The sequence below is a fragment of the Cervus elaphus genome, chromosome 22, assembly GCF_910594005.1.
Source record: "Cervus elaphus chromosome 22, mCerEla1.1, whole genome shotgun sequence".
Taxonomy (NCBI): Eukaryota; Metazoa; Chordata; class Mammalia; order Artiodactyla; family Cervidae; genus Cervus; species Cervus elaphus.
In genome coordinates, this window is record NC_057836.1 from 14792800 (window position 1) to 14936978 (window position 144179).

At 46.9% G+C, this 144179-nt stretch overlaps 1 long non-coding RNA gene across 1 annotated transcript; it reads left to right on the forward strand.

Moving 5' to 3' along the window:
• The first annotated feature begins 24746 nt into the window (after positions 1 to 24746).
• Positions 24747 to 117135, forward strand: LOC122680397. Its single transcript, XR_006336693.1, has 3 exons — positions 24747 to 24817; positions 30098 to 30180; positions 116976 to 117135. It is a non-coding gene; the product is annotated as an uncharacterized LOC122680397 (long non-coding RNA).
• Positions 117136 to 144179: the final 27044 nt, after the last annotated feature.

Here is a 144179-nt window from a genome sequence, read left to right on the forward strand (position 1 = left end):
GGATCCGGCTTTCACATCCTCAGCCTCTTCAGCTCAGCGGCGGCAGCGGCTGCAGTCTGCCGGCTGTCGGATGGCAGGCACTCTTTGTTTCCTTCCTGGGTTCCCTCAGGCTTCGCCAGCTCACACTGGGGGGCTGCAATTGCTAATGACTGTGCCATCCTTTGTTTACTGGTATAGCAGAAAATACTTTCTCATTCCAGTCTCGTTTCCATCCATCACGAATGGATGCAATTTGGCCCCGGTCCCTAGTCCTATCTAGGGTGATGTCCCACTGCTCACCAAGCCTGCAGTGTCTTCTCTGGACAGAGCTCTGAGCGAGAACTTTCCAGCAAAGGCAGGAGTCTGGTGCAGTCTCAGACACGGGCTTTGGGTGCCACCTGGTGGTCATATGCTATATTGCATATATTCTCCCTTCTGTCTAACATTTATATTTAACATTTAAAGTCAGTCAGTCGTGTCCCACTCTTTGCGACCCCACGGACTATACACTCCATGGAATTCTTCCGGCCAAAATACTGGAGTGGATAGCCTTTCCTTCTCCAGGGGATCTTCCCAAACCAGGGATCGAACCCAGATCTCCTGCATTGGGGGCGGATTCTTTACAAGCTGAGCCACAAGGGAAGCCCAAGAAAACTCAAGTGGGCAGCCTATCCCTTCTCCAGGGAATCTTCTCCACCCAGGAATTGAACCGGGGTCTCCTGCATTGCAGGGGGATTCTTTGCCAACTGAGCTGTCAGGGAAACCCAAAACCTGACGCTTGTAGATTTTTTCCTCCTGTTGCTTAAGAGAGAGAGAAAAAATGTCTGATACTTGCAGCCTATTTCCTCCATTTGGAGACCCCTAGCCTTCCTACCTGTTACCCTCTCATTTGCCCTTTTCTTTTAGGAGAATTATGTTGCCTAGGGAAAGGGGCATCATCCCTAAATTGGTGAGGCAACATATTCTTCTAACCCTCATGTTGAGGGTCTCTGATCCAGGGGTCTCAAGTAGTAGTTTGAGGAAGCTGCCTCTGTGTCAGGAGTCTGAGCAATCATTTGTAACCTAAAAGCCTTCACGCAGCTAGAAACAAATCTAGTCACACAGTTACAGATGCAGGGAGAAAATAGCAAAAACAGAACAATCAGCAAAGCTAAAAGTCACATTATGTACACAGTTAGGGTACAAAGTATTGCACCAGTCCATTTTAGGATTGTTAGATGTCATCAGATTAAGAAGAGGCATCACATATGATTGTTGCTGTCAAAGGTATTCACAGGCTTGCAGAAAGTCCTTTTCCTGAAGTGGAGATGCCCACCATGGGAAGCTTAACAGTCCACTGTGAAGCAGAGAGTTACTCTGTGTGTGTGTGTGTGTGTGTGTGTGTGTGTGTGCGTGCGTGCACACACACACACGTGCGTGCTCAGAAGTGTCTGGCTCCTTGCGACCCCATGGAGCCCGCCAGTCTCCTCTGCCCATGGAATTTTCCAGGCAAGAGTACTGGAGTGGGTTGCCATTTCCTACCCCAGGGGATCTTCAAATCCAGGGATTGAGCCAGTGTTTCCTGCAAATCCCCTGCATTGCAGGTGGATTCTTTACCGTTTAGCCACTGGGGCACACACTTTAAAACTCCTTATTTTGAGCTAATCTGGATTTATAGAAGAGTTGCAGAGATAACAATGATTAATTCTCACATACCCTCTACCCAACTTTCCCTAATATTAGCATCTTATGGAATCATAGCACAGTGAACGAAATTAAGCAGTTAACATTGGTGCAATGCTGTTAACTGAACTGCAGATTTTATTCATATTTTACCATTTTTCCTAGTGATGTCTTCTTTCTGTTTTAAGATCCAATCTCAGATCTCACATTGCATTTCATTGCCATGTCTCCTCCAACCTGGGACAGAAAGTTTCAGACTTGTCTTCTGTATCTTGACATTCTAAAGAAGTGTCAGACATTCTGTAGAATGTCTGTCGATTTGGGTTTTTCTGATGTTTTCTCATGATAACCTTTTGAATTAAGGCTACAGCTGTTGAGCGAGGACCGTGGAAAGGCCTGTTGGAAAGACCCTCATGCTGGGAAAGACTGAAGGCCAAAGGAGAAGGGCAGGCAGAGGATGAGATGGTTTGACAGCATCCCCGACTCAGTGGACATGAACTCGAGCCAACTCCAGGAGATCGTGGAGGACAGAGGAGCCTGGCGTGCTGCAGTCCATGGGGTTGCAACGAGTCAGATGTGACTTAGAGACTGAACAACAACAACAGCAGATATTGTTGAGAAATGATGCTGTGTCTTTTCAGTGTATCCCAGTAGGGGATCCGTGATGTAACATCCTGTTACTGTTGATGTAATCTTGATCACTGCCTGAAAGTGATGTTTACAGGGTTTCTTCTCTCTAATGTGAATATTTTCCCTTTGTAATTGGTGATATTTACTTCGAGATCTTGCTATCATTTTTTCTACATTTATATTAGCATGCCTTATAAATCACCTTTTTAAAACAGAATTAAATGAACTCTTGAAGAAAACTGCACAAATGCAGAGGACTGACTTTTCTTTTTCTCTTTAGATCTACTTTATTCCTCTCTCTGGACAACTGACTCTGCTCTCCAGGTTTTGATGTGAAGAGTGTGGCTGCCATTGGTACCTCTCGTCAGTTTAAGAAGGCAGTCTAAGGGCGATGGACCTTCCAAATGCCTAGCTCAAGTTCCTGAGGAAAGAATTCTGACTGGTCCAGTCTTAGTCAGGCATCAAGCCCTGATCCCAGGGCTGATCTATCCCAAGCCCTGATCTATTTGAACCCAGGGATGCAAAGTCGAGTTCTAACATATGTCTGCACGGTGGTGGTGGTTTAGTCACTAAGTCCTGTCTTGTAACCCCATGGACTGTAGCCCCCCAGGCTCCTCTGTCCATGAGATTTCCCAAGCAAGGATACTGGAGTGGGTTGCCATTTCTTCCTCCAGGGGATCTTCCTGACACAGGAACTGAGCCCAGGTCTCCTGCATTGCAGGTGGATTATTTATTGACTGGGTCACCAGGGAAGCCCTTTGGAACCCACCTAGTATTGGCATGAGATGAAAAATCTCTGTGAGATGAGCAACCAGTGGTTCCCAACTCACTTAGCAAGTCTGGACACTGTCAGAACTAGAACACAGGACTCTGACTTCCCAAGCAGTGTGAATTGCCCTTCAACCCTCCACCCATGTTAATCTGAGACAAATTCATTTCCAGTCCTGATCAATCTCAAGCTGGAGTGGCATCTTATCCCAATACTTGGGGAAAAAAATATGAAATTACACTTGGGTGGGAGAGGAAGTGGGCTTTCCAGGTGGCACTAGAGGTAAAGAACCCATCTACCAATGCAGGAGACATAAAGAGACACAGATTCGATCCCTGGGTCTGGAGGATCCCCTGGAAGAGGGCATGGCAACCTACTCCAGTATTCTTGCCTGGAGAATCCCTTGGACAGAGGAGCCTGGTGGGCTACAGTCCATGGGCTCACAAAGAGTCAGACATGACTGAAGTGACTTAGCACATACACGAGCAGCACGGGAGAGGAACTGAGTGGTTGAAGGTCCCTCATAATTCCCAGGACCTAAGGTTCTCCTTGGTAGATCTGTGGAGTTAAGTTATCCATCCAGCTGTGTTACTCTAATTCTCTAGTGACATGGAACTTAAACCCCAAAAGCTGATCTCTTAATGGGATTGACCCCAAAATGCAGCAGATTTTCAGAAATGGTTGGAAAATCTTTTCTGAAAGGAGAGATGCCTGGATCACATTCTCCAGGGAAAGCAAACAAAGCCTGCCTCCCTGGTTCCGTGGGGAGGGGAAGGAGCGGGGTGTGGGTGGTGGTGGTGCACGTTGGGGAGAAAACACAACTGCTTCACAGCATTTCCTGGATTCCCGATTCATATTTTCCCCCTGATGTCAGGATTGGAGCATCCTTTTCTCCTCTGGCAGCTTGGATACAGCACTAAGAAATCCAAGATAAATGGGATGCTCTGTGAAGAGAGCCTGGAACAGCTGGACCTTGCTGGACACAACGGCAATGGCTGGTCCAATGGGGACATCTGGTTCCCTTCCCCAAAGGCTTAACAATGGCGGAGAGGCCAATAAAGATAATCCCATCGGCCACTGCCAGGCCGAGGCTCCCAGGACCCCAAACACTGGGCGGGGGAGATTGGATTTCTCTTCCTTGGGAGTGGAGGAGGGAGGGTGGCAGGAACACCAGCTGTGTGCCTGGGCTTTTCAGTCTTGAAATGTTGGGTCCTGGTGACCACGGGGGACAGATTCTCAGGAAAGTTGGGGGGGGGTTGCCTGGAAGAGTTTGGAAGACTTTGTAATTGGGGAGCACACCAATGGCTCCCTGAGAGAAACTCTAGCTACTCATCCTCCTGAGAATTTCCTCCCCCACAGGTGCCTGTTCCACGGTGACTGGGTGGAAAGACTTTCAGCCCGAGCTTAGCAGACCTGGGATTAAGGCTGCTCCATGTCATGTAAAAGCCCAGTGGAAAAAAGTTAGTCACTCAGTCGTGTCCGTCTCTTTGCGATCCCATGGACTGTGTAGCCTTCTAGGCTCCTCTGTCCAAGGGATACTCCAGGCAAGAATACTGGAGTGGATTGCCATTCATTTCTCTGAGCCTGGGTCTCCTGCATTGCAGGCAGAGTCCTCACACAATGAGCCACCAGAGAAGCCCAAGAGCCCAGTGGTCTTGGTCAAGATTCAGCCTCTTCTGAAACTCCATTTGCTCATCTGTAAAATGAGCACAGTAACACAGTAACACCTGCTCCCAGGATGGGTATGAACGTTATATGCACTCATTGACATGGAAGAGTTTGCTAGAAAAACAGGAGCCATTTTGGTGACAAATGCGATCATTTCAAATAGAGTTTGGGATGCTTACAACTAGGTATGTGTTCTGCACAGTGACAGAGGATGTGGAGAACAGAAACCCACAGAAGGTTCAGGTGTCTAGTATCAAACTTTAAAAAATCATTTAGTCCCTTTTCTAGAAAATGAGTAGTAGGCAACTGGACATGATGATGGGCTTCCCAGGTGGCGCTAGTGGTAAAGAACCTGCCTGCCAATGCCAGAGACATAAGAGATGTGAGTTTGATCCCTTTGTTGGGAAGATCCCCTGAAGGAAGGCATGGCAACCCACTCCAGTGTCCCATGGACAGAGGAGCCTGGTGGGCTACAGTTCATGGGGTCACAAAGAGTTGGACATGACTGAAACGACTTAGCACACACATACACAGACATGATAGCTCTCCATGCCTTCGCATCCACTCACTACAGAAGGACCAGTGAGTCACATACAAACAAGAAAACTCACAGAAGACAGGTGTGGGAATAGAGGATCTAAAGATTGGATTGGATCTAAGGATTGGATTTGGCCGAGGTCCAGGAGAAGGACCAGAGATAGCCAGAATCTTGGTTTAGAGCAGGACATGCCCTCTGGCTCTCATGAACAAGTGAGGTTTGGTTCCAGCACACTTTGTAAACTCCCTGGGCTATGACAATATTAAGAGACTAGTGATGAAATCAGTAATTTTCCAGCAACTTACCTTGGTTCCCTGTCCTCTTTATAGTCCTAATCTACATCCATGGGGCACTCTAAGTCAAAGGAGCAGAACACCCAGCCACACCATCTAAGAAATGAATGGATATGCTGAAGTGGCTGTCAAGGGTGAGAAGGGGGAGCCAGGGTGGGGTGCACTGGGAGGGTAACTCTTAACTCAAGCTCCTGCACCCGAAGCATAGTGAAGCCCAATAGACCGAAACGTGGAAATCTGGGGCTGAGACAGGCTTACTGCAGGGCCGTGCACGGAAACGGGTGGCTCTTGACCTGAAAATCTGCAAGCCGTCCAAAGGGTTTCAGGGAAGCCTTTATTACAGCCCGATGAGGGAGTGGGTGTCACAGGGTCTGGCATGAGCTTGTGTCCAACTCTCTGATGGGCCGATGGTGAGGCAGCAGGTGGTGTCCCAGGGGTGAACTTGACCAGTCCTTAGGCTCCAGGAGGCCTGGGGCTATGTGCTCATGACCATCAAGTAGTCAGCATCTTCCATTTGGTGGTGATTTTAGCATCTCTAAAATGATTCAGGAAATTTGCATCAAATACTGTCATCAACTGTTATCTGGGTATTTCAGAGAGTAGCTAAAGCGGAGGATTTGGGGGAAGGCTTGTCCCAGGAAGGTCCCATGGGGTCCTGCTTGGTCACATAAAGAGGATTATGTGGGCTTGCTGCCCTGGTCTGCAGAACTGCCTGTAGGGCAAAGGCAGGGCGGGGAAGGGTGCAGCCACAAGGGCCTCTTTGATAAGAGAAATGGCACGAGGAATGACTCTTGCATTTAGCTTCTCCATTCAGAGCATTTTTGTCAGCAGGACCGTGAGTCAGAAGGAAAAGGGTCTTTTCTTACCTAAAAATAACTCTGAGGCGACTGAGCGGTGGGTCAGGATTTGTGGCTTGACCTTTTCCATTTCTGAATGTGTGTGATGTGCCAGCGTGTCGTGGGGACAGGAAGCGGGGTGGATGTGAAGGAGGAGCTCTGAGTCTCTGGACTGGTTCTAAGAAGCTGCGCTGGTGACATGGACACTTGGCCACGTCGGCTAGTGGTGATGCTGCAGCTGAAAGCCAGAAGTCCAATCCTAGGCGGCGCTGGGTGGCTAAGGACTCAGCTTCCTTTAACCCAAACCAGTCAGTCCTAAAGGAAATCAGCCCTGAATACTCATCAAAAGGATTGATGCTGAAGCTGAAGCTCCAATACTTTGGCTACATGATGTGAAGAGCCGACTCATCAGAAAGGACCATGATGCTGGGAAAGGTTGAGGGCAGGAGAAGGGGATGACAGAGGATGAGATGGTTGGATGGCATCACTGACTTGATGGACATGGGTTTGAGCAAACTCTGGGAGATACTGAAGGTTAGAGGAGCCTGGTGTGCTACAGTGCTGGGGTTGCAAATGTTGGGGCCAGTGTGAGGAAGGCAGGAGAGACTCCATCTTGAAGCCTGTCATCCGTCTTAAAGACAGGATGTGAGCTGGGCCTGAACCCTGCCCAAGAGTGAGGAAGCTGTTGCTAGTGAAAACCAGGTCTCCTGGAGACTTCCCTCCCTACAGAGACAAACGGAGACTGTAGTTGAGGTCAGGCTGCCCGTGTGATGAGGTCAGGCTGCCCGTGTGAGATTAACCATGGAGACATCCCCCCATGATGTATCATTGTTGTTCCCCTCCTTTAACCTAAATTGTTTGTTCTCCTAGCACCTCCTTGTTGCAAAACTCAATCACATACAACAAAGAGGTTGCTAACATGTAACCAGTCACGTAGTGGGGGGGTATAAAACTGGGCCTCTCAGAAACATCAGGGTCCCTGTTGGGAAGTGATTCCCCTTGGACCCGCTGGTGTAATAAACTGTACTCCACTGTCTGGAGTGTCCTCTGAGGTGTGTTTTGCAACTCTGGATTCCACAACATTTCTGGTGCATTGGTCAGGAAGCCCTTGGAGAGACAGGCCCGTTGAGCCTCCGCCTGCGGCTAGGGCATCCCCTTCTGGATCAGCTGTTGTTTTAGCAACTTATCCTTCCAGGAGGACTTCACATGACTGTGGGCGACAGAAGAGAAGCTCGCAGGCAGGTCCCGCGGTAATAGTGGAAGAAGGGGCCTGAGCAACCCCTTGGGGCTGGATGAGTCTACAGCGGCTAAGTCCTCATAGGCTCGGTGGGGGATTGTTTACTGAAATAAGTGGTGCTCTGCTCACTAGGGCTGTACTGATTGTTCGCCAGCGTATCTTTTGGTTTCCAAGAGACTGTCCCCTTTGCCGCGACACCCTCCCGATCTCCTTAGGGACTCAGGGATCTCCTGAGCATTGCTTAGAGTCAGATTGGGAACTGTGGCTTTGGACAACATTTGCCTGCACCAACCAGTGATGAGATGGTCTTGGATTTTGCAAGGATCTGACATGTGCAGAGAAGAGTATGTGGAAGTCTTCCTCGATTGGATCTGGCAGGCTGCCGAGAGCAAGAGGAGCATGAGAGGTATAAAAGGAAAGTGAAAGCGGGATGGTTGCCGGAGAATCCAAGCCGGCCGTTCTTGGATGCATGATCTGATTCATGTCAATGTATGGCAAAAACCACTACAATATTGTAAAGTAATTAGCCTCCAACTAATAAAAAATAAATGGAAAAAAAAAAAAAACAACTTCAGGAAGGGCTTTGGAGGAGACTATGGCGTAAAGTTAACCCCAGACAAGCTGGAAAACCTTTTGTGAGATAGACTGGCCATCCTTTGGGGGTAGGATGGCCCTCAGAGGGAACCCTCAAACCGGCCCAAGTTTGGGCTGTGTAGTCTGTGAAACTAGGCAGCCAGGACACCCAGATCAGTTTCTGTACATTGACTCTGGGCTGCTAATTGCACAAAACCCACCCTCTTGGGCCTGGGTTTGTTACCTTAAAAAAGGAGAAAGCAAGATTTTGCTGGCTCAGGAAGAACCCAGGCAAGAAAAACTGAAAAAGAAAAAAATATATATACATATATATATCATGATCCAGAGGAAGAGGAGCTCCCATCTCCTCTCCTACACTGGGAAACACAACAGCAACTCCCAGAGCAGGAGGAGGAAGTAAGAAAAGAGGGGGATTTTCCTCCCCTACCTCCCCTGGTGGAGGAGGCTCCTTGAGTTGATGGGAGGGACTGTGCCAGCGTTATACCCGCCCCCCCCACCCCCAGTTTAGAGGAAGGGAAAAAGGGAGAGCCGAGTGTTCAGAGGCGGCTGAGGTCTACAAAAACATCTCCAGAGAGAGGTTTTGCAGATGCCTCTTAGGGAAGTCGAGGTGGCACCGCGGGTGGGGTTGGCCGGGCACATTCATCCTGGTTCCACTGCTCTTTACGGCCAGCCGTTCTCCATATGTAAGGAAAGGGGGCTATTAACTGCAACTGACAAGGAGATTAAAACAGAATAAAGAGAAAATTCTGCTGCTATTGGAAGCAGTGTGGGAACCCGCTGCAGTGGCCGGGATGCACTGTAGGGGCCACCAGTGGTCAGACACACCTCAGGTGAAAGGGAACTGTCTGGCCAACCCAGTGGCCAAAGCAAGCAGCTGCCCAGGATAATATAGCAACCAAACTTATGGTGACGCCCGTGGTGTCTAGCCTACTAACCGCCCAAGCGACCCCAGTCTGTGACAAGGAAAAAAAACAACAAACCACCACCTGGACACGAACTGAGCGAAGTTTTAGCTCACTATTTTGTCATACCATGTCTAATAGCCTTGTATGCAGATGCAACCCGCTGATGCGTAAACTGTGCCAAGAATAACCCATCTCCCAAGGAGACCATGCCTCCCGGAATACAATTAAAGGGGACAGCTCCTGTTAAACATCTAGATGTGGACTTCACTGAGGTAAACCCATGCCGAGAATACAAATATTTGCTGGTAATGGGAGGCACTTTTATGGGATGAGTAGAAGCTTACCCCGCCAGGACTGAAAAAGCGAAGGAACTGGCCCGATTCTTGCTGAGAGACATTATTCCTAGGTTTGGGCTCCCTCTGAATATCAAATCAGATAATGGGCCTGCATCTGTGGCTGAATTACTTCAACTGGTCTGCAAATCAGTAAATATTAAACGGAAACTACATACAGCGTATAGGCCACAAAGCTCAAGACTAGTTGAGAGAATGAACCAGACCATCAAGGTGACTTTGGCAAAATGGGTGCAAGAAACTGGTGACCCCCTGGATGGATGTGCTGCCATTAGTGTTCACGAGGATCAGAATGACCACCGCCCCGGTCGCAAAGTTATTCCCCCTATGAGATAATGTTCGGGAGGCCTCCCCCACCTATTCAGGAAGTAAAGGGAAATTTATTACAAACAGGAGGGATAGAGGTGTTGTGGCAACTGAAACGGTTGGAAAAGGTGATCCATGACATCACCCCTTATGTTAAAAAAAAAAAAATCCATTTTCTTTAGACACTGCTGTACACCCATACTCACCGGGAGATTTAGTATGGGTAAAGGATTGGAAGCAATAGATGCTGTCCACGCAGCCCCCCACCTCCCCGCCCTACCCCCTGAAAAGGGCCATATGCAATTGTACTAACCACTCCCCTTGCAGTTAAAGTTGCAAGTTGCAGGTATTACTGCCTAGATTCACCACATCCAGCTCAAGACAGCAGCAGAGGAAAAGAGACTTTAGACCACCCATCCTAACCCAGAGGAAACTTTGAAGACCTGACTCGTCTTCCATCAGTGACCACAGATTCAGGATGGAGCTACTGTGAATAATTCTGCTATTTCTGATTGGTATGATGACCCTACTGGGACTGCAAACTCAAGATAATGTGTTTCTGTCCTGGACCCACTCATATACAAACTTCCATAATACTTCTAACTGTTAGGTTTGTGGGGCCATGCCTTTGTCAGTGATGGATAGACTTCCTTGGTGGGTGTCTCTCCTATACAGAGGGGACTTCAGCTCCCTCTGCTCGTTTTTGAGACAGCAACGAGAGGTGGTTGCTTCCTTGGTAACTCACAACCTGTCACTTCTTACTTGGTATAGCCTGGACTTTAACCAAATTGATCAAGGCCATGGGGTAACATTTGAGGTAAATTCAAGCCTTACAACAGTGACCAAAGCCTATACCTTTTACTTAAAAAAATAAAAAGAATGAGAACTCAATGGCCAGTAGGAAGGGCCAATCCATCAGGTAATTTGAATTTTAGCAGATATGGGATGGATTTTTTTGGATGACCCCAGAAAAAGGCCAACCTATTTCCCTTGCCCCTATCTGTTGGGGAGTAAAGGGAACAAGAAGTTGGATTTGGTGACCATCCCATAGATCAAAAAGAATTAAAATATGTGAGATACTTGTCCTCTGAGCAGTGTGAACAAATATTAGAGGTCACTTATTGCCCAGATTTACCAGCTTGCTGTCCTGGCTCAGTCTGGAAATACAACCCTGGGATCCGATGTGTGGCCCCTAATGGCACCCAATGGCTATGTGGATCGCATTTAGGGCCTTGGCTTCCAGTCGGTTGGGCCAGCTACTGCACATTAGGATTTGCCTTTGCTCATGGAAATATTAAGCCATCCTTGCAACAAGCCCCAGTCAATTTGCCTTATTTACATGTGCAGTGGGCAAGGTCTGTGATGATTAAAATACAAGCTCTGAGTAACTTCATGAAACAGGCCCTCCTGGACAACACAAAGGCACCCCAAGCTTTGAATGAAGAACAAATACAAAGGAGAAAGGCAGTGATTCAAAATCGGATGGCTTTAGACATACTTACAGCCCCCCAAGGAGGGAGCTGTGCTATAATTAAAACTGAGTGTTGTGTTTATATCCCTGAGTTATCCGGCAATATACCAGCCACTCTAGACGACATGAAAAGCCAGGTAAAAGTTATGTCTAATGACAATCCTCCCTTTTAGATGTCAGTATTTTCCTGGACCAAAGGTGACTGGTGGAAAATCTTTTTGTAATTATTTTGTTAATCATTATATTATTCATTTAGGGGCTTTGTATTCTCCAGTGTATAACACAATGTGTAACCTCTAGACTGACAGCCCGGCTGCACTTACACTGTCCCTGTGTACAATACCTACCCATGACTGATGCCCATCGTTAAAGATAAGATGAGCGTCAAGAGGGGGCAATGTTGGGGCCAGTGTGGGGAAAGCAGGAGAGACTCCATCTTGAAGCCTGTTATCCGAATTAAAGACAGGATGTGAGCTGGGCCTGAGCCCTGCCCAAGAGAGAGGAAACTGTTGCTAGTGAAAACCAGGTCTCCTGGAGACTTCCCTCCCTACAGATGACAAACGGAGACTGTAGTTGAGGTCAGGCTGCCGCTGTGAGGTTAACCATGGAGACATCCCCTCTTGATGTATCATCATTGTTCCCCCGCTTTAACCTAAATTGCTTGTTCTCCTAGCACCTCCTTGTTGTAAAACTCAATCATATACAACAAAGAGGCTGCTAACATGTAACCAGTCACATAGTGGTGAGTAAAGTCACTCAGTCGTGTCTGACTCTTTGCGACCCCATGGACTGTAGCCTACCAGGCTCCTCCATCTGTGGGGTTCTCCAGGCAATAATACTGGAGTGGGTTGCCATTTCCTTCTCCACGGAATCTTCCTGACCCAGGGATCAAACCTGGGTCGCACGTATTGCAGGCAGACGCTTAACCCTCTGAGCCACCAGGGAAGCCTAGTTGGGGGGCGGGGGGCAAGTATAAAACTGGGGCTCTCAGAAACATCAGGATCCCTGTTTAGAATCCTTGGATTCTCAATCCTTGGTTGAGAAACCAGGATCCTTGGCTCCCCTTGTACCCGCTGGCATACTAAACTGTGCTCCACTGTCTTGAGTGTTCCCTGAGGTGTGTTTTGCAGATCCAGATCCCACAACACAAAGAGTCAAACACGACTGAGTGACTGAACAGCAGTCCAAATCTACTGTCCCGTTCACTCTGGTCCTCACCGGTGGGACTCAGGTTTCTCAGATGCACTGGAGGCGTGGCTCTCATCCTCATCCACAGTGCCCAGGGGCACCCAGCCTTGACCCAGGCGTGCTGCCCAAATCTTGGACAGCGTATGCAACTAGCATTGTGCTCCTTGAGGATGCATCCTGTCCTGGTAGTGCTCAGGTGAACTGAGACACAGCGTAGGTGGGAGGCACAGCAAGAGGACGAGCCCTCGTCAGAACACACGAGAACTCCGCTGCATGTGTCTGAGAGCAAACCAGGGCTGCAAAGTCCCCGGAGACAAGTGCAGCCTCTGGGGGTGCAGCTTAGTCCCTTCATATCTACAGCTCCCAAATCCAGCGTCTGCAAAGACGGTTGAAAACCACAGTAAAACGACCTGGTAGGGAAGTGCAGAGCATCCTTGGGTCCCATCGCCTTTACCTTCCTGTCTCTCACTGGGGTCAGGAAGCAGGCTTTTGCATGTGACCCCCTCAGAGGGTAGGATCTCCCAGGGACTCAGAAGCATCTGGAAGTCGAGCCATGTGGACACTGTGTAGAAGGAGTGAGAATGAAACGTCCCCAACCTTCTCTTCCGGTGCTCCTACGCCCCGCCCCCTCACACTCCTGCTCTTCCTGTTCATACCTGTCCCCCTGCTTCATCTGGATAAACCTCACCTGTCCTGGAGGCAAAGCCCGAACCCCAACCCTCCCCAGGGGACCTTCATGAAAGTTCCATCCTAAATTGCTCTCTCCTTCCTCCCAATCCCACACATGGGCTGTGCAGTTAATTCCAGCACTTACTGATAAGCCTTTCTGTGGTCTGCCCTGGTTTTGTGCCCCACAGGGTGACTTGCTACTCCAACAAAACTGGGGTTCAGTAGACCAGAGGGAGGCCCCAGACCCAGTCCAAATCCAGGCAAGCAGCTTGCTCGCTTTAAGGCACAGCTTTCTTGTCTGTGCGGCTTGCCTGGTGGCTCAGATGATAAAGAATCTGCCTGCTTCAAAAAAAAAAAAAAAAAAAAGAATCTGCCTGCAATGTGGGAGACCTAAGTTCGATCCCAGAGTATGGAGGTTCCTCTGGAGGAGGAAATGGCAACCCACTCCTGTAGTCTTTCCTGGAAAACCCCATGGACAGAGGAGCCTGGTGGGCTACAGTCCATGGGGTCGCAAAGAGCCAGACATGACTGATTGACTAATACTTTGTCTGTGAAACGGGGTCCATCCTACCCGCTTGGGGAATGACCGTAGGGAGCAAAGGGGTATATAAAGCACATAGATAAAAGCTGGTGTAGAATAACTGCTTAAACCAGTGTCTGTGGGTTATAAAGAGGATGTCATTTGTGTGAATTCAAGGCTCCCCTCCTCTCCACACTCAGAGTGGAACTGGTGGTCTCCCGATGGAGGTGACATACGAATATAACCTATGCGTCATACAGGGTTCGGTTCCACCAGCAATGCAAAGCTGCTGAGTGGCTGGTTAAACACCCTGCCCCTCGGCATTGATTGAGAGGTGAGAACTCAACACTGACCTGCTTGGCCAGTGTGTCTTGGGAAGCGGCAGCCCACGGTCAGAACAGAGCTCCCAGAGGCCAGGGGACTGTGTGTCCCACGACCTCCCAGGGGCCTGTTTCAGCCTCACACTTCATAAATCTGCATTTGATGAGGACAGGCAGTGACTTGGAGAAGCTCCCCGGTGGGGCAGTGCCAGGAGCCCTGCCCAGGAGGCTCTGTCAGCGCCTGTGATGAAATGAGTGGAAGGGGAACAGCTGCCTCTGTCTCTGACACGGATGCACTCGGTCCACACCCTCTGCCAGCGAGGGAGGGGAGCTGCCTGCGAGGCCACCTTGCTCTCGGGCCAGCACGTGATGCAGGAGAGAAACCAGCTCCTCACAGCCCAAGTGGGACCCGGTGCCTGAACCTCTGGTCTGCAGCGGGACTTAGACCTGGTTGGTTGTCTCTGGATCTCATTACACTGCTAGGGCAAGATCCCTCAGAATAGCAGAGGCCCTGGTTCTGGAGGAGCCTCAACCATCTTGGCAAAGTTCCTCAAAGTTCCCTGCTGCCCTGAAAAGGGGACTGGATGCAGGTGATGCAGTGGGTGCCATCTGCTCTTTGGACTGGTCCATTTGTGCCTTGCTTGAGGTTGCTGGCTCTTTCTGAGTCTTTCTTGCTCCTCTGATGAGTGCAGGGAATAATTTGGGCCCCGCTGGAGCTGAGAGCTTTTTTTGTTTGTTTGTTTTTTAAATCACTGAATTCCTTAGTTTCTATTAGGAATCCTTCCGTTTCTAATGAATGTATATGTTTGCTTGCATGCTCAGTCATGTCCGACTCTTTGCAATCCAATGGACTGCAGCCCACCAGGCTCCTCTGTCCATGAAATTCTCCAGGCAAGAATACTGGAGGGGGTTGCCATTCCCTTCTCCAGGGGATCTTTTTGACCCAGGGACTGAACCCACATCTCTTAAGTCTCCTGCACTGTCAGGTGGGTTCTTTACCACTAGCGCCACCTGGGAAACCCTGGTGGTTCATTCAGAGAGAACCATGTAAGCTGATCCTTGCGATGGACTGCCTTTTCCCAAGTCATTCAGAAGGATGCAGGCCTTCTGGGAGACACCCCCAGCCACCTGCCCCCTCCAACCACAGCGTTCAGGCAGTGCCCAGCTGTCTGATGTCTGCTCCACCCATAGGGTCTGCTCTGCAGAACTCCTGGCTTCATCTGCTGGGCCCCACCAGGGGGAAGTGCTGGAATGCTCCATCTGAGAGGAGCAGAAAGGAAGTGCCATGATGCCTGCCTGGCCCTCTCCGCTCGGACTGCGTTTTCTCCCGGAGGTCCCGCACATCAGTTTGGAAGACACCGGTGGGGACAGACTGCTGGGAGCTGGATGCTTCTTCCTCCAGCCCTTCCTCCCTCACCTCCTCCCGCTCTTTCTCCCCACCCCTTCTTCCCTTCCCCACTAACGTGAACATTTTAATCAATATGGTGCCTCTCCAGGGTCTCCACACTGTCACTGCAATTTGCCGTGGTTCTGCGGGTGAATTTTCTTTTCCCTTCTAATGGGAAACAGAATCGTTTCCGTGATAGGAGCCGACTGGTCCAGAGAGGCCTGCGCACAGAAAGCGCTCTGAAGAAAGGAGACAGCTGGCTGAAAAGAGAGAAGGGATTTGGGGAACTGAAATTCCTTCTGATATTGGACTTCGACGTGGAAAATTCACAACCCTGCATTGCTCAAATGCCTCTGAGTCAGAACAGAAGGGATATCAGTTCATTTGTTAGCTCTGGGTAGGGATTTGTGGCCCTGGGTATTACAGGATTTTCTTCTCTGGCTGGAGAGATGCCCGTTATGCTAGAGCTGGGTCTATAATCCTCTCTTACCTTGTAGTCTGGGCTGATCTCAGTGATTCCTCAGTGATTCGTCCCTCTGTCTTCTAGAAGGAAGGCATTCAAATTGTCCCAGAGAGAACGCTGCCTTTAGTCATGCTCACCCATCTCTTCAGATGTAAGAGCAGGGACGTCCTTGCGAGGTGTATTGGCAGGAGCGTAGGACCAAGGCTGGAAGACCCAGTTCTGGTCCCACCCTTCTCATTCACCTGCCATTGACCCAGGAGCAATCAGGCTTGTAAAAATCAATAAAGGAACCTCACTAAAGTGGAGTCAGTGTGGAGGCAGTCCACACGCAAGTTGGAAAAGAATTTCCAGACACAGAGTATTTTAGAAGCAAGAGAATTTATTGAGAACAAAAGGTGGAGGTAGTGAGGGGCGCCTCGAAGACAGAGGGCTGACTCCCTGACTTCCTGTACAGTCCACGGAATTCTCCAGGCCAGGATACTGGAGTGGGCAGCTGTTCCCTTCTCCAAGGGATCTTCCCAACCCAGGGATTGAACCCAGGTCTCCTGCATTGCAGATGGATTCTTTACCAGCTGAGCCACAAGGGAAGCCCAAGAATACTGGAGTGGGTAGCCTATCCCTTCTCCAACAGGTCTTCCCAAACCAGGAATCAGACTGCGGTCTCCTGCATTGTAGGCAGATTCTTTACCAACTGAGCTATCAGGGAAGACTGACAGACTGGGGAGATCCGACTCCTATAGTCAGATTGTGGCCAAATTTATAGTCTCAGGACAAAGAAATTTCCTATGGGAAGGGGTGGTGTTAAGTCATTGGTCTTTTGGTGCCCACCTTGCCCAATATGGAGATGGGAGCTGTCCGCCTAGGGACAGGATGGCTCATGCAATACTTGCCATGGAGCCTGGCTAATTCTGGAAATTTTGTCCTATAACCCCAGCATGGGGCTCCACAGTTGGGAGGCCAGGAGACTGGCCTCAACTACTGATGACAATTACAGAAGACCCCCTGACAGAAGAACCATCAATTGGAAAGAATAATCAATTACAGAAAAAGATGGTTGTTGTAGCTCCTGCAAGAAATCAACTTCCCGGCAACTCAGTGAAGGAGGAATCGCCACCACCCTGAACTGTGACTTTTCTCCAACAGACTTTCATTTCAGACAATACCTCATAATGTCTTCCTTTTCTCTATAAAATCATGTTCCTCTCCTTTGTTTGTTACACTTGCCTGTGGTTTTGGCCATTGCTTGCTGACCCTGTATTGCAATTCTCTGCTACTCTTGAATAAACCTATTTTTGCTGGTAAAATATTCAGCCTTAAAAAGGGAGGAAATTCTTACACAGGCTGCAACAAGGATAAACCCCGAGAACACTATGCTAAGTGAAATAAGCCAGTCTCAAAAAGAAAAATACTGCATGATGCCACTTATATGAGTCTCATAGAATATTCAAATTTACAGAGACAGAAAAAAGAACGGTGATTGCCAGGGACTGGGGACTGGGGGGAAAGAGCGTTGTTGTTTAATGGGTAGAGACTTTCATTTTGCAAGATGGAAAGAGTTCTGAAAACTGATTGCACAATATGGATTGAATGTATGTAACAGTACTGCCCAGCAAGGTGGTTAACAGGTTAAAAATAAAAACAGTGGTAGCTCTGATGGAGATAAGAACTATAGACTTACTCCGTAGGGGACATCAGTTTAGGATATGTTCCCGGGAGTAGAAGGTAGAAAAGACAGGAGGTTCCTAGGCTCTGAGGGCAGTCAGATGAGGCTCCATGGGATGGGAGAGCAGATACTCCTTGTCAGTCTCACTGGCTTCACTATCCAGCCTGCGGCATTCACATCCTTGGAGGGGGCTTAAGACGACTGGACTTCCACGTGAGTGGTAGAAGTGCGGTCCTGGAGACAAGGGTATGAGTGAGATGAAGCTTGGAGAGAATAGCCCTTAATCTCTCTTAACCTGACTTAGCATTTGAAGAGCATGGATCTTATTTTTCTAGCTTGAGCTAGTAGAGGACAGGCATTGAGCTTCATGTCTCCCTATACTTCTTTTAGCCCTTTTATTCTGACTAGGGCATTTTGATAGGCTGCCAACACTGAGTTCAAGCATACAGTGGGCTTTGGGCTTTACAGTCTAGAAGCTCTTGCATGTGTGTTAAGTCATAAGTTGTCTGACTCTTTTGCCACCCCATAGATTATAGCCTGACAGGTTCCTCTGTCCATGGGATTCTCCAGGCAATAATACCGGAGTGAGTTGCCATGTCCTCCTCCAGTGGATTTTCCAGACCCAGGGATTGAACCCACATCTCTCATGTCTCCTGCATTGGCAGGTGGGTTCTTTACCACTAGCACCACCTTCTAAGCCCAGAAGCCCCTTAGACAACATCTTAGCCCTGATTTCCTAGAGAGAAGAGCCTGAATCAAAAATAAATCAAGCTAATCTAATTGGGAGGCATGAATGACAGAAAGGGTTGTAAGACAGCGAGGGAAGTCAGAGAAAACGTGAGGGTGTGGTATCATGCTGGCTATGACCGGGTACCCAGAACAGTCCATCCAGAAGAAGGAAGGAGGGAAAGGCATTCACCAGCTCCTGGGTCCCATTGGTCAAAGGTTCACCCGATGTGCTTTAGCTCCCTTGAGCTTTCAGGTTGACTCTGGGTGGTTACCTGTCAGATTCTTCCTGTTTCAATGGGAAACCCTAAGGTGGGAGCAGAGAAGACAGAACAGGGGCGTGAGGTCAGGGCTCTTCCGTTGTGTTTGCAGGGAATCAGCTACATTTTCAGCAGAAGAGGCAGACAAGGGATAGGGACACAGGTGAGACTGGGAGGATCTGGGTGGCTCTACAAATAAAAGTGACTGATTCTATAGAGGAAAACTGAGACGTTCCACTGTGACATCTCTTTCTTGTTTTTTTTTTTTTTTTAATGTAACCCTATCGCCTTCCCTGATGGCTCAGCGGGTAAAGAATCTGCCTGCAATGCAGGAGACGTGGGTTTGATTCCTGGGTTGGGAAGATCTCCTGGAGGAAGGCACGGCAACTTACTCCAGTATACTTGCCTAGAGAATCCCATGGACTGAGGAGCCTGGCGGGCTATAGTCCATGGGGTCACAAAGAGTTGGACGTGACTGAGCACATGTGTAGGCAACACTACTATATCAGAATACATAAACTGTATTCTGCAACTCAGCTGCCCCTACTTTTTTAATAATTAAATTTTTTTCATTTATTTTATTTCTGGTTGTGTTGGGTCTTCATTGCTGCATGCAGGCTTTCTCTGGTTAATTGGGTAACTGGGGGCTACTCTCTAGTTGCGGTGCTCAGGCTTCTAATTGCAGTGACTTCTTTTGTTGCAGAGCATGGGTTCTAAATCACAGGCTTAGAACTTGTAGCACATGGGTTTAGTTCCTCTGCGGCATGTGGGATCTTCCTGGACTAGGGATCAAACCTGTGTCTTCTGCACTGGAAGGCAGATTCTTAACCACTGAGGCACCAGGGAAGCCCTGTCCCTACTTAAAAAAAAAAAAAAAAAAAAAAAAACTTCTTAATTATCTTTTGTTGTTGTTGAGTTGCCTAGTCGGTCCAACTCTTTGCGACCCCATGGACTGCAGCACGCCGGGCTTCCCTGTCCTTCACCATTTCCCAAGCTTTGCCCAAGTTCATGTTCATTGCATTGGTGATGCTATCCATCTATCTCATCCTCTGATGCCCTCTTCTCCTTCTGCCCTCGATCTTTCCCAGCATCAGAGATTTTCCCAATGAGTCACCTGTTTGCATCAAAGGACCAAAATACTGAAACTTCAGCTTCAGTATCAGTCGTTCCAGTGAATACTCAGGGTTGATCTCCCTTAAGAATGACTGGTTGGATCTCCTTGCTGTCCAAGGGACTTTCAGGAGTCTTCTCCAGCACCACAGTTCGAAGGCATCAATTCTTTGGCTTTCTGCCTTCTTTATGGTCCAACTCTCGCAACTGTGTGTGACCATTGGGAAGACTGTAGCCTTGACTATACAGACCTAATTATCTTTATTTAAGAGTTTTTCCTCTGTCTCCTAGAGCCGTCAAGTGTTTATGATATCCCTACATTACCTACCTTCTAACTCTAACTTTGTTGTGAATCCTCCATCCAGTTGAGTAGAGTCTGGATTGGAAATGCTCTGAATCTTTGTTTCTAAGGTAAACCTATGTTCTCACAACCTTTTCCTGATACTTGCTCCACTGTGAGCCTCCTGTCACTGGATTTGGGCTCCAGAATTCCCTGTGTCTGTTATGGGTGAACCCAATAAAAGACCACCTCTGCTATTGTTTATTCTCTGTTCTGCTTGAATTTGAGCTGTTTTCAGAGTTTCCACTCTCTAATAGATTGGTTTTAGGAAATTTTGTTTTCCAATTCTTAAGATGTTTGGAGAGTTTGCTCTTCAAACACCCCTGGCAACCTAGCTTTTCCCCTGATGGTTCAAGCATGTCAGTCCTACTTTCTTACACACTTAACCACCCTTCCAATGGTTGTCCTTGATAACTATTTCTCTTTTATCATGTTTCTTTCCTAGCACATGGGTGACCCCAAAGATGGTAGGAGCTGTTGGCATTGCTTAGTCACTATTTCTTATTTGCAGTATTCAGAGGACCTATACCCAGTTGCTCATGTGTTTTGAGCATTTTCCAGAGGACTGAACTGGGAATCATGCCTAGGTCAATCAAAAGTGTTCAAGAATGTATACATGTGTAAGTGGGTGGTGCATCTGTATATGTCTGAGTGTTGTAGTGCCTGCCTGGATGCCAAAACTATGTGCAAATGGTTCTGGGATTATCAATTTAGCCTGAAAATGAAGACTGTCTAACCCTGGGTTCCATTTATTTAGTACAGTCATCTCTCAGTACATTCAGGGGGCTAGTTGCAGGACCCCCACAGATCCCAAAGTCCATGGATGCTCAAGTCCGAGTGTAAAATGGCTTAGTATTTGTATATAACAGATGCACATCCTCCTGTGCACCTTAAATCATCTCTAGATTTCTTATAGTAACTAACACAATGCTAATACAGTGTAAATGTTATGTGAATAGTTGCCAGTGCATGACACAATCAAGTTTTGCTTTTTGGAACTTTCTGGAGTTTTTAAAAAATGTTTTTTTATCTGCGGTTGGCTGAATCCATGAATGTGGATTGGACATGGAAGCCTGACTATAATTGCGATACTGTTGTTTAGTCGCTCAGTCCTGTCTGACTCTTTGCAATCCCGTGGACTGTATCCTGCCAGGCTCCTCCGTCCATGGGGATTCTCCAGGCAAGAATACTGGAGTGAGTTTCCATGCCTTCCTCCAGGGGATCTTCCCGACCCAGGGATCAAACCTGCATCCATGTGGAAGCTGGAGCTGAAATACCAGTCCCACCCCCCAGCCAAAGTGAAATGAATTAAGCCACTTCTCTCTGCTGCTCTGTGCCCAGCACTGGCTCCACCTCCCATCTGGACAGTGTCCATCTCCCCGCTGGCCAGAGCAGGAGAGTTCTTCCAGCTTATAAGGATCAAGAGAGCCTAGGGTAGGACATTAAATTTCCAGACTGAGGCCTCTGGAATCTCCCCTGCAGCCCATTCTCTGAACAGAACCATTTCATTGGCAGGAGACAAGAGAGCAGCCAGGGGTTACTGGCTGGAAGCCTCTTGGTGATGCCAAAGGTCCCAAGCTTCAGAGGAGTTTCTGACAGTGTTCTAAGAGTCCACTCCTGCCATCTCTGAAATCTGGGACTCGGAAGGGGTCCCCAGGGTCATCTGCCCCCTCATTCCTCCTCCAACCTGCCTCAGAGGGACATTAGTTATTTAGTGTTAGATGCTCAGTAGTGTCCCACTCTTGGCGACCCCATGGACTGTAGCTGGCCAGGTTCCTTGTCCATGGAATTCTCCAGGCGAGAATACTGGAGTGGGTAGCCATTTCCTCCTCCAGGGGGTCTTCCTGACCCAGAACCTGGGTCTCCTGCATTCCAGGCAGATTCTTTACCATCTTAACCACCAGGGATGTCAGATGGCTGAGTGTCTCTTATTCCCCTTGATATTCTGAGAAGATATTCTAAACTTCTCCCCTAATCCATTTTTGGCCTTTTCCATTAGGCAATTCTTTTTCATGTCAAACTGGTTTTTAGCAGTCACATGATTTTAAAGCATGTGGTTGCATTCATGCAACCTATCAGAGACAAGATCAGGAAAGCTTCCAGGAAGATACATTTCCTCCTGCCCCATTTAGCAGGGCTATTCTGGTCTGGGAGTAGGGGGAGGCGAGGATTCTATCATTGAACCACCAATGTCTTGAAGGCTATTCTAGTCTGAGCTGGCAATTGCAAAGCAATGAACTCTGAAAGTAAATAGCCAGAGTCCTCATTCAATGGAAATGTTTTTCCTTTAAGTTTACTCCAAAAAACACTACAATACTGTAAAGTAATTATCCTCCGATTAAAATAAATAAATGGATTAAAAACAATTACTCCTCAAGGGCTTCCCTGGCAGCTCAGATGGTAAAGATGCAATGTAGGAAACCTGGGTTTGATCCCTGGATTAGGAAGATCCCTGGAGGAAGTCATGGTAACCCATTTCCGTATTCTTGCCTAGAGAATTCCATGGACAGAGGAGCCTGGTGGGCTCTAGTCCTTGGGGTCGCAAAGACTCAGACATGACTGAAGAGACTCAGCACACACATGCATGACCAAGTAGGTGCTTCCCCAATGGCTCATGGGGGAAAATCCACCTGCAATGCAGGAGACAGAGGAGACGTGTGTTCAATTCCTGGGTGGGGAAGATCCCCTGGAGAAGGAAATGACAACCCACCCCAGAGAATTCTTACCCAGAGAATCCTATTGACAGAGGAGCCTGGTGGGTCTCAAAGAATCAGACACGACTGAGCAACTGAGCACGCACATACATGACCCAGCTTGCCTCCCAAGCATAATGACCAGTCAAGTGAGACTTGGCTCCAAACCCCATGGGTCTGAGCCTTTTTCCCATCACAATAGGATTAGAATGTGCTTAGCTTCTGTTACCACTATTGGAACCAGATTTGCTTTCTCACCACTGAATCCCTTTTAAGAATGGCCAAGGGCCTGTGGGATTTATCATTTATCACTTCTTTCAAGGGTTTTGACTCTGATCTGGGGATAATTCGGTGTGTTTGAAAGAGGAATAAGCCTTTTGTCTAATCCAGGGAACAAAGTACGGAATCCAGCAGCCGGAAGTCCAGGGTTTATTTTTCTTAGGCAAACCCGTGAATTTATCATCACTTCAAGGGAGGAACAAAGACGGGGATTCAGGAAGCTGGTTCCAGCTGTCAGCCACTCATTTTTAAGAATTAAAAAAGAAGAACAAACGACCACCAGGCTGATGAAGTCCTGGTGAGCCAGATCCTGTCCCAGCAGACAAGAGGAGACAGGGGTCCCTCATCTTGGGCTGGTGTTGTGAGTTTCCTGCCCGGGTCCCAGCTCCCAGAACCATGGCCTGGACTGGACCTCCTACCTTAATGAGCTCTTGATGTTCTGCAAGGACTTAATATAGCACCAGAAAGGGAGGACAGGCTGTCAGACATCTGATTGCCCTTCTGAGGAGGTTTGAGGAGCTTAAGACGAATCAATGAAAAATATGTGCATTTCAGCTCCATTCAGAAGCCGTGTGGATTTACCCCCAGCCAAAAAAACTATGGGCTTTTCTTGAACTTTAATGGGTAGATGGCAGTATCTGAAGTTGAGCTCTAGCCAGGATGATGTTTTATCATTTCCATGATTACTGATTTTCATAAATGTAATGTCCCCTATGTGTTTCTGGCTTATGCTAATGACATAATGTGCCAAAGTGCTATGCATTTTAACCCATTGTTTCAAATGCTGCTGCTGCTGCTAAGTCGCTTCAGTCGTGTGCAACTCTGTGCGACCCCATAGACGGCAGCCCACCAGGCTCCTCCGTCCCTGGGATTCTCCAGGCAAGAACACTAGAGTGGGTTGCCATTGCCTTCTCCCATTGTTTCAAATATTATTGGTTTAAAATACCTATTCTAGGGCTCCCCAGGTGGCGAAATGTAAAAGAATTCACCTGTCAATGCAGGAGACACAAGAGACATGGGTTCAATCCCTGGGAAGATTCCTTGGAGGGAGGAAATGACAACCCACTCCAGTATTCTTGCCTACAGAATCCCATGGACAGAGGAGCCTGGCAGGCTACAGTTCATGGGGTCTCAAAAGAGTCTGATATGACTAAAGTGACTAAACACAGACACATATATAGAGCAACCCCTGAAGAAGTTATTAACTTGGCAGCTTCCAGGTTGGACAGGCAGGGGAAATCCTTAAGAATCTTTGAGTCTATCAAGAAAGCTTCTTGGAGTACCATTGCATTACACACCTCAGGGACATCATGCAGATAGAATGAAGTTGTGCAACATGGTGGCCTTGGCCTCCCAGTATGTGTGGGACTTCAAAAGCCACTTGAGCAATGGAAGAGAGAGAGGGAAAAAAAGATGGAAAGAAAGCGAGATCATCTGGGGTATGTATACTTGTGCAGGTAACTCACAAATGAATGAGGGAGGGTTGTCTATTGATAAAGGAAAAAGTACCTTGTCTCAACTCACTTTGGTCAGAACTTTTGCAGAGTTCCAGGACCAGATTTCTGTGAAACTGTTTCAGTCTGCAACTAGGACCAAAAAGGAGAAGGTAGAGAAACGGGAACTGCTTTCCTCGGAGTAACAGAGGCCAAAAGTATGACTCAACAACGTGATCAAACCCAGGAAAGGTCATTTTCCAGACTCTGGTGACCAGCTGTCCTTTAACTCCCATGACTGCAAAACAAGGTTTTAACTCATGGCAATTTGTGACTCATTTTAGAAAGCTGTTCTGCCTGGTTGACCCCATACCAGTGTATTTATACCCAAGTTAGCTCCTTAAAAGGATTGGAGGAGGCAGCATTTGAATTTTTTCAACAAGCATGCAGCTAAAGAACACTGAATCCAGACTACCAGATTGCTGACCATAGACTTGTTGAAGAGGAAGGAGCTTTGGGTAGCAGGTATGTCCTATCTATCCACTGTATAGATGCAAACTCAGAGCTTAAGAGGTAAAATAACCACACTGAAATCACGTAATGAATTGGCTTTACTTTATTTTCTTCCCAGATAGAAAGCCCAAATCATTCCAGGATTCTCTATTTGATATCCATGAACCCCTAAGAGGTCCCCAAATCCCCTTGAATGTGTGTATAAAATTTCATGTGTCTCTGCAAGTCTGCTACTAAGTGGTTTAGACCAGGGCATCTGTACTGGGTATTAACATATCCCAACGCCTCCATACTGGTTCCAAATCCTACTAATGCCCCACAATCCCAGCTGTTCTCTAGCTGGCCTCTCTCTAGGAACCCTCCAGATGTCCGCGTAATGTGGCAAAAAGCTAGTGTCTGGCTCCACTGGGGCCCTTTAGGACCCTTCCTTCTGCGAAGTGGGACCTTGCTCCATGTTTAGCATTTTAAAAAATGACCATGGTGTGTGCGCGCATGTGTGTGCTCCCATGTATATGCACTTTTCTGCAATGAGGCCATGTAGAAGCTTCAGTTAGTTTTCTCAAGAGGTCTTTGAACCCCCAAAGATGGGGACCCATGGTGCCAAGACTACAATTTCATTATGACTCTGGCTCTGTTCCCAGTGCCTCATAGCAGACTCAGGTCTTTGAATTCGCATGTAGCATGCCTTGCCAAAGTTTCCAAAAAGGGTCCGGCATGTCAAGAGTTCAAAAATAGTATGTACACAAGTCGCTATTCCTGTGGTCTTCTCCCGCTGGGACTGATGGGGAAGTGTAAGGAGTCCTGGGTTACCAGTGAAATGTATTTGATCATATTTTTCTCCAGTAAACATTTATTTGCAGCTGAGAGAAGCCCTTTTCGGCTATAGCAAGACCATGTGCCTGTCCGGGACATGGACATGGACAGGGTATCATAACAAATACCCTGCATCAGGCATCTGCATCAGATGCCTGTCTCCTATTTGGAGAAACATCAGTGCAATCAGGAGCCCAGTTGAACACAATTAAATATATATTTAGCACATTTGGGGGGTGTCAGAATGGAGAGGCTTGAAGAATCAATAGTCATAGATATGTTTTATTCTCCTGCTGTGTCAAGTCTTTGGTTAGACTCTAAGAATGAGCTCTGGAATCAGAACTGAACAGATTTAAAATGCATCTGGGCTGAATTCCTTATTTAAGAACAGGGAAACTGCATAGGTTTCCCTGGTGACTCAGACAGTAAAGAATCTGCCTGCGATGCAGGAGACACAGGTTCGATCCCTGGGTCAGGAAGATCCTCTAGAGAAGGAAATGGCAACCCACTCTAGTATTCTTGCCTGGAGAATTCCATGGACAGAGGAGACTGACGGACTTCAGTCCATGGGGTTGCAGAGTAGGACACGACTGAGCAATGAACACATGCAGACTGTCTAGTGTTCTTTGTCTGGAATTTTGGGACATTAAAGAGACTTAGAGGTGAGTTCCCTGGAGGTCCAGTGGTTAGGACTTGGTGCTTTTGCTTCCGAAGGCCCAGGGTTCAATCCCTGGTCAGGGAACTAAGATCCTGCAAGCTGAGTGGCATGGTCAAATAAAAAAGAGAGAGTGAGAGAGATTTAGAGGTTATCTGGTCCCAACTTCTCCTTACATAGATGAGAAAACATATTTGCCAAGGCAAGCATGGCATATCGGCTGAAAAATCAAAGAATTGAAGCTTAGTTCTTTAGATTCTCTGAGTAGTTCTCTTTGTCACACCCTAATGGGATCTTGTCCTGCTTGGGGGGTAATGGGGCCAGAAATTGGAGAGCCATGGACACCCAGAGATGAGGGCAGAGAAAGGACTGAAAACAGTACATTTCCTTGATCCGTCTCAAAGTTTTGCCCAAGACTGGTCCCATCTGAGTCCCAACCCAATGGATAACAGACTTGGGTAGACACCTGAGTTTCAGTGAATCCCAGTGCTAGTCTCAATCCTAAGCTAATACTTACTTACCTCTCAAGTTGTCATAATAGGGAATGGAATTCTTTGTAAAGCATCTCCCCTTATGCCTGGTATGGAGTATGGATGCAGCTAACCTCTGTCCCCATGATCTTGCATATTCCCTTTCCTCTTTTTTTTTTTTATTTTTTATTATTAGTTCCTTGACTGGGGATGGAACCCATGCCTCCTGCATTGGGAGTGCAGAGTCTTAACCACTGGGCCACCAGGGAAGCCCCTCCCTTCCCTCTTGATGTGTCAAAGTTAAGTCTATTTCTTCAACAAATAAAAGCAGAGGAGTACACTTTAGCAAGGACATCCCTAGAAAATTGGAATTGTTGGCTTTGAACTCAGTAAAGGTTTGCAAAAAATGTTGTCATCGTTAAACTTCCCAAAGTAAAATCCTAGGAAGAGAAGCTTTTTGAAGTCACTTTATCATCTCCCATCAAAACGTATTACCTTTTCATTTACAAACTTCATTTCTAGGAAAGTATCCTGAGGAAATAGGGCCTCCCCAGTGGCTCAGCAGGTAAAGAATCCGCCTGTAACGCAGGAGACCCAGGACGTACAAGTTCGATCCCTGGGTCAGGAAGATCCCCTGGAGGAGAAAATGGCAACCCCCTCCAGTATTCTAGTCTGGGAAATCCCATGGATAGAGAAGCCAGGCAGGCTAAACACAGCCCATGGGGTCACAAAGAGTCAGACATAGCTGAGCACAAGCCCGGATGGATCCTGAGGAGATAACCATTGTTGTTTATGAAAGAAAACCAAAACCATCCAGCAATTGGACAGGCACCAATTTCACAACAGATTGGTGACGTCAAATACGGTGACCCATATAGAACAATATTGCACAGCCTCTTCAAACTGGGTTATTGAGAAATGTTTATAGATAAGTTGCAATGATTAAAAGAATGGATGCTATAGAACAGTATATGTTGTATGATGCCAAAAAATATTTTATCTATACTTGCAAAATGACATCTATGCATAGATTGAAGTCACAAAGAAGACAAGCCATATCGTCAACAGCAAACTGTCTTGGGTTCTGTGGATTGTAGGTGATCAGCTGTCCCCCGTGTGCTGTTAGATGTGCGGCAGAGGCCAAGCTCTGGTTAGTCACACTATGTCATTTTATTCATAAGTATGTTAAAAAGCAGAGACATCACTTTGCCAACAAAAGTCCGTATAGTCAAAGTTATGATTTTTTTCCAGTAGTCACATACAGATGTGAGTGTTGGAGCATAAAGAAGGCTGAGTGCTAAAGAATTGCTGCTTTCAAAGTGTGGTGCTGGAGAAGACTCTTGAGAGTCCCTTGGACAGCAAGGAGATCAAACCAGTTAGTTCCAGAGGAAATCAACCCTGAATATTCATCAGAAGGACTGATGCTGAAGCTGAAGCTCCGATACTTTGGCCAGCTATGTGAAAAGCCAATTCATTGGAAAAGACACTGATGCTGGGAAAAATTGAGGGCAAGAGAAGGGTGACAGAGGATGAGGTGCTTAGATAGCATCACTGACTCAGTGGACATGAGCCTGAGCAAACTCTGGGAGATAGTGAAGGACAGGGAAGCCTGGCGTGCTGCAGTCCATGGGGTCACAAAGAGTTGGACATGACTTAGCGACTGAACAGCAACAGCATCACAGGAAAAGGACATTTCCCAGCCTCCTTGCTTATAGGTTAGCCATAAGAGTAACTCTGGACAATGGAATGTAGGAAAAATGATGTAGACCTGTCTTTAGAAAACCCCACCCCACCCAACCCAGTTCGTTGGCTGGTCAATGATGCAACAGGTCCAGCTAAACACTCAGGGGCCCTGGGGACAGCATTCCCTCAAGATGGAGCATCCTGGATCCCTGAATCACTGCCTGAAGGGGAGTCACCAAAGAAAGCCATCCACCAGGAACATCTTTGTTCAACTTGGTGTGAAGTTGAAAAAATGAGAAATACATTTTTTACTCTGTTAATCCACTGTGATTTTTGAGGTTGTTACAGGAGCTAATGACAATTACCCTGACTTAGCACATGTTTTTTCACTTTTCTACATTAAATATATGTCTTTTGAAATTAGCAAACAAGCTATTAAAAGAATGTAACTGCCCATCCCTCTCTTTGTGCATGATACCTGCTGCTTTAAAGCATTCAGGAAAATCTGCATTTTTTTGTTTTTTTTAAATATTGGTTGTGCTGGGTCTTCGTTGTGGCATGTAGGCTTTTCACTGTGGTGCGTGTGGGGGCTTCTTCTTTAGTTACAGTTCATGGGCTTCTCCAGTTGTGGAGCACAGGCTCCAGAGCATGCAAGCTCAGTAGTTGTGGTGCAATTGGGCTTAGTTGCCCTTCAACATGTGGAATCTTAGTTTCTTGACCAGGGGTCGAACCTGTGTCCCCTTCATTGGAAGGCCAATTCTTAACCACAGGATCACCAGGAAAGTCCCAAGATCTGCCTCTTTGGAAGGGATAAACAACTTCCCACCCTCTCATGCCCCACTCAAATACACTGCCCTGGAAATATTTTGGCAAATTGGTCATTCTTTTGCATTTTACAGTTATACCTTATTTGAAGACTTAAACTGTTTTTACCAGAAACTTGGGTGAAGGACAGGACTGCAAAGCCCCTGACAGCCTATTCAAGGAAATCAGACACTGGCTTGGGTCCTGTGTTTGGCCTGGGGCCCAGCATATGGTTTTGGAAAAGAGGTATTTGCTGTGGCTGGTTCTCAATCAGCAGTTCATTCAAGCTTTGTGAGTCACTCGATGTGAACATGAAAGTGGCCACTATGGAACAACTGGGCCAGTAAGAGGTGAGGCTGGGGTGGGAGGCAGGTGGCCCTCACCTGTGCTTGGCCTGCCTGTCCTCCGGGAAGAGTCACAGTCTCCAGGCTCTTCCTTTGCTATTTGCAATGCACACACCTGAGAACGGACTTGGGTTCATTGAGATCGAAGTCTTCTTTCAGAGTCAGGGCAGGATGCTGGCTGCTCCATTCATGCCCTGAAGTCAGTATAGGTCCCACCTCTCAGATGGACATTGTCACTTGAGGACCCCGGTCTCCTTGACTCCCCACCCCTTTGCTTCACCCTTCTGCCTTCAAGGGTCCCAGAGGCCATGCCAAATCTGGTTGATCCTGCCTTTCTCTCTCTCTCTCAACCTCTCTCTCTTCTTTCTATACGCACACATAGACACACACAGACACACAGACACACACACAGAGTTTAAGCCTCCACTTAAGATCACCAGTCCACCAGAACAAGTTCTTATTTTAAGTGTACACTTGCTACTCCCTCTGTTTCTTGTAACTGTACCTGTGGCTGCTTTTTCAGAAATTCTGCCTGTGTTCATGACCAAGTGACTTCAAAGATGCTGAGGAGTTTGGCGACAAGTCCTTTTGTGTGGCTTCCACTAGGTAAGATTTTATCTGAAGAGACTTTTCACCAAAGACTCCCATTCAAAGGGGCAGAAGAGAGCCTGTGTGGTGTAGAATCTGAGTTTGGATGGATGAGAGATGGAAAAGTGCTCGTGTGTCTGAGCAGTGAGTTCCTTGGTGAGCCATGTTGGCTACTAGGCTCTGCTCTTGGGAACAGGGAGATCCCTTCTCTTCCATGGACCCATCTTAGGAAGTTAATGGGAAAGGCATCCCTTTGGGGGGTCCACACCAGTTCAGCAGCCTCTTTCTAGGTGGTGCTAGTCACTCAAGGGTTTCCTTTTGGACTTAGAAAGCTCAGCTGTTTGTTGGTGGGCTGTCATCAGAGCTGAGTCTTTCCAGGTCTTGAATTGGCTTCCTTTCTTCTTCATCCTCTTCATTCTCAGCAGGTAGTCACCACCCAATGGCAAAGACAACTCCAAACCTCTCCAGGGACTCTGGTCCTCAGCTTTCATGACCCAAGGGAAGATTGTTCCCTGCTCTTTTTCCAAAGTCTACCCACCTGACCACAGAGAAGGTTCTGATTGTCCCTCTTTGGGTTACATGCCCATTTCTGGGAGTTCACTCTGGCCCACGAGCTGAAGTATTGCAACAGGCAGGTCTGGGTCACCACGCACCCCTTTGGCAGAGAGCAGGATGGGTTTCCCAGGTGGCTTAGTAGTAGTAAGTAAGGAACCCTCCTGCCAGTGTAGGAGACACAGGTTTGATCCCTGGATTGGGAAGATCCCCTGGAGAAGGGAATGGCTACCCGCTCCAGTATTCTTGCCCGGGAAATCCTAGGACAAAGCAGCCTGGTGGGCTTGTCCATGGGGTTGCAAAGAGTTGGACCCGTCTTAATGACTTAACAAAAACAACAACAAAGGATGGGTGGATGGGTGTTGGGCCACCCTGCCTGAACCACTTATAATAGATTCTCACAGAAAAGAAGGTTTCTGTCACAGGAGAGCAATGAAAGAGTTCTGGGAAGGCAACCACAATACTCACATTTTGTGTGTTAAACACAAGTAAACGTTGTGGACGTGGACGTTTCAGAAAATTCTGTGACATGTGGGATTGCCATTTGAGTTACAAATCTATGGAAAATACTTATTATTTTTATGAAACTTCTCTTTCAAATGCTGTAGGTCTTAATCTCACTTTCTTCTTTGTTCCTCCCCTTAGCAAAAATTCCACAGATGTTTGTATTCAGGCTTAAATTTCATTCATTCTGATGTGCTCCGTCATGCCGCCTGGGAATGAGACTCTCCTTCTTATGTGCTTTTCTGTGATTTGGCAAAATCTAGGAATAAGTGTCTTGCTTTTCTCTTTCTTGCTTTGGGAGAGTTGAAAGAAGTAGCCTTTGTCCAAAAAATTACTTTTTCTCTTTTATTTTTAAAAAGGACATAAAAGAACATCAACTTGGCCCAAGAATCCAGAGTCATCTCTATTCCCTTTTCTTATTGCTTTCTTTCTCTCCCTCATATTTCCAAATCTAATTGTTTTCTGGTGCCATTTTCAACTAATTCCTCCTGTTTTCTTCCTGGCTTCAGAGAAGACCAAAGCCTAGGTCAAGGGCAAGTAAAATCAGGGCTCTCCACTCACATCCTCATCCTCCCAACATCAAGACCCTCTTTATTCTCTGTACAGTTGACTCAGGGCCCCGGTAGGACTGTTCTCAGGTGGAACTGCCACCTACGGAATGCCCAACTTCATGGGCATCGTAAGAATGCATGTGTAAGCTAGAATATAGTGCATGTATGTGTGTGTGGTGTGGGGAATCAATTCTGTTGGGAAAAGAGAATGAAACTAGAAAACGCCAGGACACTCCATCTGTGCCTTGCACAGTGACCCCAAAGAAATGCCACAAACTACCAGCAAAGAGTTTATCCCCAAGGCTCCTGGTTTTCTGCTCCACTAGACCTTGAGAACACCTAATTTTGGCAAATTTTTCCCTTCTTTATGATCAGAGATTCTAGACCAATGCTTGCTTAATTACTATCCATTTAGAGTACTAAATATCCCACAAATGGCCTCACTGAAGCCTTTTAAGCATCTAATGGATTACATATTACCTTCATTTTATCAGAATGTAGAATAAGGCTTAAAAGAAGTTGTGTTACTTAAGCTCATACATCTAGTACATTGCGAAACTAGGTTTATTCCACTAGAGAGATAGGCAGAGACAGAAATACAGAGAGACTGGAAGAAATTGCTTCACACAGTTGTGGGGTCGGCAAGTTTGAAATTTCACTTTTGATTTTATGGCCTTCAGCTGATTGTAAATATTCATCACATCGATAAGATACCTTCATGGCAACATCTACTGTTTGACCAAACAGTTGAGCAACACAGCCCAGCCAAGTTGACCCATAAAATCACACACTTCTTCCCATCACACACTTCTCCCTCAGAGGGGATGTGCCCTAGGTAGCATAGTTACAAAGTGCATGTATATTATTTAGCCTGCTTTGAATTTAAAAGATGAAAAATCAGCTTTAAGGTGAGTTAAACCTCTGAAATGTTGACTTTTTGTTACTATGGCATAGCTTATTCTATACTGTGCAACTTAGATTCTCTTGGTTACAAGTAACAGAATACTTACACTATTTAAAAAAACCTGAAAGTCCACATGAGGCATCAATGATGATTTCAAGGACCTAGGTTTTCTCTTACTTCCGGCAGAGCGGTGTAGTAACTACTGAGAAACTGTTCATACTGTCAGTTTTGTGTGCTTCTCTTTGTGGGTATGAGGTGGCTGACAGCGGCAATCAGCAGTGTGGGCAGAAAAATATTCTCTGCAGACTGACTTAATCATTCTCAAGCTTGAGTACATATCACAATCACCCAGGGGTATTTGGAAACATGACCAATGCCCAAGCCGTAGCTCGGAGTGATTAAATCAGAATCTCTGGGGGATGGGAACAAGCATCGCCAAGCTTCCCAGGTGAGTCTGATGAATGGCCAGTAGTGAGAACCACAGGCCTAAACAGACCAGTCAGAACCTCCCTCTGGAACCTCGCTGAGAAGGTAAAGGGGAAACAACAAAGAGTCAATATATAGGAAACAGAGTATCTCTCTCTCTACTGTAAGTTTGAGGTTAAAATTGCAATGCTCCTGGCAGAGAACACTTGGTGATTTAAATATTTGTGCTGGACCAGGAGGGGTGGGATGGGGTGGGAGTGGGGTGAGGTTGAAGAGAGAGGGGATATGTGTACTTAAAGTTGATTCACTTTGTTCAGCAGCAGAAACGAGCAGAGCATTGTAAAGAACGATGTGTCTGTCTGACTGTATGGGTTTCATCTTCTTGAAAGCATGACCATACCATTCAGCTATATACCCCCAACTCCTATTAAGTGTCTGGAACATAATTAATGCTTAAATATTTTCTTGAATGAATGAATAGCAGCAAGTTGATCAGCCATTCAACTATGTGTATATAAATTCCGTGTTGGCAAAATAACCTGATGAATGTTTTATAGTCTGGAAAAAAATCATTTTTTTAACTTCAAAAATCACTTGTTTCCCAATCTAAGAATCTCATACTGTCGGGATGCTCCACTTTTTACTCAGGGCATCCTGGGAAACCTTGTAACAAAATGCATTAATATAAAGCATACCCCACTTTTCCCGTCTGAAAAATGTTGCAATTTAGGAGATTACATTCCCAACTAAATACTGGGCTTTAGATCAGAGCTAATGATTGACCACATGTCTTATAAGACATCATACAATAACAGCAAATGAATAGAATGATTGGAAACAGCAAAGGTATGTTTTCAATTGTATTGAATGGGTTTAAACTACGCTACAAAGAGTCACGCTTTTATAAAGGGTATGGTCATTTTATTTACTTTATTGGAACTCAGGGAACTTGTTTGAAGATGGTTGACAATGGTCCAGCGCGATACATCTAAAGTGTTTTGGCTGATGGCTTTTATTCCCCGTATATTTTTGTTTGAAGTGAGCAGATGCATTCAAAACTCTTCCACTGATTCTATAGCTGCTTCAAGCTTTGAAAAGGTTTTCAATGTGTGAACTTGCTACTGCTGAAGTTGCTGGTAATGATGATGGTGGTGATGGTAAAGATTTCTATTCTCACTGAAAATAACTTTCAAAACTAGAGGGGTGGGCTGAGGGGAGGGGAGGGAGGCTCAAGAGGGAGGGAATATATGCATAATTACGACTGACTCGAGTTGTCATATGGCAGAATCCAACACAACATCGTAAAGCAATTTTCCTCCAATTAAAAAAAAAAAAAAGACACAAAAAACTAAGGATTAACTAACTCCCTCCCTGCCACTCTCTCTGACCTCGAGGGGGTGGCATGCCCCTGACTGCTATTGTGACACTGAAATTCCTTTGGGAACAATTACAGGTCATTTGCAGAGATTTTCAAAGAGGAACTTCAAAAAACACTCCCTGAGAATTGTCAGGACCCACGCAGGCTGCCAGCCAGGTCTGATCGCCCATGACAACCTTCCTTTAGGTATGGACATTAGGCAACTCTTTTTCCTCAAGGAAAAGCATTTTATTTTAAATATAGCAGTGTGTGCATGTCAATCACAACTCCCAAGGATATTGAGTAGTTTTGAATGGGTGGACCAGAGCATTCTTAGGGTGTACGGAAAGATTACTGAGGGTAGAAGAATGAGAAAGTGGGATTGTCCATTACTCATTCCCTTTTTATAGCTCCATAATCAAAATTTACATGCTTCAATATTCAGACAGGTCAGTGATACACTCCCCTTTCCCGTCTCTCTGTCCCTAGACACAGAAAATACAGGAAGTACTCAGCATCGATCCATCGATCCAACAGCTAATGAGTTATTGGCTTAGCCTGTTCCTTATACTTCTGTTAAAAAATTCAATTGAGTATATTTTAAAGATCTCATTGGCTTTATTCAACAATTCATTAATCAGATAGCATCCAGTCAAGCAGATAAAAGGAGCTCCAAGAAAATGAAAGATGTTTATGGGCAGAAATAAGTAGGAACGAGGGTATTCGAGGCAAAACAGTAGGTTGGTCATTGCAAGGTTTCTTTCCTTGAGCGGATGCGAGGAGTCAGTCCAACAGATTATCTAGTAACACTGATCAGGGCTTCCCTGGTGGCTCAGTGGTAAAGAGTCCACCTGCCAAAGCAGGAATCACAGTTTCGATCCCTGGGTGGGGAAGATCCCCTGGAGGAGGAACTGGCAACCCACTCCAGTATTCTTGCCTGGAGCATCCCATGGACAGAGGATCCTGGCCAGCTACAGTCCATGGGGTCACAAAAGAGTTGGACACGACTGAACGACTAAACAACAACCAGCCTATATAATAACTGAACAAGAATGATTACAACTCACTTTTCAGATGAGGGACTGCAGAGGTTATAGGCCCTGTCTGGCATCATATGAATAAAAAATAGATCTTCTGAGAAAAATTCCTTCCTTTTCTACCACCCCACCACATCCTTCACGCAACACTATATCCCTACTATACTTCAAAGTACCTCTTGAAAAATCAAAGTTAATTCAATTAAGTTCAAGACAATTTTAGAGTGAAGGACATTTTGTTTGACTATGGCAATAATTTGCAAATGGATATTTAGTTGTGGTTTGTAGGTTAACTCTTCTTTTAATCGTATTACTCAATTGATCTTTAAAATTATTGCTGGGGTAAAATATAGTAGTATCCATTTTCTGAAGAAAGAAAAGAAGCTAGCGTTTATTAAATACCTGCAATGTGGCAGGTCTTTTTAGCCTATCTATTTCATTTAACCTTCAAAATAACCTTGTGAGGTAGCTTCCAAGCCTTCAATTTACTGTTGATAAATAATATACATTATCAGTATCATTTATTGACCACTCATATGTCATCTGATGTATTCATTATAACAATCTTATCAGGTTGGTTGCATAAGTAAAAATTAAACCATAGGAGCATTAAAACACATTCCAAAGGTCATAGCATTAAGATTTGAACTTATGTTCAAAGATCATATTCTTAACAACTTTTGGTGGTTCAGAGTAGCCAAGACTATTGTTTGTTGGTCAAAATGATGGTGTCCATCATGTGTGGGACTTTGTACTCAGGATGGGGAAGAGTGAAAAATCTCTGGTCCTGGGTGTCTTACTGTCTAATAGTGACACAGGGTCCAGGGGACAGGTGCCAGTCGAGTCTGGAGATCAGGGACAAGGAGATCTTGCCAATGGCTGGGAGTGTAAGAAGAAACTCTTTCCCATGGACATAGTGGAGCCAGGATAAGAAGTCGTGAAGGTGAGCATCCTGTTCACCCACAACCCCCTAATTTATCTCCACTCTTCCAATCAGGGTAAACTTGCCATTTTGAAGAAAAGAAAAAATAAATAAAAAGAGTTTCTCCTCCAGCATCTGTATAACTTGTTCCAAAATGAACTCTTGTCAAGGCTTTGAGAAGTTAAAGATGATGACATGTATGACAACCCAAAGGGCTTTTCAGCTACACTTGGAGCTGAGTCAGGAAATCAACCCTGAATATTCATTGGAAGGTCTGATGCTGAAACTGAAGATACAATACTTTGGCCACCTGATGCGAAGAAGAGCCAACTCATTGGAAAGATTGAAGGCAAAAGGAGAAGAGGGTGCAGAGAATGAGATGGTTGGATGGCATCACCATCTCAATGGACATGAATCTGAGCAAACTCTGGGAGATAGTGAAGGACAAGGAAGCCTGGTGTGCTGCAGTCCATGGGGTTGGAAAGAGTCAGACACAATTTAGTAACTGAACAAGGCTCATTAGAGCAAGAGGCAATAGAAACATGTGATGCTCCTTCACCTCTCTCCTGCATCCTTGCCCACGAGAATGACCTTATTGGAATGGACAGGATGGGAGGACGTGGAAGCTTCAGGAGATGTGAGGATCCAAACAGGATGGGAGGTGGGGTGGACCTCAACCTCCAAGTCAATATTGATTGACTTGGTTGTCAAAAGTGAAAGAAGGTGGAGGCCTGGAAGTCAGAGCAGATTCCAGAGGGGTTTTTTTTAAGATAGTCTGTGAATTTCAGGAAGGGAGTGACCTGATAACTTAGGAACCATCTGAGTGCATAAAGATGGACTGTGGAGTATGTCCAATGAGAAGCATTTCTTGCTGGGAAGTCAGGCAAATGAGATACAAATAGAATGCTTGGATTTCAGGCATTCATCTGTCAAATTTGCAGATGCTGCAAGAAGAAATTAGAATTTCTCTGTGAAAACAGACTACTTTGTAGTCTGATAAGGTCTGAAAGTCTAAAATTCTAGTATGTATGGTTAGATGACAATCCCAAGATTAGTGGTTTGTAGAAAACACTGATGTACAAAATAACTACTGTAGATGCTATTGTTTTTTCAGGCCATGACAGAGTATGGTATTGGGCTTCCCCGGTAGCTCAGCTGGTAAAGAATCTACCTGCAATGCAGGTGGATTGATTCCTGGGTTGGGAAGCTCCCCTGGAGAAGAGATAGTTTACCCACTCCAGTTTTCTCAAGCTTCCCTGGTGGCTCAGATAATAAAGAATCTGCCTGCAGTGTGGGAGACCTGGGTTTGATCCCTGGGTTGGGAAGATCCCCTGGAGGAGGGCACGGCCACCTGCTCCAGTATTCTTGCCTGGGAAATCCCATGGACAGAGGAGCCTGGCTGGCTACAGTCCATGGGGTCACAAACAGCTGGACACGACTAGGCAACTAAGCATAGCCCAGCATAAAGTATGGTATTATGCCATAAGACAGAAAACACCACAAATGAACAACTTTTTGAGCACTGACACCTTCTATCCATGTATCTTAACCTTTTTCTTTACAAAAATCAAAATATAATCCCTCACAACCCATCTTCACCCTGTGCTTCCTTCCTCTGCTAAACCATGGTAAGCCTTTCTTTTTCTTTTTTAATGCATGATTACTCACCATTGCATTATCTTAGGCACAAGCACCCACACACTCCCCAAACTGGAGTTGCATTATGTATTCCGTCGTGTGTGTGTGTGTGTGTATGTGTGTGTATGCGTGTGTGCTTCTCTTGTGTGACTTTAAAAAAAATTTTTTTTTAATTAATTTATTTTTATTTGGAGTATGATTGCTTTACAATATTGTGTAGGTTTCTGCTATGCATCAATGAGTTTTCCAATTGTTGATAAAGGAAGAAAAGTCTCGCCTTCTCATCACTCCTCAAGGCTTCTCTTTCCAGGTAGGCACGGGTAGGGTTTGACCAGAGGGACCCTTAAACTGTTGACCACTGTTCCCCTTTTGGCAGTGGAATGCTTTCTGTTGCCCAAACTTTCTTCACTGGCCCACACACGACAAAGTCTTGCATCAGGCTGAGAAGATTTTTTTCTCCAGTGGTAGACGATAGCAGTCTTGTTTGTAAATGTGGGTTTTCAAGCTTTATGGGGGAAATAATTTTTAATTTTTGTTTTTGTTTGGAATTGAGCAAATTTCCACCTCTCTTATGAGAGCTTACATAAACAAGTGGGACTGGAGGATGGTTTTTCTTTTTCAAACACAAGGGAAAGTACACCATTTGCCTCTTCTTCCAAGAATGACCACGAGTTTTCTCATGAAAAACCACAAATAAACTGTTTCCCACTCAAGAATGTACCTATGACCAGGAATGGATCGAGAACAACTTCTTACTGGATCAGTTATTTCGAAACCATAAACAACAGTTTAATCAATCATCCTCAAGCTTACAGTTCACCAGAGGTAGGGGACTTTTAAATTGGTATGTGCTCAGTTGCTAAGTCATGTCTGACTGTTTGCAATCCCATGGACTGTAGCTCGCCAGGCTCCTCTGTCCATGGGATTTCCCAGGCAAGAATACTGGAGTGGGTTGCCGTTTCCTCCTCTATTAAATTGATATAGACTATCTTATTTACAAAGAAGAAATAGAGACACAGACATAGAGAACAAATGAATGAACACCAAGGGAGGAAAGGGGAGTGGGATGAATTGGGAGATTGGGATTGATATATATATATACACTGTTGGTACTGTGTATAAAATAGATTGCTAGTGAGAACCTGCTGTATAGCTCAGGGAACCTTATTCCGTGCTCTGTGGTGATCTAAATGGGAAGGAAATCCAAAAAAGAGGGGATATATGTACACATATAGCTGATTCACTTTGCTGCACAGAAGAAGTTAACACATTATAAAGCAACTATCCTCTCCTTTTAAAAATAAATAAGCCACAGAAACCAACACAAAAACCCCAAACCATAGCCACTGGTTCCCAAGGAAGAGGGGAATAATTAAGGGCACATGCCGCTGCTGCGAAGTCATGTCAGCCGTGTCCAACTCTGTGTGATCCCATAGACGGCAGCCCACCAGGCTCCCGTCCCTGGGATTCTCCAGGCAAGAATACTGGAGTGGGCTGCCATTTCTTTCTCCAGTGCATGAAAGTGAAAAGTGAAAGTGAACTCGCTCAGTTGTGTCTGACTCTTCGAGACCCCATGGACTGTAGCCTACCAGGCTCCTCTGTCCTTGGAATTTTCCAGGCAAGAGTACTGGAGTGGGGTGCCATTGCCTTCTGCATAAGTGCCGATAGGCCAGAGCAAAACAAAGAAAAAGGTGTTTTCATCTCCTTTGGAAATTATACTTTTTACTGTTTAGCAAAGAAATTGAATTGCACCTGTCTTATAGTATGCCTGGTTAGGAGAGTAGGATATAGAAGAGGAAAGGGGGAAGAGAGAAATAGGAAAGGAGATGCGGGGGATGTTGCACAGTAAAAACAGAAAACCAGGTCTTTGATCCAGTTATAAACAAAGATATAGAGAAATAGATCCAGATATAGCTGGACAGAAACATAGAAACTCTTTCATGTAGACACACACGTACACACAAACCATCCAAGAGAAATAGAGAAATGAACACACACACACACACACACACATACAAGGCTTACAAACAAGAAACCCAGTGAACAGAAGCCCACACATTTTAGAGACCCACACATTGAGAGGGACAGAGGGAAATTAAGGCATGAGGACATTTGTTGACTGAAAACATGATTCCCTTCTGAGGACTCCTATGGAAATTGATCTGCTCGTTGACCATGACTTTTATCTTTTCCTTCCACATTTATACTCATGCCATGCCTCAAGAGTCAGTCCTGTGCTTACTCATCTCTCTCCCCGCTTCCTGCCTGAGATGCTGTCCTGAAGGCCAGAGGTGGGCAGTAGGTACTTTTTGTTTCCTGTGTTTAACAGGCAATAGATGTTCTTCCACGCTTTCCTCTTAACTTGACCAGAATTGTGAGAAAAAAGCTCTTCAAAGATTGCTTTTTATCTTCCCTTCGAAATATTGACTTCCTCTTCTGGAAAGGGGCTCAAGGCTGCTTCTCCTTCTCTGGCTTTGTTCCCAGTAAATGATGATCCAGGACCATCCAAACATGCCACCTGAAGGCTGAGCATGGCCCAATTGTCACTGAGATCTGAGCCACCAGCGAATAAAGACTTCAGATGTCTTTTTCCACTGCTATGTCAAAAATGTCATTTTTACTCCCAACCTAACATCTGCCTCCTTCCGCCATTCCTCCCCCTGGTCTCTCTGTGTGGTTGAATTGCTCTGGATCACATGTTTCCAGACGAGCGTCTCTGGGCTGAGTCACCTGTGGGCATCCTCTCCGTGGCCCCTTCTATCACACGGAAGAGCCACATACAGGGGTCCAGGTGGTGCTGTGTGTCAGCGTCTCCAAGAGTGGGCTTTGCTTGCTCACTCGAAGGCGTGGCTGTTTGGCACTGGTCTGACATCCTGCATCTGTGAAAGGAGAACAAGAAAGAGAAAGTGGTCTTTCCCTGGGAACTGATAAAAGAAATGTTCACATACCGACATGTAGGAGAGTCATTCTGGCTTATCCATGAGTTAACCTGAAGCTGATGCTAACTATGATAGCTTGTTCATGGCCTATCATACCTACAGGGTACGTCTGCTTTAAGTATTAGAGAAAAGAACACATTGCCCAAAGGTAAACAATGTCCACCTTGAAAACAAAGGTTAAATGCCTCCGTTCCTAGGATGCTGGTCCTCCTTCCATAAGACACCCTTCCCAGGTGTCAAGGCCATACTGACTCACTGTGTATGTGTTGGCCTGACTTGTTTTATGTAAGATGTTAGATACAAAAAAAGATATAAAACTGTGTTGGAAACCCTGCTTCTCCGGGGCACTTTCTTAGAGTCATCAGGGAAGCAGGCTTCCAGGCTAGTCTTCAGTTCGGCTCAAACAAAACTGTTTTATATTCTTATTATTGGTGGTTTGCTGGTGATTTTCAACAACAGAAGAGTGCCCCATGGGCAGATGCCAGGCCCTTCTCTCACTTGCTCAGGTTGGCAGAGTGAGGGTGTACTGGCTCTAGGTGGACCATGCTTTGAGAAGTGGAATATTTCCTGCCATAATAGTAGACAAGATGTCATGGTCATCAGCAACTCCAGTCCTCCAAATGTTAATTCCTGAGCCCTAAGGGCACTCAGGAAGAAGGATACCTGGGGGATCTGGTGGCCAACAGACAGCTGGTGCTCCCTATGGTGAGCATTGAGGAACTTTCAGTTCAGTTCAGTTCAGTCGCTTAGTCATGTCCGACTCTTTGTGACCCCATGGACTGCAGCACGCCAGGCCTCCCTGTCCGTCATCAACTCCTGGAGTTTACTCAAACTCATGTCCATTCAGTCAGTGATGCCATCCAACTATCTCAGCCTCTGTCGTCCCCTTCTCCTCCCACCTTCAATCTTTCCCAACATCAGGATGTGAAAATACAGGACTCTGGCCCCAGATAGCTGAGATGAGTGATTTCAGGAAGCCTAGGCTCTTGGATCTTCCCATACACAGAAAAACACTAAATTCCTTAACTTGCAGTGTTTGGTTTTCTTTAATTCACAAAATACTTTTGATGGTCAGACTACCTGTCCTTTGTTGCAAACATCTATACAACCTGGCTCCTCCCCTCACCTCCTCAGAGTGTTTCTCTCAGGGATGCTTGAGATGCTGCTTCCTAGGCTTAAGTCCTAAAAATTTCTGCTGAATAGAACATAACTCTCAACTTTCAGGTTGTGACTATTTTTAAGCTAGCACCCTTTGACTTGCATCCCCACCAGGTAAAACAAATGTCCGGAGGGGAGCTGAAAGCCCCTCACATGTAAGTCACACATGTGTCCGACACCGGCATCATGAACTTCATCACAGCCAACTCCACCAGTGGAGAGAGGTGGGGTGGGGAGGATTCACAGGAAGTGAGAGAAGAGAGGTCAAGAGAAAGAGGTTTATATAAACTGGCCATAGAGAGTGGTGAGGGAGTGGGCATCTCGCCTGGGGAGGCTTCATGGGGATGATGGAAGTCCAGGGTTGCTGGCTCGAAATCATAATTGCTTTCAGGACTTCTCAGTTGTTTTATGGTCCCTCTGAAATATCACCTTCCATTTGATCCGAGCCCAGCTGATACATCAGAACGTGTCAGTGATGCACAGAGGCATAAATACATACCCGCTGCCCAAATTCCCTGAATTTTTGTTGGATTATTAAGAGGCATATTCGGTGGGTGGGGCAGTCACGTGTCATGCATACAAGTGGTCATCTCTCTGCCAGGTGTGCAAAGATGCACACAGGGAGGTACGTGGAAATACCATTTTTTTCACATGAACTTCAAAAGGTGTGGATCTCATACATGAGGACACTGGGGCCCAGAGAGGTGAAGTGAACTTGAACACAAGTCCCTCTGTTCCTCTTTCACAGAAAAGCTGTCTGCGGCAGTCCTGAGCCAGCCTGTGGATTGAGGTGTGCACAAAAACACACACAGACATACACACAGATGTTTTCCTTTTTACCCTTACAAATAGTCTTTTAGTGAAAATTATTTTAGAGCATAGCACAATAATAATCAAAAGGAAGGCCCATCCCACCAAGGTCACTTTTATAACCTAGGCCAGCGTGTGTATCAGCTGATGGGCATACTTAAACAGACAGGAATGATACGAATAACAGTGGTAAGAGTACAAACCCTCCTCATTCAAGACCTGCTGCCTCACGGCACAGCCACCTCATTCAGTCCTATGGTAACAGCATTATGCAGAGGCATTATTTTTATCCCATATTGTAAGTGAGGGAAGTGAAGCTTAGGGTGGTTAAGCAACAGGTTAGGGCTCCCCAGGTGGGCAGGGTGGACTCCTGATTCAAACACGGGTTTTCCTGACCCCAAAACCCAGCTCTCCACCCCAGTTCCTGACTCATTGCTTTTTCTTGTGTTTCATCAGAACACAGTTCTGTCTACGTTCATGTGCCTATTTCCCTCCCAGGTTCCTAAATAGCAGAGCCTGGATGCCCTCTTAGGGTCTTCGGCCTTCTGCCCACTCTCCTTCCAGGCTCGTGTCTAATACTGTTTCCTTCTTGCCTTGCCTGGAGGTACTGGGGCCGGCTACTCATTGCCCCTCCCTGGGGGCTGCCTGCGGTAGCATCCTTCTCCTCCTAAATCTGGCCTCTTTAGGGAAAATTTTATACTTTTTTTCTTTCCCCTGTGGTTGTTTGGTTTGGTTGCTTGGTTTACTGATCTTTCCTCTTCTGATTTTAAGAAGACATTTGGACCACACTGAGACTCCCTAGGGATCCAGCCTTCTGCCATCAGTCACTCTCACCTCCAGGAGGTTCTTGAGTGGCTACATTTGTTACATCCTTCTTTCACTGGACTGGTTTATATTTTTAGCTTACTTCTTCTTCCTCTCCTTTCTACCTTTTAAACAAATTTTATTAGGCCTCTAAAATTTTTATATAACCACTATTCCCAAAGCTTCGTCAGACAAACACTTCGAGTAGTTTTTAAAGTTTACAGAAATAGGGGTTTTGTTTCTGTTCAATTAAACATTTCAACATAAAATATCTCAGACTTTAGTAAGGTTTAGAGAATAGCATAAACATTCAGATACTTGGCACCTAGCTTTATAAAATCTTAACATTTAACCTTTCTTTTCAGATTTTTTTTTTTCAAGAGAGACAAGCAACTTCTAATTCTGAAAACTAGTCGTTAAAAGGACATAATTAAGTGGGATTTCTGTGTTAACTGTATTTCAGGACCACTAAACAGCCCCTGAAAATGAAAGAAGGTGTTTTATTTTGGTTTGGTTTACAAAGTAATTCAGTCTAATAAAGTGAAAGAAATGATGGAACTGGAAAATCAACATTTTGTAAAGTCTAATGAAATCAGCAATCCAGGCAACGGTCATCAAAGAAAGAAAGTAACACATGAAAGACTGATCAGGAACTCTGCAGTGGAGGGATTACTTTCCACCATCATTAATTTCCACCATCACCATTATCAACTTCACCATCACTGAATCATGACTCATTTCCTGTGATAGTGCAATGAAATTATTCAACGTAACTTAAGAAGTTTTCTTGCTAAAAAAAATTCAGTTGAACTTGAATTTAACCAAAACTTTAGAGAAAACTTCCATGTATGGATGATATAGGGGAGAAAGACTCAATTTAAATGGCACCAGAAGACAACAAACATTAATCTAGAATGTGGGATAGTCTAAAAGGCTGGTTCCAAAATTTTAACAACAACAAAAAAAGCATGAAAAAGGTGGGTTTTGGAGGGGGAGAGGAAAAGAGACTGCTCTTGATTTAAAGCAATTTTTCCCTGGGAGCTCAGATGGTAAAGAATCTGCCTGCTAGGCAGGAGATCCGGGTTCAGTCCCTGGATCAAGAAGATCTCCTGGAGAAGGAAATGGCAACCCATTCCAGTATTCTTGCCTGGAGAATTCCAGGGACAGAGGGGCCTGTGGGCTACAGTCCATGGGGTTTCAAAGAGTTCAGCACAACTGAGCAACTAACACACAACACACAAAACAAGTGCAATGCGTGATCCTCGTTGGGGTCCTGATTTGTACGGCTAGTGTAAAAAGCAATGACAGACCTAGAGACTATGTTGAAAAGCAGAGACATTACTTGCCAACAAAGGTCAGTATAGTTAAGGCTGTGGTCTTCCCAGTGGTCACGTATGGTTGTGAGAGCTGGACTGTAAAGAAGTCAGAACACCGAAGAATTGATGCCTTTGAACTATGGTGCTGGAGAAGACTCTTGAAAGTCTCTTGGGCAGCAAGGAGATGGAACTAGTCAATTTTAAGGGAAATCAACCCTGAATATTCACTGGAAGTACTGATGCTGAAACAGAAGCTCCAGTATTTTGATCATCTGATGCGAACAGATGACTCATTGGAAAAATCCCTGATGCTGGGAAAGATGGAGGGCAAAAGGAGAAGAGGGCGTCAGAGGATGAGATGGCTGGACGGCATCACTGATGCAATGAACATGAACTTGGGCTAACTCCGAGAGACAGTGACAGACAGGGAGGCCTGGTATGCCCCAGTGCATGGGGGTTGCAAAGAGTCAGACATGATTGGGCGACTGAACAACAGCAAAGTGTAGAAAGGGGGCTTTCCAGACGGCTCAGCAGGTGAAAATCCACCTGCACTGCAGAAGACACAGGAGATGTGGGTTAGATCCCTGGGAAGGGAAGATTCCCTGGAGGAGGACGTGGCAACCCACTCTAGTATTCTTCACTGAAAAACCCCACGGACAGAGGCGCCCTGCGGGCTACAGTTTATGGGGTCACAAAGGAGTTGGACACAACTTAGTGACTAAGCAAGCAAATCACGGAAATCTGATATAAATGACACATCTTAGATGATAACGTTTTAGATCATTTTGTTAGATTTGATAATAGCATCAGGCTTATAAAAGGAAGCATTCAGTGTTAGAGATGATTATTGAGTTAAGGCATTTGCTCTAAAACAGCAGCAGCAACACTCACAGATTCATCTGAGGTCCCTGAGTGAACTCTCCTATGATCTCACGTTTTTCTTTCCCTCATTATCTGAATCCAATCTTTACTATTTCCACTCATACTCGTTTCTGTTACTTCATGAAGATGTATCCGTCAGTGATCCACAGTATTTGTTTTCATTTCTTTGAAACTTTCGCAAACAGTATTCTTCCTCATGTATTATTCCATAATTTATTTTTATATAACATTACCATTATGAGATATGTATTCCAAATATGTAGATGTGGCCATTCATTTCATTGCCTTATTATTTTCCATTATAAAAATATTCCACAATTTATTTAAGGACTCAACTGTTGACTGATACTAGGCTGTTTTCAATTTGCCACAATCACTAGCAAGGCAGCAGTCAGCATTCTTGTATATGCCCCATTGTTCACATTAGCTAGAATCTTCCTGGAAATAGATTTGATAAGTTGAAAGGCATCTGTGTTTTCACCTTTACCAGAAACCAATAGGTTATTCTTGAAAGATGTAACAATTTATATGTCCAACACAGCTTGTAAAAACCTGTGAAACTTAACATGTTTGCCAGCACTTGGGATGATCAGGTATTGGTAGAAAAACTTCAAATCACAATTGTTTGGAGATTTTCTCACATAGAGAGAGTGTGTGTGTGTGTGTGTGTTCTCTGTCACTCAGTTGTGTCTAACTCTTCACGACCCTGTGGACTGTAGTCCACCAGGTTCCTCTGTCCATGAGATTCTCCAGGCAAGAATACTGGAGTGGGTTTCTATTTCCTCCTCCAGGGGATCTTCCTCACCTGGGATCAAACTCGCATTTCCCATGTCTCCTGCAATGGCAGGCTTGCCATGTCCTTATCCAATCTCACATAGAAACTTAGGCTTTCAAATGCAATTCTCCAAAGGGAAGCATGTTGAAGACTGGAAGAAAAATACAAATTTATAAAACAAAATAAACCAACCAAGCCGAACATATCCTAACTCCCGTGCCTCGTGGCATCGTTGGACCATAGAGTCATCTTAATCCCAGCACCTTTTCAGTTCCTTAGCCTACACTGAAATCAGGCTGCAGCCAGGACCTAAAGAGCCCTTAGAGGCAGCGAGCCGGTGACCCAGGAGGGAAGCGCAGAGGTCATGGAGAGGCATGCGGACCTGGTGGCACATGTCAAGAAAGGCGTAGCTGCCCAGCTTATAAACCCTCTGCTGGTCTCTCTTCACAGCCTGGAGGAGAGAAAGCCTGGGGTAGATGCAGGTGTGACTGCTGCCTTCTGGGGTATGATTAACTATCAACCTAAGCTGCTCCGTGCTTGACAAGGCGGGCCTAGACTCATCTTATGGAGCAACAAAGGAAGCAATGAAAAGCAAACAGCTTAGGGCCCTTATTTTGAAAAAACAAATCATGAAACAGTGTTGATGTACAAAGTACAAAGAATAATACAAGTATCCATGATTGAAATGAATAAATGAAATGTTATCAACATCGTTGAAAACACCCACAATGCCTTTATCTTGAATATGGTGTTGATAATTCCCATGCATGTCATTTTATCCCTCCTTACAGGCATATGCTTCTCAGACACATAAAACAGATGTGTACACATTAAATAAACCACCGTTTACTCTGCAAATTATGCTCCAACTTGCTTTTCTCTGAACATTGTTTGTGAAAATTATCCATACCTCTAATTCTAGCTCATTCATTTTTGCTGCTGTGTAAAATTTTACTGCATGGTTATATCACAATCTAGGTGGTGCAGCGGTAAAGAATCCACCTGCCAATGCAGGAAACACAAGATATGTGGCTTCGATCTCTGGCTTGGGAAGATCCCCTGGAGTAGGAAATGGCACCCCCCTCCAGTATTCTTGTCTGGAAAATTCTGTGGACAGAGGAGCCAGGCGGATTACAGTCCATGGGGTCACAAAGAGCTGGACACAGCTGAGCAACTGTGCACACATATCACAATTTATAATTTCCTTACACATTCACTAGTTAAAGGGCATTAAGAGTGTTCTGTTTTTTGCTGTGATGATGCTGTACATGTCTTCTCATGCATGTGTACCAGTGTTTACCCTGGGGTGTAAACCTAGGAGTGGCCTTTCTGTGTGTTAGGGTATGAGAATCTTCAGCTTTCCCAAACTGCTCTTTGAATTGGTTTTCCCAACGTGCTCCCAGCAAAGTATATGACTTATAGTTGTTCTACATCTTAGCCAACACTTGGTGCTGTCCAATTTAAATTTTTCTCCCCAGTTTACTGGGCATGAGGTGGCCTTAAGTATTATTTCCAGTTTATATGTCTCAATTATTAGCAGAAATTCATGCTACTGGTTACTTGGAGTACTTGTTAAGCATCTTGCCCACTATATTTCTCTTGGATTCTCTTTTTGGAGTACATGGGTGTGAGTATGTGTGTAATTTGCAGGAATTCCTTACAACTGTGGGAAAACAAGCTCTATTCAGCCCGGAAATTGTCTGAATCTTTGCTAAGGCTGAGGAGGCTATAAATAATCTCACTTTTGTTTCTCTCCCAGCCCACCATGAAGGAAAAAAAAAGAAAGGCAGAAAGCATTTCAAAGCAGATTGTGAAGCAGTAAGAAATAGTGAGGGTGGGACGTCCCTCTTGGTCCAGTGGTAAAGAAACTGCTTGCAATGCAGGAGACACAGGTTCGATCCTGGATCAGGAAGATCCCCTGGAGAAGGGAATGGCAACCCGCTCCAGTATTCTTGCCTGGAGAATCTCATGGACAGGGGAGCCTGGCGGGCTATAGTCCACAGAGTCGCAAAGAGTCGGACATGACTGAGCAACTAACATAACATATATACTCTGTGCCAGGAATTTAGCTAGAGGATAAAGATGTGCTTTGGGGATAAAGATGGATATAAGACATACCTCTATTCTCAAGATATTTCTAATCTATTCTGTACCTTTAGTTCCTAAGGCCTCTTAAAAAGTCTAAGAATCAATATCACCCAGGTTTTAGAACCTAGATCTGCATTTTCTCTCCAGATAAGATGACTGCCATCCCGAAGAGGAATAAGAGACACTTTCTGAATCATTTCTAATTTGAGGATCGTGGGATTTAGTTGGCAAAGACAAGCTCTGAGAAGGGATAAAGCATCTAGACAGGACCAGATGTCCAAATATAAAGGAGTCACCTAGGGTCAGAGAACATGTCTCAGGAGAAAGGAAGGGGAGTAAAGGGGTGGAAAATCATCTCTTCTCAACTGGGAAGTGTGTGTACAGGGCAGAGTAGGTGAAATGGAATGTGAGCCCCAGGGATCAAAGTTCTGCCGGTGTCACCTTCCCTGCAGCAAGGGGTCACCGAGGCTGGGGGCAGTCCAGACACGTCCCTGAGAAGGAAAATGAATCAACGTGAGAAGTGCCAGGATGCTGTCCTCTGTGATGGATGCAGGCTTTGCACGCATCATGAACAAGCACGCCACAAAGGGCACAGAGACCAGGAGTCTGCAACTGAAGCAGATCTCTAAAAGCTCTTGTACAGCCAGGGTGCATCTCAGGAGCAAGAAGTGAGAACAAAAGGGGCAGCAAGCAGCCTCTGGTCACAGCCAGGGAAGTCGAAGACATTCTGTGCCTTTCTTCAGGATGGTTCAAGTGCTTCCTGCTTGGGGATGCAGAGGAGTCAGGGGTTGGCATCAGGCTTCCATGAATACGGAGCTCTGGAAATTTAGCTGCAGCTGGGAGAAGATGTCCAAGGCACAGACTAAGCAGCAGCACTGGGGTTGAGTGCAGTGGGAATCCAGGACTTAGACTCTCTTCCCAGAGGGAAGTGAGTGATGCAGGGTGGCCAAGAGGGTAGAGTAAGTAGCGCTGGCTGAACACATGGACTCAGTAGACTATAGTCAATGTGATGAGATTCCAAGAACCCAAGGAAGTTTTTATGCCTCAAATAATATCTCCCTTCCCTCAACTAGAACCTGGCATTCCTTTAAAGACTTTAATCCATAATTCAAGCCAAGCTTTATCATTAAAGTATCCCTGGGAGAGTTAAATTCATATAGGGCTAAACTATTTTTTTTTATTTTTTGGCCATGCCACGCAGCTTGCAGGATCTGAGTTTCCAGATCAGGGATGGAACAGTGAAAACGCTGGCAGTGAAAGCAGTGAGTCCTAACCACTGAACCACCGGGGCATTTTCAATTTTTCTTAGAGTAGTTTTGGAGGAAGGTACAAGAGTCTGGTGAAAGGGGAGAAGTTCACATAAAAATGGAGACAGCTAGGAAGGCAGTTTCCGCTGTTCTTGGTGGCCAGCCTGATGTTGTGGCCCATGAGGGCTGCCAAATTTGGCAAAATCCAGGACAGAGGCACCAAGAACCTCAGTTTGGTTGATCTGAAATTCACATTTAACAGAGGGTCATGTGTTTCATCCACAACCCTGGCCAGTGGGGTGAGGGTGGTGGTTTTCTCTTACGGCCCCCCTCACACCCTGCCAGTGTACATGCCTTATAGATTCTTGGAGCCTGCCTTTGCCTGGATGAGGACAGCAGGGGAGGGGGTATAGTGTGGAGAAACCAGAACCATCACACGCGGTGGGGAAGGTACGTTGTTGAGGCGTAGAAACGTCAATCCCCCCCAGGACCCAGACTATATCCCTTCTTTCCGCATCCTCGGTGACAGCAGAATGAACAGGGGTGGGTGGGAGGGAGAGGAGGCCACAGGCAAATGCCCAGCTGCAGGAGAACTGGAGGATTCTGCTCTGAGCCGAGTGCTTCCACCTTCTCTCTTCAAAAGCATCGCACAGATGAACACATCTGGTCTTGTCCGAGGAGCGGCCCAGACCCACAGCAGAGCTTCTCACACCTCTGAGCTGCTCAGATCCAGACATCCTGCTCAACTTACTTCAAAGACGAGTAGAAAAATCCATCCAAGGTCAAATCACTTGTTTTTCCAGAACAGCCTCTGATGCAACGGAGGACAGAGCCCAGCTTCTCCCTTCCCAGGCCTGGGGGGAAGGCTTCCCCTTGCTTCCCTGCCCTGTTCCCAGATCCAGCCAGGCTCCTGGAAAGTGGATGGACCGCTCATCCCTCAACTTCTCATTTCACCTGTCACAACAGGGAGACGAACGGGGCTGAGAGGGGTCCCCCAAGGAGCTCCTGTATGTGGGGCCAAGCCCAGGCCTTGCACAAACAGATTGCACCCTGGGCTTTGGATTTCAGGATGGGAAGATTAACAAGGATCTGCGACCAGGCAGCCTCCAGACTCTCCCTTCCCTTCTCTGGCTGCTCATCTTCAGAATCAAGTGGCTGCATCTCCTAGGATGCTTGGGCTGCTCTTGACTTACCTTTTGGAACCAGTGGGCAGCGAGAGAGGGGCCGCTGCAGACAGAATTGCTACTGAATTGGCATTGCACTTGGGGCTCGATCCACAGAGCCATCAGAGACCGCTCCCCTCTGCTAACTCCAGAGATGGCACGCAGAAGAATGCCACCTCCTTTTACTGCTCTCTTTCTCCCATGCTCTCTTCTTTTCATCCCACATGAATAATAGTGCATCACAGAATTTCAGGACTGGACTATGCTACGGAAGCCTTTAGACAACCGACTGCCCTCGTGTTACACAGGAGAAAACAGTCACGGCCAGGGTCACCGTGGCTCGCCCAAGGCCATACACTGGGAAGTTTCTGGATTGGTAACCGGGCACTTCTCACCTTTTGTCTCCTTTTCTCAATTCCAGGGGTTCCCAACTTCCACCATTTTTGTTGTGGCTGCAAACACCTGTGCTATCACATAATGCTTTCTCTCTAGCCAGATCCATTTTGTTCTGAAGGGTAATGAGTTTAAAAGGAAGCTTTATCACTGATGCCAATGGAAAAGCAACATCATTTGCTTTAAATATTGGAGACCAAATGGCAAATGCTGGGAAACTAACCAGATACTGTGCTCTGTGAGACTCTCATTCCAAGACCTAGTTATTTGGGGTTAAAATGGGAGCTAAGGGTTTGAGAGGAGTTCAGGTGAGCCTAGCACCTGGCTGAGACATTCTCCTTGAAGGGAAGATGAAAGCTGGATGGGGGGCAACCTTCCTGAGGACCACCCAGGCCTCTCCACACACCAGCGGTGTGTTCCTCCAACCCCTGCACTGTGTGTTCCCCACTTGAAGCCCCTGTGCTGGGTGGAACCAATTTCAGAAACGAGAGGGCTCTTGCCTGGCTGTCTTCCCTCCTCCGCCGGCTGGGGCTCCACAGATGCAGAAGTTGTTGTTGTTTAGTCACTAAGTTGTGTCTGACTCTCTCCGACCGCATGGACTATAGCCCACCAGGCTCCTCTGTCCATGGGATTCTCCAAGCAAGAATACTGCAGTGGGTCGCCATTTCCTTCTCCATGGGATCTTCCCGATCCAGGGATCAAACCCGCATCTCCTGGCTTGGTAGGCAGATTCTTTACAGCTGAGTCACCAGAGAAGACTAAGATGCAGAAGACAGATGCAATATTCCTTGCACTTTTCAGAAAGTATGGACAGTGGTCCCTGTAGAGGAAGAGATTTTTTATTACTACTAGTTTCATTGGAGTATAGTTACTTTACAACGTTGTGTTCATGTCTATTGTACAGCAAAGTGAATAAGTTATACGTGTACATGTATCTCCTCTTTTCTCGATTTCCTTGCCATTCACATCACCACAGAGCATTGAGAAGAGTTCCCTGTGCTACACAGTAGGTCCTTGTGGCTTATCTATTTTATCTATAGTGATGTGTATATGTTAATCCCAAACTCCTAGTTTATCTCCCCACCAATCCATCCCCTTCCGTAACCCCAAGTTTGTTCTCTGTGTCTGGCAAATGATTATTAATCCCCTGCTGTTACTGAGCCAGGGGTGGGGTCACAGAAATAAATAATTCATCACAAGACACCTTGTCAGCACTTAGGGGAGCTTTGTGTAGCGGAGACAAATGTCATTCATAGAAAAAGCTAACAAGGACATACATGCTGCATACGCACGGATGGCTAGTCTGCTGAATGTTCTGGAAGCCTGGAGGAGGGACTGAGACCGAGGGCCCAAAGGGGACCAGGGGAAGCTGAGTGGAGGAGGTGGGATTTTTTGCTGGGCTTCCTTCTATTGTCCTCTGGTCCTCTTCCAAGATGGACACAAAGTCTGCACTGGCGGAGGCTGGGGGTTGGCTCTCACCCCTGGGCGTGGGATGCACAGGCATTCCGGAAGCCTGTGGAGGTGGGAGGCTGACCAGGTGGACAGCGCCCCCGCGGCTGCCCCTGAGATCCTCGAAGACAGATTTACCAGTTGCCAAATTCTCCTTGTAGCCCACTCTCCTCCGCGGGGCGCTGTCCCGCAGTTCTGAGGACTGGCGGCGGGAGGCGAGGACTCAGAAGGGACTGTAGGATACCAGGGGCACATCCCCACCTCCCAGTCTCTGAGCCCAGCTTCTACATCTGCCTCCGCAGCGCTGCCGACACCGGGGTGGTTTTCATTCCCGGAAGAGCGCTCCGCTGGTCTCGTGTCTGCGGCCCCTGCCAGGCTGGCTGAGAATCAGCCGTGGGTACCAGCTCCACCACTGAACCCCGACTTCCCCCTCAGCATCCTTCTCTAGCTTTTTATGAAGATCTCCATCCCAGACAGGGAAGGAAAATGAGAGCAGGAGGCAAGAGGAGGGAGGGGGAGATATAGAGACAGAGATGGACAGAAGGAGGATAGAAAATAGTAGTAAAGTGATGGTGTGATTGTGGAGACGGAAAGTGGAAAGTCAGAGGAAGGGCAGGCAGGTTAGTGTGCTAAATGTCAAGGGAGTCCCAAGATGGTCACTTTCACCTCCAAGTCTTTCAGAGAGGCTGCGGCTGCCCTCTTCAAGCTTGATGCCATCCATCCTGATCAATAAACGTTAACCAAGGAAACGTCTCTGTGCCCAGCACTGTGTCTGGGAAACGCAGGAGGCAGAGTGCCTCTGGGCTGAGACAGGCATTGCTGCCATTGTTCAGTCGCTCAGTTGTGTCCAACTCTTTGCGACCCCATGGACTGCAGCACATCAGACATCCCTGTCCTTCGCTATCTCCCAGAGTTCGCTGAGATTCCTGTCCATTGAGTCGGTGGTGCTATCTAACCATCTCATCCTCTGCCGCCCTCTTCTCCTTTTGCCTTCAATCTTTCCCAACATCATAGGGTCTTTTCCTATGAATTAGCTTTGCACATCAAATGGCCAAAAATATTGGAACTTCAGCTTCAACATCAGTCCTTCCAATGAATATTCAGGATTGATTTCCTTTAGGATTGACTGATTTGATCTCCCTGCTGTCCAAGGGACTCTCAAGAGTCTTCTCCAGCACCACAATTTGAAAGCATCAGTTCCTTGGTGCTCAGCCTTCTTTATGGTCCAGCTCTCACACCCATACATGACTACTGGAAAAACCAAAGCTTTAATTATACGGGCTTTTGTTGGCAAACTCATTTCTTTGCTTTTTAACATGCTGTCTAGATTTGTCATAGCTTGCATAAACTCACAGAAATTCACATGAACTCCTTCTTTTAGGAAAAGAATGTAAAAATCAGACATACAGAACAAAGAAAAAATAGTATTTATTTAGAATGAGAAAAGAAATCACAACAAATTGTTTATTAAAAAAACTGGCATCTATAATAAACCTTCTGAAATCCAGAAATTAACAGTATTTTTATTAGCATTTTCCTCTATGTTCTCCTCTGTCATATCTTCATATGGTTACAACTTTGTGAAATCATTTTCTGTGGAGAGAAATGAAAGAGAATTCAGTCTTCCTCCAGTATGGTTGACTGAAATAAAAAACAAAACAAAAACAAAAACAGCTTTAATGTGCATTCAATCTCAGACCTCGCTTAGCTCCGCCTCTCACATCTCTGAAACTTCAATGTCAAGCCCTCAGTTTCCACTCGAGTCTCTGTCCTTCTGCCCACTTTACAAGCCACAGAGGCGAGTGAGACAGAAGGGTACTCTCAGGATCCAACAGGGGCATCACTCTTACATGAACATGACTTTTTTCCTTGCCCACCTTGAGTGGCTCTGAAGATAGGAGAAAGGGCAGGATCACCCTTGCACTCCTACGTGAGCCCCAGTGAAAGGAGGTGCAACTGGAGTCTGCGATCCCAAGCGAAGGAAGGGTGGGTGCTAATGAATCCCTGATTTTTCTGCTGTCTTCATCCCTTCGGCACATGTTTGTTAATTATGAAATAGTCCTGGAACCCCTATTCCATGCCAGGCACTGTGCTTGGCTGTGGGAAACAGAAGACAACACAGGAAAGACCCTCCGTACTAGGGGTCCCCATTTTGCTCTCTATGGGTCAGATGATGGGTGCATGATGGTTTTGTCCCCCAAGCACCTCAATAGCTAGGTCCTTGCAGTCACTACCACCCTGGCCAGTGGACATGGTGGGGGGACCTTCCTTCTGTCCTTATTACGCTCCCTGCCTTTCCCCCCACCCCACCCCATAGCTCCAGTGCCCCACAGAGCAAATGGAAAAAATGCCAGGATATTTGGCCAAGTTTTCTTTCCCAGAATGAGCAGTCACCCACTGCTACAATCATTCTAATTTGGGGATCTCACATAGGTGGATCTTTTCTATTTAATATTGGGGAAATGGCACAAATTTGTATGTACCAAAGCCTAGAAAAATGAAAGTGATAGATTGAACAGTAAGCTAAATGAATCCTAGCCTGTATGATAGAGGATGGAAAATTTGGGTTCCACAAATCCTCACTCCATCGTGTTAGACTTAAGTTGGTATCACAATGTAAACGTCAACAGAAGTTTGCTTAATTCAGCATCTGTGAGTGCCCAGTCACTGGATTGTGTCAGACCCTCTGCAGCCGCATGGATTTTCACCATTAGCGCCACCTGAAAGTGAAGGTAGAAGCATTAGTCGCTCACCACTGAGTGACTGAGCACACGTATTTATTGATTCACGAGTGTTTTCCCACTTCTACCCAGCCTTCCCAACATTAACATTTTGCATAACTATGTACTGTGCTAAGTCGCTTCAGTTGGGTCTGACTCTTTGCAACCCCATGGACTGTAGCCCACCAAGCACCTCTGTCCGTGGGATTTCCCAGGCAAGAATACTGGAGTGGGTTGCCATTCCCTTCTCCATGGGATCTTCCCGACCCAGAGACCGAACCTTCATCTCCTGCATTGCAGGCAGACTCTTTATCATCTGACCACCAGGAAAGCCCTTACACAACTATAGTACAAATATCAAAACTAGGTGCCTAACACTGGTATGATCCATAGAACTTATTTGAATTTTATCAGCCAAACATATATTCATTTGGGTATATGTGTATCATTGTATGCCATTTGATCATCTTAAGCTCAGATAACTGTCATCACAGTCCAGGTATAAAACTGTGCCATCACCACAAGGCTCTCTTGAACTCTCCCTTTGCACCCACCCCCCATCCCTAACCCTTTGAAACCATTCATCTGCTGTTCATCTGTATAATTTAATTTCAGGAGTGTTGTAGAAATGGAATCATGCAATATTTACATGCTTGAGACTGCCTTTTTCCACTCAGCAAAATTTTCTTAACATCTACCCAAGTTGTTGCATGTATCAATTGTTGGTTCTTCTTCTTCTTCTTTTTTTTTTTTTTTGCTGAGTAGTATTCCACAGCATGGTTCTTCCACAGTTTGTTTAATCATTCACTCATTTACCCACTGGAGTATATCTAGGTAGTCTTTGGGTCCGCTACAAATAAAGCTGCTATAAATCATCTGTGTGGACTTCCCACGTGGCACTAGTAGTAAAGAACCCATCTACCAATGCAGGAGACGTGAGAGACTCAGGTTTGATCCCTGGGTCTGGAAGATCCCCTGGAAGAGGGCATGGCAATTCACTCCAGTATTCTTGCCTGCAGAATCCCATGGAGAGAGGAGCCTGGTGGGCTATAGTCCATAGGGTCACAAACAGGCAGACCTGACTGAAGTGACTTCACACACACACACACACACACTCACAATCATTTGTGTATGAGTTTCTGCATGAACATAAGTTTTTAATTTTGGGGGGATAAATGCCTGAGAGGACAATATCTGGGTGTTATGGTAAGTCCATTTCTAGTTTTCAGGTGAACTGGGAAGGCCCTATTTGAGAGGGACAATGATGCCAGAACAGCTCTGGACATCCGAGGCGGAGGCTGGGGGCAGAGCAGCCCTGGTGATGACAGGCATTTCCTACCAGGTGGCTGGTGCCAAAGAGGGCCCCGAGCTCACTGGGAAGGTGGGGCAGAGAAGCAGCTCAGCAGAGTTGCCCCATCCAGCCCCCAAGTATGGGGGTGAGTAATAGCATGAGCCTTAGAGCTTAGACATCCTGAGAACTGGGAGCTTCCCGGCTCTGTGCTTGAAGCACCACCATAGGTGAGCAGGACCTTGGATAATATGGCCTGAAGGTGTCATCACACACATCGCCACTGCCAATCCTATTGTTCAGAGCTTCAGAGAGACTCTCCCCTGGTCCTTAGAGGCCAGAGGATCTCAATCTTCTCTCGAAGCTTTGTCTTCTCTCTTGTGCCCTGGCTCCCTGTGTGTACCCCAGGGATCAATGCTATCAACTTTCAAGCTGCTCTTGTATCTACTTAATTCATGGATCCAACAAATGTCACACAGGCTCTACAGCGTGCCAGCCACTGTGCAAGGTCTGAAGGTTGGCAAGATGAATAAGACATGCCCGTGCTCAGTCTTTTGAGAGATATCAGTAGGTACACTGATTTGCAGATCATGAAAATATTGTTGGTAATTTCTGTTTCTTTCACTCACATATTCTCAGAGTAACATGTGGCAAAATGTTAGGACTTGAAAATATTTGATGAATGAATGCGTGCATGCTAAGTCACTCAGTCATGTCCAACTCTGAGTGACCCCATGGATTGTAGCCCTCCAGGCTCCTCTGTCCATGGCGATTCTCCAGGCAAGAATACTGGAATGGGTTGCCATGCCATCCTTCAGGGAATCTTCCCAACCCAGGGACTGAACCCAGGTTTTTTACATTAGCACCACCTGGGAAGCCCTGATGAATGAATACTTCAATGAATAAGCATTTAAAGGGTAGAAATATGTGCTCTACATATGCTCTAATATGTGGTCTACAGATCATTGAGGTATTCTGTTTTTTTAAGTTTTATTTTAAGGGACTTCCCTGGTGATCCAGTGGCTAGGTCTCCGTGCTCCCATTGCTGGGGACCTGGGTTCAATCCCTGATCGGGAAACTAGATTGCACATGCTGCAACTAAGAGTTCACATGCTGTAACTAAGACCTGGCTTAGCCAAATAAATAAGCAAATATTAATTAATTAATTAATTAAGTTTTATTTTGCAATATCTATATGTTGTAAAATGTACTGGTTTTTAGTATACAATTCAATACTTTTTAGTATATTCACAAAGTTGTGTAGCCATCACCACCATCCAATTTTAACACATTTCCATCACTCCCAAAAGAGACCTCTTGCTCATTTGCAGGCAACCCCAGTTTCCCAGTCTTCACAGCCCCCAGTCCTAGGTAACTGCTAATTTACTTCCTATGTCTATAGAGTTGCCCATCCTGGATATTTCATCCAAATGGAACCATGCAATGTGTAATGTTTGTGTCTGACATTTTTCACTGAGCTTTAATGCTTTTGAAGTTCATCTATGTTGTCAGATGGGTCAATACTTTATTCCTTTTAATTGCAGAGTGATAGCCCACTGTGTGTATAGACCACGCTTTGTTCATCAGCTGATACACATTGGAGTTGCTTCTACGCTTTGGCTATTCTGACGGGCTGGGCACATTTGTGTACAGTCTCTGTGTGGAAGTTTGCTTTCATTCCTCTTGGGTAGGCTGGCATTGCTTGGTCATACGGAATCTTTGTGAGCAAAGCTTTAAGGAGGCATCTATAGGATGGAGACAAAGCTCAGGTAGAGGCAGCCAGGGTCTATCTGAGGCACAGAAGCAGATGCTCAAGTGTGGCTCTCTGGCCCCTTCCTAAAGGAAGCAAAGCCTAGGGTTCTTGCCTTTTTTCCAGAATTTTCCTTAACCTCCATTTTTCACTTCAGTTAATTTTTCTTTTCAAGGCATATCTTGGCTTTTATTTTTTTTTTATAGAATCAGAGTGGTGGAGGATTTTTCCATACTTCTCTGTGCTTAAAAGAAAAAATTGGCTGTACCATGGGGCATGTGAGATCATATTTCCCTCACCAAGGATGGAACTCGAGTCCCCTGCATTGGCAGCATGGAGTCTTAGCCACTGGACCACCAGGGAAGTCCCCTCCTTTTCTATTCTTAGAATAATATTACTGTGTTTCTTTAATACTAATGGAATATATGTTTATTGTAGAAATATTAGGTTCCACAATATAGCTTTTAAGCAGAAAAGTAAGATGATCTAAAATATCACTGCCCAGATATAATAACAATTAATATTTTGGTGCATATATCCTTTCATAGATAGATCTATATAGATCACTCCCTACACAGATACATATAAATAAATAATGTTATCAATGTATAGATTTATGTTGCATATGCTATTTTGACATCTAGTTTTTCACCTCATATATCCTAGTTTTGTCTTTATATATTTTTATATATAACAATTGTATTATTTTCCTCAGTCACAGTGAGATTTAATTTAACTAAATCCTTATCATTGAGTGTGCAATTTGTTCCAAAAATTCTTTGCAGTTAAAGAATATTGTAGTGAATTCAACACAATTAATTCTATACATATTAATAAGTTTTTTTAATAGGATGTATGAAAATGTTACCTGAAAGAGTGCTTTGAGGCCTTTGGTTGATATTGACAGTTGCTCCCAGAATGTTTAATCCACCAGTCATGTATGAGAGAGTTTAGCCCCTCCATTTCCATTAAAAACTGTCACCATGAAAAACAAACCCAACATTCACCAATAGGCAGAAAATGGCATCTTTTGAAGTGTTCAATAACTAATGAGGCTGACAACTTTTCACATATTCACAGGCTATTTAAATTTCCTCTCTGGAGCCCTCGCCCTTTCTATGGAAGCATCACAGGTCTTCCTTCCCACAGCCCCGCCTGCCCCTTGCCCAGCAGACATACTCAGAAGTCGTTCCCCTCCCTTACACCTTGGGCAGCAAGTGAAGGGGTGCCAGGTGGCCCTTGCTCCACCTGCCGCCACAGTAAGACCCCTGAAGCCCACTCCCATAGCGTAGGAAGTATCTCCCGCTGCCCACTGGCTGGCTGGTACCCAGCAAGGCCGACTCCACTGACATCTAACCCACAAAGCAGTGGGATCGAGTTTTACGACAGGATGAAAGGGCAGGCTTCTGGAACCCCATGTTTTGGCATCAGTATCCTTTATCGGAAGGGCTAGGCTGTGGGCGGTGGGGCCCAGCTGTTCTTCTTTCCCCTTGGAGTCAGAGCAAAGGAAGTGAGATCAAATGATAACAGAAGGGGTGCCAGTTAGACAAAAGGAGAGACTGATTGCCAAGGAAGTCTGCTGCAGAGTGATGCACCTAAGGAAATGTTTGATGAGGGCGAGTTATCTGTGGGTTAATTGGATTCCTGCCTGGTGGTAGAGGATGGGCCTGAGCCTGAGCCTAAGGTGATAAGCTCTGGCTTAGCTCATGACCACCCCAGCTTCCTGCATGCCGGCCGCCACCTGCCAGCCTGTGCATCTTTCTTGGGACATTGAATGTAGAGTTGTAGCCTCGTTGGGTCTCTCCAGCCCATCTTAGAATAAACAATATATTTGGAGGTTTAGGCTTCTAGAATCTAAGAAACTGAACCAAAGGGGAGATATAGCATTAAAGGCAAATGCTTCATCAGATTCTGGGCTTAGGTGCTTTAAAAGTGATCTAAAAACCTTTAATGGATGTTCCAGGTGGCTCAGTGGTAAAGAATCTGCCTGCGGATGCAGGAGACACAGGAGATATGAGTTCAATCCCTGGGTTGGGAAGGTCCCCTGGAGGGGAAATGACAACACACTCCAGTATTTTTGCCTGAAAAATCCTATGGACAAAGGATAGGCCACAGTCCATGCGGTCTCAAAGACTGAGGGACTGAACACGCACATAAAATCCTTAATAGCAGATGCGGAAACTGAGGCAGAGAGACAACTAGCCAAGGTTACATGTTAACTGGCAGAGCTGGACTCATAGCCAGACATGTTTTGGCCTCAATATTCACTTCTGTTGAGCTGTATTACTGTGGAAGTAAACTTACTGCTGGAAGTGAAGGTATGTGAGTATGCATGCATGCATGCTAAGTCACTTCAGTCATGTCCGACTCTATGCAACCTCATGGACTGTAGCCCGCCAGCCTCCTCTGTCCATGGGATTATCCTGACAAGAATGCTGGAGTAGGTAGCATATCCCTTCTCCAGTGGAGCTTCCCGACTCAGGGATGGAACCCATATCTCTGAGTCTCCTGCACTGGCAGGCAAGTTCTTTACAACTAGTGCCACCTAGGAAACCCATTTAAAAGCATAAGCTCCATTTACACTGGACAGCTAGGAGACACCCACCTTGATCATCTCAGTCTTCCTAGTGCCTAAGTATATTTCTGATCCAGGTGGGGCAGGCCTGGCACGGGTCTCCTGAAGTTGGACATCTCCCTGGTCCCCTGGACTTTTGGTTTCTCAGTCCTGACTACCTTCTTTGTGTATTCTTTTACTCACATTAACATGATGACAGGTACTGTGCGAGGATGGGAAACACAGATGGGGCATAAATGACCGGAAGTCTAACTCCAACTCTACCGCTCACTAGCTGTGTGACTTGGGGCTGGTTAGTAAATATCTCTGGCCTCTATTTCTTCATCTGTAAAATAGGGACAAAAATAGTATCTCTCTTCTGTATGGGAAAGGGGGTGTGAACCTAGATATTCTCAATCTAGTGCTAGGAAGAAAAAAATAGCATCTTTCCTACACCATGGGTATAAATATCAAGTAATTAATCGATTTAAGTATTTAGAATAGGACTTGAAATAATAAGTATAAAGTAATACTAGCTTTCATTATTTAGGTGGAAATCAAGACTTGTATGTCTGGGCTTCCCAGTTGGTGCTAGTGGTAAAGAACCCACCTCCCAGTGCTGGAGATGCTAGAGACAAGGGTTCAATCCCTGGTTCGGGAGGATCCCCTGAAGGAGGGCATGGCAACCCACTCCAGTGTTCTTGCCTGGAGAATCCCATGGACAGAGGAGCCTGGAAGGTACCATCCATAGAATGGCAAAGAGTCAGACGCAACTGAAGTGACTTAACACGCACTTATGTAAGACCTGTATAAATGGGAAAAAACAAGAGTATACCTCAATTTGTCCTCCTCCCCTCCCTGTCCTCTTTCCTCCCTTCATCCATCCCTCCCTCCCCACTTCCTTCCTTCCTTTTTTTTTTTCTTTTTTCCCCTCAATAAACATTTATTGAAAGCTCAGTACATGCCAGACTCTATGGTAGGCATTGCAATACACCCACCGACTTCATTATATTCTAACCCTGGTGACATCTGTTCTTTCCTGCTGGAGACAGACAGGACTAGTGGACCAGCATGAATCCCTAGCAGCTCTCTACTAAAATCTGAAGGCATTAAGAGAGAGGAATTAACTGGAATGCCATAAATATAAGGAATCTGAGGCACTATCTAATCTGAGCATCTTACGTCCTCACAGGTAAGGAAACTCAGCTGTTTCCTGAAGTCAGATGATGGCTGACTTCAGGGTGCCATGTAGCCAGTTAACCTGAGACTCAGGAATCAACCTGCAGTTCCAGGTACTTCATCATCTCTTTCAATAGATGCTCCTGCTTTTTCTGATCGATACCTGGACTGATGTCACGGGGAGTGAGGCTTTGATGGGCTACCAGTCTGTGTTTGCTCCATCACATGCCAGCCTTGTTTCTCCTCAGTCTTTCTTCCCTTCTCACAAACTGTGCTCACTAATCACATCACCCTGGTGGGGGACGGGGGAGTCTCATACCCAGGACCCACAAAACCCAACCCCCAGCCACCATGCCTGGCTTTCAGGTGTCCCCATGGCCTTGGAGATCCTGCTTTGCCTGGGAGTGGAGACCTCTGTCAAGTGGCCCCATGTGTCCTCTGAGATGCCGGGCACGTGGGGCTATTGAGAAAGGCAGGTCTCCTACCTTGGTCCACCCACTTGCCATGTACTTTCTCCAGGCTCCTCACTCTCTGGGGTCTGCTGACTCACAGACACACCCAGAGTCATTCTCCCGGAAACCTTTCCCAGCTCCAATGTTTGTTAGCTGAGTGACTTCAGCAGTCTGGGCCTCGCTGGGGCTTCGTGCTCATTTGCCATCACTGGTAGATGTGTCCCCATCACTCCCAGTTTTTGGACAATGAATGGCCTATATGGGAATATAATCTTAAAAAAAGACTGGCGATATATATATATAACTTATTCACTTTGTTGTACTGCAGAAGCTAATACAACCATGTAAATCAACTATATTGCAATCAGATTTTTTTTTTTGGAAAAAGGAAATAACACACAGGGGGAAGCTAATGCTAAGGTAAACAGACGGCTATGAAAGACCATGGAAGCACCAAGTCCCCAGGGCACGTCCTTAGGTGTTCTGCAGGAATAGCCCATGTCCACGTGGGGCTGAGAGAAACAGGGACTGTGAGGCCAGGGAGGGGGAGGTTGAGCACACGCAGCCCCTTCGGATCTCTATTTCATAAACAAAACCAGATCCCTTGGGGACCGCCTCTTTGCTTGAGTGGATTTGGTCCAGCAGGGAATCTGGTGGTTTTCTTGATGATGTCCTGCTCCGGCCACTGGCTCTCCTGGGGGTCCAGAGTTTCAATCCCCATGCACCCTCCAGAAACCTGACGGCTGACCCTGACCTCGAGGGGGACTGTGTTGGGCAGCACTTGGAAGCCTCGTGTTCTCCGGTGGTTCAGGGGAACCAGCAGGTAGATGAAAGAGGAGCGTTTTGTTGTTCACTTGCTCAGTCGTGCCTACTCTTTGGGACCGCATGGACTCCAGCACACCAGGCTTCCCTCTCCTTCACTATCTCCTGGAGTTTGCTCAAACTCATCCATGGAGTCAGCGATGTCATCCAACCATCTTATCCTCTGTCGTCCCCTTCTCCTCCTGCCCTCAATTCTTTGCCAGCGTCAGTGTCTTTTCCAATGAGTCAGCCCTTCACATCAGGTGGCCAAAGTATTGGAGCTTCAGCTTCAGCCATCAGTCCTTCCAGTGAATATTCAGGGTTGATTTCCTTTAGGATGGAGTGGTTTAATCTCCCTGCAGTCCAAGGGACTCTCAAGAATCTCCTCCAGCACCACAATTCAAAGGCATCAATTCTTTGGCGCTCAGCCTTCTTTACGGTCTTCAAGAGCTTTTTACTTGAGTACAGTTTAGAACTTTATTCTCCTATGAGTTTTTGCTTCTGTTCCTTTCTTCTTTGGCTTCAGGTTGCAATAAAACACAAGATTAGCTGGGATGAGTACCAGACTGGCTGTAAGTTCAGTGGGAACCGGAGATGGTAATTTAGAGCCAAGACGGAGAGGCGATGCATTAGAAAAAGGCATCTGCTGGCCTTGCAGGCTGGCTCCTCACTCATCTGAACTGGTCTTACCTCCATCTCCCCCTGCACCTCCTGCATCAGTGATGAAGGATGCATCTCCCCTAAGGATGCTGTGGTCCACAGGACAGGACTCAGTTCATTGCTCTTCCCAAGCCACCCATCAAAGTCATCATGGCTGTACCCCAACTGAACCTTTTCCAGGGACCCAGGAAAGGACTCCAAGGGTGATCTGTATTGAGAAGGGCTTGACTTCACCTATGAACACCTGCTCTCACCTCAGAGGGCAGGTCTTGGCTTCCTGAGAACCTACAGAAGCTATGGGAAGATCTCATTGAAATGGGGCTGGGAAAAATGACAGAAGGACAGTGGGTTTCCCAAAGGATGAGAGGAGAGGGGAATACTGGAGATTTAGTAGCTGTTCAATGTCCTCCCTTCCAGCTCTCATCCTTCCTCACAACTGTGAAGGATCAGTATCATTATCCTCATTTTACCGATGAAGAAACTGAGGCTCAGAGAAGTCAATGGACCTGCCCAGGACCTCACAGCTGTCAGTGGCAGAGTTTTGCCTCCAGGACTGTCTGTGGCCAAAGCATCTCTTCTTTCTGCTGTCCTGGGAGAAGGGCAGGCAGGGGTCCAGGGCTCACAGCTATCCTGGTGCTGTATATGGTACCCCAAGGTGACACCCCAACATATGCGGTGGGGCTCGGGTTGTCACCCCAAGGACTCAAGGAATGGTCTTCAAGCAAAGCCAGAGTCACACTAAGATTCTGAACCCTTTGCCCTCAAGGAAAGCACAGAATCCCAATGGCTTTTCGGAGGAGAATTCTCATAATAATGATGAAAAGATCAATACAAATGAAAACTGAAAGCCCAAAGGAAATAATGTGGAAATGATGGTTGAGAAAATGGACTTGGTGCCGATACATAGCCTGTGAGCTTTCGAAGGGCCGTTGGAGCAGAGCAAACGATTCGTGGTGTCCATCAGAAGCAAGTCAAGGGTGTGAAATGCCACTTCAGGGTGGTGGGGTGGGGAAGGGGGGCACTTCTCCTGTCCTGAAAGGCCTGGGAAGTTAAATAGTTCAGTTTCAGGGAATGCAGTGAATAGTTCTGTTCCAGGGAATCTAGCTGGAGGCAGTGAATGTATTAAGAGATGTCTTCTTTTCAAGCCTCAAGCCTGGAGTTGTGGAATTCTGAGAAGCACATTCGAGAGCAGATGGGGGCCGGGGGAAGATGGAATTAGCTGCCCGGTTCGTATGGAATGAAGTTGCTGTGTGTCCATCTAATGACATCAGGTGCCCAGACATGACAGCAATAAACGGAGAGGGGTATTTATGTAAACAAAAGGCATATAAATAGAAGGGAGAGAGTAAACTAAATATAAACTGTCAGTTCAAAGTCACAGGGAGAACAGCCAGTGCTATTTTCAGCGGAGGGGTGTGTAAGTGCACGCAGGGCGCTATTTATAGACCGAAGGTGGTATGTAAACTCTAACAGTGGCCAGCTGCTTTCGATGGTGGGCTGCCCAACTCAAGCCCAAGCAGCCTATTGTTTGCACATCCCCACAGGGAAGAAAGCAAGAGAGAAAGAAAGAAAGAAGACTGCTTTTCCTCTCCTGCACACACGCCTATCTGTAGCATCCCATCCTCATGTCTCTGCCGCCTTCTGCCCCATCACCTCCTGCATCCCGTGCATTCTTTAAGGCTCATTCCAGGACATCTTCAGGACCCAATGACCACCTTGGTTTTCTCTGCTCTTTAAGACAATGGACACACACACACTCTACATATTTCTCTTTGGCCACTTTCTTGTCTATCTGACTTCGCTGTGGGTATGCCTAGAGCAAGGTTGGATGTGTGTTAGTAACCTAAGTACATAGTAGGTGCTCCAATTTGACTTGTCCACTCAATCACTGACCCAAAGGATATGCGAACTTGAATTCACATGCAGGAAAGGGATTTGTCAGGCGCAGGGAGATGGAGCTGAGCCTGAGGTCTTGCTCAGAGGCAGGGGGATGACTGCAATCACCTGAAATCCCAACCGGCCCTCTCAGGACATTGCCCCTCTTTCAGGGAAAGTCTGTCTCAGTAATGATCGGAGCATGAAACAGGCCCGTGGTTCTCTGCTTCTGGGTCATTCCACATAGGGCATCCTTTTCTAGTTATCCCCAGAATGCTGAGCTGTGCGTTTGCTCCCATGAGAATTAAAGACAAGGAGGAAATTGCAGCTCTTTGGGGTCTTTGTTGTGTGTGTGTTTCCCAGAAGAGGGCAGCATCTCCCTAAGGTTTCTCTCCTCGGGTGGTCCAGCCCCTTCCAGTGATCTTAGAAGAAAGAGTGGATACAGTGGCGGCAGATAATTGTCTGGGTCCCTCCATTCAGATTCACGGAGGCAGCGGGATAGACATGGTATGTAAAGAGCCGTGTGTGTGTTGGGGGGGGGGGTGTTTGGGGGGAAGCTGGCTTGCTCACTAGAGAACAAGCTTTTCAGAACGTCACTTGTCCACAGTGCCCTGAGAACATGGTCCCATCAGAAGTCATCAGAGGGCGTTTGGAGACCTGGCAGACCCTGGGGGTGCTGGGTGAGAGTTCAAGGTTTCGGGGAAAGGGCAGTGTGGCTGAAACATTCTGCCAAGCTGTCCTCACCTGTTTGCACACCAGTAGAGCACACGCTTGCTTCTGAGGCAGAGCCTTGGCGGGCAGGAAGGTGACTCAATCTCTAAGTCTGAGAAAGCTAGTTAGAGCTAGGTTGAGCCCTGGGCTCTGCCAATATCTGGCCACTGCCCTTCCCCCCAGTTGGATGTTCAGAGTTAGTGTCGGAAGGTCATTCCCACCAACACCCGGTTCTCACCAATTAGAGCGCTTGTAGGGTCTCAGGCCATGGGCTTGTCTTCATTTTTCAGTGAAACAATCTGGAAGGCAGATGGGTGAGACCTCACCGGTGGAAATCGATGCTTGTGGACAGTTGCCTGATGCTCTGGGTCAGGTGGTGCGGGAGTCAGCGAGGCAGAGGAGGCCAGGAAGGGACCCCAGGGCAGGTTCCTGGGACTGTCTTCCTCTGCCTCACTCTTTTTCTAAAGTGAAAGTAAAAGTCAAAGTGTTAGTCGCTCAGTCGTGTCCAACTCTATGCAACCCCATGGACTTAGCCTACCAGGCTCCTCTGTCCATGGGATTCTCCGGGCAAGAATACTGGAGTGGGTAGCCATTCCCTTCTTCAAGGGATCTTTCTGACCCAGGGATCAAACCCCTATCTCCTGTATTGGGAGGCGGATTCGTTACCACCAAGCCACCAGGGAAGTCCCATTCTTTCTCTAACTCTCTCCTGAATGTCATTGGCTGCAGGTGGTATGTTTGCTGGAAACGAAAGAGCAGGCAGATAAAAGGGCCTTTCAATCTTGGGCTCTGTTTTTACTTTTTTTTTTTGATGTGGACCATTTTTAGTGTGTTAGTCACTCAGTCTTGTCTAACTCTTTGGCACCCAGTGGACTGTAGCCCACCAGGTTCCTCTGTCCATAGGATTTTCCAGGCAAGAATACTGAAGTGGGTTGCCATTTCCTTCTCCAGGGGTTCTTCCCGATCCAGGGGTCGAAACCAGGCCTCCCTCATTGCAGGCAGATCCTTTACCGTCGTTACGATACTGTTTCTGTTTTATGAGGCGCATGGGATCTTAGTTCCCCCACCAGGCATCAAACTCGCATCCTCTGCATGGAGAGTAAAATCTTAACCAGTGGACCACCAGGGAAGGCCCCAGGCTCTGTTGTTCTTACCCAAAGAATCTGAAGTTAGTGGAGGGAGAGGCGTCAGGCAGGTGTGAGGGTGGAGAAGGGCTGGGTGACATGATCCCTTGCGACTAATGACTCCAGCCAGTGACAGCCTCTCAAAGGAACCCAGATTCCTTAACGCTGCTCCTCCTCCCAGGGAGTTGGGGGCCGGTGTAAGACAGCCTTCAGGGTGGGAAGCGTCATTCTCCCTTGGTGAAGCCCCGCCTTTGCTTCAGCATGAGGCCAGCCTTACCGCGCGACTCCCGGGTAACACATCTGCCTGGTGTGCTGGGCAAGTGGACGATGGCAGACCTGTGCTGCCCTTCCTGCCTTGGCACCTTCTGGTGGCCTCCGTGAGTGCTGGGTGATCCACGCAGTCGCTTTCGAAGCTCACAAGGCTAGCCTGTGCAGCCAGACTGCGGCCTGATGTACATTCGCCTTCTCTGGCTCTTTCCATCGGCATTCACTCTGTCCTTCCTGGTCTTCGTGGTTTGTCAGCCCTTTAACATTGCTTTAGCTCCGCTGGTGTGTGTGTGTGAGTGTGTGTGTGTGTGTGTGTGTGTGTGTGCGCGCGCGCGCGCGCGGATGAATTATGACAGTGCAGAGCCTCTCAGCTTCTGGCACGCTGGAACCGTTCCCCGAATGTGGCTCCATTTCCAGCCGCTGTCATCACAACTCATACCAAAAGCATCTCTTGCCCCGGGGACATAATTGTGTTTTGAAAGCATTTCTGTCCTATGTAGCTCGTTCAGAAATTTGGGAGAGAGCTTCTTCCATTTCTGGTCAGTTTTTGGAGAGGGTTTTTAGCAATGCCTCTGTCCGTACAGTCTTCAGGCCCCGCCAGCCTGTGTGACTTTAAGAGAAGCTCTTACTGGCCAGACCCTGGTCCCAAGTTCCACTGCCAATCTGTCAGGCGACCTTGGCCAAGCCATTGCTGATTTTTTTTTTTAACACCTCATCTCACCAGCTTCGTATTTTATCTCTGGAAGCGGAGAGAAAACGAATGTTTTCTGCCAGTAGGCTGAGAAAAGTTGTTCTAAGTACCAACTGAACAGGATGGGAGAATCAAGGAAGCCAGCTCTCGTGGACGTTAGTGAGTCAACAGAAAAATATTGCCATTTCGGACGTCCGTCTGCCTGTGTTTAACTCTTCGTCTGGGAAAGGGGTGAAGCATGGGGAAGCGTCAGATATTGGCTAAGATGGGAAAGGAGATAAAAGCCTGGGACACTGAGGACAGGACATGCCTCTGTTTGCCCTTGTGAAGACAGACAGCTGCTGTCACAGCTGTGCCCTCCAGAGTATGCTGTGGGCATCAGCCTGGCAGCAGGGTCCCTGGCCATGCCTGATATCCAGTAGGGATGCTGTAAATATTTGGGAAGTGAATGGACAAGTGACTGTCCCGGGTTTGGGCGGGTGCCACTTAGAGGGCATCTAGAGTGCAGTGGAAGAAGGGGCTTGGGTGAGAGGGACATGCCTGCGTCTGGATCATGGTGACGGTGACACTTCGCCAGAGCCCAATCCTTTGGAAAGCCCCGTGCTTAAGTCCTGTGGTGACATCCCAACTCATGATGCAGTGCCAGCCCCAGTGGCTTGGAGAGATGTGTGGACTCAGAGGCAACCAGAGAGTTCGAAGGGGCATAGCCTCGCAGGCTGGAGCTGAGCAAGTTGCAAGACTCACGTTCAAGTCAGCCCACAAACCAAGTGCCAAGGAAAAGTCTGCTTCTGACTGTCTCCTGTTGGAAATGCCTGGGGGCTTCCCCACAGTCATAAAGAATCTGCATGCCAATGCAGGAGATGTGAGTTTGAGCCCTGGGTGGGAAAGATCCCCTGGAGGAGATGACAACCCACTCCAGTATTCTTGCTTTGAAAATCTCATGGACAGAGAAGTCTGGCGGGATACAGCCCATGGGGTGGCAAAGAGTTGAACACAGCTAAGTGGCCCTCACAGTAAATTTCATGTAAGTGAAATCACACAGGGTACAACTTTCTGAAATGAGCTTCTTTCACTCACTCATCTTCAAGATCCACCCCATTTGTTGTCTGTATCCACACTTCTTTGTTCTTATTTTTATGACTGAGCAGCATTCCATTGTATGAATGGGCCACTGTTTATCCATTCACCTGTTGAAGGGCTTTGGGGTTGTTTCCTGTTTTGGGTGATTACAATTGGGAGTGGGATTGCTAAGTCATAAGATAAGTATATGTTTAACTCTATAAGTATATGTTTAACTCTATGTTTTCAAGAGAGGCTGTGCTGCTTTGTATTCCCACCAGCAGAGTATGAAAGCTCCAGTTCCTCTGGATTCTTGTCAACACTTAATATTGTCAGCATATTTTATTGAGCCATTCTAATAGGTGATCAGGGACAGCGAATGTTTTAAAAATTTCCCTTAATGGATGTGATATTGAACATCTTTTCATGTGCCTAGCTTCCATTCATACTTCCCTGTGGTGAAGTATGTGTTCAAACCTTTCCCCCATTTTTAAGTTGTTTTTTTTTTCCTTTTCACTGAATGTTCAGAGTTCTTTCCATATTCTGAATGTAAGTCCTTCGTCAGATATGCGATTTGAAAGTTGCTTCTCTTAGCTTTTCATTCCTTTTCACAGTGTCTTTCAAAGAGAAGAAGTACTTAATTTGGATCAAATCCAACTCCACAATGTTTTATTTTAGGGCTTGCTTTGTTGTTGTGTCTCAGAAATTCACGTGTGGTTGAGGAGTTGAGCTCATGCTGGCTACATGTGATATAACTTCAACTTCCGGCTGAATTGATGATAAATGAAGGAAGAAAGATGGCTCCATGACGACACAAGAAAGACCTATTTGAATGTTTCCTCTCCTCTTACAGAATGTCTTCATTTGAGAGGAGGCTCTAGAAATAAGAAAACCAGGCATGTCGACAAACTGCAAGAAATGTTGAGGGGAGAAGTGGGGGAGAAGAGAGGGAAGTTTTCAGGCTAACTGGACTCTTTATCCCCCTTGCTCATACTAGAACCTCAAGCTGCCAAATGAAGACAAGATTTGGGAGAAGAGTGAGGCAGAACACTGAGTGAAATGTAAATTGGGAAAGGAGGATTGCTGATGTATACCTGGCATTCAACACGAAACAGAGGCTCAGCTAAGTTACCAAAGGCTTTAGGTAGAAGGGTCTGTAAGCATCCACGGAGGCAGTAGACATCTTAGTTCCTGGGACTAGAAGCATTCCTAGAGATCTACTGGTCCAACTCCTTAATTTAAAACAAAACAAAAACAAAAAAAGTAGGAAATTGAGACTCAAAGAGGAAAGTGGCTTTACCTTAGACTTGTCTAGCAGGTTTGTAGCTGAAGTGGCTCTGAGACTCAGGACTGGTACTCCCAGAATGATCTTTCACCTCCCCCTCCTATTGATGGAGACCGAGACCCAAACCGGGACAGGAACACAATCACAGCAGCACCATGATCTCTGGACCCAGATGGAGAAAGGAGAAAGCTGGTAAACACAGCCGTTCCTAATCCAAAGCTGGAAAGTTCAAATTACTTATTGATAATATAATGATTATAACCAGCGTTAACTGAGTATTAACGTGCCCGGCTCTGTTCTACACGCTTGACTGCTTTAATCCCTTCAACAATGCTATGAAGTAGGTGCCAGTGTTATTTCTAGTTTATAGATGTGAAAACAAAGGCAAAAGTGGTTGAAGTAAGCTGCCTAAGATTGCACAGTCAATAAATGGCAAAAGTGGGATTAAACCTAGGTGATCTAAGTTCAGAGCCAGCCGCATACCCGTGTGCTAGAATGTTTTGACACAAACTGAATACCAATTAAATGCCCCCGCCCTAACTTCTCACGCAAAGAAATCCAGAATTGCTAGAACCAGAGTGTGCCACCTCCAGCCACTTGGTATCTGCGCATCAGAAAACCTGAGCATCCTGTCTTTGAGGTGGGCTTCAGAACACAAAGCCTGCGTGCTGTCTTTGAAAGGAAAAATTCTAGTGGGTCTAGAAACCACTCATTCTGAAAAGAAAGCTGACTGCTGACCCCAATCACCAGCGCTCCTTTCTCCCACTTGCTCTGCTGCCGCTGGCAGTGTGCCCGGCTCTCTAAAGCATGCTCCCTCTCCATTCCTTTATAATTCTGTTCTGCTGCTGTTAGTCTTCTGGGTATTACCCGGTGCCCATAAAGCATGTGAAATTAATTTCTGCTGCCTCACTTGACATTTATATTTGAGAAGCAACTCTAGGATGGGGCAGGGAGGTTGACTGGATAAATGTTAAATTAATATCCAGTGGGGAGACGGGTACCAGTGTCTTTTGGTTACATAGGATTTGTGCTTCTTCAATTGTCTGATCCTAAGTGCCTGCCGTCAGTTGGGACCGAGGCTAACTGCCCTCTCTAGGAATCAGATGGTCTGATCAGAATCAGAGGCTTTCTTCAATGAGGTTAGACTGGGAGGGTTTTACTCCTGCTTTCTATGCCCACATCTCTGTTGAATTCTGATCAAAATGGTGAGGGAGGCTCCTTCACATTCTCTCCAACAAGACTGATGGAAGGTAAGAAGGATGGTGGTCTAAGAGAGTCATGAATTATGTCAATGTTTGCTGTGTATTATGTTGTGTTTCTCAAGTCACTGGCGTGATTTCATTTTGCAGAGATCAGTGTTGCTTTTTGAGCTCATCCTGACTGCTTGGAATGGCCACAAGAAGGTATGGGGGTGGACACATTGAAACAGTCTCCCCAGAGAATCACTCATAGCTGTGAGACGTCAGTTCCCATCGTTTCCTTACATTTGAAAGTATTTTTCCATGTGCTATTTACATAAAGAAGGCTGAGTGCCAAAGAATTGGTGCTTTTAAATTGTGGTGCTGGAGAAGACTCTTAAGAGTCTCTTACACTCCAAGGAGATCAAACCAGTCAATCCTAAAGGAAATCAACCCTGAATATTCACTGGAAGAACTGATGCTGAAGCTGAAGCTCCAACACTTTGGTCCCCTGATGTGAAGAGCTGACTCATTGGAAAAGACTGACAGTGGGAAAGACTGAATGCAAAAGGAGAAGGGGGCAACAGAGGATGAGACGACTAGATAACATTACTGACTCAATGGACATGAATTTGAGCAAATTCCAGGAGATAGTGGAGGACTGAAGAACCTGGCATGCTGCAGTCCATGGGGTCACAGAGTCTGGCCCTACCTAGGGACAGAACAACAACAGCAAATTTACATATATATTTACCAAACATTGATTGAGTCTTCTGTGTACCATCCATAGCCCAAAGCTGACAGTGGGATACAGAAGTAACAAAACAAGCAAGAGAAGTTTTCCCTCGTGAACTTCCACAGACCAGAAGTTATCTTTAATGCTTCTCATGACCATCTGGCAAGGAGGCTGGACCAATGAGTTACACTTATAGTTAAGATAAGGAAACCAAAGCTCAGAGAAGTTCAGTGTCCTACCTAGGGGCACACAGCAGCCTGTTTGCAGACTTCTCTCCTGTCTTCCACCTCCAGCGTGCCAGAATGGCTTGCCTGTGGTTCTTCTTTTCCCTTTTCCCTCCCTCATGTGGCAATGGCACCTGGCCCATCTCTCAGGCAGGAAGGCATTAAGGCTGTAGCAGGTATTTCCATGACAACAGAGGTTGTTTTGTCTTCCCCGTGTCCTCAGTACTGGGAAGTCTAGCAGGCTCCCAATAATATGTATGGAAAGGATGAGTATGTCAGAACTGGCCTCAAGACCTATGGGAGAAAGAGATCAGAAAGTAAATGCAACCACTGAGCCTTTGAATGAGGGAGAACTCTGATACTCCTGAATATCAAATGTTTGATACAAATGAATATCCAATTAGACTGTTGATATTAATGTTATGGGAGACAAGGAAGGCTTTGCCCGGGCAGGTGGGTATATGGTTTTTGCTCAAAGGCACAAAACCTGGGATGTTAACAAATCTCAGTGTCCCTCTCTATACCAGGATTGTCCTGCAAACTGAACATCCATCGTCTTATAGATTCTGGCATGCAGAGCTCTTGTCCTGCAGCCTGATGTTTTGCCCAAAGTTTTCCCTTTCATCTCAGGTTCAAAGGTTTTGTTAACAAAATAAGCCACTCATTACATACAAGTAATTATACAAATATTTATTAGGGAATCATCTAGCTTACTTTCAATATACTAATATTAGAAGAAAAGAGACATAGAAAGAGCAGAGGATACATCACCAAATTGGGTTTTGATCAACATCCAGACTCAAACAATGCTGGGAAGTTCCGTGTCACAACACATCTGGAATCCCAGTTGGGAAGAGGTTCGGTCCACTCCATGGGTGAGACTTCAGAGATTGCAGGTGGGGGTTCCTGTTTATAATCCCAGGATGCAAACTGATATCATCATCAATCTGTGACCAGATTACAGCTCCAGTCTCGTGCTAATGCTGTTTGTTTTGTTGTGTAAAACTTGGAATGTAGTTAAACCTGGGGCTTGGTTGGCCAGCCTCCCTTCAGGGGCTCAACAATCTTGAGATTTCTCCCCCATTTTATCTATGGTGCTGCAAGTCTTGCACTCACAGCAAATAGTCACTCAGAGTCACTCCCGGTCAGGGCCGTGTCCAGGCAGGTTAGAAGCAAGGTCAGAGGCCTGCTTTGCTTTGTCACTGAAGCCTAAACAAGACTATTTAATTTCCCTAACACCTGACTTACCTTTGGCTTGTATGATGAGAGAGCTGAGGTCAAGAGTGTCACCCAGAAGCAGAGCAGAAACTGGAATCCAGACCTCCAGATTTTTAGTGAAAGGCCCCTTTTCCTTCCAGAGGAAACATTCTAGCATTTAAAAATTAAATGCTGATGGTTTGCTTGCTATTTTGTCTTAAGTTTGCCTTGTTCAGGTGCAGAGAGAAGAACAGATTTCTTTCAAAATGTAATGGAGGTCTTGATTATAAAAGAATGCTCTATAGTTTAAAGAGTTTTTCCCAGGAATTACTGAGTTTCCTAATGATTTGTTGTTGTTATTGTTTAGTCATTCAGCAGTGTCTGACTCTTTTGTGACCCCGCTAACTGTAGCCTGCCAGGATCCTCTGTCCATGGGATTTCCCAGACAAGCGTACTGGAGTAGGTTGCCATTTTCTTTGCCAAGGGATCTTCCCAAACCCACGTCTCCTGCACTGGCAGGCGGATTCTTTACCAGTGAGTCCCCAGGGGGGCCCTTCCTAGCCATACCTAGGGAAAATAAATGCTACCGAGACCATCTCTTCATCTAGCCCGTGTGTGTTTTTCCTTCCCTCTTGAAATTGTCAAACTGACATAATTAACTAAGCTGTTAGCTAAATAAATCATTGGATCCCAGCGAGAATTTTTACTGAGACATCATTGCCCCCGCACCACACTGCATGAGGGACTGTCAACACCGCATGATAGATGCATGGCAAACGATCCTGCTTACGAGATCTCTCTCTCCTTCTTCCTGAGTATCAAACATGGCTGGCAGGCTACAGAACAGATGTCATGGGGCGTATGTGAGAAACCCACCAATTCCTCAGCGTATTTTGATCCCATAAGGTTCAAGGAGCCTGAAGGTACACAAAATGCAGGTGATAGGATGGACTCAGGCCATGGTGGTCTTAAGCAGAAGTTGCTGCTATTCTCTAGTTCTTAAAAAAAAAATTTTTTTTTTAATTATTTGTTTGACTGTGTGGGGTTTTAGTTGTAGCCTGTGGGACCTAACTTCCTGACCAGGGATTGAACCTGGGTCCCCTGCATTGTAAGCACAAAGTCTTAGCCTCTGGACGCCCAGGGAAGTTCCTGTAGTTCTTTTTCGTAGAGAACTGTTCTCTGAGTTGGGGCATACACTTACTAACCTCCAGAAGCCTCTGACATCCTGTCGTAGTCTGAGGTAGATGAATACATGGGCTTCCCAGATGGCTCTGTGGTAAAGAATCTACCTGCCAATGCAAAAGAGGCAAGTTCAATCCCTGGGTTGGGAAGATCCCCTGGAATAGGAAATGGCAACTCACTCCAGTATTCTTGCCTGGGAAATCCCATGGACAGAGGAGCCTGGTGGGCTACAGTCCATGGGGTCACGAAGAGTCAGACATGACTTAGTGACTAAACAACAACAAGGATGAATACACTGTTATTGCTTTATTTTTATTTTTAGGGATATTCATTTGTTAGCTCTACTTCCTCCATCTTTTGATCTATGCGGCTTGTGGCAGGGCCAGCTGGTAAATATATGGCGTGTTCATCTTCTCTTTCTATCCCAGCTTCTCTGTATTCCTGCAGAGTGAGGGATGACCAATGACTGAGGGTGTTTTGAAGAGTCTTGTTGACAAATGAAACTTTATTTGAATTTTGACAGATAAAGAAATACAAGCTGAAACATCATGGCTGGAGTGGTCAGTCTGTCGAGGAATTCAGAAGGCAAGTGCACCAGCTCCTCGGGTGATGGAAGGTTCCTCCCGCACTCTGTTTAATTAGAAGCATGGCTAAGGGCCAGAAACTTGGAAGAGAGATTATAGACTCATTAATTAGGGTCATGTTTACACCTCGATTGTCAACTGTAATCATTTGTTTAACCCGAGGTCTCCTTGGTTTACTATGATCATTATTGCTTGGCTGGAGTTTACAGTTAGGAAAGAGGAATGCCTATGTTAGCCTATATATTACAGCAGGAACCCAGCCTGAGAGTGTATTTAACTATTGTAAAGGAAGTTGCCTTTAAATCTTTGTTTTACTCCTTACTCATCTTTTATTTCAGAACTATAAACCAGGCCAAGTCGACGGATGCATTAATATTCATAGTTGCTCCAGAAGACTGATATCATCCACTTTGATTTCTTCTATGAGTTTGTTATTGTGTTTGTTCATTTTAAAAAAACTTCTTATTTCATATTGGAGTATAATTGATTAATGATGTGATAGTTTCAGGTGAGCAGCAAAGGGACTCAGCCATGCATACACATGTATCCATTCTCCCCCAAACTCCCCTCCCATCCAGGCTGCCACATAACATTGACCAGAGGTCCCTGTGCTATATAATAGATCCTTGTTGGTTATCCATTTTAAATATAACGGAGTGCATGTGTTGATCCCAAACTCTCTAACCACCCCTTCCCCTCAATCTTCCCCCACAGCAACCTTACATCCATTCCCTAAGTCTATGAGTTTCTGTAAATAAGTTCTTTTATATTATTTCTTCTTAGATTCTGCAGATAGGATAGGCGATGTCATATGATAGTTCTCCTTCTCTGTCTGACTTACTTCACTCCACCTTGAGAATATCAACAACTATCTCATACTCATAAAATGTTTCCAATTTTCCAAGGGTTTTGGGGATGCTATGAAATCTCATTTGGCCACCTACAGGAAGTCATTTGGCAGCCCGTAGAGATGCAGGGATGAGATCTGAGGAGGGGTGGTGGGCAGCATGTCCGTCTCACTCTGCTTCCTCTAGTTATCCTCCAGGCTTCTCTGCAGACGTGGTGGGTGAGAGAGAGAGAGAGAAAGAGAGAAGGTCAGCCTTTGTCTGGCTTAGGGAGATCTTGTTCCCTGGTCTTGTGATGGGTGTTGTCATATCCCAGGGGACATTACTGAGGGGGATTAAAGTTGTGTGAAGGCCACAGTAGAGGCTGAGCGCAGGGCACTAAGGAACTCCATGCATGCGTGCTCAGTCACTTCAATCATGTCCTACTCTTTGTGATCCCATGATCTGTTGCCCTCCAAGCTTTTCAGTCCATGGGGATTCTCCAGGCAGGAATACTGGAGTGGGCTGTCAGGCCCTCCTCCAGTGGATCTTCCTGACCCAGGGATCGAACCCCTGGGTCTTGTCTCCTGCCTTGGCAGACAGCTTCTTTACCACTAGTGCCACCTGGGAATCAAGGAACTCCATAGACCACTTCTAAGGTCTAAGAAGCTTCGGCTGCCAGGATCGGGGGGTTTACCTCTTTGTCTCCCCTGCTCTGAAGAAATAAAATTTGATAGTTTTCTTCCTGGGAGAATTTTCCTTTTCCACCAGCAACATGGATGGACCTAGACATTGTCATACTAAGTGAAGTCAGAGAAAGACAAAGACCATATGACATCACTTATATGTGAACCTAAAATACAGCACAAATGAACTGATCTACAAAATACAGAAACAGACTCACAGACATAGAGAAAAGACTTGTTGTTGCCAAAGACAAGAGGACAGTGGATTGAGAGTTTGTGATCAGCAGATTTATACGTGGGATGGATAAAAAACAAGATCCTACTGTATAGCACAGGGAATCATATTCAATATCCTGTGAAAAAGCATCATAGAAAAGAATGTGAAAAAGTATGTATATACACACACACACACACACACACACACACACACACACACACACACACACACACACACACACACACACACATATACCCTTGCTTCTGCGTAGTCACCCTGTTATGTCTGACTCTTTTGTGAAGCCATGGACTGTAGCCCTCCAGGCTCCTCTGACCATGGAATTTTTCAGGCAAGAATACTGGAGTGGGTTGTCAATTCTTCCTCCATGGAGAAACTATTAATATATTAATATGTTTTGTTGTAGCTGCTGTGTTCAGTCACTAAGTCGCGTCTGGCTTTGTGACCCAGTGGACTGCAGCACACCAAGCTTCCCTGTTCTTCACTCTCTCCCAGAGTTTGCTCAAATTCATGTTAGACACTGATGCTATCTAACCATCTCATCCTCTGCCACCCTCTTCTCCTTTTGCCTTCAATCTTTCCCAGTATCAGGGTCTTTTCATATATATATATATATATATATATATATATATATATATATATATATAATGTGTATATTAAATATATATATATGAGTCATTTTGCTGTACAACAGAAATTAAAACATTATAAATCAACTATACTTCAATAAAATTAAGAAAAAAAGAATTTGTTATTGAACATGATAACTATGAGTCATATGTGCAAAGCCAGGAGGAGACGTCAAGAATACAGTTGGAAATACAGCTCTGGAAGTGAAGGCGTGAGCTGGGCAGGACATGGGAAGGGGTCCCCAGCATACCGATGATATTTAAAGCCAGACATGGGTGATATGGCCCAGGGGTAAGCATGCAGAGTTAGCAGAGAAGAAGATCCAAGCCTAACTTGTAACATCTCCAATCTTTAAGTCAAGAGAGGAAAATACATGGTCCGGGACTTTCATTTCCTCTGCCTCAACTAGACAAACATTTATCATCAATCGTGGCCTTCTTTCCTACTGAGCCAATGTTCAGAATTTGATTTGTTCTCCACACAACACTATAGAAATCTCTGCCAAGAGATTAGTGCTGGCAAAAGACAGAAAACCTGATTGACTTCCTGGCTTTTGTTCAACGGTTACTAAATTTTTGGAGTGAGAATTTCTTTTTGACATCAAAATATTTAAACAAGCCCACATAATGGTAGTTTTGCTCTAGTTTATTCAGTCAATAGACTATACTAACTGCTCATAAAATGTCATGATAAGCCTGGGGCCATAGGTCCACTGGTTGGGAATCATTCCTCTGGAGCAGCCGTTCTCAAAGTGTGGACCCTGACCCAGCAGTGTTAGCATCACCTGGGAACTTGTTAAAAATGAAAATTCAGGGATTTTCATGGCAGTCCAGTGGTTAAGACTCTACGGGTCCACGGCAGGGTACACAGGTTCAATCCCTGGTTGGGGAGCTAAGATTCTGCATGTCACACAGTGTGGCCAAAAAAAAAAAAAGAGGGGGGTGCTTCCCTGCTGGCTGAGTGGTGAAGAATCCACCTGCCGATGCCGGAGACAGAGGTTCAGTCCCTGATCTGGAAAGATCCCACATGCCATGGAGGAACAAAACCTGTGAGCCACAACTACTGAGTCAGTGCTCTGGAGCTCAGGAGCCACAACCACTGAAACCCACATGCCTAGAGCCTGTGATCTGCGACGAGAAGCCCGAGCACCGAAACTAGAGAGCAGTCCTCGCTTGCTGCAACTAGAGAAAATCCCTCACTGCAACAAAGACCCAGCACAGCCAAAAATAAATAAATAGAATTGTTTTTAAAAAAGAAAAAAAAAGATAAAATTTGCAGACCCCAGGCCACAGTTGAATAAGAAACTCTGTATCATAAGTCCTCTGGGTATTTTGATGCAAGCTGAAGTTTGGGAATCACAGTTCTAAAGTTTTCTAGAATTAAATGATTTGTGCTGCTAACAGAGAAAGTGGGCTGACGGCTTCAGTCTGATCTTCTTAATTTCCATCAGGAACTAGGTTTAGGCTTTCAAAAATTCAACTGTAGTCTTAATTACTATTACAGCTCCTAGAAAAATCAAAGTGAAGTGAAAGTTGCACAGTCGTGTCTGACTCTTTGCAACCCCATGGACTATAAGGAAATGGCAACCCACTCCAGTATTCTTGCCTGGAGAATCCCATGGACAGAAGAGCCTGGCAGGCTATAGTCCATGGGACAGCAAAGAATTAGACATGACTTAGCAACTAAACAATAACAATAGCATGAATAAGACTACTCAACTGACAGATAGTTGTAGAATTAAAATGAGTTACTGTATGCCATGAAAAATTGATTTTAGTTTTCTCCCCTACTGTGGTGGGCTGGAAATGACTTCCCAGAAGATATTCACGGCAAATTCCCAGAATCTGTGAATGTTACCTTATTTAGAAAAAAGGGGGGGGGGCGCTTTATGCAAATGTGAATGAGTTAAGGGTCTTTAAAAAGGGAATGCATTAACATATTGGATTGTCCAAGTGGGCCCTGAATACAACCATATGTGTACTTTAAAAGGGGGCTTCCCACGTAGCGTTAGTGGTGAAGAGCCCACCTGCCAATGAAGGAGATACGAGAGACGCAGTTTCGATCCCTGGGTTGGGAAGATGCCCTGGAGGAAGGCATGGCAAGCCACTCCAGTATTCTAGCCTGGAGAATCCCGTGGACAGAGGAGCCTGGCGGGCTATAGACCATGGTGTCGCAAAGAGTCGGAAGTGACTGAAGCGATTTGAGCACGCACGCGTACTTTAAAAGACACACAGGGAAGACAGATAAACGAGGAGAAGGGGACGTGAAGATGGAATCAGAGTTTGAAGTGATGTCGTGACTCGTCAGGAAAGCGGAGGGAGACGCTGATGCTGGAAGAGGCAGGATGGATTCTCCCCTGGAGCACCTGTCGGGAACACAGTTCTGAGATGTTTTGGACTTCCGGCCTCTAGAACTGTGAGTGAATGCGTTTCTGTTATTATTATTTTAAGCCACTGAGTGTGCGGCGATTTGCTCCTGCATCTTCAGAAAATGAACGCATCGCTCCTAGTGCTAAGACTCCCCTGAAGTCTCCCCATCCTCAGAGCTATCTCGGCCCACCTGTCTCTTAGCCCAGCATGTAGGGGCTGCTATGGTCTCAGGGACCACAGGAATCCAGCTCAAGGACAAACAGAGCCACGGATAGTATGTAGACCACATACTTGCTATCCTAGCTTTGGCGCTTTTTCAACTAAATTATCTGGAAGCCCCCATAACCTATCTCTTGGGTCTTCCCATGCTAAGAGAAAGCAGGTACTCAATAAATACCTACTTATTGATCATCTAGTTGACATGTTTGTGTCAGTGACCATCATCATTTAATGTCTTCCAGAAAATATGGCCCGAGCTGAGTGACAGCGGGGTGCTCTGCCAAACTTTCATATCTCCATGGAGAAGGGGGGAGGGGGCCGATGGCAAATCCATCTCACCCTCTGGAAGTGCATTTGAACCACTTACGGGCTCCATCGTTTGCTTCCCAGATTTCCTGCATTTGTTTGCTACATTTTTATTCCTTGGCCTAATTTCAGAGCCAAGTTGTTGTAAAAGCGCAAGCTATCCAAATAACATTTCATAAGGCTGTGTATCAAATGCTTAAGTTGTCGTCAACATAAACAGAGCATCGTTAGAAATTCTCCCTGAACCATCGTTCTCCATCAAGGGTTTGCTTAAATTCTCCTCGCTTTCTCCTTTCCTTTTTCTGTGCCTCTAAGAAACTTCCACTTACTCTTTTCCCTCACTGAGCTACTCATCGTGACCTCCCTCCTCTCAACATTATCATCCATCCAGGACAAGGAATCATCAACACAATCCTGTTTTCAAACCTCTCTCTTTAGCACTTTCACAGACTGAAGTAACAATTGAGGGCTGGGCAGGACAGCACAGTTAGCAAGATGGCAGGAGCTAAGAGCTCATTGTTGGCCAAATTCCCTAAGTGAGTAAATGAGTCAGCACTATTTGGTGTCCCATTCTGTGTTGAAGGAAATGGAAATTAAAAAAAAAAAAAAAGAAAGAAAAGTAAAGCTCACTTCTACCCTGCAGAAAAATATCAATCTAATCAGAACTATAGGAGAGGCGGAGATAGTTACCTTCAGAGTTACTGTTACAATTTCTTTCTTTCTTTTTTTTTTGGCCATGTGGCATATGGGATCTTAGTTCTCTGAGCAGGGATCAAACCTGCACCCCCTGCGTTGGAAGTGTGGAGTCTTAATCACTGGACCACGGAAGACCCTACTGTTAGAGTTTTTAACTGGCAAAAGTGAGCATAGCTTCAAGTTTAGGAAGCAAACACTGGCCTGGAATCCCATTGCCTGGGTTTAAATCAAACTATGTGGGACCTTGGTAAATTACTTAACCCCTTGAAGCCCCAGTTAGGAAATGAAAGTATTAGGACCTACCGTATAGAGATATTGTGAGAATAAAGTGAGATGATGAAGCAGAACACATTGTCTTAGAATGCTCTATATAAATACTCAGTGTGCAGGCGTGCTTAGTCACTCAGTTGTGTCTGACTCTTCGCAACCCTATGGACTGTAGCCCGCCAGGCTCCTCTGTCCATGGGATTTTTCAGGCAAGAATACTGGTGTGGGTTGCCATTTCTTATTCCAATAAATACTCAATAAATATCACTATTAGTGGTTAACCAATTTCCTTGTCAATCCAAATGAGTTGCAAATCTATGGAGTTAGATATCACTGATAGTAGCAATGAATGTTGATATTAACTAACCAAATATAGATGGGATGTGAGAGTTGAACTATAAAGATAGCTGAGCACTGAAGAATGGACGTTTTTGAACTGTGGTGTCAAAAGAGAAGACTCCTGAGAGTCCCTTGGACTACAAGGAGATCAAACCAGTCAATCCTAAAGGAAATCAGTCCTGAATATTCATTGGAAGGAATGATGCTGAAGCTGACGCTCCAATACTTTGGCCACCTGATGCGAAGAACTGACTCATTGGAAAAGACCCTGATGCTGGGAAAGATTGAAGGCAGGAGGAGAAGGGGATAACAGAGGATGAGATGGTTGGATAGCATCACTGACTCGATGGACATGAGTTTGAACTCACTCCGGGAGTTTGTGACGGACAGGGAAGCCTGGTGTGCTGCAGTCCATGGGGTCGCAAAGAGTCGGACACAACTGAGTGATTGAACTGAACTGAACTGAACTGAACCTGTCCCACATGGGAAACTAACTGAGCAAGAATCCTATCAACTACAGCTTATCATCAATCATAGGTTTAGTTCCGAATTTACCCAGAACCTGTTCTTGCAAAAGAGACCTCAACACACTTAAAGTAGAGCTCAGGGACTTCTCTGGTGGTCCAGCGGTTAAGACTCTACTCTCCCAAAGCAGGGGACCTCGGTTCGGTCCCTGGTGAGGGAGCTAAGTCCCACATGCCGCAACTAAGATTCAGCACAGCCAAATAAATACATATTTAAAAATAAAATATGTACCACAACTTCCTTATCCATTCACATGCTGATGGACATCTATACACATGGAATATTATTCAGCTACAAAAAGGAGCACATTTGAGTCAGTTCTAATGAGGTGGATGAACCTACAGCCTATTATACTGAGCTAAGTAAGTCAAAAGAGAAAGACAAATATCGTATATTAATGCATGTACATGGAATCTAGAAAGATGGTACTGATGATCTTACATTCAGGGCAGCAAAGGAAACACAAACATAAAGAACAGACTTCTGGACTCAGTGAGAGAAGGCGAGGGTGGGATGATTTGAGATAATAGCATTGAGGCATATATATTACCATATGTAAAACAGACAGCCAGTGGGAGTTTGATGTATGATGGGAACCCAAAGCAGGTGCTCTGTGACAGCCTGGAGGGAGGCAGGAGGGGACGCTCGTATATCTGTGCTGAGTCATGTTCATGGATAGCAAAAACCATCACAATATTATAAAGAAATTATCTTCTAATTTAAATAAATAAATTAATTAATTAAAAGCGAAATAGAAGTAGAGCTCAGCCTGGGGCTTCCCTGGTGGCTCAGCTGGTAAAGAATCTGCCTGCAATGCAGGAGACCTGGGTGTGATCCCTGAGTTGGGAAGATCCCCTGGAGGAGGGCATGGCAACCCACTCCAGTATTCTTGCCTGGAGAATCCCCCTGGACAGAGGAGTCTGGTGGACGATGGTTCATAGGTTCGCAAAGAGCTGGACAGGACTGGGCAGCTAAGCACAGCAGAGTTCAGCCTCAGGTACCCATCTTCACCTTTCCATAGACGCCCCCCTCTCTTTGTTTCCACTCTGATATACCCTCTCATGGGTCCTTTAAATCAAGGGTGCTCAAGTGAGAGGCTTTGCTCCTGAATCTGACTTGGAGAACTGGCGCTGCCAGGGAAGTTCTTGGATGGAACATGTGGGTTTGGATGACTGTACTTCCCTGGAGCGACAGAATTTGTAACTCTCATTTTTTTTTTTTTCCTGAATCTAAGTGGTGTCTCCACATTTTTAAGCAAATGGAAGTTGTGATGCTGCCAAGTAACCCTCAAACTTCTCTCCCCTTGAAAAGATGCACTGCCCCAAAGGGAAGGAAGGAATTAGTCAGAAGAAATCACAGAGCAATTGATGACTGAATCAAACTGAATGAAATATTGCCTTGTGGACAATCCCCCCATCCTGGCTCAGCTGGAGATGCCCAAAGATGGGGCACATTGCAGATTTCACATTTGGCCAGAATGAACCAAAATCCAGTACTTGAGAGAGAGAGAGAGAGAGTGTGTGTGTGTGTGTGTGTGTGTGTGTGTGTGTAAAAGAGAGAGAGACAATATGAGCTTTTCATTTGCATATGTGGCACTGATTTTTTTTCTCCAGTGGGGAAAACACTATGCAAAACCATCAAGTAACTAACAAAGACTATCTTCATACAGGGAAAGAAAAGGCTAGATAAATATTTGCGAACTGTAAAGACTGGTCTAAATCTCTACCCACCTGAAGACAAAGGGTCAGAGAACAATGCCCCCTTCAGCTGGGGTCGTTGACCCCCACGTGCATACCATGCTTGTTTACACTACACAGAAGGAATCCGCTCACAGGATCCCGTGGAATCCTTGGAGTCCCCTCCTGTGATGTCTTTTCCCTCCCTCTAGGCAGAAGAGACTGTTTGAAGAAAGATGCAAGAAAGTACACGCCCCAAGAATGCAAGTCTTCCTCCAGGCAAATAGCTCGGGCAAACCCCAAACAGCAGGCTCTGGAGTTTGTCTTCTGCTTCTGGGGGACACGCCCCCTCCACCCCCATCTCCAGACCCCACTCCTCCTGTCTCAGTTCCCAGGGTGACCCTCAGGGTAGCGTCTGCTCTGATTCGGATTTGCTGGGCTCCACCAAGCAGGAGACACTCCCGTCATTGCTACAACAAAGGCTTTGACTCATTCCAGTGCTACGTGTGTCTGTGGGCACGCTCGCCTGTGTGTAAGTCAAGGAGGTATATTTACATCTCACTGAAGGAAATTTCAAGATGCTGTCACCAAGCCACAGTCTCCAATTTTCAACTCCAGAATCCCACCTCCTTCACCTTTTACTTATTCCTCAATGGGCCGGAACAAGGAGGCTTGGCTTCTACTTTCTCAACCATAAACCCTGTAGGTTGAAAATATTTACCAGGCTCTGTCACAGGTTGTACTTGTGAGATTTCTTCCAGGGAAGGAGATCAGTTTCCTTCCATCAGTACCTAAACCTCTCCTATAACATTGCAAAGTTGTTGTTAAGAAAAGGTAAGATCCATAAACAGAATCCTTTCCCTACTGTGGCAGGGACTCAACCAAAGTCAAGCCCACAACTCAGCTTGGTGTTTTTTTCAACCATGAAGTAGCTTTTTGGTGAATCTACTGAGTCACTTAATGTGGCTGTTTTACTCTTAATTTTTTTTTTAAATTATTTTATTTTATTTTATTTATTTGACTGTGCTGGGTCTTAACTGCAGCATGCAGGATCTAGTTCCCTAACCAGGGACTGAACCCTGAGCCTCCCTGATTTGGGAGCATGGAGTCTTAACCACTAGACCACCAGGGAAGTCCCAACATGGACACTTCAACTGTGTGTGACCCCGGCTTTTTAGGGGCTTTCCTCATAGCTCAGTTGGTAAAGAATCCGCCTGCAATGCAGGAGACCCCAGTTTGATTCCTGGGTTGGGAAGATCCACTGGAGAAGGGATAGGCTACCCACTCCAGTATTCTTGGGCTTCCCTTGTGGCTCAGCTGGTAAAGAATCCGCCTGCAATGCTGGAGACCTGGGTTCGATCCCTGGGTTGGGAAGATCCCCTGGAGAAAGGAAAGGCTACTCACTCCAGTATTCTGGCCTGGAGAATTCCATGGAGTGTATAGTCCATGGGGACACAAAGAGTCGGACATGACTGAGCGACTTTTGCTTTCACTGGCTTGTTAGACTCCGTAAAGAGGAGAATTAACTGCTATTCACTGGGGTTCACTCAGCTGGCTGGAGTGCTGGCCAGGAAGTACCAGCTTGATTAAACCCACTTCCTGGTGGCTATGATGTCATGCTAAGTTCAGCCCTTGCCTTTGTCATTGTTGTTCAGTCGCTCAGTCATGTCTGATTCCTTGGGATCTCGTGGACTGTAGCATGCCAGGCTCCTCTTTCCTCTGCTTTCTCCCAGGGTTTGCTCAAGTTCATGTCCGTTGAGTCGGTGATGTATCTAACCATCTCATCCTCTGTCGCCCTCTTCTTTCGCCTTCAATCTTTCCCAGCATCAGGGTCTTTTCCAATGAGTTGGTTCTTCCCATCAGGTGGCCAAAGTATTGGAGCTTTAGTATCAGACCTTTCCAGTGAATATTCAGGGTTGATTTCCTTTAGGATTGATTGGTTTGATCCATTTGCTGTCCAAGGGACTCTCAAGAGTCTTCTCCAACACCACAGTTCAAAAGCCCTTGCCTTAATAATTGAAAAATAGAGTAACTGGGGCTCAGAAAGTCGGCACAGATCATTCCTAGAAATGTGTCATTCCAGTTCATTAATCACACATGTTTTTCCCTCTGTGTTTATCTGGAAGGGAGGTTTCCACCCTCCCCTCTTCTGTTCTCACAGAAGAGCAGGGCCTGAGGGGTATCCTGATTTCTCCTATTTGTTGATCAGTTACATTCTCCAGATAAACCTTTGCTCAAATGCCAAGAGAAAAGAGCTTCTGAGAACAGAATATTCGTAGGCAAAAATCTCCAAAAAAAAAGAAGAGAAAAAGTCTGAGGACTTTGCTGGTGGCTCAGTGGTAAAGGATCCACCTGCCAATGAACATAGGTTCAATCCCTGGGTCGGGAAGATCCCCTGGAGAAGGAAATGGCAACCCACTCCAGTATTGCTGCCTGGAGAATCCCATGGACAGAGGAGCCTGGGTGGCTACAGCCCATGGGGTGGCAAAGAGTCGGACACGACTGAGCGACTAACGGGTTCTATTGGACTACAGCCTATTAACAATGTTGTGATAGTTTCACGTGAAGAGCGAAGGGACTCAGCCATACATATACATGTATCCATCTTCCCACAAACTCCCTTCCATCCCGTAGGAAACTTCTTGCAGCTCTGTGCAAGGCAGGAAGAGAAGACAGCGGAGCTGGACAAGGCGAGAGGGCTGGCTCTTCCTGCAGGTGTGGGGCTGGGGGTGGGGCCACACTGAAGCTTCACTTTAGAGGGGGTGGGAAAGCCCTGATAAGTAAATCCCCCCAAATCTGGGCCTGCTTATGACTCCCCCACACCCAGCAGGAATTCAAGTTACTTTTTACCCACCTGGTTAGAATCTAGGAGCAGGGTCGGGAGGGGGGTGTGGTGGGGTGTGATTTTATCATTCAGCATACAGAAAACTTCCTTAAGTGTCCTCAAGATTCTCCACCTCCCAGCCCACTGAGTCTGGTGGGGAACAGGTCAAGAAAGTGATCAAGAAAGCGGTGAACACTTGAGACATCAGACTTTTGTCCCTATGACAGAGGATCTTTCAGCAGAGGGTGAGATTTCTGTTATATAGACAAGCCGGTTGTCTCCATGGAGAAGGGACAAACTGGAAACCATCAAGGAGAAATTAGAGCAACAGTACCTACAGGGAAGCCACCCCAGGTAATGGCTCAGGCTGCTGCCGCTGCTAAGTCGCTTCAGTCGTGTCCGACTCTGTGCCACCCCATAGACGGCAGCCCACCAGGCTCCTCTGTCCCTGGGATTCTCCAGGCAAGAACACTGGAGTGGGTTGCCATTTCCTTCTCCAATGCATGCATGCATGCTAAGTTGCTTCAGTTGAGTCCGACTCCCTGTGACCCCATGGACAGCAGCCCACCAGGCTCCTCTGTCCACGGGACTCTCCAGGCAAGAATACTGGAGTGGGTTGCCATTTCCTTCTTCAAATGGCTCAGGAAGGACTATTTTCCCCCTATGGACGATGGGGCTAGAAGCCCAGAGAAAGTGTTAATCAGCCATGTCTCTGCCCTCTGGTGTTGACCCAATGCTGGGTGTGGGGAGCGGTGGAGGGGGAGCAGGGGGCAGGGAAGCTTCTTTGCTGGAGTGACCCTAGGACATTCTTTGCATTGGGTAGAGAAAGGTTTGTGTTTTAAAAGCCCAAAGGAAGTGCTCTTTTCCCTTTAGATTCTGGGCCTGGGTTAACGTCAAAGCAATTTGGAGTGCCCCCATCTGCTCCCAGCAGCCCCTGATGGCCAGTAGGGACCTGGAGGTACCGGCCACTAGAGGGCGAGCTGCCCCCGTGCCGCTGGCTGGCGGAGGTGGGTGGGAGGTGGGTGGGAGGTGGGTGGGGGGGGGTGGGATGCGGGTGGGGATGAGGGTGTGGGTGGGGTGTTTGTCAGGAAACACGCAGGAGACAGAGGAGGTGGTTCCATCCAAGGTTTTCTGAACGAGGCATTAAGTCTCACAAGATGGATTTATGGCCCAGGACAGGAGTGGGCGTGGGGGCATTGGGTAGGGGGAGAGAAAGACAACAGAATTCAGGCACCCCTGGAGAACTCGCAAGGGAAGCCTGGTATACCTGTCAGAAATTCCCTTGAAGCCCCAGAATGCATGTCTTCGGCAGGATGACCTGCAGAGGACCTTGGGGATGCTCTTTTAATGGAGCCTTCTAGAACAAGTGCGAGTCAGATAAGATCTGCTGCAGGCAGTCTCCTGTGTCCCACGGGGAACTCTGGTCCTTTCACCCACCTGGCTAGGACCTTGGAGCTGGGCAGTGGGGCGAGAAGGTTGTGGGTGTCCCACCCATGCACCAAGTCTTAGATGGAGAGCCCGGGTTTGGAGTACCGGCTGGTGGCTACACAGAGAGGAGAAAGCAGAGAAGGGTCTAAGTTGGGGCTGCCTGGCCTGCTTGTGGGGTCTTTGGGGGGAGCGGGGGTGGGAGGTGGCTGAGCTGGTGCTTCTCCCAGGCTGTCAGCAGCCTGCTGGCCCCAGGCCACCAGGAAAAGCAATATCCCTCCAATTTCTGAGGCCCCTTCTAAGTTACATGTTAGCTAGAGATGTAACTAGAAAATGACAAGAATTACTGAAGGGGGTGGGAGGGGTGGAGGAGAGAGAAATTAGGAGTTTGGGGTTAACATATACACACCATTATATATAAAACAGGTAAGTAACAAGATGAAGAACTGACTCATTGGAAAAGACCCTGATGATAGGGAAGACTGAGGGCAGGAGAAGCAGGAGACAGAGGATTTGGTGGTTGGATGGCATCACCCAATGGACATGAGTCTGAGCAAACTCTGGGAGATGATGAAGGACAGGGGAGCCTGACGTGCTGAAGTCCATGGGGGCTCAAAGAGTCAACCACGACTTAGCAACTGAACAGCAATAAGCAGGAAGGACCAACTGTGTAGCACAGGGAACTCGACTCAATATCTTGTAGTAAGCTAAAATAGAAATGAATCTGAAGAAGAATATATGTGTGTTTTATATATATATGTATGCATGCTCAGTCACTCAGTTGTGTCCGACTCTTTCCGACCCTATGGACTATAACCTACCAGGCTCCTCTGTCCGTGGAAATTTTCAGGCAAGAATACAGGAGTGAGTTGCCATATCCTCCTCCAGGGGATCTTCCCAACCTGGGAATCGAACCTGAGTCTCTTGCATCTCCTGCATTGGAGATAGATTCATTACCACTGAACCTCAAATTAATGATACATCAATTTTTTTTAAAAAAGAGACAAAAGTGGGGCGCAATCCCACCCCACACTACCTTCACTTCAAACTATCTTCACTGTTCACTGGAGAAAACGGGGTGGGGGCATAGACACTGGCTCCCCACCTTGCCTCTGCTCTGCACCCCTGAGTTCACATGTACTTCTGGGAAAGCGCTAGTCTTCAGTAAGACCCTCTGTGGTTGCGTGGTCCCTCTGCTGCGACAGAGGCAGTGAGATTGCGTGTGTGTCGCTCGCAGAAGAGCTGTCTTGTTGACAGAACCGTCGAGCTCAGGATGAATTGCCTCTCCTCGAGGGTGCCGCCGCTGTGGTTTCCACTTCTGCCCTCAGGTTCATCGCTGGGTCTCCTGGCACTTTAGGAAATGAACTGCTATAATTCCACTCTGATCAGGCAGCCTTCCACAGCCAGCCCCTGCGGCTGCCGGCTTGTCACTCAGAGGCCAACCAGGGGCAGCTGCGGGGGCGCCTCCCCGCAGGGGCAAGGGAGGGGCTCCTGGTTGGCTGTGTCTTCAAGAAGGAAGGCTGGGAGCCTGATACCCTGGGGAGCTGGGACCAGCAGGCCGCAGGCCCCAGTGACTGTGGCTGAAGATGGAGCTGCCTGCAGCCACAGAGGGCTTGCCGAGGAGCCCTGGGGCTGTGCTGGGGTTTGTGTTTCCTTGTTGGACACCCAAATGCAGTGCTCAGTCATGCCTGACTCTTTGCGACCCCATGAACTATAGTCTGCCAGGCTCCTCTGTCCGTGGAACTCTCCAGGCAAGAATACTGGAATGGGTTGCTTTTTCCTACTCTAGGAGATCTTCCTGACCCAGGGATCGAACCCATGTCTCCTGTGTCTCCAGTATTGGCAGGAGGTTTTTTTACCCACTGAGTCACTGGGGAAACCCTTGTCTTGGTTAATTACAGAAATTTATTTCAGTTTTATGGGCTTCCCAGGTGGTGCAGTGGTAAGGAACTCACCTGCCAGTGCAGGAGATGTGAAAGATGCAGGTTCAATCCCTGGGTCGGGAAGATCCCGTGGAGGAGGAAATGGTTTCTTGCCTGGGAAATCCCAAGGACAGAGGAGCCTGGTGGACTGTAGTCCATGGGATCACAAATAGTCAGACATCACTTAGCACACCACAACATTTCAGTTTTGTAACTATGAAGTCATAAGTTGGGTTTGGTAATGATAAATATTATTGTCTTCATATACTTAGGATGTAGAATCGCTATGTGGACTATTCTGTGAAGCCTGGCCACTGATCCACAGACCATTCTGGAAACTGGATTCTCTGCTTTTCCTTCCACTCACTCTGCAGATGCTGACATGCCCTATGGGGGAGTAGTGATCATTATGATTGTGATATTTTGCAGACTTATCCTAAGTATCTCTCAGGACTTCCACCATAGGTGGGCCGAGAAAACCAATGTGGGGAGGGAATGTGTGTACAGTGCCCTGGGCCCTGGGCCCAGGACCCTACAAGCTGTTTGGTAAAAATGTGAACCTTGGCATCTAAACCATCCTGCCCATGGTAGGAAGAGGTTCTGACTCATAATTCAAGACCCAGAAAGTACTCTAGATTCTAGACCAGATGCACCGGGAGTAAGTTTCTGACAAGTGTACCTGACTGGCCACTGCAACATAGAGACCCTTCTCTACACATACAGGCTTTACAGGTGACTCCGTGGTAAAAATCTGCCTGCAATGCAGGAGACCCAGGTTCGATCCGTGGGTCAGGAAGATCCCCTGGAGAGGGAATGGCTACCCGCTCCAGTATTCTTACCTGGAGAATCCCAGGGACAGAGGAGCCTGGTGGGCTACAGTCCATGGTATTGCCAAGAGTCGGACACGACTGAACGACTGACACTCTACACACAAGGGGCTGTTTCTGGCATGTGGGCTGGTTTCAAGCTGTCAGGTGACCTGGGCCACGGGTCCCCTTGGCAGTTTCATGCGAAGTAATTCCAGAGTTCTCTGACAAGGCTGCAGACTCCCCATCCCACCCAAGATTCTTGCACATTATTTAAATAGGATGCAAATGCATGGTCTGCTCCGAGCCCTGGCAGCTTTCAATTCTCATATTTTCGGAATGGTGAGACCTGCCATCAGTTCATTTGAAGTTCAGTCCAAGATGCGCCTGTCCCTGACATTTGTTCATTTTTTATGCAGGTAACATTTCGGAGAATTTAAAAAGAAGGCATGGTTGTATTCCATTCCCTACCATCCTCCAAAACAATTGGAAAAAAAAAATCAGACATTTGTTGCATGCAGAAGAGCTGGGACATAACCAACTTCTTCCCACCCGCCTGAATCTCCAAGTTGGATTCTTTAAGCCCTCTCATTGGCAATCCATCTTCTATTTCCTTTCTGATATTTCGAGGGTGGGAACTGCCTCTTTGAGGAGTTAGGCTCCTAAGAACACAAGCACATCCCACCAAAGGGTGGGGCCCTGAAGTTATTGGGGTGAATAGCAGGGAGGTGGAGCCTGGCTGCTGACAAAGGGAAGGGGATACCATTCATTTATTTCCTCCTTTTGCACTGAAGGCTGAGCCCATCCACTCCCAAGCTGAGCACGTAACTGACAGAAGCCTCACCTTTGCACCTGGGATCTTGGCAGGCGGGGGTGGGGGTGGGGGCTACTTGAAAGACAAAACCACAGGAGAGGAAACAGAAAAAGATGAAGCCAAGGTGGTGTGGTGCTGTGTGGGTGGTATGCTGGCTACACAGACTCTTCATACCCCCCACCTCAGATTCAGCCCAGCCTGCATGTGTGTGTACACATACATGCACACATGTACACACAGACACAATTACACACTTCCCATCACTTTACGCCTAGTTCAGAATGAAAGAAAGGACAAGGATAAAGGGGCTAAAAGGAGAAGTGAGAAAAGCAAAAGAAAAAGATAGAGGGTGTGGCCCATGTGGAAAGCTGGTCATTGTCCCTCTGGAGCCCCCAAGTCCCTTTATTTTCCCTCCCTGGGCACACGTCACCAGAAAGTTACACTCCCGGCCTCACGTGTCCCAGCTCCCTGGCCCCAGTGCAGGGACTGGGGACTCAATTCTTGCCACTGGAATGTGGGTGGAATTAGCACTTGCTTCCTTGTGCTCATTCTCAAACTCCCTGCGCCCCAGGAGGCTGAGCAAGTGGCTACTCGGCTTCAGCCTCTCAGAGCTGCAGGAGAGAAGGGCCAGAGCCCCGAGCGAGCTTGTGGTGCAGGGGAGCTGTGTTACCCACGAGGCGGTGGATGCGAGAAACAAATGACCCCGTTTCAGCTCCACGTGGTTTGGTTTCTCTGTTGTAGGGCGCAGAGCTACAGCCTGCAAAGAAGGGCAGGTGAGAGAACAACTGAGCGACTATGGAAGAAACACGTGATCAATGGGAAGGATCAGTTTCCAGGAGGGTATAGAGAAGTCCTATTTCCACAAAACTCTAGGGCCCCCAGACCATCAGGTCATCTACAGTGATTTTAAGCAAAATGATTACAAGGGCTGCCTCATTCACCTTGAAAGGTAAGGATGTCAAAACATTAGAGGTCTGGGTACTGGCCCTTAGCAAGGGTTTAATTAATCCGCTGAGATGATTCTCCAGTGGAGTAAAGACCCATTTCTGAGTGTGGCCAAGAGAGGTGAAACGACCCCCTTCTCATGACCTTGGAAAGGGGACTCCCATGCCTGCTGATCGAGCATTTGACCAGATAACTTCTGAGGTCTCATCGAACATCAGTATTCTCCAGAAAAGGTTTAAGTCAAAAAAGCTGAGTCGCTTTTCCGTGCTTTGTGCATTACTTGCATTTCACCTCACTCTTCACTTGTGCAGTGAATTCTGAATACTTATCAGCTCTTAAACCTGCTCTTTGCAAATCCCTAAGGTCTGGTTTCCACTTTCTCACCTGGTAAGTCAGGAGCTCCCCGTGAATTGTCTGTTTCCTACGAACTGTAACAAAACACTGTTTTCATGGCTTTGCCTTCCGTGGAAACCTCAGGTATGCCGCTTGACAGGTCAAGGCTAGCCGCCTCGCCTAGGCAGTCTGCTTTCAGACTTGTTGGGAGGTCCTCAGTCAGGAAAATATATTCCTTCCTGACGTAATCACAGAAGCCTGAAATTCAGCTACTCGTGTTCATTCCTTTGTATCCTCTGTAGTCTTTTCTGAGCAGTTCTTTCTAAAAATGCAATCAGCCATTGACAGGTGACAAATTAAACACGTGTCTGAGAAGCACAGGGTAAGGGGAAATGGTGACTGAGGAAGTTGCCTCTGGAAAAATAAAATGGCTTTATTTACGGTTGTCCATCACACAACTTCTTTGCGATTGCTGCTAAAATGGTAGAGAAATGCAAGGTGGCCCCTTGGGGTCTTTACTCTCCTCACTCTTGTGCCTTCCAAGTATGTTCGTCCTGCAGACGCATACATGATAGAGGGCTGAGAGTGACTTACAGCCAAGAGAGCCAGCTGGCTACTTGGCTGGGCCAGACCTCCCTCTCCTGACCGAAACCAGCCCTGGCCTCTAGGATCCCACAAGTAATCTGGTACCTCTCGGTGTTTGGCCAGTTGGTCTGGTCACCGCTCTTGGTTCCTTTTGAGCAGGTCATCTGAGGAGAAAGGGGACGCAGGACAGGTCATGTTTGTTGGATGGAAGGGGAGGGTTGGGTGTGAGATAAGAGCCCGCCTGGTCAGTGCAGACATAGATGGAGAGCCTGAGTAACTCGCAGTGACAGAAGGTCACCAGACCATTGGCAGAGGGTGAGAAAGGGAGGCCAAGTAGAGAATAAAAGAGAAGGATGGGGGAAAAAAGCTTCTGTACCTAGTCATTATGCCAGATGCATCAATGCAGAGAACAGGATTCAAAGTGAGAACGTGGTTATTTATACATTTTTTGTGGGGCATTTGACCTACTGCCTGGGATATTTCTGAGTCTCCAAAGCTCAAGTTTCCCTGATAAGAGACAGGGATTCGGTTTTATTCTCAGCTTCATGAGATCATATGGAACTTTGGCTTCACGTGAGTTAGGCTGCCAGCTTCCTTGAGCAGAGAAGGAGGCAGGATGTCAACTCCCAAGAAAACGAAGCACAGCTTGCCTGGTGAAGAACGGAATGCAGGAGGGGGCATGGAAATCAGAACAGAGCCCTTATCCAAAGGGAGGAAAAGAGGCTAAAGACGGCTCTGTATCTAGGCTGGCCAGAAGGAGAGAGCAACCCCTGGTGAGAGTGAGCCTGAAGGATGATGACCCAGATGTGGGTGGTAATTAATCCCATGGACTCACAAGCTTGGCTCTGAGTCTTGGTTCCCTGTGCTGGGCTCAGTCCTGAGAAGGTCAGTGTAATTCAGAAAACTGGTGGCACATTCTACCTTCTCATTTTTGATGCTCATATCTGTCTTATCATCCATCTGATTATGTACTCCTCGAAGGACGTTTATATGGTCCTCAGCACTTAGTTCATTGTCTTGAATGTGGTTCATGCTCATGGCAGCAGGGTGTCGCCTATCAGGTATTGGCATTAGCTTTCATATCTCCCAGCCTTTGTGCTGTGGGAAGTGCCCCGTGGCTAACCTGATTAGTGATCTGGGAAACAGGAGAGACAGAATTAGTGTGTGACCTGCCGCTAGCTCTTCCCTTACACCCAAGAACCATGTCTCCCCAACAGTGAAGCTGTAAGATGGAGTATCACTCAGAAGGTGTGGAATTTCACTCATCCGCTGACCCACACTGGCGATGTCACCCTAGTGACAAATAGACTTTTGTTGTTTATAATGACTGGGATTTGGGAGTTCTTTGTTTCTGCAGTGAGGCCTAGCTGATCCTGACTGATGCAAATTTAATAAATCTTAATCTGAAAGTGAAAGTCCGTGTGAAAGAGTCGTGTCCAGGTCTTTGTGACCCCATGGACTATACAGTCCATGCAATTCTCCAGGCCAGAATCCTGGAGTGGGTAGCCTTTGCCTTCTCCAGGGGATCTTCCCAACCCAGGGACCAAACCCAGGTCTCCCACATTGCAAGCGGATTCTTTACCAGCTGAGCCACCAGGGAAGCCCCATAAATCACAATAGAAGTCAATAAATCTTGTTCATGAATGAATGAATGAATGAATGAAATGGCTAAGCTGATGACAATAAGAGGATTGCTAATGGGGTTCCCTGCTTGGATTAACCTCTTCACAGCCAACATCTTTTTTTTTTTTTTTTTTGCTGTCAAAGTCTTTTTTAAAATTAAATTTTTTGGAGTATAGTTAGTTTTTACTGTACGGCAAAGTGAATCAGCCATATATATCTCCCCTCTTTATTGGATTTCCTTCCCTTTTAGGTTGCCACAGAGCACGGAATAGGGTTCCCTGAGCTTTACAGTAGGTTCTCATTAGTCATCTGTTTTATACACAGTATCAACAGTATATATAAGCCAATCCCAATCTCCCAATTCATCCCACTCCCCTTCCCTCCTTGGTGTCCATACATTTATTCTCTATGTCTGTGTCTCTATTTCAGCTTTGCAAATAGGATCATCTATACCATTTTTTCTGGACTCTGTATATATTCATTCATATACTGTAGTTTTCTCTTTTTGACTTGTTCAGTTGCCAAGTCATGTCTAACTCTCGGCAACGCCATGGACTGCTGCCTGCCAGGCTTCCCTGTCCTTCACTATCTCCCAGAGTTTGCTCAAACTCACATCCATTGAGTCAGTGATGCCATCCAAGCATCTCATCTTCTGTAGCCCCCCTCCTTTTCTTGCCCTCAATCTTTTCCAGCATCAGGGTCTTTTCCAAAGAGTCGGCTCTTTGCTTCACTCTTTCTTCACTCACTTCAGTATTCTGTCTTCCTTAGCTATACAGTAAAGACCATAACGTCTTCCAGGGAAAGGGCTAAATGTTGGACACAGTAAACTAGGGTAAAGTATTTTGCACAACTGCCGTGCTTCAGGCACTGTCCTAGAACCAGGAATATAAAATGAGCTAAACATGTTCTCCACCCTTGGCAGGTTCCCTTCTTAGTAGGGGAGGTAAAGACACAGCCAACATTGCAATGCCTGTTAGTGTAGTTGCTAAGACCAGACAGCTGCTGCTACCAATAGCAGAGGGATGGAGACCTAATTCAGGCTGGGAATTCCAGCCAGAGGAAGTGGGTAAGACAAAGACAGAGAGGAGAGAGAGTGGACATATTCAAGAAACCGAAAACAAGTTGGCACAACTGGAAAACAGGATTCAGGAGAGCGGTGGTCAAAGATGATTCTGTAAGGACGTAAAGGGGCTTGTGGTACCTTACTGAGCTTGACCTGAATCAGGTAGTTAAGGGTCATAAGGTGTGTGGGGACATACCCCCACTAATCAGAGTGCTCTAAAACCTTCTGACATTCTTGTGTAGGTGATAGCCATCGAAACGTTTGACCAGACTTTACTTCCATATCAGAAAGCTCACACCAATGGTGATGCGGAGGATGGGTTGAGGTGGAGGTGGTGGTAGCCACCGCTGGTGGGCAGGCTTTCATGAGGCCCAGGTGAGTGTTGGTGGCCTGTCCTCTGACCAGCCTCCTGAGGTTCCATGCCAACAGAGGCTCCACTTCCAGATGGCCACGCTGACTTCACGGGAGCAGAATCAGCACGATATACATATACCATATACAGAATCTGGATTCTGTATATATGCAATTGTTGTTGTTCAGTTGCTCAGTTGTGTCCGACTCTTTGCCACCCCATGGACTGCAGCACATCAGGCGTCCTTGTCTTTCACCATCTTCTGGAGTTTGCTCAAACTCATGTCTGTTGAGTCAGTGATGCCACCCAACCATCTCATCCTCTGTCGTCCTCTTCTCCTGCCCTCAATTTTCCCCAGAGTCAGGGTCTTTTCTAATGAGTCAACTTTTGCATTAGGTGGCCAAAGTATTGGAGCTTCAGCTTCAATATCAGTCCTTCCAATGAATATTCAGAGTTGATTTCCTTTAGGATTAACAGATTTGATCTCATAGTGGCTTGATACATATTGTATATATGCATTAATATGCAGTGTTTTTTCCTCTAGTTCTCCAGTTCTCCGATTCTCACACTCCCAGAGCTCCTTGGTATTTCTGTCTGGGGTTAACAGAGGTCTTTTAGTGGGGCCTGGAGGGTTCCAAGACCACTAGACTGCCTGTTTCATACCAGACCCTCAAAAAAATTTGATAAGTTCTGGTATTTTCCAAACTCTTTCTTCTTTTATCTGTGCACAAGATAAAACATACCATCGTCTTCATAGAAGGCAGAATCATCTTACTGATAGAATATTGGATTTTTCTTGCAAATATTTTACCAAGACTTTTAAACTTATGCCTCTTGGGAACATAAAATAGTGTTTTTCTCTTTGTTTTATATCAGGGTAAAAGTGATTCCTTACAGCAAATTGGATATTTTTCCATCTTTTCCCTATTTTTACTGCAGAGTGAAAATAAAAATAAACCCCAGATGGATTAAATAATTAAATCACTGCCTTTTTCAGATAAATCCGCTGAGCTGGATTCTTCTTTTAATCTGTTTCATGCCCAAATTGGAGTTCTGAGTGAGTCAGGAGATTCTTTCATGGAACCAGTGAAGTGTAGGGTATGTGAGAATGTGTGTGTGTGTGTGTGTGTGTGTGTGTGTATGTGTATGCAGGTGGAGTGTAGAGAGGAGGGTATCAGGGTCATGAGATAAAGGTCTGGACATGTGCAGAGCTTCAGTGGGCATTTCAGGGACAGGAAATAAAATTAGAGCCAATCAGACCAGATCAAACCTCTTTCCAGGCAGGCACACACTCAGATCTGTCTACTGATGCTTGGGGGGCCTAAGGGTGGCTTTCCTCTGCTTCACAAACTTGTCTGTAGGAGAAAATTCCAGGGGAGAAAAGCTTGCATCCAGTCCCTCTGGTCAACCCTATGGCTGGGTGTTAAACAGGCCTGAGACACCCTCTCCTTCCCAAAAATGACCAATGTGACTACCTCCAGAGTTTAGTTCGGCAAATCCCCTCCTTTTCGCAGCATCACGCCCTGGCAGCCTGGCTCTGTTCTCCAGCTCTTGCCAGGGGGAGACATGGATCAAGCCCTTTGGAGAGGGAAGGCATGGGGCCAAGGCATTTACGCCCCCCGGGGCTCCCTTCTGTCACCCCTCCTGTTTTGCACAGCAACCTGGGCTCAGCGCCCGCTGCCCATGGGCATGGCCTCGGAATATGACAAGGAGGGTGGGCTGTCACTCCTTTTTGGTTTACACAAAGCCTGGAGGCTGGCGGCCCGTGGCGTCCGGGGGGATACTCGATGCTGCCGGGCTGGAGGGATGCAGGAGGTGGCGTGTGGTTTGCAGTCTCTTCCAGAAGCCCAGCCAGCAGGTCTGTGGCTCAGCCAACAGCTACATGTGGGCAAAAACCAGCAGAGAGGCAGGCGGAAGGGGGATGGGGGCGGGGGGGGAGAGGCTTACAAGTCACAACCACTGACACTGGTGAGCCCTGCACATTTTTCCAAGCATGTCCGCATTTGTCATTTAATCACGTCCCCATAGCAACCCTGGGAGGCAGGCCAACGAGGTAGACGTAATTCATCTCCTTTATGGATGCTCAAAGAAACCTCAGCTGAATAAGAGGCAGAGCTGGGAGTTGAACCCTAATCTCCTGGCTCAAATTTTCATGCTCCATTATGCTAAGCTTCTGCCATCATTGCTCTGCCTCATCCTCCCATTCTCTCCCCTGCAGCCTCTATCTTTCCTGAAATGTACACTCCCCCCTGCCCCAGGATCCAGGGCTCTCACGCCTTCACTGTCCCTCCCCTGTAAATACCTGCTTGCAGGACCCATTAGAAAATCAGTAGGCTAAGCTGAGGATGGTCTGGTCCTGTTCCCCTGCTCAGAAGGATTTCCATTTTTAACTAGCGGAGTGAAAACTACATGAGGAGGATGAAATGGGGATGAGAAGCTTTCAATTTGAAACACTATGCTTTTGAGGGAATGGAGCCTTCCGGGTCCTCCCAGACCATACCTAGGTCAGTTACTTCCCTGCCAGGCCTCAGGCTGACCCAGAGGCTGGTTACAAGGACAGAAGGATGTTGGGGAACAGTTCCTCTCCCTCCCCATTGGGGTTGGAGCCAAAACACTTGGACAGGAAAGAAATGTTCCCATTGACACGCAAATTGGCCGGGACCTGGGAAGGATTGTAGCACTCCCCCATGGCTGCTGAGACATTTCTGGAAGCTTCAGCGGGTGCCTGAATCCAGAATTCCAGGCCAGGGGTACATCATGCATGCTCTGCCCTGCCCTTGGCCCTGTCTTCTTGCATCAAAGCCAGGTCCCAGAGAGAGCATCCCCAGAACCCACACTAGACAGCAGGCATGCCTCATCCCTGGGGTTGAACTCAGCTCTGCTGGGCAGTGGGGGGGTGGGGGGATGGTGTGGTGACCCTCCCTGCAGCCCAGTCACTACCCATTCCCTAGCCCTTCATTCCCTGTCCACGGCTCCCCGTCCCCACCCCACCCCAGAGATTGCAGAGGCTGTGCTACAGGCAGCCCAGAGCCCTTGCCCACCCTGGGGGATGATAGTGGGCTGGCTTTGTGCAAGTTGCCCCCTCTCATGTTATGTTGTTGGTTCTGACTCTTTGCAACCCCATGGACTGAAGCCTGCCAGACTCCTCTATCCCCCACTATCTCCCAGAGTTTGCTTACACTCATGTCCATTGAGTCAGTGATGCCATCCAACCATCTCATCCTTTGCTACCTCCTTCTCCTCCTGCCCTCAATTTCCCCCAGCATCAGGGTCTTTTCCAATGAGTTGGCTCTTCCCATCAAGTGGCCAAAGTACGAGAGTTTCAGCTTCAGCATCAGACCTTCCAATGAATATTCAGGGTTGATTTCCTTTAGGATTGACTGGTTTGATCTCCTTGCTGTCCAAGGGACTCTTAAGGGCCTTCTCCAGTGCCACAGTTCAAAACAGCAATTCTTCTTTTGGTTTTATGCCACATTTTAAAATGTATGGCCTTCAGCTTCTCATCAAAAGGTGCTGAACGTGAGATGAAGGAAAAACACCAATGTGGAACTCTCAGTCTGGGTGAGGGGCTGACTCTGGTCCTGCCAGGCTGTAGATTGCCCTGCTGAAGCAGGGGAGGAGCAGTAAGACTCCAAATATATTCTGGGCAGCAGCTTGCAAATGCCTCAGCATTTCCAAATGTAAGCTCTGTGGAGGGCTTGTGTTTTACGACGTGAGGCTATTTATTATAGGCTTGTGTGATGGGTCAGTAATTTCCTGCTCCAAAATAACAGAGGAGGCTTGATCCAGAACTCAGGACTGAAGCCAGAAAAAGAGTAAACAAGACTTCAGTGGGGCTACCAGCAGAGGGCTCGGTGGATGTTCTAGAGGCCCTAGAGGGTCTAGGGCCACCCTAACTCTTCAGCTTTTTTTCTTCTCAAACCTTCACCTGCCTCATCTCTCGATCTTTGACTCCTTTAAAAAAAGGAAATTGTTAACCAGCTTGAACAACAGCAATTTCCTTCTTTTATTCCAGGGCCAAATCTGCAGTTGAGTGAGTTGGACAGAAAGGCATCACAGAAAGGTCCTGGCTTAGGTGTCACCACGGCAGCTCCTTCTGGTTCTTACCAGGGATTCTACCAGTTGGGGGAAAGTAGCTTTAAGAAAAAGGTTGTTGTCCAGTCACTCAGTCATGTCCAATTCTTTGCAACCCCATGGACTGCAGCTCACCAGGCTTCCCTGTCCTTCACTATCTCCTGGAGTTTGCTCAAATTCACGTCCATTGAGTCCATGATGCCATCCAACCATCTCATCCTCTGTTGCCCCCTTCTCCTCCTGCCTCCAATCTTTCCCAGCATCAGGGTCTTTTCTAATGAGTTGGCTCTTCGAATCGGGTGACCAAACTATTGGAGCTTCAGCTTTAGCATCAGTCCTTCCAATGAATATTCAAGGTTGATTTCCTTTAGGACTGATTGGTTTGATCTCCTTGCTGTCCAAGGGATTCTCAAAAGTCTTTTCCAGCACCACAATTTGAAAGCACCAATTCTTTAGCACTCAGCCTTCTTTATGGTCCAACTCTCACATTTGTACATGACTACTGTAAAATCATAGCTTTGATGAAGGTTAAGGATAAAAGTAACTGGCATTCAATGACACTTTGCAGTGTGTGAAGCCCTGCCATGTATTTTATCCTGGAGGAATGGTCAGGACAATGTTTTAGGTCAGCTTACCGACAAGGACATGGAAGCTCAGAGAGGCTAAGTGAACTGTCCTTAATCACACAGCCTGGAGGAGTCTGGCTTCCCTCCCTACACGTTGTGGGCAGGTGGGAGACTCCAAAACTGGAGTCTGGAGGCCAGCACCAAGTCCGCAGTGAGGATGAGAAGATGGGTAGGCAGAGAGAGGTGAGTGGTCCAGGCAGTTGTGTCTCTGACGGTTTCTCCTGGGGCAGGTTTAGGTCGTTTGACATCAGCACTGGGTCTGGGTGAGAGGCCTGTTTTGTTTGTTTACACATGAATAAAAATGTTGTGTGTGGCTGAGCTGGAAGATCCTGGGACACGAGTCAAGTCAGAAAGTCTGGATTGGGGGTGGGCCCTGGGGATGAGTTAACCCAAGGACCCCTCCATTACCTCTGTTGGAGTATCCAGAAATCCCTAAGCTTTTTACAGAAGAACGTTCTGGGAGTGGTCACGGGCTCATCAGTCAAACCAGTTGATCCTAAAGGAAATCAATCCTGAATATTCATTGGAAGGGCTGATGAGGAAGCTGAAGCTGGCCGCCTGATGTGAAGAGCTGACTCGTTAGAAAAGACCCTGATGCTGGGAAAGATTGAGGGCAGGAGGAGAAGGGGGCAGCGGAGGATGAGATGATTGGATGGTATCATCGACTCGATAGACATGAGTGTGAGCAAACTACCGAAGACCGTGGATAGGGGAACCTGGCGAGCTGTAGTCCTTGGGGTTGCAAAGAGTTGGACATGATTAAGTGACTGAACAACAACCCTGGCTCATCACATCTAAAGGGGACAGAGAAAGGCGGCCACCAGGGCCCCTAAGTTGCTTTGATACACGAGTCCTGGCGGGAGGAGGAACCGGAGAGCTGGAAATAGCCCCGTGGGTCTCGAGGGATCAGGGGCTCCCCCGCAGGATCTCTAAATTGAGCAGCTGTGGGAGGCACAGACTCAGGTCCGGCTGGCAGGATGAGGGCCTGGGGCTGAAGGTCGGGGAGGCCCTGTTTCATTGACCGGGAGGGTCATGCTCTCTTGCATTTTTCTACAGCCCTCTGATTACCTTCTTGCCTCTAATCTTCATATCACCGGCCCTGGAGGAGGGGAGGCTGGTGACTTTCTCTAGTCCATGATAAAGTGACTGCAGGGACAAGAGATGGTGATGGTGACCCACTAACCTGGCCAGGATGCTTCCCTCTTTCCCCGACACACCTGCACGCACACACATTGGGTTAGACTGAGAAAAAGGCAAGAGAGAGCCCCCTCTTTTTCCTCTGGGGTCTCAGTGGGTTCTCAGGTCAGGGACTGTGTGAGCATCAGGCTGGAGGGTACCTTCATCTCTCACAACTCAGCTGAGAAAGACACATAGGCACATCTAATGACTTGGTAACAGTTCCAGGTGGAGATGTACACACACTTCTGTTTGTTGGCTCTGGACCATAGAGGAAACCACCCCAAGTGCGATTTAGTCATGTGTAGGACTTCAGATGAGTTTGCTGAGGGATTGTGGAACAAACCGTCCCCAGCCTGCCTTCAGATTTATTCCTCCTCCTCTTGGCTGGACTGTCCATCTCTGGAACTATTTCCCCAGAGAAACGTGTCAACCCAGAAACTTGGGATTGAAGAAATGTGAATGTCAGTCTCCTGGAACAGAGTGAGGAGTTTCTGTGATTTAATATCCAGGGTTTTCCTGGTGGCTTAGTGGTAAAGAATCCACCTGCCAATGCAGGAGATGTAGGAAAGGCGGGTTTGATCCCTGGGTCAGGAAGATGCCCTGGAGAGGAAAATGGCAACCTACTCTGGTATTCTTGAAAATTCCATGGACAGAGGAGCCTGATGGGCTACAGTCCATGGAGTCGCAAAGAGTCAGAGACTATTAGAGTGACTTAGCACATAGGCACAGGGTAGTGTCAACCCAGGAAGGCTTCTCAGAAGAGTGGGCCTTCAGACCTGACTTAAAAGATGAGGAGGACTATACATCTGTCATAGGGATGGCTGTGGGAAGTTGGGTTAGGACCAGGGGAGTTGGATGTGAAGAGGAAAGCCAATGCTGTGAGGACAGAGGGAAGATGCAGGGAGAGTTAGGTTAATGTCAGGCTTAGGGGACCACATGGGGAGAGTTCCGTGCTCCCCGGGGCAGATCCTGAGAGCAGAGAGGTTGAGGATGCATTCTGTCCAAGAGAAAGTGCAACAGAGAGCTTCTCTTTGAAAATGGGGGCCCTGAAAGGCTGAGGCTTTCACTCTGTGTGGCTGAAGGTGACCCCATGGTGCCTGCTACAACATCAATGTCCTCTAGACCAGCCTTGTGTTCTTTCCTGGGCTGTGCAGTCAGTTTCCTTTTGTTCCCACCTCACCAACGTGAAGGTAGCATTTCCTGTAGGTCTCCCTAGTGGCTCAGATAGCAAAGAATTTGCCTGCAATGCAGGAGACTCAGGTTCGATCCGTGGGTGGGGAAGATCCCCTAGAGGAGGAAATGGCAACCCACTCCAGTATTCTGGCCTGGAAAATTCCATGGACAGAGGACCCTGGCAGACTATAGTCCATGGAGTCGCAAAGAGTCAGACATGACTGAATGACTAACAGGTCCAGGTCTAGACCTGAAGGTAATTTTTGGTTCAGTCCAAGTCTTTTCCTTCTGATGAATCTAAACAGAATCTAACAGTGTCCTTGTCAGAATCAGATCCCTCCAGCCCTCACCAACACCCCCTGGTTCTGCCTACTTGGGTGGGGTTGACCAGCTGGCTTCATGTCAGCAGTTGATGCTGCTCACTGAGAGGGGAGGGCCCTCCTGCTGGTACCCCACCCCTGACAGCTGGGCAGGCCTGAGTGGCCCAACCAGTCCCTCCCCCGGCACATGCCTCCTGGAGAGACCCATCTTGCCATTCTGGGCCCCCAACCAGCTCACCAGCCCCTGTGAGGCTCCAGACCCTTGTTAGGACATTTGGCTCTTTACCTTGGAATCAGCTCAAGAGTCCACTGTGAATTTGACTACAAGGGCAGTGCTCTCTTTGTATTTCAGTGATCTTCCCCCAGATCTCTAAACACTTTTCCAGGACTCTTCACATTTTCTGAAAGTGGACCTCTGTGTTGGAGGAGGGCAGCTCTTCCTGAAGTGGACAGAAGTAGGGTCTGGAGTTTGAGTATCTTGATGATCTTGTTGATACCATAAAATATGTCAGTTGGGAGTCAGACTCATGAACACCAGCTCTGCCCTGGACTCCATCTATGGAACTCAGATCTCCATTGAGAAAGAAGCAGGACCAGGTTGAGAATGGTCTCCAACTCTGGGATTCGCAGAGCTGCAAATCAACAGGTCACATGCTGGTGGTCGAGTTCAGACAGTAGATTCTTCAGCATAAAACCCACAGTTCCCCTGTCTGTATGAGAGCAGACAAATCCTTCATTGTTTTGGTGGAAGTGAGAGAATGAAGTCAGACAAGAGAGGTGGAGAGCTTCCTTCCCACTGTATGTTTTATCCTTTCTCAGCCTCCTTCCTTATTCTCCCTCCCTCTGTCAATAAATAGCCTAGACATATAACCAGATCTCAGCACAAACTGTACCTTTGCTCATCAAGGGTGTCCTGCCAGACACCAGCCTAATGATTTTTGGACAATTAGTACCAACTGACGCCAACAGTGACCTGCCACAGACTCTGGCCCTGTCTTGCCCACTGTCTCTGTGGATCAAGGAGCATCATCCCAGCCTCAGGAAGTGTCTTTGCCAACCGCCCAGCATGAACAATCTGAGCTCCGCCCTCCCCTTGCTCCTTGCACCTCTCGACAACCACTGGCCTTGTCAGGCATGCTGAGCGGAGCCTCAGGAGCTGCCAAATGGCCTTGGCCCTGGGCCACCGATGCTCCCTGATGCAGAGGAGATGGGATTCGCAAATGTACTGAACTCAGGAGAGGGAAAAGACTGGTCTTTCAGAGCTATAGCTGACCCGGAAGTGGATCCATAAATTGTATAGTTATTGTTCAGTTACTAAGTCATGTCCAACCCTTTGTGACCCCATGGACCATAGCAGGCCAGGCTCCACTGTCCTTTACTATCTTCTGGAGTTTGCTTAAATTCATGTCCATTGAGTCAGTGATGCTATCTAACCGTCTCACCCTTTGTCACCCCCTTCTCTTCTTGCCCTCAATCTTTCCCAACATCAGGGTCTTTTCCAATGAGTTGGCTCTTTGCATCAAATGGCCAAAGTATCAAAAATCTAAAACTATAGAGCTACCATATGACCCGGCAGTCCCACTCCTGGGCATATATCTAGAGAAAATAAAAATTCAAAAAGATACATGCACCCCAGAGTTTGTTTCAACACTATTTACAATAACCAAGAAAACTAGGTGTCCATCAAAAGCAGAATGGATAAAGAAGATGTGGTATAATTGTACAATGGAATACTACTCAGCCATATCAACGAAAGAAAGAATGCCACTTGAAGCAACATGGATGGACCTAAAGAGTATCATACTAAGCCAAAGAAAGACAAATACCATATGATCTCACTTATATGTGTAATCTTAAAAAAAATTGATACAAATGAACTTATTTACAGATTACTGTACCCAGCAAGGATCTCATTCAGATATGAAGGAGAATTCAAAAGCTTTACCGACAAGCAAAAGCTGAGAGAATTCAGCACCACCAAACCAGCTCTTCAACAAATACTAAAGGATCTTCTCTAGACAGAAAACATAGAAAGGTTGTATGAACTCAAACCCAAAACAACAAAGTAAATGGCAACGGGACCATTCCTATCAATAATTACCTTAAATGTAAAAGGGTTGAATGCCCCAACCAAAAGACAAAGACTGGCTGAATTGATACAAAAACAAGACCCCTATATATGCTGTCTACAAGAGACCCACCTCAAAACAAGGGACACATACAGACTGAAAGTGAAGGGCTGGAAAAAATATTTCATGCAAATGGAGACCAAAAGAAAGCAGGAGTCACAATACTCATATCAGATAAAATAGACTTTAAAATAAAGGCTGTGAAAAGAGACAAAGAAGGACACTACATAATGATCAAAGGATCAATCCAACTTATTTACAAAACAGAAATAGACGCACAGACATGGAAAACTAGCTTATGGTTACCAAAGGGGAAGAGGAGAAGGGATATTAGGTGTTTGGGATTAAAATATACAAACAACTATATATAAAATAGACAACAAACAAGGACCTACTGTGTAGCACAAGGAATTATATTCAATATCTTGTAATAACATATGTTGCTTTTTACAATTTATTTTTAACTGGAGGATAATTGCTTTATAATATTATGTTGGTTTCTGCCATACATCAACATGAATCAGCCACAGGTATACATATGTACCCTCCCTCTAGAAACTCCCTTCCACCTCCCACCCCATACCACCCCTTTAGGTTGTCACAGAGCTCTAGTTTGAGTTCTCAGAGTCATATAGCAAATTCCCACTGTCTATTTTACATATGGTAGTGTGTCTGTTTCCATGAAACTCTCTCCATTTGGTTTATGTTGTTTTGTTGTTCAGTCGCTAAGTCATGTCCAACTCTTTGCAACCCCATGGACTGCCCCGCCAGGCTCCTCTGTCCGTAGGATTTCCCAGGCAAGAATACTGGAGTGGGTTGCCATTTCCTTCTCCAATAATAGCATAAGATGGATGAGAACATAAAAGAAAAAAGAATATATATCATTTACACATAAAACTTATACATAAAAAATTTATTAAAAAAAAAAAATTTATAGATAAAAAAGACACTACTTTGCCAACAAAGGTCCATCTAGTCAAGGCTATGGTTTTTCCAGTGGTCATGTATGGATGTGAGAGTTGGACTGTGAAGAAAGCTGAGTGCCAAAAAACTGATGCTTTTGAACTGTGGTGTTGGAGAAGACTCTTGAGAGTCCCTTGGACTGCAAGGAAATCCAACCAGTCCATCCTAAAGGAGATCAGTCCTGGGTGTTCATTGGAAGGACTGATGCTGAAGCTGAAACTCCAATACCTCGGCCACCTGATGTGAAGAGTTGACTCATTGGAAAAGACCCTGATGCTGGGAGGGATTGGGGGCAGGAGGAAAAGGGGACAACAGAGGATGAGATGGCTAGATGGCATCACTGACTCGATGGACATGAGTTTGAGTAAAGTCCGGGAGTTGGTGATGGACAGGGAGGCCTGGCGTGCTGCAATTCATGGGGTCGCAAAGAGTCGGACATGACTGAGCGACTGAGCTGAACTGAACTGAATACATAAAACTGGATCACTTTGCGGTAAACCTAAAACTAATGCAATATTGTAAATCAACTGTATTTCCATAAAAATAAAAATAAAAAAAGAAATTTGCAAAGTAGAGCCCAGGCACTCCATCCGTGAATGGGTCCAGTGGTCATATAGGCAAACATGACCTCGTCGGGTTCCTCCCGTAGGATTTGTATGTGTTGATGAGGAAGAACCACCCTTAGCATCATCGATTGGTGCTGGAGGAGGGCTGGTGACTTGTGAGTGAGCCTCAGTGGACTACTTGGGCCCAAGGAAGCTTCCCCAGACTTGTTCATCCGTGCCCACGTGGCTGGGATGGAGGAAAAGAGAGGCATAGCTGACACGCTTGTGGATTCTCAACCACTCGGACAACGCCTGTACCGTAGATTCTATGTCACTGCCCGAGTTGTGGGAGGAGATAACCCCTGCGCCTTTGACTGCCCACATCCTTGCTGGGGGCAGCTAGTGAAGGCTACAGAGCTTGAGTAAGGGCTGAAAGGACCCCGGAGAAAGGGGTTCCTCATCCCGCCCTCTCTCTCGTTTCAACTTCAGTGATTGCCAGTGAGCTCAGCTGAGAGGATGGGTATCAAAACTATCTCAGCAACAAAAAAGAGAGAGAGGGAGAGAAGACAGTACTGGTCTGTGTGACCGCACAGACTAATCTCGAAAACATTATGTTAAAGGCAAGGAACCAGACACAAAATGTTCAGCAGCTTTGTTTTATGTTAAGTTCAAGAACAGACTAAACTAATCCATGGTGACAGAAATCAGAACGGTGGGTGTCTTTGGGGGAACAGTGATTGTCCGGAAGGGGGAAAGAGGGCACTCTATGGAGTGATGGAAACGTTCCTTCTGTTGGCCTGGGTGGTAGTCACGGGAGGGCCTTAAGCTGTACACTTAGCATTTGATCATTTTAATGTTTGTTAATTGTCCCTGAATAAAGTACTGTTAGCATTACTATGGAAAGAGAGGATGAGATAAGGGAATATGGAATACAAGAGAAGCTCTCTTAGCCAATCTTACCCTCAGGCGTCACTGGCTGCCCAGAGGTATTCTCCTCTGATGCTCAGTGGCCCAGGGCCACGGGCTGCTTCCCCCCACACCTGCACACCTCTGCTGCCTCCAGGTAAACAGCTGGCCCACGAAGTGTCGGCTGTGTTTGTTATCACACTGGCTCAAGTGGTTGTACTTATTTTTACATTGAACTAATCTAATTGTGTGTGCTCAGTCATATCTGACTCTTTGTGACCCCATGAACTGTGGCCTTCCAGTCTCCTCTGGGAATCACCAGCCCCATCTAATTTGAATTCACTTTACATAAGAGTGTGAGAAGAACCAGCAGGTCTGTGAAAATGAAGTTGGATGCTCTGAAATGTCTCAATACAGGTGCGTTACTAAAAGAGTTGATGCCAATCAGATGTGAATAAGCCAAATATAAAAGTGAAACCAAAGTTATAAAAATCTAGGCTTCTGGAACCAGATTCTTCATGCATGTAAACTCTTCCATTAATACTTTGAGCAAATTGAAACTGGAAATTGTTGAGAAGGCATTAAGAGTTTGGCTTTTGCAAAAAACAAAAGAAAGGTTGGCATGGTCATCTTCAGATCTCTATCCTCAGGGCGGTGACCTGGGTCCCTCATGTAAAAGTTGTACAATAAACACATGTGTATATTTTGAATTAAAATAAAAGGCTTATCACTTGTGTGTTTTATGCTTACTGAGTGCCCTTTTGAATGAATAGTTTTGATGATGTGACCAACAGCCTGGTCATGGATCGAGAACCAGGAGGCATCCACCCGGGGAGGTGGGGATTTGAGAGAGCAAATGCATAGTTTTATTGAATGCTGGACACCCTTAATGTTCTTTGTGCATTCAGAGGATAAGCTGATGTAGATCAGGGGAATTCATCCATGTGAATGAGTTGGCCCTGTACCACTTTGTACAACCTTATTTCTTCTTAGTGGTTTTTAAAATTTATTTTATTTTTGGGGGGCACAGCTTATGGGATGTTAGTTTCCTGGCCAGGGATTGAACCCAGGCTCTCAGCAGTGAAAGCTGAGTCCTAACCACTGGACCACCAGGGAACTCCCCTGTGCTCAATGTTTGACTGTGATGTGCAGACATCGCTCTGTCTGTTTGTGCTGCGTTTGTGTTCTGTTACACCCGATGCACTGTCTTGCCTCCTTCCCTGTGAGTCCCATGTGCCAGGCACAGCAGGGGTCAAGGACCAAGGGGACTAGTCTGTCATGTTCAGCTCTTATCCCTGAGCAGCCTGCTTGTATTTTGGAGGGGGGATGCGTCAGTGACCCAGGTCTGCTCGTTTTTTCAAAGACACTTTTTCCCCTTACACCGTTGATACCAAAACTTGCCCCCAAGATCTCTCACTATTATATTTAAAAGTCAGATTAAGCTAACAGAGAACCACCATTAACATAATCACTCACAGTCCAGGTTAGAATTTCCTGACAACTAAAATTCTTTGTTTGGACCGTGGAGATGAACCAGTAGTTTTACTCAGAAGGACAAAGCTTTCATTTTACAAGTTCGTGTGAATTGCAAAGGCTTTCATTGGACTTATCATCATAGTATTTCTTTTTCCCAGAGAGCTGCTGTTGTTGTTTAGCTGCTCAGTCATGTCCAACTTTCTGCCACCGCAAGGACTGCAGCATACCAGGCTTCCCTGTCCTTCACTGTCTCCTGGAGCTTGCTCAAACTCATGTCCATAGAGTCAGTGATGCCACCCAACCATCTCATCCTCTGTCGTCCTCTTCTCCTTTTGCCTTCAATCTTTACCAGCATCAGGGTCTTTTCTGGTGAGTTAGCTCTTCGTGTCAGGTGGCCAGAGTATTGGAACTTCAACCTCAGCATCAGTCCTTCCAATGAATATTCATGGACCTTACCATATGAATTTTCTGTTCATCCATTACAGTTAGAATATATATCCTTTGCCATTGCCCTTTCCCTGGCTCTCCACCCCTCTTTGGTGGATTCACTAACAATTCTAACCTCTTTGGTATTCATTCATTCATACTCAGGCGTGTATTCCAGGGCCCATTCTGTCTCACTCAGGTTCATTCATCAAGGGGCTGCAGACTGGGCCAAGGATCTGAGTCCAAAGCACAAGAAAAACAACAACAACAACTGTATTGCTGGTCAGATTTTGACTCAGGACCAGAACTTTCTGATGGATCCTGTTGAGGCTCTCGTAGGTACCTGAGAGCATGTAGCCTGGGTGGAAAGGGTGGGGGATGGGGCAGGAAGTGTGCACACAGCTTGGCCGGGGGATCCTGGGTGGATGGCCATGCGGTCCAGGTGGTGGAGAACAGAATGCAGGTATGAGAGGGTGGGAGTGAGGAAGGAAGGACTGGATCTCACACGGCCGGCAGGTGGAAAAGGCTGATCCTGGAACAGAGACCCTTGGAGCATGCATCCTGTATTCTTTCCACTCCATCACATGACCTGAGGAGGGAGATGAAACAGAAGAGATACTTTGAGAAGAGGAGCAGTAGGAGCTGGTGATTGGCCTTGGGAGATGAGGAGGGAGAGACAGCAAAGCTGACCCTGAGAGGATGCGTTTCAGGAAAGAGATCAGGAGGGTGGAGGATAAAGCACCAGGTGGACCCACTGTAACTTTGGCAGAACTGAGATTGGGCACAAGCGTCTTTGTTCAGGGCATTTCCTGGTCTTGGTCCTGGAGGAAGGAGGCGCTTGATGTAGACTAAGGATGCCAGGATGGGGGCCCACGGCAGCTGTCAAGCTGCCAGGCCCCTGCTGGGAGCTAAAGCTGTCAGGCAGAGGGGGCAGATTGGCCCTCATTCAGACGGCTTGTAATCCCCCACCACCGCCCCAGGAATCCTCTCTCCTCCTCTCTCTGGGTCACAGACCCTCCCTCCCCACCTTTGTTCAGGTCTAACCTCTGCCCATCCTCTCCCTGTTCACAGGAGCCACCTGCCTGCCCCTGTTCCCAGCTCCTTGTCTCTTGGGAGCAGAGAGTATGTGGGGTTGGCTGAGGATATAGACCTCTCCTTACCTCCTCGGCAAGGCTGCCACCCTGTTCCTGGCCCATCCTTGTCCCCATGAGAACAGTGAGACCCCTGGACCAGTGAGAAAAACAGTCTGCTCCCCCTTGGAATGAAGGATGGGCCGTTGCTCAGCCTGGGGATTCCATTAGGACATGTCATCTACGGATTTCTGAAGGCACTTTAGGCCTCCAAAGAGTCAGTTAGTGACTGAGTCATCAAATTGTGATTTCTACTAAAGGGCTCCCTTTACCCCTTCCAAGTCAATGGAACATCCCTGTGCCAAGCTCTTCCTCCTTCATCCTTCTGTAGTGGACTCTGGATATTGATGACGGGGGCCTCACCCATGCCCAGACTCACAAATAAGCTACAGCATGCGGTACTGGACCTCTCCTGTGCCCACCACATAGCCCCTGACCAATACTGTGTACCAGCCTTGGCAATGGCGGCTGGCTTCCTGCGGGTATAGATGGATGTCCTGCATTGAACCACACTGGGACTCAGTGGCCTGTCCCATGGCTGACTCCTTCAAGCCAACACTCCACGCGAGACTTTCAATCCAGGCTCTGAAGTTCACCAACCACGACTGTAGCCACCACTTCTGGTCTATGGACCATCCCCTGGTTTGAGTGCTTTGCTGCAAGTGGCCTGTAACTGGGCCCTCTTCAGAGGATTGTCCTTGGGCCATTGGTGAGGCAGCTATTAAGGCAAGCATTGGAAAGTCCCAGAAGTCTGCCACCCATCCCAGGCCCTCCTTCCAGAGCAGCTGGTAGCTCTCTGGCCTCCAGGAGGGATGCCTTCTGAATTGCAACTTACACACCAGAGATGGCTGCAGGTTTGGACTGAAGTCGGAGCTCCACCTGCAATCACAGCCCTGCTTGGCTTTTTCTCCTCTAGCCTGCTTGTCCCACTCCCTTCTCGGTACCTCCTGGGAGCCCTTTCTTAAAGCATTTGCACACAGATTCTCCGTGCAGGGTTTGCTTCAGCAGAACCTTGGAGCAATCTTGCTGAGCACTGAGGATACAGTCACTGCAGAAGGCACAGCATGTGGCTGGGAATACACCATTCTAGAAAAGTCCATGGCATGCTGGAATGGAGCTTCAAGCTTCGAGTCTGTCTCAGTGTAGTCCCAAATACTGCATCAGGAGGCTTTGGGATCAGACACTCCTGTGTTGGTTTTTTGCTTTGTTTGGTTTTGAATTCTACCTTTGCCTCTCAAAAAGTTGGCTGTCCTTAGGCAAACTTGGCATCTCTGATCCTCAGTTTCTTCACCTGTAAAATGGATATAATACCTGGCTCATGGTTATGAGGATGATCTCATTTATGGGACAATAAATGTTAAGTTCTTGGACTGATACCAAGCCCATGTGTGTGCATGCATGCTTGCTAAGTAGCTTCAGTCATGTTCAACTCTATGTGACCCCATGGACCACAGCCTGCCAGGTTCCTCTGTCCATGGGATTCTCCAGGCAAGAATACTGGAGTGGGCTGCCATTTCCTCCTCTAGGGGATCTTCTCGACCTGCGTTTCTTACACCTCCTGCATTGACAGATGTGTTCTTTACCACTAGCGCCACCTGGGAGGCCCACACCAAGCCCATGATGAGTGTTTAATAAAGGAAACTGTTTTTAGTGGGTACAGCGAGCCTTCGCTGTGACTGGACTGCATCAATGTCACCTAGGTAATTGTAATGTCACATAGGTCATTTGTGTGTTCCTGCAGGTCCCCTCACATACAAGCCTGGTGTCACTCCGTTGGTTCTCATACTATGAAATGATCAGACTGACCACAGGAAAGGGTCTTTCTTTTCTTCTGTTTATCCTTTACTCCAAAATATTGGAGTCTGCATCCATTAACCCCAGGTTACCCTGCAAGTGCTGATTTTCCATTTGCTATTCTGAACCGAGTTTTCTTCTCTGGTTGAAATTTTTCCCTGTGAAAGGAAAACATTCCAGAGCTCCCCACCCCCACTCCCCATATCTTCGCTGCCTCAGGCTCATGAAAACCCAAATCCGGCCTTGGCTCTCTGAAAGAGAATCAGTCCCAGCCAGCCCCCCCGCCAAAGAAGTGGCCGTCATACTTGCATCCTCTTTGGAAGTAATTTGACTTAATCACATTAAAGCTAGATTGTACAATTCCCTCGGCCAAAGTTGGTTCCAAATTGGCTTTGCTATTTCCCTTTTGTCCATAGATTCGTCTCTCTCTCTCTCTCTCTCTCTCTTTTTTTTTTTTTTTTGGTGGTATTTGCATGGAAAATATCTAGCCATTGGTCCAACCAGATGCCACAGGGTGACACTGACACCTTCTGCCCGAAAAGCAGGTGGCTGAGTGAGATCTCACCTGTCAGTCCCAAGGGGGTCATGTTGGCCTTGAGAGCGGAGAAGGGGGTCAAGGCATTTGAGGTGTGGGAAGAGGAGATACCCTCTTGTTGTCATCCTTCCCAGGGAGAGAGATGAGCATTGAGGTTAGACAGTCGTGAGCAGTCAGATTACAGAGGGCTTTGAAAGCCGAGGGAAGGACTCGTTGTGAGTTGCAAGTCAATTTGGGGAAAAAAAAAATCCAGGGCTTTATTAAGCAAGAAGAGTTTTGTTCATGGATTTCCCTGATTCTCACACCCCATTACTAGACGAACAGAAAAGCTCAGGAAGCCTGGAGCCTGGGTATTGAGATAGCAACTCGAACTGGGGACAGTGTAGGACCTCCTTTCATAACTGACAGGAATTCTTGAGCAGGGAGGAACCAGACAGAGTGTTGAAACTGGCAAGAACATGTAGAATGGGGGAGATTTCAGTATTTCTGGCTGACATGCTCTGAAATGTCCCAACAGGTCTCGCCATGCCTGGAATCCTCTGTGGGCACGCAGAGTAAGTCCCCCTGGACCCTCTGCTGCAGGCTGTCAGAGGCGTCCTCCCCATTAAGCACCAACAGGGCAGGCTTTCTACCTCCTTCCTCTTTTTCTCCTCCTTCTTCCTCTGCTAAGGGGCCTGATCCAGAGAGCTGACACCATCCTTTTCAGCAACAGACAATTTCCACCCTAGAGAAGTCCTTCTTCATGCCTTCCTTTAATTTATTGACTCATTAAGAGAGATTTATTGAAAGTCCACCACATGTAGGGCAGTCTCCCCATGGCCTGTGCCTTTCAGACCACAGATAGCAACTCGATCCTCAGGTTGCAAAAAATATCTCTATCATGACCCACGGGCAGAGTCTAGCCCTGCCCTATGAGCAGGGCACAGGAGGGAACGGGGCCAGGTGGGGCCTGGAAGGGTTTGGACGTGGCTATTCCTGGAGGACAGAGCGGTGCGCATGTGCAAAGCACGCGGAATGTGCCGAGGCTGCCAAAATGGAAAGTGCCTGTTAATGGCACGAGTGACGCACCGCAGCTCACGCACTGACACACGGAACCCTGGGCTTTCTGCAGAACACAGCCTGAATGTTAATGCTGCCAGAAGCCTCCTGCCTGGCCCTGTGCGTCCACCTCTCCTGGTTGCTTGCTCGTGTGATCCTGCAAACATCTCAACCCCAGATCTTCCACCCATCCCGAAGCACTGGCATGGAATGTGAGAAAAAGTCACCTGTCTAAGCATCCTTCTTTAGTTGTTTTTCTTTTTTTTTAATTCGAGGATAATTGCTTTACAATATTGTGTTGGTCTCTACCATACACCAGCATGAATCAGCCATAGATATACATATGCCAGGCTTCCCAGGTGGTGTTAGTGGTAAAGAAACTGCCCACCAGAGCAGGAGATGTAAGAGATGAGGGTTCGATCCCTGGGTCAGGAAGATCCTCTGGAGAAGGGCATGGCAACTCACTTCAGTATTCTTGCCTGAAGAATCCCATGCACAGAGGAGCCTGGCAGGCTATACAGTCACAAAGAGGTGTACTTGACTGAATCAATTTAGCACACATGCACACTAGTTCTAAAGACTGTTTATCCATTTGCTTGGCAGGGACTGTCCTGGGACACTGTCATCTTAAGAGGGTTGAGGAGTGTCCAAGTGTGTGCTCCCAGCAAGGTCAACGTCTGAACCTGAAGATCAAATCTTCAGCAGGAATTCCAGTCTGGAGTTAAAGGAAATACTGAGCAGGTGTGGTAGCCTGGCTGGTCCCCCTGAGGAAAACTTGTAGGAAATTTCCTGCAACCTCCTAAGGATGATGCATCAACCACCATGGTAACAGCCACGGATCCCCACACTTCAGGGAATTTGAAGCAATTTTACCCCCATCCCTGTCTCTGATCTCAGAGATTTGTCTCGGAACTCTTTCATTCATGTCTCCTGAGCTTGTCATCCCAGGTCCTAACAATGGACCATAGAGAGAAGGATACAGGGGTGGGATGGAGTGGGAGGCAGGAAGAGGTTCAAGAGGGAGGGGACATAAGTCTACCTACAGCTGGTTCATGTTGATGGATGGCAGAAACCAACACAAGATTATGAAGTAAGCATCCTCCAATTAAAAATAAATAAATTCGTCACTCAGAGTTTAAAATGAAGAAAACAGAGAGGCTCAAAAAATTTTTTTTCTCTACCCATGCAGAGCTGAGAGAGCAGCCAAGCTAGGGTTCAAATCCGATCCGTTTGCCCCCACTGACCCTGCTTCTGCTGCAGCCCTCAGAGGGCTTCGTCACCAGCCCCCACCATGCCCCGGGGGCCTGCTGCCCTGCCCACTGGGGATTGCTCTCTCCCCAAGCTACAGTGAGAGCAGGGCCAAATATCAGGGCTCAGGGGACATTTAGCAGGAAGCGTGTTTGGAAGAAGCTACGAACAGCCTCTTGGCTGCCCAGAGACGAGACCTAAATGAGAGGAAGTTGGAGCAGACTCCCCTTTCAGAGCTCATCCCCTTCCAGCCATTCCTCGGGAAACTCTGTCTCAGATAGATGGGCTTGCTGGCTCCCCAAAGACATGGGTGCCAAGGACTGACTCTGGACAGGAAGCTTTGTGGATGCGAAGGGCTGGGACTCAGAAACCAGGATGGCCTGCAGGTGGATAAGGAGAGGCACCAGGAAGGGATTTTGTGAGCAACTGAGTCAAGGAATAAGGAAGGGATGAGCAGACGTCCATTATATACTTAAGACTTGTCAGACGTGGCGGTGGTGCTGCAGCCATACAGTTTATCTTCATCCTGACACCCGCGGTGGGAAGTCAGTACCATCATGCACATTTCTCAAAGGAGGAAGTGGGGGACCGCAGACTTAAGGTGCTTTGTCCAGGTCAGCCAGCAAGTCAGCAGCAGCCATCCCAGGACCTTGCTCTCTACTCCTCCCACCCTGTCGTACTCTTGGAAGGATCCTGGCCCCTGGTTCCCCAGAGGTACCACCCAGCTCTGGCACACCTAAGTAGAGGTCAGCTCCTCCCATGTTATACTCTGGCAATCTGTACATGGCTTAGTGTGAATGGCTTGGTCATACTCACTCCAGCGGGCAGTTTGGGCAGGAGAGGGAGAGGGCGTGGAGCCTCCCTGGAGTCTTAAGGCAGAAAGCATTGAGGAAAGAGAAGCTGGGTATCGTGGGCCAGTTCTAAGGTTCTCTAGTCCAGGCTTCTGTGCCCTGCCTTCCCCTTGGTTAGAGTGGAATTGCTCCCCTTTGCTCAGGTTTTTGCATCTATTTATTCAGAGGGCGTTGTTTCTGTGGGCTGTGGCCAGTGCAGTTCTTCCAGGGGTCACAGGCTCCTTAGAGGCGGGGCAGCGTGGTGATGAGAACTCCCCAAACCGGTGGCCCTGGGTGTCTACCTAATCCCTGGTCCTCATGGTGTTCCCAGGCCCTGCCCAGTTGCGTGTGGACAGATGCGGGCTACCTGATGCAAGCTGCTTCTGCGCGTCTCCCGGGGACTGGCTGGTGAGGTGTTCTGGGCAACTCAGCTGCTCAGGGGTTTAGACCTTGCCCCATGGGGACGAGGCCTGCTGGACCACACAAAAAGCCTGATGCGCAGAGCTGCCCTGCCCTGCCCTTTCGAGATGCAGCTAAGCCCAAGAGGCGGGAGTCAGCTCGTCAGGTCAGGGGTGATGCTGACGCCCTAGGGCAACTAAGAATGTGCTGCCTGCACCCAGGTGATAGAGGCAAGTGGCAACATGCCTCTGGGGAGAGTGGCCCTTCACGGGCTGGGCAGATGCTTTGCTGCAATTCTTAATCATTTCTTTAAAAAAGAAAAGAAAAACAAAACACTTTCCAGCCAGGAGAAGGTCAAGTTCAGCATCCTCTTTTAAGGGTTTGGTTAGGGCTGAGCACTTCCCAGGTGTCTCAGATGGTGAAGTGTCTGCCTGCAATGTGGGAGACCTGGGTTCAATCCCTGGGTTGGGAAGATCCCCTGGAGAAGGAAAAGGCACCCCACTCCAGTACTCTTGCCTGGAAAATTCCATGGACCGAAGAGCCTGGTAGGCTACAGTCCGTGAGGTCACAAACAGCTGGACATGACTGAGCGACTTCACTTTCTTTCTTTCTTTCGGGCTGGGCATTGTTCCTTTTTAAAGGTGTGGGCTCTTATCCAGGAAAGAACCAAGTGAAAGGAAAGCGTTAGTCACTCAGTCATGTCCAACTCTTTGCGACCCTATCAACTGCAGCCCACCAGGCTCCTCTGTCCATAGGACTCCGGGCAAGAATATTGGAGTGGGTTGCCATTTCCTTCTCCAGGGGAATCCAACCAACCCAGGGATTGAATCCAGGTCTCCTGCATTGCAGGCAGATTCTTTACTGTCTGAGCCATCAGGGAAGCCCTAGTGAAAGGAAGGGAGTGTCATTTCAGTGAAACAGGCCTCCCCAAATGTTTGGGGAGATGCGGACACTGGGTGGGATGGCCCTGGTGCCATGTCACCTGTGACCTCACAGGTGTTCAGAGAAGGCAGGCATGTCGGTCCCATCACAGCGATGGGGATTGTCCGTGCTGGGTCATGACTCCTAATGCCTTCTAGAAAGCAGAGAGCTGTGGACTAGAGCCCAAATTCATTCCCTGACTTCACTTCTAACATCCCAGATCGCCTGCGGAGGCCCTTTCTCTAAGCTTCAGTTTCCTCCTCTGCAAGGTGGAAGCAGGGAGCCGTGCCCAGCTTGCTCCTGGGCTGTTTGGGGACATCACTGGGAGCCAGGAATGTGTCCACGGCAGAAGGCTGCAGACCCAGGCTGGCTGCCCGGGGCTGGGCTGGCTGCCTGTGATGGACACTCCCCAGACGCTCTCCCTTGGGCACCTGCCCTGCAAGCCTCCGTCCTCCCCAGTCTCCATGTTCCCTGAACAATGAAGAAGATGCTGCCTGTCTCCTCCGTGGAAGTCCACTGCTTCCTTCTCCAGTCACCTCACCATCACAGGACTTCATTCTTGCCCAGCTAGTCTGCGAACCCCTCCCTGATCCTGAGCCTCAGGGTCCCATCATGGGGCCACACTGTCTGCAGACCTGAGTACAGACGCCGGGTGTGGCCACACTCAGCCCATCGACCTGGCCGTCCTGTTCTCCCTGTCCCTGCTCAGGTCAAGAAGCGCTGCTCCCCGCCCCTCCCCTCCCCACGTCCAGGCTTTTGGGTCCGTCACCTCTGCCTGCAGTGACCTGTCCTCGTGGCCCCTAGACTTCACCTCCCCCTCCATCCGTGCCCTCCCTAAAGTCCCATCTCAGATCCTGTCTCCACCCTGGAACTTTCTCCCTGAGCTTCTGGCAGCCTCTCTTCTCTGAGCCCCTGTGTCTCCCTGGGTCCATGGATGTTCTTACAATTTGGAGTAAATCGGGGCCAGTTTCTCTGTGGGCTCTGAGCACAGTGAGGGTTCATCTGGTGGGGGTCTTTTCTCCCTGGTGTTTGGTGCAGGGCCGGCCAAGGGTGCCGGGTAGTGTTTGTGGAAGGGATGAGTAACTAGGTGGTGGGAGGCAGATAGAAGTCCTGTGGGTCTAAGGCTACAAAGGTTTGGCAACATCTCCCTTGTGGCTCTGCTGGTAAAGAATCCGCCTGTCATGCGGGTGACCTGGGTTCGATCCCTGGGTTGGGAAGATCCCCTGGAGAAGGGAAAGGTTACCCACTCCAGTATTCTGGCCTAGAGAATTCCATGGGGTCGCAAAGAGTCGGATACAACTGAGCAACTTTCACTTTCCAAGAAAGAGAACATGACATTTTGAGTTCAGAGTTAGAGACGTGGCCGGAGAAAGGTCTGGGAGGTCGAGGGGCCTGGAGAGGAAGCCTCCCCAGCTCCAGGGTCAGGTCCCCTCTGAGTGTGGGTGGGAGTCACAAGGGCCGGACCCCTGGCCTCTCCACACCACAGAGGCAGCACCCGGGGGGGGGGGGGGGGGGGGGGGGGGGGGGGGGGGCGGTCCTTGGAGACTGGCAAGTGGGGATGGAGGGAGGGTGGAGTGGGAGCACCCAGGTGGAAATGGGACAGAACCCAGAGGCTGGATCCCCAAGGGAGACCCCCTTTCCTCTCTAATCTTGCCTTCATCAGTCTACCCCCAGAGTGTCTGCCTAAGTGTCTTCATCAAAGCTTGTAAGTTCCACCCTCCATTTGGCAAGTTCTCTCCCCACCCCCTGCTCCGTAGCCCCTTTCCCTTCCTCCCCTCCTCCTTCCCTCGCCGCCTCCAAAATCAATTTTCAGCTCGAGCAGCAGGTACCGCGCCATCTGGGGCCGCTGGCAGCCTCCGCAGGCTGTAAGCAGCTCAGTCTGTGTCCTTTAAGCCAGCCCCCTGAATTTCTCTGCCATCCCAGCCTGGTATTCCCCCCTCTTTCCTCCCTCAAGGAGGAGGGGAGGTGGGATCCAGACCCTCGCCCTCTTCTTCTGAGGGGTCCCCCTCCCCCTCTCCATCCATCCCCGCAGTGAGCCCCTACGTGGGGTTTCAGGGTCTGAGCCGCGCTGGCCCGGCCGTCAGACAGAAGCCACGGCCACTTCCCTACCTGCGGGGAAGGAAGGATGCGTTAATTGGCAGGAAGAGCACGGAGTGGGGGCCGGTGGAGCCGCGCCAGGTTCGCGGAGGTGCACGGTCCTCACCCCGGCCACAGTGGAAGCTGAGAGACGTCAGCCTGGTGACCACGCCTGAGAGGCTCGGTGCGGTGATCTCTCTGTTTGGGGGTAAGAAGGGGAAAGTAGAAACCTCCTTCTCTTCCTCCCGCTTTACGGAAGGCCCTGGCCCTCCAGAGGCCCGGGGCAGGACTACTCTGCGGAGCCAGGAGTAGGGCTCGAGTATTTTCCGTGTGTTTGCTTTGGAGATGGGGATGAAGCAACCACCCCCGTCCACATCTCAGCTCTACCACCAGGGTACGTTTTCACCCTTCACCTGCCTTCCTGAAGCATTTCTTCACCTTCTGGTTAGATAAGAGCCTTTTTAGGTGACTTCTTCCTTGCAGACACCACACACACACACACCCATCCCTTCACAGGGCCTCTCCTATTGTTCTTTATCTCCCGTATCCTTAGCCTGCCAGGCACCACCTGTTTCCCTCCGGCCACCAGTTGACTCCAAAAACACCCAGGAGAAAGAGGATCTCGAGAAAGCAGAGGTAAAGGAATCTTAGGTAGATGGTGTTAGCTTCTGGAACATTCCCCAAGTGACTGAAAGAGTCAAGACCTGAACTCAGATCTCCTGAAGGAAGGAGTGACTTCCTCCCCAATCCTGGGGTGGTCAGGAGCCTGCTCCAGGAGAGCCTGGTCGGAGCAGCAGGGCCATGAATAAGGCCCTGGCACCCTGGCCTCCTGCCTCGTCTCTATGACCTTGGGTGATGACACGCCCTGGGTGCTCTAGCTGCCTGCCCCCGTGCAGGACAGTTTGGCCTTGACAGTTAAGTTGTCTTGTGTCCTCAGCCTGGAGCAGAGTGCCAGCCCCAACACAGGAGCCCCCTAAATATCCGATGAAGGAGGCACTTTTGGTTGGAGACTCTGGGAAGGCAGAGATACACCTCCCCCAGCACCTACCAGATAGCAGGAGGTCAGTACAGATGAATTTGCGCAAGTTACTTAAGTTACTTCTCACGTGGTTACAGAAAACCAGTGGGATGCATTTGGAGCAGTGTCCTATTTCACAAATCACCACCAGGTACTATGGGGGCGTGCAGGGGGACTCAGTGCCGGGCAGCCTCGGAGGACCCATGCTGAGGCTGCAGGGGTAGGGGCCATCGGGTTGGTTCCCTCCTACCCCACTCTGCTCTCCACCCTCATGTCCGTCTCTGCAGGAGACCCTGAGCAGACGGTGCTGAGCTCTTCCCCACGTGGCCTTGAGCACCAGGACTTGCAGCATCTAGCCCGGGGTGGGAATTCCTTTTGAGGGGAACAGTCCTCCGTCTCTGGGCAGCACTGCAGAGGGATGGTAGAGTGAGTGACCTCCGGATGCCCCTCAGCTTGTCAGGACGATCCTGACATTCCTGCAGGGCAAGGTGGGCTGGATTAGGAATCGACACCAGTGAGAGCCAAAAATTCCTAGGGCGACTGAAAGAACGGTCACAGAGGTCAGTTCAGGGAAGCCCAAGGGTCTTTTGAGCAAGTTTATGAGGGGACAGCACCTCCCCCTGGGAGAGGGAGGGAGGCAGGGATGGATTCACAGGGTCCAGGCTCCAGGCAGTGAGCGTACCCAGCACTTTTCACAGGTCCTGCGGGTTTCTCTTGTATTAGTGTCTCTTCTTTTCTTACTAAAACAGTTGAGCTACTTTCTACTCAGCATGACGCTTCTCCTAAAGAGGAATTGGACACTTTACCTAAAGGTTGCTGAAGAACCTGCCCCAGGAAGATGCATTCATCACGCCTTGGGGCCTTGGAGCCGCACCACCACCCCCCTTCCCTGCAAAGAGTCCTGCAGTCCTGGGGTTATGACTGCCCCAGGCCAAGCAGCCATGGATCCCAGCACCGATGCCCTTTTAACATCTCACCCACCCTGAGTGTCAGAGGCATCTCATGAGACTTTCTAGGCTGGCAGGTGGCCCTTGGACATCCAGCGGCCATGTGCTGGTCCCAGAGAAGTCAGCAGTGACTGTAAGCCCTCATCCACCCTAGTACCCTGCCTGCTAAGGCTGGAGCTGATGTGACTTCATGCCCTCTGGATGCCTTGACCAAAGCCACCTGGAACTCAGAAGGGCAAGATGGAGTCAGAGTGAAAGAGGGCTCCAGGCCCACAGTCCAATGCAGGGATGGGATGTGATGGTGAAGATTCAGCAGCCTCAAGAGGCTGAGCCTGGCGAGACCCCAGGGAATGACAGGTGCAGTGGGAGAACTGGGCCAGACAAGTTCCAGAGGCCATGCGCATGGTGTCTGGAGTCAGAGGGAGCTGGCTGTGGATTCCTGCTCTTCCGCATATGCATTGTATGATCCTGGACGGGCTGTTTTAGCTTCAGAGAGCGTCCATGGGCCTGCCTCGTGGGAGGACCGTGGGTATTAGCTATAATGTTTGTAAGCACTCAGAAAAGCTGGCTAGCTATTATCATTTTTATCCTATGCCATGTGTAGAGATAAACATGGTCCAAATAGAGCAGGAATTGCAAAGGCAGTTTTTGGCCTAGCAGGATTTTCTAAAGAAAATCTTGTGTGTATGTATGTATTTGCGTGTGTGTGTGTGTGTGTGTGTGTGTGTGTGTGTATTTATATGTAGGCTTCCCTAGTGGCTCAGTGGTAAAGAAGCTGCCTGCTAATGCAGGAGACGGAGCCACAGGAGACGTGGGTTCCATCCCTGGCTCAGGAAGATCCCCTGGAGGAAATGGCAACCCACTCCAGTATTCTTGCCTGGGAAATCCTATGGACAGAAGAGCCTGGCGGGCTACAGTCCATGGGGTTGTGGAGTCCATGCGGTCACAAAGAGTCAGACATGACTTAGCAACTAAACGAAAATAACTTGGTGTATATATACACATACATAAGTACATATATAGACAAAATAAATACATATATTTTGTGTATGTAGTGTATGTAAGTGTGTCTGTGTAGAGAGAGCAGTAGTATGGGGGAAATATTACATGGCAAAAATCAAGAAGGTAAGGAATTCCCTGGTGGTCCAGTGGTTAAGGCTCTGTCCTTCCACTGCAAGGGAGAATGGGTTCAATCCCTGGCCTGGGAGCTAAGATTCCACAGGCTGCATAACACAGCCAAAATTTAACCAAGGTTTACAAAAATCAAGAAGGTAAAAAGGCTGGAAGAAAAATTGTTACGCCCGATGTCCGAATCCCCGAGCGGGAAGAGAGAAGGCCTCCAAGACAATGCAACTCGCTAAAAGGGAAGTTTATTGCTGACTCGAGTCAGGGCTCCTGCCGCATCCAACGCAGCGGTGTGGGGTCAGAGAGCCCCGAGCCCAAGCTGTTACACAAATTTATAGGGTGAGCACATGCCGTTGGTAGTTGGTTTAAGCAGATTGGTTACAAGTTTGCAAAGCAATTTCATTGGTCAAAACTTTCACGCGCGCGGGACTTTCCCGGGGGTTTCCGCCCCGTTCCTAATTTCCTAATTGGCAAACAGCGGTCAGTGTTAAGCGAAAACTGGATTGGTTGTATCCAGGTGGCCTGATAATCTTACCACCCAGAAGTAGGAAGGCCTACTCCTAATCTAAGCTGCCTGCCATGGCGTTACTTCTGCTCGCCTCACAAAAGTCTCCTGCTCTAGCTGACGCAGCATGACGCTTCTCTGGAGAAGCGTCCTGCGTGTGCTTCCTCACTGCCTCTCTGGAGAACATCTGGCTAACCACATGCTGTCTTTCTCGGTTCCCCATTAGGTTCAGTAAGGATAATAGTATCCCCCTTGTCTCTTGTGCAGAGAAATTTTTGTGAAGGGTGAACACCGTAAGTTAAAGTGCTCTAAAAACAAAGTGCTCTACCAATATTAATACAAGGGAATGTGATGTGTTTGCATCTAAATAAAGCTCTGGAAACAAATTCCCCGCAAGGTGAGGACCAAAGGAATGCTGCACCTTGGTTTCTGTTCCTCTCTCTCTGCTCTCAGTAGCCCATCATTCCGACCCCCTCTGCCTTCGCTCCTGCTGGAGTCTTCTTGGTTGTATGGGTGTCTCAGCAGTGTGACTACACAAGCCACAAGCTTTGGGGGAAATTAGAAGACAACACATATTGGGAAAGCATCTTGAAAACCTGTTTTAAACATGGGGCTTCCTGGGTAGCCCAGAGGGTAAGGAATCCACCTGCAATGCAGGAGATCTGAGTCTGATCCCTGGGTGGGGAATATCCCCTGGAGAAGGGAATGGCAACCCACTCCAGCACTCTTGCCTGGAGAATCCCACGGACAGAGGGGATGGTGGGCTTATAGTCCATAGGGTCACAGAGTCAGACACGACTGAACAACAACAACAGAAGACACAAATGTAATGATCATTTGTTGGGGGGGAATGGAATGGCAGTTTGATTCATGTTTCCCCTGGAAGTTACAGGGCCAAGAGGCACTCTGGCCTTGAACTCAACTCACAGGGAAGTAGCCGTTGAGAGTGGGATGAGACAGTTGAATGAAGTCTGTACACAGAGGATCCTGCAAAGTTAAAGAATCTCAGTGAACAAACAAAAAGGTGGCGGGTTCAGATGGTATGGCGTGGGAACAGCAAGAGAAGAGCAAGAAACATCTTCCCCGTAAACAATGCAAGCTTTCCACGTCTTGGCTGTTAATTACACGAAGAGACCAAGAGACTTGTAAGCCCATCTGCTGCCTGGGGAGGATTCCATACGGCTGAAATCTGATTCTAGATCTTGGAGGGTGGGTTAAGTAGCTGCAGCCAGGCAGGAACGCCGGGAACAAGACAATAGGAAGGTGCATTTGTATCGTTAGTAGCCATTTGCAAAGCACTTATTGCATACATTACCCCGAATCATCCTTATACCCGTGTGAAGCAGGTATCAGGTTCTTATTTTTCAAATGAAGAAACTGAAACTTTGGGAGGTTGAGTAATTCGTGCAAACTCACACAATTCATAAACAACTGCCCCCCACCCCCACCCCCTTAAGGTTTTCTGACTGCAAATTCTTTGCTTCTTCCAAATTTGGAGAAAATCTCATGTTATAAAACTTATTGGATTTATTGGGGAGGGGTGGAATCAAGCCCTCATAGCTTCTTGGGAAAGAGGGATATTGGGCTTCTTATTGCACCGCCAGTCAGCTTTATTGTCTACAAGTGTGAGAACCCTCTGACAATGTTTTAAAATGGAATGCTCATGATCTAGGAAGATTGCAACACAAATTACCAAGACGCATAGAATTAGCTGGGGCTTCCCTGGTGGCTCAGCGGTAAAGAATCCCCCTGCAATGCAGGAGATGCAGGTTCGATCTCTGGGTCAGGAAGAGCCCCCTGGAGAAGGAACTGGCAACCCTCTCCAGTATTCTTGCCTGGGAAATCCCATGGACAGGGGAGCCTGGTGGGCTACAGTCCATGGGGTTGCAAAAGAGTCGGACACTGCTTAGTGATTAAACAATAAACAAACTGCAATAGAATTAGCCCATGAATTTAAAGTGGCAGGGGCATTCTTGCCTCTGATTCTCAGGGTGTACCACCAGGGCCATCCAGACAAGGAGTATGCACATAGTTTGACCAGAATCTTGGAGTTTTAGAGGAAACCTAGAGCCTGTGTGCAAATGCAGGGTCTGTTTCAGGGTAGGGACACTGGGCCAGAGGAGGTCCCCAGTCACTGTCCAAGGTGTCTAAACAGGATATTGTCTGCGGACATGACATCACAGCTCCTTACCATTGATGTGTGTTTGAAGGAAGGCAGGCATGGCCTCTGCTGGAAGGACACCTTCTGTGTCCTGGGAAATATGAAGGAGGAGAGGTTTGGCTGGATGTCAAGTGCAAGTCGGGAGGACAAGGCCACCCTCAGCCTTCTCTCCTGTGCCTCCTCTGTACAGCCTCGTGGACCAATTTTGGGAAGAGTTGATTATGGTCTGTTTCTTTAAGCAAGAGGAATGGCCTAAAATACTCCAATGTTATGGGATTTTCTTATACCTGTTTCTCCCTAGACATAGGGGACACTGTTGGAATCAGGATGAATTCAGGCAGTGAGGATGTTCCCTTCTAGGAGCCTCTAGCATATTGACTGTATTCAGTGAACTTATTCTGTTCCTGTGACTCTTTTCTTCCCTAACTGAGGGGTTTTATCCTTGACTTCTTGGGAGACATCTGAAAAATCCCTCAAACCTTCTGGTCTTGATTCCAAAAGGTCTAGTGAATGACAGGGGCTTCCCAGGGGGCGTTAGTGGTAAGAATCAGCCTGCTAATGCAGGAGACGCAACAGACACGGGTTCGATCCCTGGGTCAGGAAGATCCCCTGGAGAAGGGAATGGCAACCCACTCCAGTATTCTTGCCTGGGAAATTCCATGGACAGAGGAGCCTGGCTGTCTACAGTCCATAGGGTTGCAAAACCGTCAGACATGACTGAGTGAGTACTGAGAGAATGACAGTCATCGCTACTTCTTCACTGAGCTTCCATGAGGACTAACAAAACATCGAACAACTGTTTAAAATGGGCTCTTCTAATTAATGGAAAAGATCAGTGAGGTATATCATCCCAAAAATGTCTCCTCTAGGAGCAGTTAAAGAGACAGCAAGTCAACATGGCACATGCCCTTCTCTTTTCAGTTTGGAGCTGGACATAGTATGGGACCCAAAAGATATAGAAGACATAGTTTTTGTCCCCAAAATGTACAATCAAGCTGTGAAAATAATAACTCAAGTGCCTGCTACAAGGAACAGAACTCATTGTATTCCGTGTGTGTGTGCGTGTGTGTGTGTGTTTGGCTTAAACAACAGAAATTTATATTCTCGTGGCGTGGAAAACAGGAGGGTTGATTTCTATTGAGGTCTCTCTTCTTAGAGGTGGCAGTCATCTCCTTGTGTCTTCACGTGGTCTTTCTTCTATGCATGTGTGTCTTAAATTCTTTTTCAAAAAAGTTTAAATTTCTTTGCTTTTAATTGGAAGACAATTGCTTTCTAATATTATGTCAGTTTCTGCCATACATTAACATGAGTCAGTCATAGGTGTACATATGTCCCCTCCCTCTTGAAGCTCCCTCCTGCCTCCCACCCCATCCTAATCCTCTCTATTGTCACAGGGCACCTAATTTGAGCTCCCTGCAACATACAGAAAATTCTCACTAGCTATCTGTTTTACATATGTATATGTTTCTATGCTACTGTCTCAATTCATCCCAACCTCTCTGTCCCCGCACTGTGTCCAGAAAGCTGTTCTCTTTGTCGGCGTGTCCATTGCTACCCTGCATATAGGTTCATGAGTCTGAGCAAGCTCCCGGAGTCGGTGATGGACAGGGAAGCCTGGCGTGCTGCAGTCCATGGGGTCACAAAGAGTCAGACACGACTGAGCGACTGAACTGAACTAAGTACATCAGTACCATCTTTCTAGGTTCCTTATATATGTGTTAATGTACGATACTTGCTTTTCTCTGACTTACTTCATTCTGTTTTCTTTTTAACCAAACATTTACACATCTAGTAAGATGTTATCTTGAAATAAATGTCTCGTACAGTTATTTACTCAAACCAATGGTGCTTCTGTGGCTCTAAACATTTCTGGTGTTCTCTTTAGTTCGCCCATGAATGAGTTTGAAAGGGAGAGTGGACATCCACCTCTCTGTGAAAAGAATCTTTGCCCCAGGTCTTCCACTGCACAGAACATGGGCTGCGGGTGGGGGTGAGATCCTTGAGCCCAGGTTATCAGCTTCTGGCTTCTGAAAGAAACACCTGGTTGCTTGGAGGTATCAGGTGATCTGGGGAGAGGAAATACAAAATGGGAAGGATTGGTTACAGGAGACAATGCGAGCAGAGGATCAAAGGGTCTGGGAGGCACCAGCAAGCCTGGGAGCAGGTGACACTCAGTGACACACACCGGGTGTCGCTTTCTAGCGCAGATTCCCGATTAGCGGAAGGAGGCAGAAAACATTTGGTAAAAGGTGAGGCTTGCTTTCTGTGAGACCTCTGAACCCATCAGCTCTGCGATTTGTGCTTCCAAAAGGTGTGGTGCCAGAGTTTTGTACAGATGGACAAATCCCCAGCTAAGATCTAAAAAACAAGGTGGCCACTGTTTATTTTTCTGATGATTTTCAATCCCTACCCCTTTATATTTCCAAGAAAGGCTGATCTTGAAAATTTTATCTGGTCACATTTCAAGAAAGTCTAGGCAACTCTTAATTCTCACTTTGGAGAAAAGCCTGGTTGAATATTAAGGCCAGGCTGATTCACTTGCCTTTTATTCCATTCAGTGTTATGTATATTTATTGAACAACCACCCTGCCAAGGGGCAGACATGCACCACGTAGGAAGCCATCAGGAATCATGCGAGACCCCCTCCTCTCAAAGATCTCACTCTCTAACTGTGGAGACAAAACCAACAGCCCTGCGATAACCATTGTACAAGGTAGAATGGGTTAAACGTAGGTGGGAGGGTCACAGAGCTGTGGTGTTTGAGACTGGGAAGGACCATATATGCATGGGGGGCCGCCAGGAGCATTGAGGTTACCAAGTGGGGAGAGTTTGAAAGGTGAGCAGAATTTTCCTGGTCACAGAGGGCCATGGTGGCATCTCAGGAGGTGGGGGGTAGGCTTGGGGTGAAGCTGACATAGGCAGTTTATAAGTCTGGGAAGAAGAGTAGGAAAGAATGGGCTTGGAAGGGTAGATTGGGTATGGATTTTGGAGCCTTTAAATGCCAGCTTCTGGTGTTGTTAACAGGCAATGGGGGATCATGGGAAGCTCCTGAGCAGAAGAGTGATATGACCACTGATAGGTTTGAGGAGGGTGTTCTGCGAGCAGCAAATAGGATGGGCTAGGGGATAAGAAGAAGCAAATAAAGAAGGTCATTGCCATACCCTGGCGAGGGGAGGGGTGAATGAGATGGCTGCAGGCTTAGAGGGGAGGTGATGTGATGAGGGGGCAGAGAAGTGATGTCCCCTCTGTGCGTCACCTTCAGTGGAATCCCTGGGCTTCAGTAGCTCCTGATGCAATGATCTGCAGAGCCACTTACAGTAGCCCCTGGTGCGATGCTTTCAAGAGCCATGTAGAATGGACTCTGCAGCTGCCTTCTGTCTCTGACTCTCTGCTTCAGTGACTGAGCTGGTAAAAACCACGCAATGCCTGAATCTTGGAGACCCTTAAGCTTCCTCAGCTGGGATCCTCTCAGACCAGACCTGTCTGGTTACTTAAAGTGGGTGTCATGCCAGTCTGAAAGCCGGAAGTCCTGTTTTCTAAAATATCAAAGGTGCCCTTTCCTTGAGAGCACAGGACAATATGCCAGGAAAGATGTCAGAGGTCTGAGCTCAGAGACTAGAGCCAGGGGTTGAGATGTAAGGAAGGGAGGGGGAGGTAAGGAAAAATAGAAGAAGAATTTCTAGAAGAAACACCTGTCATGGCTTAAAAAGATGGTCGGGTCCTTCAAGAACTAGGTCCCAGACCACTGAGAAGTATGGAAACAATCTAGGACCCATTGCAACCGAGATTACTGCACATGCCAATCAACTTCCTCTGTCGGATAGCTCCCCAGTGATGGACACACATGATGAGACTATTCCACATGGGAAACGGTGTGTGTATGTGTGTGTGTCTGTGCTTTTAATTGTCTCTCCAGAGTGCACGGGATCAATAATTTCAGGGCATCGGCTTAGTTGCCCCATAGTATGAGAAATCTTAGTTCCCCAACCAGGGATCAGCTCAGCATCCCCTGCATTGACAAGCAGATTCTTAACCACTGGACCACCAGGGAAGTCCTGAATGTGCCATGACTAAGATCCGATGCAGCCAAATAAATAAAATAAAATAAATCGTCTCCCCAGTTTGTTGTGACTTCATTCCCCAATCCTGATTACACAGGGTCAAGGAAGCCTGTTGGAGTCTATCCCAGGAAAGGCTCCTTCCAGCTATTCCTGGGAGAGTAAAACTGCTTCAGCTCCAAGTCGGTGACACAGGGTCTGCACATCTCCAGGGACTTATTCACTATATCTGGGGCTCCCCTAGTGTCTTAGAAGAATATGCCCCCAGGTTTGATCCCTGGGTCAGGAAGATCCCCTGGAGAAAGAAATGGCTATCCACTCCAGTGTTCTTTTCTGGAGAATCCCATGGTCAGAGGAGCCTGGTGGGCTACAGTCCATGGGGTCGTAAAAAGTCAGCGACTAACACTTTTCTCCTCCAACGTGCAGATCAAGGGTTCTTCTAAAGCGTGAATCATACGATCACGGAAAAGATAGATTTATTTAATGCACTGGATTTTTTTTTCTTTGTGAGAAATGAACATCTCTGTGCCTAATGCCTGGGCTTTAAGAGTTTAGAAAAAATGGTGCTAACTGCTACATCAGCCAAGCCTGTCATCTGAGGCTTATCACTCTTAAGAACATTTATTTCTCACTTATGTCACAGTCTGATAACTGATGGGTCAAGAGGCTTCTCCATCTTGTAGCTACTCCATCTGGTACGTGTGACATCTAAAGCACACACACACACACACACAAAAGAAAGAAAAGCAAAAAAAAAAATAAATAAAATGATATCTTCTATGGAAGTAGGAGCGACAGGATTTGCAGGACGTTTCTAAGGGTCAGTCTCAACAGGCTTGTATCACTGCCCACATTTCATCAGCCAGAAGCCAGTTGTCCGAGGCATCAACCCAACACCAGGGAGCCTGGGAGATGTGGAGGAATACATCTTTTGTTGCTGCAGAGCTTTTGCTCAAGGGCTTCTTGGTGGGGAGATGATACCCAGGTGAGGAAAAGCTCATATTCTCATTGAACTGAGTTAAGAAAATGAATGTGAATGACTTATTCACTGAATGGAGCGACTTCCCTGGTGGTCCAGTGGTTAGGACTCCATGCTTTCACTGCCAAGGGCAAGAGGAAAAAAAAAAACCTGAATGGGACTTCTCCGGTGGTCCAGTGGTTAAGGATCCACCTGTCAATGCAGGTCTAGGAAGATTCCATATGCCTCAGGGCAACTAAGTCTTCGAGCTTCAATGACCGAGCCAGCAGCACCCCAGAGCCCACGCTCTGCAACAAGAGAAGCCATTGCAATGAGAAGCCCTCAGTCCCCGCAACTAGAAAAAAGCCCGTGCTAACGACGAAGGCCCAGCACAGCCAAAAATTAATTAATTAATTTAAAAAAGACTGAATGAAAGAAATATATTTGCTAGCCCTGGATGTGGAATGAAGCTTAGAATTCTCACCAGGGATCTGTGCTCTTGACTTTGGCCAGAGGGGCGGGGAAGCCGAGAGAGAGCCTGGAACAATGGGAGGTGAGGAATGTTGGGGCAGCTGAAACGTTGCCTCATGGGCTCCCCAGATGCCAGGGCTACATCACTGGCTTCCAGAACACCCTGTGACCTCACTGGATTCCAGGCTCTATATCTGGTCACCACCAGTGCCTATGACTGTAAATAATTGAAAGGAATATAATAGGGTGAGAATTAGTGTTGCCTCCCTTTTCGCCTTTCATAAAATCTTTTTATATCGGAGGGGTCTGGCCCCAGCCACTCCTTGCTCTATAATTAGTCCTGGGAGTTGTGAGGGCTGTGATTCCGTTAATGACATTTCATGGTTCAGTCTTGGGGTCCCTCAGGCATTTTCATCTTTGCTGGAGCAGGTGAACCAGAGTAATGTGCATTAATGACATGTAGGTGTCTCAGGGGGTCCCTAAATGTTACAGATGAGCAAGAGAGAACCCCCCCAAGCCTGGTGTGCCAATCAGAGGGTCCCACCTAGCCTCCCAGCTTCCCAAACAGCTGAGAATGGTCTGGGTATCATCGGTTACGACTGGGAGGTTTCCAGTGCCCTGTCATTTCACCCTTCCATCCCTGCAGACTTGGCCAGCATTCTGTACCAGGTCTTTGGACACAAAGTATTCTCTGCTTGAGAATCCACCACAATTCCTCTTATTTATTCATTTATTTATTTATCCCAGGCAGCATGTGGGATCTTAGTTCTCTGACCAAGAATTGAACCCAAACCCCCTGCATTGGAAGCACGGAGTCTTAACCACTGCACCATCCAGGATAAGCAGCGTAGGGTGTGGGAAATCTTCAGAGGCACTTATGAAGACTCTGAAGCTCAGTGGCATGAGCTCATACCCAGTGCATGAGCCCTGGGTACACAGTTAGATGTGTAGTAGGCAACATCACTAGTGAAAATGAGTTGGAGTGGCTTTCCAGAACACCTTTGGAAACTAAGGTCCAAAGACATTTTGTTTTTGTTGTTGCTGTTTGGTGGCCAAGCTGTGTCTGACTCTTTGGCAGTCACATGGGCTGTAGCCCACCAGACTCCTCTGTCCTTGGAATTTCCCAGACAAGAATACTGGAGTGGGTTGCCATTTCCTACTCTGGGGGATCTTCCCAATACAGGGATCCAACCTGTGTCTCCTGCCTTGGTGAATGGCAGAATTCTTTACTGCTGAGCCACCCAGGAAGTACATTAAGTGATTTGCAAAATTGCTCTTTCTTGTCCATCTTCGTACCCAGCCACCCTTGCCCCTCCCTCCCTGGGATTTAGATCCTTTATCTTGGGTGCCACACTGGTGCATAGCTCCCTGACTTTTCACTTTCTTTTCCCTTTGATGGAATGCCCTTCCCAGGCTTGTCCTACAGAATGTCTACTCACCCCTAAGGCCCTGTGCAACTATTTCTCTTCTTCGAATTCTCCTTGACCACTGTCTTTTCTAGTCTGAGTCGACTACTGCTTCCTTTATGCTATTATTGCTTCTTCTGCTTAGCCTTGCTACAGCAACCATTACTGCAAGATCTAACAGTGATTAAACTCTCTTTCTCCCCCAAGCCACGAGCCTGAGTGAATGAAAGCTGCCTTCTTCATCTCTGTATCAGCAGAGCAGAGATGCTTTAGGCTCATGGTAAAGACTTAACACATGTTTTCTGAGTGAATAAATGCATTAAAAATGTTTATCCTTTCCCTAGGCACAAAGATAACTATAAGACTGAGAAAGCCAACAAATGCAGAATGCCTGGGATGCTTTAAAATCCCACAGGGGCACTAATCAAATAGTATTTTGAGACTTCAAGCCTCCATTTGTCTTGATCTCCCAGGAAAGATGATGAGGACAGGCAATTGCAGTTCTGTGCAAGGCCTTCTCTGTTGTCTTCTGCTGTCTGCCCTGGATCAGAAGATGGGGCAAGAGTTGTATTGCCAGGGTATTAGCAGGGCTGCTGTAAAGTAATACCATCTCCACGGCGGAGAAGTCCTGTGGCCAGAGTGAGCCACACTCCACCTCGTCATTCAGCTATTGTGCTTGGATATTAATAGCCCTGGGCAGTGTAGTCTGTGTGGGCAAGTGCTGCTTTTTCTGAGCTGTGTAAGCCCCCATCTCCCAGAGACAAAGTGCTCCACAAATAACCACAGCGTGTTCTGAATTCCTCTGGGCAGGGAGCCCCGGGGATCACTACACAGGGCAAGAGGAGTTGGGCTCATGGCAGAGCCCCCAACCCCAACAGCTCCTGGCAGCCCAGAACCCAGGGTTGGGGGTTGGAGTAGAAAGAACCTGGGTAGGCAGAGAAGGTCAGCACTCCTGGATTTAAGTTCTGGTTCTCAAGGGAATCAACTGGAAGACCTTCAACAAATCGCTGAGACTTTGTGCAATTCAGTTTCTTCTTCATCTGTACTACAGTTCTGCCTGTTTCATGACATCGTGATGAACACATGGAGGGATACTTGGGAAGGGCATTTACTGCTTATGAAGTAATGCAACAACATGAGGGAAAGCGGTGGTGATGAGGAAGGGGAGGATGGTGGTGACAGCAACCACCTATTAAGAGAGCATATCCTAGGGAAAGTCAGCGGGGTCATCTCCATGGTGATGACGTCTGGACATCAGTGACGAATAAGGGCTTAGGAGCTGGGTCTGCACCCTTGGCTCTCTCCCACCCGCTAAGCAGCCAAGCATCAGGCTTCCCTGAGCTCCCTGAACCCACATACACTTGGCAATTGACTTTTTCTGGCAAATCCTTCTCTTCCCCTCTGTGCACAGCACTTTTAACTAGAAAAGTCCTTCTTTTTCTCCAACAACTAATTAAAAAGAAATTTAGGAATAATATTTTCATTAAATAGGCTTCCCAGGTGGCTCTGTGGTAAAGAATCCATCTACCGATGCAGGAGACTTGGGTTCAATCGCTGGATCAGGAAGATCACCTAGAGAAGGAAATGACAGCCCACTCCAATATTCTTGCCTGGGAAATTCCATGGACAGAGGATCCTGGTGGGCTACAGTCCATCGGGTCGCAAGAAGTCAGACACGACTTGGCAACTAATCAGCAACAACAACAGTTTTGACTAAACGGATCACTCATGCTCGCTGTTACCCTCTCTGTGCCTAATGGGCCAGCTGACATTTGTCCTACTTTGCGGGTGTGTGACCTTGGGCAAGAGGCTTCATCTCAGAGTGCCTCGGTTTCCTCATCTGTGAAAGAAGTGAAAGTGTTAGTTGTTCAGTCATGTCTGACTCTTTGTGACTCCACGGACTGTAGCCCAGCAGGTTCCTCTGTCCACAGGATTCTCCAGGCAAGAATACTGGAGTGGGTTGCCATTTCTTCGTCCAGAGATCTTCCCAGCCCAGGGGGATCATCAAACTCCCATCTCCTGCATTAGCAGGTGGGTTCTTTACCGATGAGCCACCAGAGAAGCCCCACCCTTCATGTTACCACAAGCCAAATGGGAATGAAAATGAGGAAGAATCCGTCCAAATGAATCGTCCTGTGAAATACAGCGAAAGGTACTCACTCCTGCTCTGATGTCTGTGTCAGTAAAGTAAGTAGCGAGGATAACTATTGGAGTCTAGACAACACAAGACAAGGGCTAGCTTATCCTGATTCTCCGGGATATTTAATTCTAAAGCAAGAAAGCATCTTTGGGGGGCCACCCCCTCCCCAGTCTCTTATGGCGAGGCTTTCCTATTTCAGGATCAAAGCAGGAGTCCGGTGGAGGAGAGAACGAGCCGATGCATTTAACAATGAGTAGTTCTCTTCTGTCATTGTAGACACTCCCAATTCCCATTGAGGGGTGAGCTCCACTCCACTGAGAAAACAATCTGATAAGTGCGCAGGGCAAATAGCAGGACATTCCCTCTGCTGATAGAATCAGGTGGACTCTACTGATGTATTCAGAACTTCCTTTTCAAAAGTTGCTTCTTGATGTGGGTAATTTGAGACAAAGGATAAACCAAAGACAAATTGTATTAGCTTTGGGAAGCTGTATTCTTCTTACCTTTTTTTGTGTATCTGCTTGCTCCTTTTACTTTGGGAGGAGTGATTGAAATTTTTTTTTCTTGTATGTTGATCTGTGGTTTTTCAATGCAGAATTAAGGGCAGGTAACACAGGTGGGGCTCAAAGCCTCTTTGGAGGAGCGACAGTTGGATTACCTGTGCGTGAGTGGTGAGGGGGAGCTGACAGCCTCCGTGCCAGGCTGGGTTGTGGTGGGTACAGAGCAACGCCTGCATCTCTAGAGGAATGGCTTCCCCATATCATCTCTGGATTCAACTGTTTGACGATACCAGACCCTTGCCATATTTTTCGTGGTTAAAGGAACAGAGGGTGACATAATAATAACCATGGCTGCATGGGGTCATTTTTGTTTACATTGAAAGCGGCCATTCATGTTCCGACACCCAGAATCATAAGTGATTTTTTGACAAATACCAGAAGAAATCCCAGAATGACCTCTGATTTTTGTACGCAGAGCAGTGTTCTCAAAGACACACCATGAATTTACCATACAATTTCCACCTTAACAAAACAAAAGCAAAGGTCATAATTAGTATTATCTCTATTTTGAAGGCAGGCAAATCAAAGTCCCTAAGAAACAGAAATAGAACTGTATTCTCTACCATCTGTGTCCACCCTTTCAGGTTCTAGGTTCCAGTTAAAGGATAAACTGTAACAAGAAGGAGGTAAGCCCCATCACTCAGAAGACTAAAGCAAGATTATTTTGTTGTTGTTGCTATTGTTACTTTAAGTTAAAGAATCTGCCTGCAATGCAGGAGGCCCCAGTTTGATCCCTGGGTGGGGAAGATTCTCTGGAGAAAGGAATGGCTACCCACTCCAGTATTCTTGTCTGGAGAATTCCATGGACAGAGGAGCCTGGAAGGTTACAGTCCATGGGGTCACAAAGAGTTGGGCATGACTGAGTGACTGACACTTTTTCACTTTCTGTTGTTACTTTAAATAATGTGACTGTCAGGAGGGAGAATGCCCGTCTCTCTAGGTTAGGTGAGGTTGTGTCCAGCAGTGGGTGGCAGGCAAGGATGCAGTTGAATGACCTCTGCAAACCCTGGGATTCTGTTACACAACTATTCAGAATACAGTCATTCAAACCTCGTGACCACAGTCCCTCAGAACACTGACCATTATTGTGAAGAATCTGTGGTCATGCCTGTAGTCTTGTTTAGAAGGGGGCCAAGCAAAGTGATGGATTGTTATCATTATCAGTAGCACTATTTGCAATTAGTAGTAATTGCATACGCATCTTTGGAGACCCTTTGGAGGTAATTCAATCACACCACTTAAGAATTCATCCTTTCTGTTCTCCTCTCTCTTTTTCCCCTCCATCCTCACCTCATGCCTGGAAAGGAAAGAGAAAGCGATTAATATTCATCAGGTCATTATGTTTCATTGAGATTTATGAAATGAATTGTTCAACGATTCGGTTACATGTTATCTCTTCAGCATTTTTGAGATTCAGTGGTAGGCAGACGTTTAACTCTTAGGGTTCCAGAGTAATTATCAGGCATCAGTATCCTATTTCTTGGACTACATACACTAGGTCTTTAATAAGGAACCATTAGCTGGGAGGACATGCGGATCCTTTATTCCAGAAGAGCAAAATGAAACTCCCCTAGGCTCATAGGATGCATAGGATGGACCAGATCTCAAATCCTGAACTCTGAGTCCCTAAACCAATGTTTTTCCTGGAAAATCTGACTGCTCTTGCAAGATAATTTTCAAAGTCATCCTCAGCACATCAGCAGAATCCTTCAAATTGCCCCCTTCTGTCATAACAGAAGTTACAGCAGAATGTATATATATAACGACATATATATACATGCAGCTCCAGGATAAGCTGGTTGGATGGCATCATCGACTCAATGGACATGAGCTTGAGCAAAGTCTGGGAGATAGTGAAGGACAAGGAAGCCCGGCGTGCTGCAGTCCATGGGGTTGCGGAGTCAACACGACTTAGCAACTGAACAACAGCAACAAATACATTGTTCAGTTCAGTTCAGTTCAGTCCCTCAGTCGTGTCCGACTCTTTGCGACCCCATGGACTGCAGCACACCAGGCCTCCTTGTCCTTCACTATCTCCCAGACTTTGCTCAAGCTCATGTCCATTGAGTCAGTGATGCCATCCAACCATCTTGTCCTCTGTCTTCCCCTTCTCCTCCTGCCTTCAATCTTTCCCAGCATCAGGATCTTTTCAAATGAGTCAGCTCTTCACATCAGGTAGCCAAAGTATTGGAGTTTCAGCTTCAGCATCAGTCCTTCCAATGAATATTCAGGACTGATTTCCTTTAGGATGGACTGGTTGGATCTCTTTACTGTCCAAGGGACTCTCAAGAGTCTTCTCCAACACCACAGTACAAAAGCATCAATTCTTTGGCACTCAGCTTTCTTTATAGTCCAACTCTCACATCCATACATGACTACTAGAAAAACCATAGCTTTGAAATGTTCCTATTAGTCAATATTCCTATTAGACATGTTCTACTTTGAGGAGCAAGTTCTCCCTTACTTATTCATTAACAAGTACTTATTGAGTACTTTTGGTTTGCTTCATTCTGGAAACACCTTTAGCATGCACCTGAAGCAGTAGTCATTATGCTGGATCCTAGGACTCTGAAGGCAATAAGTCTCTATTAACGTCACAAATCCAAGAAGGAGTCCAAGACAAGCACACAGGTATGAACAAAGTCAAGTGCAGTAAGTGTGGATGTTCCTGAAGATGTTTTTTGTTGTTTAATCACGAAGTCGTGTCCAACTCTTTTGCAACCCCATGGACTGCAGCCCGCCAGGCTCCTCTATGGGATTTCCCAGGTAAGAATCCTGGAGTGGGTTGCCATTTCCTCCTCCAGGGTATCTTCCCAAAGCAGAGCTCAAACACACGTCTCCTGCAGGTCCCACATAGGCAGACAGATTCTTTATTACTCTGCTTCTAAAAAGGTGACACTGGAGACAGCTGGATGTCCCTAAGTAGACAGTTCACATCATTCAAGTGCAAACATTAATGAATACCAGCTATGTCCTGGGAACAGTGCTTACAGGTATGATGATAAAGACAGTCTTTGTTGTTACCCACACATCTCTACCTGCTTGGAAAGCAGACAGATCAAGTGGGAGGGTGATACAAGATTCATTTGTATATTCAACTACAAATGAAAGTCGTGGTCCCTATTACCAGGAAGTCTATAATCTGGTCAAAGAGATGCATAAACAAACAAAAAAAAATGTAAGAAAAGGATAAAATCATTATTGTGTGTGTGCATGGTAAGTTGCTTCAGTTGTGTCCAGCTGTTTGTGACCTCAAGGACTATAGCCCACCAGGCTCCTCTGTCCATGGGATTCTCTAGGCAAGAATGCTGGAGTGGATTGCTGTGGCCTCCTCCAGGGGATCTTTCCCACCCAGGGATCAAACCCATGTCTCTTATGTCTCCTGCATTGGCATCTGGGTTCTCTACCACTAGCTCCACCTGGGAAGCCCCTAAATCCAGTTGATAATGCAGGGACCTGATGAGTAAATTTCTTTTCTGCCAAATTAACTCCTAATCTGACACTTTTTGTGACAAGGGGTGTAGACATTGTGGGGGAAGGGCAAGGATGCACTGGTACTGCCGGCTTGTGCTGGTCCATGAGGGCCAGTGGTTTGCATTTGTCCCAAAGTCTCCATTCAGTGGCTTGAAACTCTTCCTCCAGACACTGCATGCAGTGGTGGTTCAAGATCACCCATGGTAGGAGCATTGACACTACAGAAATCAGCAAATGCTATACATCAGAGTTTCCCCTGCAGCCCCCGCCCCGGCAATGAGTCAATTGTTAAAATTTACCGTCACATTGCTAGTACATCCATTCAGTAAAGTGTAACGGGGAATTGGGGTTCTTCCCAGTAATTCCAAACTGGTCTATGTCTAGCGTGAAAAACCTATTTGTTAAGAAATTCAAAACACCCTAGGACTTCCCTGGTGATCCAGTGGCTAAGATTCTACCCTCCCAATGCAGGGGGCCCAGGTTCCATCCCTGATCAGGGAACTAGATCGCACATACCCCGACTGAAGATCCCGTGTGCCACGACTAAGACCTGGCACAGCAAAATAAATATTTTCTAAAAAGAAATTCAAACACCTGGATTTAATGTGCCCATTAACCAGCCCTCAAAACACTCACACTCATTTGTTGGCAATTACATTAGAAGACAAGGGTGTGATGATTGCCATTAATATAGTGCCATAAAGACAAGCTCTTCACTAGCTGAAGATGCTCTCCAGACATTCTGCATGCAGTTAGGGTAATTGCCTAACTTGTTATGGGGTGCAGAAGCTAAGCCTTTATAACTGCTGGAAAATGAACATCTACCTAATGACTCAATTACTTAAGCAGCAGCTATAAAAATAAAAACATAATAAACCTGTTTAATCATCTCTGATCACTAAGCATTCAAATGATTGTAAATCAAGGTAAAATGATCTAACATTTTTTAAAAATTTATTTATTTATTTATTTTTTCAGTGGGTTTTGTCATACATTGACATGAATCAGCAATAGATTTACACGTATTCCCCATCCCGATCCCCCCTCCCACCTCCCTCTCCACCCGATTCCTCTGGGTCTTCCCAGTGCACCAGGCTCCAGCACTTGTCTCATGCATCCCACCTGGGCTGGTGACCTGTTTCACCATAGATAATATACATGCTGTTTTTTCGCAACATCCCACCCTCACCTTCTCCCACAGAGTTCAAAAGTCTGTTCTGTACTTCTGTGTCTCTTTTTCTGTTTTGCATATAGGGTTGTCATTACCATCTTTCTAAATTCCATATATATGTGTTGGTATGCTGTAATGTTCTTTATCTTTCTGGCTTACTTCACTCTGTATAATGGGCTCCAGTTTCATCCATCTCATTAGAACTGGTTCAAATGAATTCTTTTTAACAGCTGAGTAATATTCCATGGTGTATATGTACCACAGCTTCCTTATCCATTCATCTGCTGATGGGCCTCTAGGTTGCTTCCATGTCCTGGCTATTATAAACAGTGCTGCGATGAACATTGGGGTGCATGTGTCTCTTTCAGATCTGGTTTCCTCAGTGTGTATGCCCAGAAGTGGGATTGCTGGGTCATATGGCAGTTCTATTTCCAGTTTTTTAAGAAATCTCCACACTGTTTTCCATAGCGGCTGTGCTAGTTTGCATTCCCACCAACAGTGTAAGAGGGTTCCCTTTTCTCCACACCCTCTCCAGCATTTATTGCTTGTAGACTTTTGGATAGCAGCCATCCTGACTGGTGTGTAATGGTACCTCACTGAGGTTTTGATTTGCATTTCTCTGATAATGAGTGATGTGGAGCATCTTTTCATGTGTTTGTTAGCCATCTGTATGTCTTCTTTGGAGAAATCTCTGTTTAGTTCTTTGGCCCATTTTTTGATTGGGTCATTTATTTTTATGGAATTGAGCTTCAAGAGTTGCTTGTATATTTTTGAGATTAATCCTTTGTCTGTTTCTTCATTTGCTATTATTTTCTCCCAATCTGAGGGCTGTCTTTTCACCTTACTTATAGTTTCCTTTGTTGTGCAAAAGCTTTTAAGTTTCATTAGGTCCCATTTGTTTAGTTTTGCTTTTATTTCCAATATTCTAGGAGGTGGGTCATAGAGGATCTTGCTGTGATTCATGTCAGAGAGTGTTTTGCCTATATTCTCCTCTAGGAGTTTTATAGTTTCTGGTTTTACATTAGATCTTTAATCCATTTTGAGTTTATTTTTGTGTATGATGTTAGAAAGTGTTCTAGTTTCATTCTTTTACAAGTGGTTGACCAGCTTTCCCAGCACCACTTGTTAAAGAGGTTGTCTTTTTTCCATTGTATATCCTTGCTTCCTTTGTCAAAGATAAGGTGTCCATAAGTTCATGGATTTATCTCTGGGCTTTCTATTCTGTTCCATTGATCTATATTTCTGTCTTTGTGCCAGTACCATACTGTCTTGATGACTGTGGCTTTGTAGTATAGTCTGAAGTCAGGCAGGTTGATTCCTCCAGTTCCATTCTTCTTTCTCAAGATTACTTTGGCTATTCGAGGTTTTTTGTATTTCCATACAAATTGTGAAATTCTTTGGTCTAGTTCTGTGAAAAATACCGTTGGTAGCTTGATAGGGATTGCATTGAATCTATAGATTGCTTTGGGTAGAATAGCCATTTTGACAATATTGATTCTTCTCATCCATGAGCATGGTATGTTTCTCCATCTGTTTGTGTCCTCTTTGATTTCTTTCATCAGTGTTTTATAGTTTTCTATGTATAGGTCTTTTGTTTCTTTAGGTAGATATATTCCTAAGTATTTTATTCTTTTTGTTGCAATGGTGAATGGTATTGTTTCCTTAATTTCTCTCTCTGTTTTTTCATTGTTAGTATGTAGGAATGCAAGGGATTTTTGTGTGTTAATTTTATATCCTGCAACTTTACTATATTCATTGATTAGCTCTAGTAATTTTCTGGAAGAGTCTTTAGGGTTTTCTATGTAGAGGATCATGTCATGATCTAACATTTATATAGATGTGAACATCAAGGTGCAAGCTGTATTTCCCCCCACGTAACATTATCTATGAATAACTAATCCTATTTACTAATATTATTGAATGTTTATTGGGTCAAGCAATCTTGTGAGTATTTTAGGTGTATGAACTAATCTAGTCTTGAAAAACAACCTTAGGAGGAAATTACTATTCTTTTTATTCCAATTGTGCCAAGAAAAGAACTGAGGTCCCAAGAGATCAAGTAATTTACTCAGGACCTCCAGATAGTAAGTCTGGGGTCTTCCTTGGTGGCTCAGATGGTAAAGAATCTGCCTGTAAAGCAGGAGACACAGGTTCAATCCCTGGAGAAGGCTATCCACTCCAGGATTCTTGCCTGGAGAATTCCATGAATAGAGAAGCCTGGCAGGCTATGTAGTCCATGGGATCGAAAAGAGCTGGACACGACTGAGTGACTAACACTTTTACTCTCTCCAGATAGTCAATGTCAGAACCAGGACAGAAGCCAGAGTGTCTGGCCCCAG